Source organism: Pleuronectes platessa, chromosome 3, assembly GCF_947347685.1.
Source record: "Pleuronectes platessa chromosome 3, fPlePla1.1, whole genome shotgun sequence".
Classification (NCBI taxonomy): domain Eukaryota; kingdom Metazoa; phylum Chordata; class Actinopteri; order Pleuronectiformes; family Pleuronectidae; genus Pleuronectes; species Pleuronectes platessa.
The window spans coordinates 1,887,779-2,026,552 of NC_070628.1; the positions used below are offsets into that span (position 1 = coordinate 1,887,779).

The 138,774-nt window shown below is 44.8% G+C and overlaps 14 protein-coding genes across 18 annotated transcripts in view; 8 read left to right on the forward strand and 6 right to left on the reverse strand.

Moving 5' to 3' along the window:
- The window catches only part of socs7 (suppressor of cytokine signaling 7), a 21,565-nt gene extending 18,782 nt beyond the window's left edge, over positions 1 to 2,783 (forward strand). The window contains exons 9-10 of the mRNA XM_053415816.1: positions 426 to 569; positions 1,304 to 2,783. Of these exons, the coding sequence (XP_053271791.1) occupies positions 426 to 546 (121 nt within the window). The 3' untranslated portion in view covers positions 547 to 569; positions 1,304 to 2,783. The remainder of the gene's footprint in view (positions 1 to 425; positions 570 to 1,303) is intronic.
- Positions 2,784 to 5,868: 3,085 nt separating this feature from the next.
- sp2 (sp2 transcription factor) lies at positions 5,869 to 15,785 on the forward strand. The gene is given in 9 exon segments (XM_053415876.1): positions 5,869 to 5,924; positions 8,128 to 8,204; positions 9,331 to 9,749; positions 9,751 to 10,081; positions 10,367 to 10,585; positions 10,878 to 11,175; positions 11,897 to 12,071; positions 12,367 to 12,560; positions 12,647 to 15,785. Coding segments are annotated over 9 exon segments (1,821 nt in total). The 5' UTR covers positions 5,869 to 5,917; the 3' UTR covers positions 12,748 to 15,785.
- A 694-nt stretch (positions 15,786 to 16,479) lies between these two features.
- On the forward strand, positions 16,480 to 30,175 carry abcc10 (ATP-binding cassette, sub-family C (CFTR/MRP), member 10). Its single transcript, XM_053415667.1, has 22 exons — positions 16,480 to 17,293; positions 17,544 to 17,757; positions 18,280 to 19,678; positions 19,808 to 20,035; positions 20,379 to 20,535; positions 20,640 to 20,794; positions 20,915 to 20,994; positions 21,336 to 21,507; positions 21,717 to 21,815; positions 22,399 to 22,588; positions 22,797 to 22,874; positions 22,962 to 23,156; positions 23,539 to 23,677; positions 24,103 to 24,280; positions 24,868 to 25,211; positions 25,389 to 25,558; positions 25,642 to 25,802; positions 25,894 to 26,147; positions 26,580 to 26,725; positions 27,315 to 27,412; positions 27,750 to 27,862; positions 28,306 to 30,175. The coding sequence occupies exons 2-22, from the start codon at positions 17,582 to 17,584 to the stop codon at positions 28,433 to 28,435; spliced, it is 4,662 nt and encodes a 1,553-aa protein (XP_053271642.1). The 5' UTR covers positions 16,480 to 17,293; positions 17,544 to 17,581; the 3' UTR covers positions 28,436 to 30,175.
- Positions 27,616 to 40,767, forward strand: si:ch211-69b7.6 (neuroblast differentiation-associated protein AHNAK). Its single transcript, XM_053415642.1, has 6 exons — positions 27,616 to 27,626; positions 30,866 to 30,933; positions 32,388 to 32,438; positions 32,530 to 32,635; positions 32,907 to 33,013; positions 33,123 to 40,767. Exons 3-6 carry the CDS (start codon positions 32,436 to 32,438, stop codon positions 40,176 to 40,178), a joined length of 7,272 nt encoding a protein of 2,423 aa, XP_053271617.1. The 5' UTR covers positions 27,616 to 27,626; positions 30,866 to 30,933; positions 32,388 to 32,435; the 3' UTR covers positions 40,179 to 40,767.
- A 1,196-nt stretch (positions 40,768 to 41,963) lies between these two features.
- mrpl4 (mitochondrial ribosomal protein L4) lies at positions 41,964 to 44,954 on the forward strand. The gene is made up of 9 exons (XM_053416146.1): positions 41,964 to 42,111; positions 42,915 to 42,996; positions 43,118 to 43,289; positions 43,421 to 43,472; positions 43,698 to 43,815; positions 44,053 to 44,159; positions 44,347 to 44,456; positions 44,538 to 44,611; positions 44,702 to 44,954. The coding sequence occupies exons 1-9, from the start codon at positions 42,064 to 42,066 to the stop codon at positions 44,845 to 44,847; spliced, it is 909 nt and encodes a 302-aa protein (XP_053272121.1). The 5' UTR covers positions 41,964 to 42,063; the 3' UTR covers positions 44,848 to 44,954.
- hyls1 (HYLS1 centriolar and ciliogenesis associated) lies at positions 44,939 to 52,481 on the reverse strand. Of its 2 annotated transcripts, XM_053416065.1 has the most exons (13): positions 52,370 to 52,481; positions 51,212 to 51,470; positions 50,385 to 50,522; positions 50,136 to 50,258; positions 49,969 to 50,042; positions 49,232 to 49,455; positions 49,044 to 49,099; positions 46,010 to 46,158; positions 45,861 to 45,906; positions 45,716 to 45,770; positions 45,543 to 45,624; positions 45,419 to 45,445; positions 44,939 to 45,132 (listed from the first exon to the last, which is right to left on the reverse strand). In XM_053416065.1, exons 3-13 carry the CDS (start codon positions 50,482 to 50,484, stop codon positions 44,998 to 45,000), a joined length of 1,071 nt encoding a protein of 356 aa, XP_053272040.1. In that variant the 5' UTR covers positions 50,485 to 50,522; positions 51,212 to 51,470; positions 52,370 to 52,481; the 3' UTR covers positions 44,939 to 44,997. The 2 variants fall into 2 exon arrangements, with proteins under 2 accessions (XP_053272040.1, XP_053272031.1); XM_053416056.1 differs by lacking the exon at positions 52,370 to 52,481 and having other exon boundaries at positions 44,943 to 45,132; positions 51,277 to 51,470.
- Positions 52,482 to 54,913: 2,432 nt separating this feature from the next.
- On the reverse strand, positions 54,914 to 88,467 carry LOC128429870 (NLR family CARD domain-containing protein 3-like). Of its 4 annotated transcripts, none has more exons than XM_053415733.1 (9): positions 88,393 to 88,467; positions 63,627 to 63,812; positions 63,407 to 63,526; positions 62,741 to 62,955; positions 60,658 to 62,524; positions 60,046 to 60,072; positions 58,065 to 58,238; positions 57,355 to 57,528; positions 54,914 to 55,730 (listed from the first exon to the last, which is right to left on the reverse strand). In XM_053415733.1, the coding sequence occupies exons 2-9, from the start codon at positions 63,668 to 63,670 to the stop codon at positions 55,721 to 55,723; spliced, it is 2,631 nt and encodes an 876-aa protein (XP_053271708.1). In that variant the 5' UTR covers positions 63,671 to 63,812; positions 88,393 to 88,467; the 3' UTR covers positions 54,914 to 55,720. The 4 variants fall into 4 exon arrangements, with proteins under 4 accessions (XP_053271708.1, XP_053271714.1, XP_053271699.1 ...); XM_053415739.1 differs by lacking the exon at positions 88,393 to 88,467 and adding an exon at positions 64,661 to 65,073 and having other exon boundaries at positions 62,753 to 62,955; XM_053415724.1 differs by lacking the exon at positions 88,393 to 88,467 and adding an exon at positions 64,661 to 65,073.
- On the forward strand, positions 66,285 to 71,314 carry LOC128437489 (WAS/WASL-interacting protein family member 2). Its single transcript, XM_053419667.1, has 4 exons — positions 66,285 to 66,347; positions 66,693 to 66,945; positions 68,836 to 68,937; positions 69,155 to 71,314. The coding sequence occupies exons 1-4, from the start codon at positions 66,285 to 66,287 to the stop codon at positions 69,196 to 69,198; spliced, it is 462 nt and encodes a 153-aa protein (XP_053275642.1). The 3' UTR covers positions 69,199 to 71,314.
- Positions 72,626 to 86,830, reverse strand: LOC128429915 (NLR family CARD domain-containing protein 3-like). The gene is made up of 9 exons (XM_053415805.1): positions 86,700 to 86,830; positions 81,972 to 82,158; positions 81,752 to 81,871; positions 81,089 to 81,291; positions 76,403 to 78,203; positions 75,357 to 75,530; positions 74,911 to 74,928; positions 74,648 to 74,821; positions 72,626 to 73,475 (listed from the first exon to the last, which is right to left on the reverse strand). The coding sequence occupies exons 2-9, from the start codon at positions 82,013 to 82,015 to the stop codon at positions 73,439 to 73,441; spliced, it is 2,571 nt and encodes an 856-aa protein (XP_053271780.1). The 5' UTR covers positions 82,016 to 82,158; positions 86,700 to 86,830; the 3' UTR covers positions 72,626 to 73,438.
- A 7,859-nt stretch (positions 88,468 to 96,326) lies between the features above and the next one.
- Positions 96,327 to 104,487, reverse strand: LOC128429863 (NLR family CARD domain-containing protein 3-like). The gene is made up of 10 exons (XM_053415713.1): positions 104,373 to 104,487; positions 103,939 to 104,073; positions 103,719 to 103,838; positions 103,221 to 103,435; positions 101,126 to 103,001; positions 100,236 to 100,409; positions 99,529 to 99,702; positions 98,818 to 98,991; positions 98,269 to 98,442; positions 96,327 to 97,137 (listed from the first exon to the last, which is right to left on the reverse strand). The coding sequence occupies exons 2-10, from the start codon at positions 104,064 to 104,066 to the stop codon at positions 97,119 to 97,121; spliced, it is 3,054 nt and encodes a 1,017-aa protein (XP_053271688.1). The 5' UTR covers positions 104,067 to 104,073; positions 104,373 to 104,487; the 3' UTR covers positions 96,327 to 97,118.
- A 1,717-nt stretch (positions 104,488 to 106,204) lies between these two features.
- On the forward strand, positions 106,205 to 119,530 carry col9a1a (collagen, type IX, alpha 1a). Its single transcript, XM_053418832.1, has 32 exons — positions 106,205 to 106,379; positions 107,264 to 107,338; positions 107,839 to 107,877; positions 107,986 to 108,048; positions 109,229 to 109,282; positions 109,462 to 109,497; positions 109,761 to 109,784; positions 110,400 to 110,453; positions 110,572 to 110,625; positions 110,729 to 110,761; positions 111,680 to 111,736; positions 111,823 to 111,876; positions 111,959 to 112,012; positions 112,119 to 112,172; positions 112,317 to 112,370; positions 112,446 to 112,499; positions 112,732 to 112,785; positions 113,067 to 113,120; positions 113,204 to 113,257; positions 113,351 to 113,395; positions 113,478 to 113,531; positions 113,702 to 113,755; positions 113,906 to 113,959; positions 115,341 to 115,412; positions 115,954 to 115,989; positions 116,075 to 116,119; positions 116,295 to 116,327; positions 116,906 to 117,052; positions 117,161 to 117,215; positions 117,486 to 117,674; positions 117,915 to 117,992; positions 118,729 to 119,530. Exons 1-32 carry the CDS (start codon positions 106,305 to 106,307, stop codon positions 118,932 to 118,934), a joined length of 2,064 nt encoding a protein of 687 aa, XP_053274807.1. The 5' UTR covers positions 106,205 to 106,304; the 3' UTR covers positions 118,935 to 119,530.
- A 1,741-nt stretch (positions 119,531 to 121,271) lies between these two features.
- On the reverse strand, positions 121,272 to 125,176 carry ptp4a1 (protein tyrosine phosphatase 4A1). The gene is made up of 5 exons (XM_053419254.1): positions 124,984 to 125,176; positions 124,642 to 124,734; positions 123,547 to 123,677; positions 122,353 to 122,427; positions 121,272 to 121,506 (listed from the first exon to the last, which is right to left on the reverse strand). The coding sequence occupies exons 1-5, from the start codon at positions 125,086 to 125,088 to the stop codon at positions 121,389 to 121,391; spliced, it is 522 nt and encodes a 173-aa protein (XP_053275229.1). The 5' UTR covers positions 125,089 to 125,176; the 3' UTR covers positions 121,272 to 121,388.
- A 5,293-nt stretch (positions 125,177 to 130,469) lies between these two features.
- On the forward strand, positions 130,470 to 135,047 carry lgsn (lengsin, lens protein with glutamine synthetase domain). Its single transcript, XM_053419420.1, has 4 exons — positions 130,470 to 130,493; positions 130,684 to 131,371; positions 132,046 to 132,212; positions 133,721 to 135,047. Exons 1-4 carry the CDS (start codon positions 130,470 to 130,472, stop codon positions 134,912 to 134,914), a joined length of 2,073 nt encoding a protein of 690 aa, XP_053275395.1. The 3' UTR covers positions 134,915 to 135,047.
- LOC128437316 (protein FAM83B) overlaps positions 134,980 to 138,774 on the reverse strand; it is a 7,436-nt gene continuing 3,641 nt past the window's right edge. The window contains exons 3-4 of the mRNA XM_053419419.1: positions 138,168 to 138,292; positions 134,980 to 138,067 (exon numbers count right to left, since the gene is read on the reverse strand). Of these exons, the coding sequence (XP_053275394.1) occupies positions 136,051 to 138,067; positions 138,168 to 138,292 (2,142 nt within the window). The 3' untranslated portion in view covers positions 134,980 to 136,050. The remainder of the gene's footprint in view (positions 138,068 to 138,167; positions 138,293 to 138,774) is intronic.

The window sequence follows — 138,774 nt, forward strand, 5'->3', positions numbered from 1 at the left end:
TCATCTAGGGACCTTCACGTACTCATCTAGCGACCTTCACATACTCATCTGGAGACCTTCACACACGTCTAGAGACCTTCACACACTCGTCTAGAGACCTTCACACACGTCTAGAGACCTTCACATGCTCATCTAGAGACCTTCACACACTCGTCTAGAGACCTTCACACACGTCTAGAGACCTTCACATGCTCATCTAGAGACCTTCACACACTCGTCTAGAGACCTTCACACACGTCTAGAGACCTTCACATGCTCATCTAGAGACCTTCACACACTTGTCTAGAGACCTTCCTGATGTTTGTGTGGTACCACGAGACAATCGATTTAAAAAGCACCGACCTGTCCCTGAAATCAGATCTTTAGGGCCGACTCTACCTGCTGTGATGGAACAAACTGATGTTCTTGTCTTCCTCTCTGTCCAGACCTCTCATCTCCTACTTGAGTAAGTTTTATTACTACGACCCGGAGGAGGAGATGTACGTGTCCATCAAGAACATCCAGAGGGTCGTGGGAGCAGCGCAGGAGGCGGAGTCACAGACGTAGCATCAGAGATCTTCTCAGCTCAAGTGAGTCGGTTTCGTTTCAGCTGCTCTGATTCGATTTGATTGATTCATAATAACTGAGGTTTCTTCTGAATTCAACTCAAATGGTTTTAACCCCTTGTAAACGAATGTCGCAAATTTGCCTCAAACCCCATTCGGGTCTTAATGCCGCAAAGGTGACGATTGTGCCTGATGGTGCAAATACTACACATACCAAGGAAGGTATTTGAAGCACTCTGCCGCCATCTAGTGGTCGGAGTAGAGAATACATACGCTAGTACCCTTGGGACTGTGTAGCAAAATTATTTTCAGGTATTAAGCTGTATTTGAAATACTGTTATGATGGAACAGCAATGATTGTACAGAAAACATATGTTGTTATTCAATTTCAAGCAAAAGCAGCATCAATATAATAATCTACATACCAAAATTTGTTAAGTTTATGCCCCATTATGCCTAATGTCCCTAATTTGCCTCATACCTAAATTTATATCTATTGTATATGCTATATTGAAATTAACAATCTCGACTTAATTTAGCATCTGTATGACAGGCCAAAAACACAAATAATATTGTTTTATATAATTAGAAATTAATTCAGGCAATAAGGGGTTAAGGGAAAAGGGCAGCGATGAAAAATTGACTTTGACTGGAATGTGTCCAGTACTGGTTTATGAGAAGAGAAACCTGAAGAACTATTAACATTCCTGTCCTGATATGATTAGCATGTGGCTAACTGTCCTCCTGTGTCTGTCCAGGTTTCTGTGTGGAGGACTGATCTGAACTGGTCTTCCAGCATCAGCCGATCCCAGTCCCTGAAAATCTCTGTGTCCGGTTGGACGGGGACAGAACCGCCTCTCTGTTGATTTGGACTAATGAAAGGAGGGACAGTGTTTCCAGACTGAGGTTGTGCCGCTGCAGAGGACTCGTCCTCTGAGGGACGGCAGAGACGCTCTCGCCTGCGGACACGTCGGTGGAAACGAAAAGGAAATTTTGAACTTGATTTGCAAATTTCCCCGAAACCTGCTGAACTGGACTGAAAACACAAATGCACTGGTCAGTTTTTACAACTGTTGTTTGCTGCCGTTTTCTCGTTTTTCCTTCCATTCTGTCAAGATGAGTGATTCTGGATGAAGCGTCGCCCGCTGGATGGATTCACACACACGAGGCAGGGCCGCGCTCGACCACCGCCCCGCTCGACCACCGCGCTCGACCACCGCCGAGCACGGGGCGTAGAGATGGAGCCGGAGAGAAATTAGTCAAAATCAAGTTTCAATTGTTAGCAAAAATACTACAGCTAGCAAAATGACATGATGGATTAGATTAAATCAGAAGTTTATTCTGCTTGTGACACCAGCCGACCCTGACAGATGTGATGAACTCTTCATAACTCAAACTAAAATACGACAAATTAAAAATCATTATTTATTCAAGTCCACTTCACCCTTGTCTCCTAAACACTAAGGCTTCATCCACACTTAGAAACACATCCACCCTGCTACAGATTCCTCTGGCGTCCACACTGCTCCGGAGTTCTAGAGCCGGTTTTAGTTTGAAAACTGTGAACGGATGAAATGCTCGTTCACTCCCAGGTGAACTGACTCGGTAGCAGACAGAGGTTCTATCTGTGTGAGTCTGAGCTGGGTGGGTTCTACCTTCAGAACCTTCTGTGTCACTGGAGAACCCTTCAGTCTGCTAGCAGCCGTTTACACGTTTAACAGCACCTCCAATCCTTATTCTTTTAAAGAATTCGTTTTGTTAATAATAATAATTATAGATGGAGGTATTTAACCTGACACCACCAGAGAGAGACACTTGATTTCTGAGGAATTCTTTCTAAACGTTTAACTCCACAGTCAACAGGAAACACTAAAATTCACTTTATATGAAAAACTATGTTTTTAACAGAGCTACAGTGGCTTAGAGCAGATTTATCTTTTACAGCGTCACAGCTCATTGGGACCGAAGGCGGGAGGATGAAGGACTTGTGTAAATAAACATCAGATCTATGATGAGACATTGGTTTGAATTTGGAGTCGATGCATCGGGAGGTTGATGCCTGGTTTCTGATGCCCTGCCTCATGACGTGTGTCCGTCCGCTCGCCGCTCTCCACCTCTTCTCTCTGTGGAGACGCCCAGGTGTGTTCTGTTCACTCTGTTTCTCAGTTACCTGAAGCTGCAGCGACCCGCTCAGCGTTTTCAGTAAAAAAGAAAGAGAAGAAAAAGACAAATAAACGTTGGTATGTGTCGTAATTTTTACTTTTGAATGTGTTTATGGTGAAATTGATTTTTTTGAAATAATGAGTTGAGTGGAAGTTTTTTCTTCTGAACATTTAAAGTTAAAAAATATGAAACACTAGAGGGTTACTCAGTGGAGTTCATATCATGAAATCACTTTTCAATTCACTAAAGATCCAGATTTTTATTCAGATCTGCACCAAATCACACACTCAGAAATATTATTTTTAAGTATACTGGAGTTTTCCAAGATCAATGAATAATTCTCTGAGAAATCAAGGAAAATACAAAAAAAAATACATCTTGGATCCGCCCCCTGATCCTCAGCCGAACCCCCCCCCCCAAAAAATAAATTAAACCAAGTTAAGAGCATCTCAGAAATATATTCCTCAAAGCTTAAAAAAAGTTTTCTGTTTAAAAGTAACAGGTTTTCACCCCATTTGTTTTACACAAAAGCAAGTGAACGGATTTCCAGGAAACCTGATGAAAGGATGTGATGTGCATCAGGGAAGCTTGACCTTATGTTAAAAACGTTCGGGCTCTGAACAGATGTCAGTAATACAGAAACTTTCCATGGTTCCTGGTCAGTTGTTCAGGAGACTTTTAACTTTATTGATTCATGTTCTATTTCTAAAATCCAGGCTGTTGTCCTGGTTCCTCAGCTCCACCACGGAGGTTTGCTTGTTCGCAGGATCACACAATAACTACTTTTGAATTTATTTTTTATTTCTATAACATTATTCCATAGGTCTTCATCTTCCTTGGTTTCTCAGAGAAGAATTCATGGATCTTGATTAAAAAAATCTGACATATTATATTTGGTGCAGATCCGATTAAGAATCAGGATCTGGTGACTTTCAAAGTGGTTCCACAAGGAGCCTGTTGGACCTCGGTGCAGATCTGAGCTCCACTGAATCACTTTCCAGACAAACTTGTAGCAGATGAATCGATGAACTGAGTTTCAGCTGCAGGTAAGTTCGGTGATAATTATCCACACAACAGCACAAACCATTGAGCGGCCACCATGGACATGAATGTGAGAGATACATGCAGATGTGATTTTCATATCTGTGAGTTAACATCGTAAAGCCGCGTAATAGTTTTCCTCCTTTTTTAAAATCAGCTATTTCCTTTTACATGTTTAAGGCTGAGAACTCTGCAGCCGGCTCCAGGAGCCTGGTAAGTGAAGAAGTGAGATATCCCAGTTAAATTATGCAGCTCCTTCTCTGTGAGGCTCACCGCTGAGGAGCCAGGGGAGGAGGTGAGAGACGGGATCTGCCTCCTCCTCCACAGCACCGCAGCACACTCGAGGTGAGGAGGGAGGAAATGCTTCGGCTAAGAGTAGGACTCTCGTTTCCTAAGCACTTTAAAACGCCCGCCGTGCTGCAGGACGCAGCGGGAGCAGCAGGGACGTGAATAAGGTCAAGTGCACTCTGTGGGAAGAAGCCTGTATGAAAAGGGCCACATGCATTGTGGATGTGAAAGGTCCAGTGAGAAAGAGCCTGAAGTGCTGGGGGCCAACTGGGAGGATTGTTGACGCCAGATGGGACTGACGCTCACAACTGGAACATCTTCACTGAGGCACTGACAGAGCTGCGATCATGGCAGACCTTGTTTGTTTGTTTGTTTTGTGACATAAGACTAATCTAGAGAAGACGAGTCTCCAGTGTTCAGAATCTGGTCCGAGTCCGAGTTACAATAATCTTCAAGTCAGAAAACCACCACCTTGTTCCAGGAGGATTATATTGTGTCCAAAAATGAGCCTTGTCATCATTTCAGTGGCTTATGAACAACAGTCGAAGATTAAAATAATCACAATTAAATTGCTTATGCACACACACACACACACACACACACACACACACACACACACACACACACACACACAAACTATCCTTATTAGGACTGTGCATTGACTTCCATTCATTGTGGCCGGCCTAACCCAATCTAATCCCAAACCTTAACCAGGACCAATCCATGACTAACCCTAAACTTAACCTGACCACAACTCGTATATGATCTCTGACCTTAACCAGGAGGTCAGAGAAGATGTTGAGCCTCATTAGGACCGAGCCTTGGTCCCATGAGGTCCAATGGTCCTGACAAGGTCTGTGTTTACATAGGAAAAGAGGAAACAACAAGGAGTAAACACACACACACAAACACACACACACACACACACACATCTGATCTCATAAATTTGTTATAAACACCATGTATGCATCAGTTTCACACTGACACAACATGAACATTCCTTTGGAGCTCATCAGTCCTCCTCTTCACCGGCTGTCTCTTCACAACTCTTCAGCTGCAGATGATTTACCTTCCTCTGTCTGACTCCTGGTTCTGGATCACATCTGATTCTGACTCCTGATTCTGGGTCACATCCGATTCTGACTCCTGGTTCTGGATCACATCCGATTCTGACTCCTGGTTCTGGATCACATCCGATTCTGACTCCTGGTTCTGGGTCACATCTGATTCTGACTCCTGGTTCTGGATCACATCCGATTCTGACTCCTGGTTCTGGGTCACATCAGATTCTGACTCCTGATTCTGGATCACATGCTGAAACACTGAAACTCTGAACCCCAAAACTGTGGAAACATGTTTTGGCAGAATTCTACCAAACTGCCTCACAACCAATCAGGTGAGATTCAATAAAACCACGAATCACTGTTTGAAAATCATCAGAACAAATAGACAATTTAATTCTAGACTTTTATTATAAGGAGTTAACGGTGCAGCTCCTCGCAGCTGATTGGTCCGCCCCTGTTTTCACTCCGGCTTTGGCCGAACATCCCGGTCACGCCTCTCATTGGCCGGAGTGCTCGTCAATCAGCCGAGCTGCTGCTTTCATTGGACACTCGTCCGTTCAGGGATTTTACACCAGGGAGCCGCCTCCGCCGAACACAACCTCGACACCCCATTGGCCGAACCCCCCTCCACAAAGTAACGCACATAAACACCGCGTTTTGATTGGTCGCCTTGAATATCAATCACAATGACGCCCGGAATCGATTGGCGAGCGCGGCCGTCACTCAGCGCCGCGCCGCCCGCGGATTGGCTGTCTGGCCAGGGGCGGGCTCCTCCCCGGGCTCGGTGTTCGAGGCTCGCGGACAGCGAATGTCGTCATGAGCGGTGGGTAGGAATTCAAACATTGGTGTTTATCTGTGTTTCTACTGCGCTAAACGGGGATTCGACACCGGGCTGCGGCGCCGGACGCGATGTGCCACGAGCCGGTGGGTTCACACCGGGACGCGGGCCGCTCCGGGCACCGGGATAAGCCTCGCACTTCCGGGAAGGGGGCTGCCTCTTTCTGTAACGTTATCAAAGAGTTTGCAGCTAGCTTAGTGCGCGGCTAGCGGGGCTAGGTGTGAGGCTAGCGGGGATCAGTGAGCGGCTAGCGGGGCTCAGTGTGCAGTTAGCGGGGATCAGTGTGCAGCTAGCGGGGCTGAAGTAGCGGCTCCTCCCCCGCTCCGGAACGCGGACGTGCATTTCCACTGCACAGAAACACAGACTGGTTTCAAGCGACGGTCCCAGTTCGGTTCGTTGAATGCAGCTGCACACGGACACAGTTAGCTCGAGCTAGCTGCTAGCCGCTCGAGCCAGCCCCAGTGTTAAGTCAGTGATGCTAGTTAGCTCCGCTGGCTAACGGTAGCTGCTGCTCCACAGCCGAGTCAGTGTGTGTGTGTGTGTGTGTGTGTGTGTGTGTGTGTGTGTGTGTGTGTGTTTAAGGCCGCGCTGTGTTGCCTCCCCCGTGTGAGGCTCAGACTCAAAGACTCAGGACTCAAAGACTCAAACACGTAGGCAATCTGGATCCCCTCTGCGGCTGCTGTGGAACCAACAGCCCCAGTTCGATCCTGCGTGTGAGCCAATGGGCAGAGTGGGCTGAACTGGTTCCTCACGTTGACTCGTGTGTCAGGGATCAGTTCAGTGTTGACAGCTGGTTCCTCCCGTGACTGACAGCTGAGTGTTCCCGTGTCAATCATATATTATGATTGTTAATACACTGGAGTATCAGAGCTGAGCTTCGAGGTTTGTTTCCTGTGAAATCTGAAAGTTCCTGATCCAAAGCAAGTTGTTGAGTGGAGGAGGTGAGATGTGTTGATTGTGTGAGGGTGACATTTCACCCCATGTGTGTGTTGGTTTGTCAGAACCAGCCACTGGACAGACAACCAGGACCACTTGGTGGAAAGATGCAGATCAGGGTAGAACATGTCACCTTCTGGAGCCGGGGGGGGGGGGGGATCCAGAGATTCCTTTCCCCACTTTCTTTAACATTGTGAAATAAAACAACACGTTCACTGATTTCACAGAGAATAATTCACTAGATGAAAACATTCTGCACAAAGCCTCGAGATGAAGCCGTTGTGTGTTTTGTTAAGTTTTCTTATTAAAGGAGACGAAGGCTTGGTGGCTCGAGTGCAGTTGTGTGATACTTCATCAGCGTGTCTTACAGCTGGAGTCGGGGGGGGAGGGCGCTGGCTGCCAGGACAGTGCTGGTGTGTGGTTGTGTGGTTACGTGTCACCTGCTGGTTCATCTCAAGTGTTTGCTTCCTGTTCACACACCAGGAGCTCAACAGATTTGATATTTCACGTTTAAGAGCGAGGACAGATGTTGAGTTGAGTCTTAATATTCCCACCAGGCAGCTGTGAGAACCGAACTGAAGCAGAGAGGGCTGAGATTTCATTTGTGCATTTGTCTGATGCAGGGGAAATTATTTCAGAATATTACGTATTTCAAAAACCTCTTGTATTTACTGGAGATTTATCCTGCTCTTAAACTATAGCTTCCTGCGCTGACTGTCTTGATAGAATCTAATATGCTCAGTGAACTTCCTGTCTTCTCTTGTCATAATGCATTTGACCACAGTCCCTTATTGTGTTTCTGTAGAAAGCATCTGAATCATTGCCAGTAGCTTGATATTTGAGATTATAGGACCAAACTCAGCAACTCTCAACTCCACTCAGTTAACTTCATTACAACTAGTTTACTCTGTTTGTTGTTATTTTGCACGTTTCCCTAATTATGGACGATCCAAAATCCAGATGCACACAGTTCTGCTTCATGTTGTAAAGATCTGATGCATCAGCAGGTTTTCATACATTTTAAATTCTGTACATCAGGCCGGTGACCTCATCTGTGGTTGAGATAAATGTGCCGATGCCGCTGTTTGTGAGTTAATGCCGTTATTAGCACTGGTGACCTTGTAGTGTGTTAGGGTTAGGGTTGTTTATATGTCAGATGTTTGTGGTGCTTTCTCCGATGTGTTTGTGTTGTGTAGGAATGTGATGTTGTGTTGAACAGCCTGAATGTGACTGCCCTGTCTGTGTTTTCCAGAACAACAGGACAGTATGGCCACCACTGTTGCTGTCAGTCCCAGTGAATACCTCCAGCCCTCCACCGCTTCCACACAAGTGAGTGACGGTCTCTCTCTCTCTCTCTCTCTCTCTCTCTCTCTCTCTCTCTCTCTCTCTCCCTCTCCCCTCTTGCGTTCGTCCCACTTGTTCAACTCATGATCCACGTGTGCTCTCTGTGGCACTGGAGGAACATTTTAGATTTTATTTGACGCGTTAAGGCAGATTGATAACACATCTACTCCCTTTGCCGTCCACTTTCCACACTAAAGAGAATAACACCAGCTTTGTGAGACAACACTTATCTGAGAATAAATGGTTTTGACCTTAGGGAACAATATCTGGTACAAATCAGTCTAAAGTCCACTTACAAGCTGTTTGGAGCTTTCACAGGTAACTTCAGCTTCGACTGAAGGTGTAGTGGGAAACCTCAAAAGACTGAGTGGACCGTTGAGTCTAGAATATTTAGTCAGGCAAACCTTAAAAGTCATCTTGGATTTTGGTCACTGGAATATTGTGCTAAACCTTAAATTATTCTTCTCAGCATTTTCTGGAAAAATTGTCCAGAAGGAGATCACAAAAGTCTGAGTCGGTTGCTCCACACACGTTCCTGCCAGCCTTCTTCTAAAGGGTCCTGGAAAATGTCCCAGTTACTCCCAGTGACTCCCAGTGAGTCCCAGTGAGAGTGCGGTAGAAAAATGTCAACTGACTCGGACAAGGGATCATTTCAGGAGGATAAACCCTGAGTTCAGTAGACTTCATGTCGGTGCCACTCAGCAGCTCAGAGGCGTTTTCATCCTCGGTGATGGTTCAGGTACATGAAGTCGTCCAGTGTCGATAAAGTTCTTTAAAACAGCTGGAGCTGAGATTCACGTAGAATGCTTCCTCGTCCTGCAGCCTGAGGATCACACACATGGACGACAGAGGGACACACAACACTTACAGGTGGAAACTCACATCTACGACTCCACAGTTAACGACACTGCATGTGCTTCTCATCTCTCTCTCTCTCTCTCTCTCTCTCTCTCTCTCTCTCTCTCTCTCTCTCTCTCTCTCTCTCTCTCTCTCTCTCTCTCTCTCTCTCTCTCTCTCTCTCTCTCAGTGTTGACCTGTTTTGGCTCAGGTTGGTTTTAATGCCGACAGTGTGAGTAGCATCTGAGTTGTGTGATTGTGTATCTGCCTGCAGGACACCCAGCCCTCTCCTCTGGCCCTCCTGGCTGCAACCTGTAGTAAGATCGGCCCCCCCGCTGCTCAGGCTCCCGTCACATCTCCTCCATCGCAGCCGCAGCCTCGCAGGCTCCTCCCCATAAAGCCGGCTCCGATCGCCCCGGCGCCGCCCAAGAACCTGGGCTTCCTCTCAACCAAGGGCAATGTCATCCAGCTCCCTGCCGGCCTGGGCTCCACGGCCCCCGGGAGCCCCATCGTCCTCACCATCCAGCAGAGCCCGGCTCGCAGCAACACCTCGGCCCCCGGCAACATCCAGTACCAGGTGGTGCCGCAGATGCAGGGCCCCCAGACTATTCAGATGATGCCGCAGGGGGGGCAGTTCCAGCTCATACCCGGAACCAACCAGGCCATCCTCACCACTCCAATGACTGTCCCGGCCCCCCGCGGCCGCCACCGCTCCGGTCACGCCACAGAAGACTGTCGCCATCAAGCCGTGTCCGAAGTCGCGGAGGCCGAACCACTCGGCTGCTCACATGGTGCAGCTGCCGGGGGGGCTCACCCTGCCGCTCAACGTGGCCACGGGAGAGGTGGGTGGGACTCAGATCATCACAGAGACGGCCACCCTCACTCCTGGAAAGGGACGACGAGGGCGGAGGAAGAAAGTGGTTCTGGCTTCACAAACTCCACTGTCTCATCCTGCACAGGCCGCCTCCCCCCCCCCGGAGCAGATGGAGACGATCCTGATCGAAGCCGGGGACAACATCATACAGGTGCGTCTGCAGAGAAGCTTTGGAAGAAATGAAATCCCCTGTTTTTGATATTTTCACCGGCAACTGCTGCAAAACAAGTGTCCACTGTGGTGTCGAACAATGTTAATGTTAAGTTTCTGGACTTGTAGGGACCAGGGACTTCCTGGGTAAGACAGTTTATTTCTATAGTGTTCATATTAGGACCTGTGTCAGAGTCAGGTGTCAGTCACTCACCAGTTCATGTAGGAGTTGATTTAAAGCCTGAGCGTCCCAGTAACCTCTCTTCTCCTGGTTCTGTGCGTCCAGGCTGGAAACAACCTCCTGATCGTGCAGAGTCCCGGGCAGCCGGCGATGGTGCAGCAGGTCCAGCTGGTGCAGCCCAAACAGGATTCTCAAATGGTTCAGATCCCGCAGCAGGCACTGAAGGTGGTGCAGGCCGCCTCCGCCACTCTGCCACCCGTCCCACAGAGACAGCCGGCCCCCACCAACCTGCAGGTCTCTCCCACAGATCCATCGCCAACACAGGTATCCAGTCACATGTTCTCTTAATGTGACAATTAACCGTTTCAACGCATCGACCGTGAGTGAGTTTGTGTGATGACGACTTTTCGAACACGCGGCAGAGGAGTCACTGAATAAGCAGAAACTCCAGAGAAAGTCTCGACCTCATTTTGTGGATGTTCTCCGAGGTTCATGTCTGAAAACGTCTCCGTTACATATCGTTGCTTTCATGTTATTTTTTTGAGTTATTAAAGTATTTATCCATTTTCTCTCCAGTTATAAGAAAACCTCTGACATCATCATGTCCTCTCCTCAGATCTTCTTCAAAACGGCGTCGGGTGATTGGCAGTCGGTTCTGCTCCAGGACTCGGTCTCCACCACAACAACCACCTCCACCACGTCGGTCGCCACCGCCGCGACTTCGCCGCCGGCCGGCACCAAGAGGACGCTGGCGGGGGGGCGGAAGGAGAGGACTCTGGCAAAAATTGCCCCGGCGGGGGGGATGATGGCGCTGAACCCGTCGCAGCTGCCCTCGGCTGCGCAGGCGGTGCAGACGATCAGCATCAACGGGGTCCAGGTGCAGGGAGTTCCTGTCACCATCACCAACGCAGGGGGTGAGTGAGGCTCTGAGGCGTTTCACTGACTCACAGGAAACATGGAGTCAGTGAGTGATCCTGCTAAAGAACAAGGAAACAAACCAATCATCATCGCACGGGGGTGAAAACATAACCTCCTTGATGGAACGTGTCCCTAAGACATCAAACAGAAAATGAATTCTACTAAAGTCTCTAAAACTTTGAGAATGAAATTTGCTTTTAATTAAAATTTGTTGGACAGAACTTTGAGACTAAATGTTCTGGACCTTAAATCACACTACATCTGAAAGTCATTATTATTTTTTCAGTGTTTTATATATTTATAAAAAAAGGTCGTAGGGACATTTTATTCTCTTAGAAAATACAAATCTCACGTAACAAAGTAATTGTGATAATTCTACTCAAACACAACATACTGTATTCACACAATGAAAGTTGTGTGTTTAGTTGTGATGCATCATATTGACAAATACTACAAGAGCAACTGTTGATTGTCAAGAATCCGGAGAGGTTTGAATCTTTTCATTTAAAAGCAAACTTCCTGAGCTGCTGATATGAACTTCATCTGTTTGGAATGTTTTGTCAGCCCGTTACTGTCATGTGTCAGTTTTATATTAATGTTCATTAACCATTGATTTAGAGTTTCTGTCCGACGTGGCGCCGGCTCTCAGCTGCTCGTCTCATTGGCTGCTGCGTGTCTCACACTGCGTCTGTCTCTGTGTCCCTCTGTGTCCCTCAGGCCAGCAGCACCTCACCATGCAGGCCATGCAGGGCGGGGGGCTCCAGCTGGCGGCGCAGGGCCAGGCCGCCATCCAGGTGGACCAGACGCTGACCCTGGAGCTGCCCGGTCAGCCAGGAGAGAAGAAGAGACGCATGGCCTGCACCTGCCCCAACTGCAAAGACGCAGACAAGAGGTCAGTACAGTTCATTACAACACCATCCATTCTCTGGTCCAGGTGTTTGGGGGTGGGGGGGGGGGGGGGGGGGGGGGGGGGGGCGGTTCTGGAAGAAACATTTATTAAAGAGAGGAGAACAAATATTTAGATGCTCAAGGGAACATTATCACCTGGAGAACTGATTCCTGGACAGATTTACAACGTGTTTGTACCTTTTGATTGTTTGAAAGATTTTAAAGTTCGACTCTTTAAACGGTTTATCTTGCTTGTGTGTGTTTGTTGTGTGTTTGTTGTGTGCTCGGCCACGCTGCAGGCCCGGGGAGGTCGGGAAGAGGAAGCACATCTGCCACGTCCCCGGCTGTGAGAAGACGTTCAGGAAGACGTCTCTGCTCAGAGCTCACGTCCGGCTGCACACCGGAGAGAGGCCCTTCGCCTGCAACTGGGTTTTCTGTGGGAAACGCTTCACGCGCAGTGACGAGCTGCAGCGGCACGCCAGGACACACACAGGTGCCCTACACACACGTCTGTCATGTGATAGAGTGTTATATTAAAACACGTGATCACCCTGCTCACTGCTTGTGTTTCCCCCACAGGAGACAAGCGCTTCGAGTGCAGCCAGTGTCAGAAACGCTTCATGAGGAGCGACCACCTGACGAAGCATTACAAGACGCACATAAACACCAAGAACCTGTGAGCGCACCGTGCACCCCGCGTGGACACACACAAACTCAAGACTGTGTTAGTGGAGCTGCAGAGGGGACGAGGGGAGACTGAGACTTATCCCATACTGGGAAATACTCCAAAAACCAGTCCCCGTGTCTCTGCTCATTCCTCTAGGACGCTGTGTGGTGTACAGAGAAATCCCTTCTGATGGACTTCTAACTGACCCAGCACATTTAACAACAGTAGATCATTTTCCTTTGTGTTATTTTCCCCTCTGGTCCGAGCGGAGGCCTGAACGTGTGAAGTGACTCGAAGACGAGTCTCCAGACGCAGAGGCACCACTCTGCCGGCTTATTTATGAACTTCTTTGGTAGAAGAATAATTCAGACTCCCTCACCTGAGACCACCGGACTCACGGCTTCACCAACAGTTTCCATCGCTTTCCACAAATCATTCTCCACTTTTTGTTTTTTTCGTGGAACATCGGGAACTCTGACAAATTGTCTGTGAAGAAGCAAAAAAAAAAAATTTACGCAGTGTTTTATAAATTTACCAAAAAACATATTTTACCTGGAAATTATCTATTTGTGTTTTAGCAGAAGTTTTTTTTTTGCTGATTTACCCAAAAAAAAAGTTGGGGACCACAAAACTTCTTCAGTTTACATTGGCTATTTTTAAAGTGTGTATATGCGTATTATTATACATAATATTAATAATGATAATAAACTATTTATATCTTTTTTTCATACAGTCGTTACAAATTGATTTGGAATAGGATTGACATAAAATCGAAAGAGACTAAATGAGAAGTTGAGAATGTTAAAAACATAAGAAAGAAAAGTTGGAGACTCGGTCGAGAAGAAACGAGTTCAGAAGGATTTCTGACTCTGGATCAGTTTCACTGTTCGGGGCCAGAAGTCACTGTGCCTTAAAAGTTGTCATTAACGTTTTTAAATCATTTTTCAAACATACCACAAAGAGATTCTGGACTTTGGATTAATTTGGTGATGACTTGGTGAAGAGCAAAGTTCTGAATGTGACAAGAATATGGAACAAACGTGAAGTCTGTAAATGTTCCAGACGGGGACCGGACCCAGATAGTTAAAGAAAAGTAGAAATGTAGATTGTTGGAAACACCGTCTGGTTGCTGAAGGGTCCGTGGCAGCGTCGTGGAGAAAGTTTCAACTTTGAATTTACAGAAAGTATTTTAGGCTTTTGTACAGGCTTGAGTTTTAATTGGATAATAACAGGACCTGGTCCTTGCAGTGTGTCACAACCAGGCTGGGATGGTATTAAACGTGAGGGGGGGGGGTTTACAGGACAGATTAATAACCGGTGAGATGGTTCCAGGTTGAATTCTGTTTAATAGATTTAACTGTACTAACAACCTGTCACGTATGAAACATGTGTACTACCTACAGTTCTCTACGTTCAGAGAAACGCTGCAACAATATTCAACTCAGTGCAACGTCTTCATTTCCTGTGTAATCGGGGGGGGGGTGGGCATCGAACTTCAATATGTGTTAAAACCAAATCTTCCACCGGTTTCAGCAAATAGTCATTGATTCAAACACAACTTTCACATGTTGTTTGATCGAAGTTCACCGACGGCTGCTTCTGTGAGGACGAACCAACGGAACTCCCGATTCTTTAATTAACCGATAAAGTGTTTCAGTATTTTGTATATTTTTTAAAAACATGTTTATAAAAGACAGATTTGGTAGCTGAACCAAACGATTCCCAGTCCAACCGACTCCTCGTGAAACACGACTCCAGGGTAACTGCTCTTCTGCTTCATCACAGTATAGTTTTCATCCGGTGATTTGTAGCCTTTGCTGTAAATATGATTCAGATTTCAAACTCTTTGCTCTAACTCGACAATCATGTCACAAGATGCAAAAAAAACAACACAACGCTTTCTCAGGCCTCAGTTTGTGTTTGATTTCCTCTCCAGCTATGTGATAGCTTTAATTCTCACGTTTCCCTCTGATGACCAGCATTAGGCCGACTGTACAGTATTCACATGTCACTTATCATTTGCTTTATAGCAAACAAACTGTTGCTGATATCGTTTTTTGATATAATGAAGATGTTCTCTAACAGGTCCTCAGTCAGTTTGACGCTCGCTTTTTTCTTTTTATCCAACAAATACAGTGAATTATTTTATTATCAGCTTTTTGGTCAAATGAGCTCGGTGCCATGAGACAGCCTCTAGTTGAGTTCTCCCTGTGGCGTGTTTTAATACTGTGACATGCGTGTGCGATGGAAGGTCACGCTCCAACAACCACCTTCCTCTCTGCACACGACACAGAGGTTTGACCAAAAAGCTCAACACAGGTCAGACATGTTTTTAACGCACTTTGAGTTCAGTGCTTCGCGGCGGCAGACGGTTTAAAGCGTAGGTGGCCAATATTTGGTGTATTTTTTTAAGAATGTGTCCGGAGAACATGCGATGCCATTGGGACGGATAGAAAGAGCCGGCTCATATTTATGTTCACGTCTGACTATGTAAATACAGTGTGTGTCTGAGAGACACGGTAAATGTAGGATATTATAAAATACAAGTAAAGCTGCCCAGTGTTGAGGTTGGTGCGACCAGCCCTGAAGAAAACAGACTTTGTACAGCGTGCGAGGAATAAAATATAATGTGACATGGTTTAGCTTCATTCCTGCTTTGTATGAGACCTGTAGATCTTCTTTTCTATTGAATTTAAGATGCCTTAGATAGCTACACCCAGTATTTCATGATGTTTTCTGTCTAATTCCAGGTAACAACATTTGTAAAATTCCTTCTGTTGTTTTTAACTTATGTTACATGCTAATGTCATGTGCACTGATCAAAATCACAGGTTTCCAAAATTTGTCAATTTAACCTCCGTTGTAATTCAAACGTAATGAGATTTTTTCAAATTGAGACGTTTCTCCGAGTCGAGAGTTTTTCTCCTTCTCCACCTTCTTCATCAGGAGCAGCCAGAGAACCAGGAGATGTTTTATAACTTGTGTAAAGGTGCTAAAACACCAGTCTGCTCCTTTTCTACTTCACCCCCTCAATAAACAACTCAAACTGTTTCTGCGTCTCTTCAGATTTTTGTTTTGTTTCGTGTTTATTGACAAGAGTTGATATATATATAAATGTGACATCACAGTTTGTCAAGGGGAGAATTCAAAGGTACAGATTTGTTTCCATCACATAACATGTTTGGTCATTTTGTTGAGATATTCAATATCTGACCTTTAAATAAATTAATAAATTAATTTAATACATTTATATTTAACTATAGCGTGTTGCACCTGTTTTAATAAGTAATGACTGACACGTGTTTTTATCTCGTTGCAGCAACATAAACGCTGAAGAAAGAGTGAACTAATGGGAAATGTCTAGATTAAGAAACTTATTTTTTACACCATTTTATCTTTTAAAAATTCCTTTAAGCTATTCTTCTAACGTTGAGTCTATTTATTTTTGCTATTTCTTATTCCTTTATTTAAAAGCTGAAGCTCAGAATTTAAAATAAATACTTTGTCTCGTTTTTTCCCTCAAAATAATTGATTCATTCATGAATGTTTAATAAAACATTTAAACATTATCTCATCGTATCTTATAAGAAATAAACTACAAGGACATTGAAGGAGAACAAACAGTGAAACATATAAATACATTTGTGTTAATTAATGTTGAATTGTGGATTTTTTTTTTGTGATTCAATGAAACCTTTACATGGAACTCTTATTTTGAAAAGTGTCTACGTCATCAGAAGGGGACAGGACGACAGCTAGCCGGAAGCCGGTGATGTTTAAATGTTTAAAAGATGTTCAGCTCAGTTTCATCGTTTCGTCGAGTTGACCTTTACACGTGCGTGACGCGTCACTGTGGCGCGCTCGTGTTATTTCCGTGTTGTTATCGCGGCGGTCAGTCTGTGCTAGCTGAGCTAGCTAGCTAGCCTGGTTTGTTTACATGTGTTGGCAGCTGGAGGCTCAGTTTGATTCTGCTGGTCTCAGGTCAGAGGATTTAAATGGAGGCTGTGGTTTGTTTCACAGTTTCTGGTGTTTTCACCTGTTGCAGCTTCACCAACTCAACTTCCTCCTTTGAGACAAACAACCACACAAACTGGTTCTTCCTGTAAAAACCAGTTTAACTCAGTGAAGAGGAGAACATGGAACCATTGAAACCAATTTAGCTTGAATGAGCTCCCTTCAGATTAATAATCTATGAAAGGATAATCTGTATTTTCTCGAGTGGTTTAAACTTTAAACTATTTCATTTCAAACCTTTGAAATGGACAGAGAGGTCTGGCTCTCCTGTTGTTTTACTGATATATGTTGAATAAGTTCATTTCTAATAATCTTTATTTGGATCTTACTGAGGCCGAGGGAGCACGTTAAGAAAACATCTGCAAATACAGAAGCGTGCTGCAAACTGTGAAAACGACAACAAAGTGTCGGACCTGCTGCAGCTCCATGTCGTGTGAAGTTCCATCTCCACTGACGAGGAGCAGAGTTCCATAACTTCTCAAAGCTTTTACCAGAAATCCATTCAAACTCTGAGAAACGTCCTTTTCCCGGATCCACACCAAACTGTAATGGACTCATATTTGGATCATGTTCCACTCTTTTGAGTCGTTTTTGCGTAATCCTGCTAAATAACTAAAAAACTAATAAACACAGACTTGGACCAAAAGTGGAAAATAAAAAAAACACATTAATGTTCTGTGAAAACTGACAAAACTAAAATGAGCCACGTTATGATTTGATTAGAAGCTGATCTCTCAGGACAAAGACGTCTCCCTCGTCTCAGTCAGTTATTCATGTTGTCCTGTTGCTCTTCAGATGTTTTCTAGAAGGACGGAGGGGAAGTAGGAGGAGGGATGACTGACCTCAGACCAGCCGAGCTGCTCTCGGGCCTCTGTCACACGGACCAGGAGAACCCCTTCCCCCTGTGGACGGACGGACACGTCAGCTCCTGCTTCAACCAGCTGGTCCTCGGAGCCCTGCCTCATGCTGGGATGGCCGTGTTCAGCGCCTGCTACCTGGGCCTGGTCCGGTGGGTGATGTCTGAATGTTAAAGTGAATCAAACATGATTTGTGTCATGTTTCATTTATGATGGTGATGAAGCCAACGACTCCCAGGATCCCGAGCGGCTTCGTGACATCATCAAACTCGCTCGTTGACACTGTGAACACTAAAGAAAGCACATTTAGATTTATACACAACAAAAACATGCAAGAGATGAATTCATAAAGACAAATGAAATGATTTCCTTTTTAATCTGAGAAGATTAATGTTGCTGAGAAAAATCAAACCTTTAGAACCACAGAGAGGATCTCAAATAAATTCAAATAAATATTAAAGCTCATCAGTTTAGTTTAAATCAATTTATAGGAATTTAAAATCCAAACGCTCACAAATCAATGACGAATGATGAAGTTGTCTTGTGCTCATCTGGGCTCGGGTCAGGTTCTGAGCTCCTGACCCGGTCCCTGAAGCCGAGTCCAGACACGAGACTAAACTAAACCTTATGAAGTAGCTGAGGAATCCAGATAACGTCTGATTCCTGCTCCTCAGATGCAGCCCCCCCCTGCAGACGCCTCCTCCCTGTGGCTGGACCCTCCGGCTGGTCTCAGGTCTGCTGGCGGCTCTGCTCTTCACTGCAGACGTGGTCCTGGTGAGCGTCCTGCAGCAGGGGGACATGTACCTGGACCTTCTGACTGACAGCTGTGCCATCCTGGCCTGGCTGGTCCACGTCGGTGCCATGGCAGCGCTCCAGAGAACCGTGCTCAGGAGGACCAGAGGACCCCTGCTGCTGCTGCTGCTCGTTCTCCTGTCCGTCCCCCACCTGGTCATCACCCTGGTGATTTACTGTGAGAGTGACGGATACTTGAACCTCACAGAACCTCTCAAACTGGCCCGGTTGGTCCTCGCCGCAGCCCGGACTCTCCCCCTCCTCATGTACCTGCTGGCGTTTGCCTTCCCCTGCATCAGTGACGCCGGCTACACCTTGTACACCAACGCTGTGGACGGGTCCCCGCTCCTCCCAGAGAGCCCCCCCACAGACACCGGGGGGATGGTGGCGGAGGACGGGAGCGGCTGCACCTCTCGACTCTTCTACCTGTGGTTGACTCCGCTCCTCAGACGAGGGCAGCGAGGAGAGCTGGACACACCGGCCGATGTTTATCATCTCCCTCGGAAACTTCGGACCAGTGTGGTTTGTGGATACTTCCATCAGTGCTGGGAGGCCTGCAGACGAGGGGGCGGGGCCGGGGGCGGGGCCGGGGCCGGGGGGGGGGCCGGTCGGGATCAGTGGCCCCGGCCGGTGAGCAGGAACCTCCTGAACGGCACCTGGAGCTCCCACTACCTGGAGGAGCCACTGGAGCTGGAGGGGGACGTGGGCCTGCTGAGGGTCCTGCACAAGGCCTTTGGGTGGAGGTACTACCTGCTGGGGGGGCTGAAGGTGCTGGTCAACATGCTGGGCTTCACTGGTCCCCTGCTCCTCAGCAGTCTGGTGACCTTCATGGAGGAGGACGATGCCCCGGTGAGCAGAGGAGCCCTGTGTGCACTCGGGCTCTTTGCCACCACGCTGCTGTCGTCCATCCTCCGGAACATCTTCTCCTTCGAGGTTTCCAAGGTGGCGCTGTCGGCCCGCGCCGCTCTGGTGTCGGCCATCTACGGCAAAGCCCTGCGGGTCAGTGGCAGCAGCTTGGCCCGGATCAGCTTGGGAGAGGTGGTGAACCTGATGAGCACGGACACCGACCGGGTGGTGAACTTCTTCAACAGCTTCCACGAGCTGTGGAGTCTGCCCTTCAGCTTCAGCATCGCCCTCTACCTGCTGTACCTGCAGGTGGGCGTGGCCTTCCTGGGCGGGCTGGGCGTGGCCCTGCTGCTGCTGCCGCTCAACAAGTTCATCGCTTCACGAATCATCAGCAACAACAAGCAGATGCTCCGGTTCAAGGACAGCCGCGTCAAAGTGAGACCTCCTGTTTTATTTATAATAATGAAAACACAATGACAACTTGTCCTCACTTCACGGTCACCAGAGTGTTAAGTCTTATTGTCGTCTTTTTCTGAGACTCTGAGACTTTTCTCTCTTTTCCAGCTCATGACAGAAATCCTCTTCGGCATCCGGGTCATTAAGTTCTACACCTGGGAGCCTCACTTCATCCAGAAGGTGGCCGCCTGTCGGAAACGAGAGCTGTCCCACCTCAAGGTCATCAAGTACCTGGACGCCATGTGCGTGTACACGTGGGCCGCGCTGCCCGTGGTCATCTCCATCCTCACCTTCGTGACCTACGTGATGCTGGGACATCAGCTGACTGCAGCCAAGGTAGAGAGTGTGTTGAACAATGTGTGGGAACTGTGTGTCCTGTGGTGACATCAGGGAGTGAATACAGACTATTGTGTTAATAACAACAATAGTGAAACGATGAAGGTTCCTGTGTTGTTGAGAATCTCCTGCTGTGAACAGAAACCTCCGGAGACTGAATCCTCTGGAGAATCAGGTCCAGCAAGTTGAAGAGTAACGTTGAGCTGTAGATCAGATAGAAAGACGTGAATATTTATACTACCACAGAAAACTAGATTAATGAAAACTCTCATGCAACCCATGTAAAGAGAGACTTTTTGTAAAGTTGTCACTCAGACGTTTGAGTCCCTCTCCGCTCCGGCAGGTGTTCACCACGCTGGCTCTGGTGGGAATGTTGATCATCCCACTCAACTCCTTCCCCTGGGTCCTCAGCAGCGTCCTGGAGTCCAAGGTTTCTCTGGAGCGAATCCAGCGCTTCTTCAAACTGACCAACCAGGACCTGCAGGCGTACTATGCTCTGGGTGAGTTCGTGTTCAACCAACGACTGAAAACAGGTCCTGGGGTTTTATCCGGTCCCACTCGGACGTCCTGTGAAAGATTTAATCACTGAAAAATGTCAACACAGTCTCTCCGGAGGACGACCAGACGTCGGTTCTGTTGAGCCAGGGGACATTTTCCTGGCAGGGGCCTGGTGGTCCGGACCCGAGCAGAGAGGGAATCGAACCTGGAGCCGCTAAAGGGAGTTTGATGCTGCACAGCCTCAACCTGCACGTCACTAAGGTACAAGACAGCAGCTAAACCACTAACACAACTTTTAATGGGGAAACTGCAGCTTTAATGTCTCTCTCTCTCTCTCTCTCTCTCTCTCTCTCTCTCTCTCTCTCTCTCTCTCTCTCTCAGGGCTCTCTGGTGGTCGTGGTGGGCAAAGTGGGCTGTGGAAAGAGTTCCTTACTGGCTGCGCTCACTGGAGAACTCAACAGGTACAACTCCTCAAGACTCTCCTCAGTATAAATGTTGGTCAATTATATAGACAGTAAATAAACTAGAGACTAAAGTGAAGCCAATACAGACGTGCTTGAATCCTGTATTCTCTGTGAGGTCCAGCAGGGGGCGACTCCGCTGGTAGATTCTATAGAAAGTGACTTCTCACTTTATAACGTCAGTAAACATTCAGGAGTTTCTGTCTCAGTCTCTAGTTTCAAGTCTTAAGCACCAGATGAGTTCGGGGGGTGGATACCACTGAGTGATTGACAGGTAGCACCGTCCAATGGGTGCAGGTGTAGGTGGGCGTGTCTTTTACGAGCTCCTCCTCTCGCTGCAGGGTGAGCGGCGTGGTTTACGTGGCGGACCGAGACGCCGGCTTCGGTCTGGCGTCTCAGGAGGCGTGGCTCCAGCACGCATCAGTCCGAGACAACATCCTGTTCGGCAAAGACTACGACCCCGACTTCTACCAGGCCGTGATCGAGGCCTGTGCCCTCACTGATGACCTCAACGTACGATAAATTACGTTGTATATCTTATATTTTCTGTTTCTGCACAGTTATTATATACGCTCTCCCTACACATCACCATGATTACCGTCTTTTAAAGTATTTTATTTTGTCTTTGAGTGATAATTGGTTGGCCCTTTGGTAAAATCTGAATATTCCTGGTCCTCAGAGGATGAACATTTTCTTTCATCCTTTCTGAATTGCTCCGGCAGGTTTTGCCGAACGGAGACCGGACAGAAGTGGGGGAGAACGGGGTGACGCTGAGCGGAGGACAGAAGGCTCGGCTGGCGCTCGCTAGAGCTGTGTACATGGTCAGTCCTCCTCCCCGAGCAGCCATCTGCTTCAGACCCACAGACACACAGACCCACAGACCCACAGACCCACAGACACACAGATTCACAGACCCACAGACTCACAGACCCACAGACCCACAGACCCACAGACACACAGATTCATAGACCCACAGACCCACAGACCCACAGATTCACAGACCCACAGACCCACAGACCCACAGACACACAGACCCACAGACTCACAGACTCACAGACCCACAGACCCACAGACCCACAGACCCAAAGCAGGTTCCTCCAGAGAACCTGTTCGTCTGCTAGGAACAAAAAAAAAAGCTTCAAATCTTCATCAGAACATATTTAGTAAATGTGTTGAATCGATTTCTTTATTTTGGTCACAGTCCAGATGCTGATTCCATTTTATTTACGAGATAATGAAAACATTGAAGTAGTTAAAAGATCCTTCTCCTGCTGGGGATGTCACAGGTTTGATTCCCCACACCACTCCTGTCGATGTGTAGGACACAAAATGAATCTGAACAGACCACGAGTCAGATTACAGAACGTCCAACATGGTGACCTAACACATGTGTTGTCCCCTCAGGACAAAGACATCTACCTCCTGGATGATCCGCTGGCGGCCGTGGACGCGGACGTGGCCGAACACCTCATGCAGAAATGCATCATGGAGCTTCTCCGGGGAAAGACCAGAATCCTTTGCACCCATCGTATAGAGTTTGTGGACAAAGCTGACACGGTGGTCCTCATGGAGAATGGAACAATAATCAAAACAGGTAGAAACTGAGACTCAGCTCACAAGCTTCTCTAAATGTTGGTTTCAATCATATGAACTTCAGGTTGACATCTGATACCTGAGACAGACCCGAACTTCTACATTTTAAAACATGACATTATTCAGTATTTGGTTAATTCACTGCAGAGCAAAGAATTCTTAACTTTTTTAATATTGTCTCCCTGAATTTTCCCGTCGCTGTTCAACAGGTTCTCCAGCAGAAATCCTCCCTCTGGTCGAGGCTGTGCCGAAGAACCGGAAGAACGAGCAGAACGCAAGAGAGAGAGGTGAAGATGGATCTGCTGCTGTTCCTCCGACCGGTCGCTGCTGTTCTAGAGTCTGACTCACTCCCCTCTCTCTCCTGGTTGTAACAGGTGCAGCGAAGCAGCAGGAGGAGGAGGAGGAGCCGGGTTCTCCGCCCGATCTGTTGGTGGCTGATGATCCCGAGCAGATGGGGTCGGAGCAGAAGCAGGCGGGGGGGCTGGCGTGGACAGTTTACCAGACCTACTGGGCAGCTGTGGGCGGAGTCCTGGCCTCCTCCGTCCTGATGTCGCTGCTCCTCATGCAAGGTCGATTTTCCAGCCTGAGAGTCGTCTCAGAGAATCGTCTCCGTCTGAATTCCTCCAGACTTAAATGCTGTGATTCTCAATCTGCTGCTCAAATTGGAATCTGTCAGTTTATTCCTCATGTCCATCACAGATTTGTCTCGAAGGACGTTACAGACAACGAGCACAGTTACATCCAAAGATCAAACTAACCTAGAAGGACGTTCTGAGAGCTCTCACCTCCTCCAGGACTTACGTACTTTACATGTACATTAAAAAACGATTCTCCTGCATCTGATAATGAACCGGTTCCCTCCCGAACCAGACTGAGCTTTGTCTCTTTGAATTCATTTTCACATCTACGCTGTTTTTTTAAAACCACTGTTGTGCTTTGTTTGTGGTTCAGCCTCTAAGAACGTCTCTGATTGGTGGCTCTCTCACTGGATCTCCGAGCTGAGGAACAACGGTTCCACGAGGCCCAATGGTTCCACTCCAGTTTCCTTCATCTCGTCTCAGCTGCTGCTCTTCTCACCCGGACACCTCATGTGTGTTACACTTTTCATCTTTTATATTTAATGTTTCTTTTCTACTTTTGACAGTTTAATTTGCTATTTCACTCACTGGAGTTTTATTGTCTTTTCCTTTTCAAAGCAGTTTGTAATTCAGCTATGAAGATATAACAGACACTGTTATTGTTTGTGTATATTACGTTTATGATTATTATGTCTTAAATGTATTCTCAGAACATTGGTGGTTTCCAGAGTTAGTTCAGAGGAGGCAGATAACATGGGATCTATTGATATTCACTGAATAACAGTTCATAATGAGCGTCTATAATTAAACATGTGAAACTTCAACTCTATTTTAAAAAAAGCCTGTTGTTATGATAATCAGCTTTATCAACAGAACCTTCTCCTCTTATCAATTAGTCTTTACTTTAATTCATTAACCTCCACATCCGTCCCTGCAGGTCTCAAACCTTCTCGTCCAGCAGCCTGAGCTCTGACGTCCGGTTCTATCTCACCGTGTACGCCTCCATCGCCGCAGCCAACACCGTCTTCACCGCCCTCCGATCCGTCCTCTTCGCCTACGGAGGCATCTGCGCCGCCACCGCCGTCCACAACCGACTCCTGGACCGGGTCCTGAAGGTGCGTCAGAGTCCCACAGCGACTGTCGGGCCACCAGGGGGCGCCAGTACGAGCCTGGATCAAACTCTGAATCATTAGTGTGGTTCAGTCTCACTTCCCCCGTCCACCAGCAGGCGGCAGTGTTCAGTGTTGTGGGCCTGTTCAACGTGTAAATAGATTTTTGATGGATTAACAACATTGTAAGACTCTAATGTGTCCGTTTGTTGTGAAGTTTTGCCCCAAAAATCCATAATTACATTGTTAAATCATAGACTGTGAATAAAGATGGACGACACATCTCCACCTCCTCCCACTCTCCAGAGAAGAAGCCAAAACATCTCAGATAGGAACGCTGCCATCTTATTGGTCAGAAATGTGAAACCATAATGAAAAGTTCCGTGTTGGTGGTAAAGAGATGTGAGAGCAAGAGGCTGAACCACAACAGGGAAGCTAACGTGCTCCATAGAGCTACAGGGGAACTGGTCGGGTGATGGTTCATCAAGAGTCAACTTTACATACAAGTAATCGTGTGATGCAGCTTCTAGATAAAACTATATTTAAGATATTAGTTTGATAGGTGAATATACTCCTGTTTGTGACCCCTCCAGGCCACGGTGACCTTCTTCGACACCACCCCTCTGGGACGGGTACTGAACCGGTTCTCCTCGGACCTGTACAGTGTGGACGACAGCCTGCCCTTCATCCTCAACATCCTCCTGGCCAACCTGTTCGGCCTGCTGGGCATGCTGGTGGTGATGAGCTACGGCCTCCCCTGGGTCCTGGTGCCCCTGCTGCCCCTGGCTCTGCTCTACCACCGCACGCAGCTCTTCTACCGACACACGTCCCGGGAGCTGAGGCGCCTGTACAGCCTCACCCTGTCGCCCGTTTACTCCCACTTCTCTGAGACGCTGACCGGACTGGGAACCATCAGGGCCAGCGGCAGCTCGTCCAGGTGAAACACAACAAAACCTGATTATTGAGGCAGACACTGATATTATTTAGTATTTGTTATTCTGGAGTTTTTCTAGAGCAGCTAACAAACGTCTTGACGACTGAAAACTAGCCAGTGACGTGATAACTGCCAAATTCAGAGTGACACTAAACCACAGGAGCTTCTCTGTCCCTCCAGGTTCGAGGAGGAAAGTGCTAAACGTCTGGAGCAGAACCAGCGCTGCCTCTTCCTGAGCAGCGCCGCCATGCAGTGGCTGGACATCCGCCTGCAGCTGATCGGAGTGGCGGTGGTCACGGGCCTCGGGGTGATCGCTGTGGTCCAGCACCAGTTCCACTCCGTTGACCCAGGTGAGACGTCGGCTCCGTGTGGCGGCTGTGAGCCTGAGTGTGAGTCGTCTTGTCCTTGACGCTGGTTGTGTCGTCCCCGTCAGGTCTGGTGGGTCTGTCCCTGTCCTACGCTCTGTCCATCACGTCCCTGCTGTCCGGCCTCATCTTCAGCTTCACGCAGACCGAGATGCAGCTGGTGAGCGTGGAGCGGACGGAGGAGTACTCCACCGGCCTGCCCACCGAGCCACAGCACCAGGACGCACAGGTCAGACCCGGATCCTGATGTGACAACAACATCAGAGGGGGGAGCAGCCGAGATCATGAGCTGTAAGAGTGAAATGTTTCTGTCTGTCCAGCTGTCCCCTGCCTGGCCCGAGCAGGGCGGGCTGGAGTACCGTGGAGCGGTGCTGTCCTACAGAACCGGGCTCCCCAACGCCCTGGACGGGCTGAGCCTGGTGGTGCGGCCCGGGGAGAAGGTGGGCATCGTGGGACGCACCGGCTCCGGCAAGTCCACGCTGTTCCTGGCCCTGTTCCGTATGGTGGAGCTGGACCGGGGTCAGATCCTCCTGGACGGGCTGGACATCAGCATGCTGGGCCTGGGTCAGCTCAGGTAGGACTGGGAATCAAATCACCATTCACCTTGAGGACGTTTTCACCCCTGAACCGAGCTTCATGTGTTTGTTTCATTTGAAGTTAGTTTTGATTTCACAAGGAGAATGTTGTCTGACATACGTTCGTCCTGATTTTACATATACTTGACATTTAAAGCCGTCTCAACTTCCTGTGATTAGAACCAATCAGAATTTCCTCTGGTTGCAGAACCTGAAAGGACTCGAGTCTCAAGATCATTTTAAAGGTTTTTGAAAAAGCAAAATCGGGCATAATGATTTTCACATGTACTTTAATTAAGAAACCGGAGTCACATCCATTACTAAAAAGAAAGCATTATGAATCCACAACACAGCAGTGACTGTAAACCTGATCCTTTGGTTCTGAACAAGGCAGAGTTCTGACTTGTGTGTGCTGCTGGCGCCCCCTGCAGGTCCAGGTTGGCCATTATCCCTCAGGACCCCTTCCTGTTCAGCGGGACCATCAGGGAGAATCTGGACCCGTGTGGGCGCCACTCAGACCAGCAGCTGCTGGACGTCCTGGACCAGTGTCACCTCAGCCCTGTGGTGGAGCGGATGGGTGAGACAGTGGGGGAGGGGGGGGGGGGGGGGGGGGTGAGATGAGCTGACACGGTGAATTAGGGACGAGCAGGAGAACGATTCAGAACACAAGACGAGGTGTGGCTGTTTAAAATGAAAAGCACCTGACTCAGTGTCCTAATTTAGAAACCTCCACCCTTCACTGTCACTGCTCATATTTACACAAGATGAACTTATAGACTGAATCTTCTGATCCTGGTAAAGAGGAGGATGGAGAACAGGGGGTTCACAGGGAGAAAGATGCTGAAGCACTGAGACTCTCTTCAGATCATAAACTGTTGATTTAAAAACTGACTCAGGGTCAGAAAGTGAAGCCAGTGTGCAGGTGTCTGGAACCTGTGTTCTCTGGGAAGACCTGCAGGGGGCGACTCCCCTGGTTGTTTGTATCGAAGACTCTACTTCTCACTTGATTTATAACGTGTGTGTGTGTGTGTGTGTGTGTGTGTGTGTGTGTGTGTGTGTGTGTGTGTGTGTGTGTGTGTGTGTGTGTGTGTGTGTGTGTGTGTGTGTGTGTGTGTGTGTGTGTGTGTGTGTGTGTGTGTGTGTGTGTGTGTGTGTGTGTGTGTCAGGTGGTCTGGATGCTGAGGTTGGAGAGAGAGGAAAGAGCTTCTCCGTGGGGCAGAGGCAGCTCCTGTGTCTGAGCAGAGCTCTGCTGACTCAGGCCAAGGTGAGAACTCCGACTCTAAACACTGGAAGTATTTAAACTTCTTTACTTATCATAAACGTGTAAAGTATCGAGCCTCAAGTACATTTCTATGTCTTAAGGGTCATAACCACATCTTAGGAATCCTCTACACTTTTTAATAACATGCCGATATGTTGGTGTTTTGATATTTTAATCCCTAATACGTGTATCGCCCAGTTGAGCTGGACTGGGACTTGACACTAACTGGTGTTTTCTGGAGTGAAGCAGCTTTAAACCTTTTAATTCCTTCACGGCTGTAACGTTTGTATTTACTGAATCCACCGAGATCACAACACGTAACTGAGACTGTGTGTTGAAGCTGCTGTGCATCGATGAAGCCACAGCCAGCGTGGACCAGAGGACGGACACGCTGCTGCAGCAAACCATCAGGGACAAGTTCCAGGACAAAACCGTCCTCACCATCGCCCACAGGTGAAAAGTCTCCTGATTCACACACCGATAAAAAGTCGGTTTATGATCTCATTATTATTATTAAAGCCAGATGGATTCTCAATATTCAAAATGTCTTGTTTGTCAAGAGGGAGTTAACACAAGTCCCATCGTCCCATCATGTGATCATCATATCTCCAGACGCCTCCAGGGAAGTTCTTCACACTCAGTGCAGACGTTCACTCAGACTCTTGGATTAAAGTTAAACTAAACATGTGACCTCTTCAGCTCCTTCCGATTTTGACATGTTGACTTTTAGACTCAAAGATGAACAGGTTAGACTTCAGAGGTCAAAGGTCAAAGGTCCCAGTGACCTCAAATGAGTCTGGAGAATAAAAGTTACTGAATCTGACTTTCTCATCAGATAAATCATTTTAAACTCTTGGTTCTTCCTTCATGTTGTCTCTGTGTCCTCGTGTCCTCAGGATCAACACCATCCTGGACTGTGACCGGGTGCTGGTGATGCATGCTGGGAAGGCGGTGGAGTTCGACACGCCGGCCGCTCTCTGCCGAAGGGACGACTCCATCTTTCAGCGGCTGGTCGCTGGGAGGTGAGGCCGAGACGACTCAAAGACCCGGTGGGAGGAAGTCTCTCTGAAGTCGTCCAACTTTTCTATCACAGACTTTAAACACTTTTATTTTTTTATCCTGGAACGGAGGGTACTTCTTTTTTACGGACACTTATTTCTTTTTTAAATGGATTATTTAATTTAATATTAAATCTGTGTTTTGTTGTTCAGTAAAAATCTACTTTATTCTCTCTCTAGTTGCAAAGTTGTGTCACACACCTCGAGGCCGACCTGGACTTTATCAGGGATTGTACAAATTCAGATATTATACATTGGCCGATATACATATCGTTAAATCGGTCGGGATCTATATCTCCAATACATCATTTATTTAAACCTATAAAAACTGACGGGTATGAAACTTTGATCTTCTTTTTAAACACATGTTTTTTTGTTGACTCGGATGTTTTTGTTCTGCAGCTGAGTTGTTGTCATCACTTCTGAATGTTTTGGAAATAACTTGAACTCTAAGAAGCAGATTTCCTGTTGGGGGGGGGGGGGGGGGGTGTTGCTTCCTGTCTTGTTACATTATAAAGTCTCTGGACTTGCTGCTGCTGTGTAACAGAGAGTTATTGGGCAGAAGATGCAGGAGAAGCCGCTGCAGGTTTAGTGGCCTGAAGGAGTCGGACACTAATTTAAATGATACGTCAGTAATATCACAGTGGCAGTTAAAGGTTCATTTAACCATGGTGCAGTTATCTGACTGCAGATCCGTGGCCTCAGCTCTGCTCTACAAGCAACTCATTGAAATAATATCAGACTCTATAAGTAGGTGTTCCTCAGGGAAGCTGTCTCGTGTGTTTTATCTTCAGAGAAATCTGACCTGATATCTGGAGCTACGCTGACGATGCACTGCTCTACAATTATGTGGAAACAAATGAGGCAAAGAAGCTGCTCTGTCTCTTTATGTCAATCAATTGGTAATTTTGAAAGAAGTTAATTATCTTTTAATTTACTTTTTCCATTAAAAGCAAAGGAAGGAACGGTTTGTGGTTCTGTAGCTGAAAACAATGGTCATGAAAACTTGTATAACTTTATTTTAAGTTATAAATCTGATATAAACAATTTCCCCTGTCTCATTGAATTCAATTCACTGCTTAACTCTGAAAGTTTGACCAAAAGACGACAGAAAAACGATTTCTTTGTATCACTTAATAAGTTTTATTATTTTTAAATGTTGCCTGTTTTATTCACATGTTCACATTTTCCTTGTTTACAATATTCACTGTGAGACTAATTATTTTTCCTTGTTTAGTTTTTTTTAATGAAAAGCACATTCACGGTACTTTGTGGATGTTTGTGTAATATTATTATAATTATATAAGATCATAAGCTCAAAGATTTCTTGGTTAATTCATCAGTTATTTTATTTCTGTTCCCTCATCACAACTAAACTACAACTTTTGTGAGAGCAGATGTTTTTTATAATGAAGAAACTCGAGTTGTGAATCCGTCTCCATCCTCTTTGTGTTCGTCTCTTTTTCAAACGATGAGAAATGATTTTTACAAACTCGTCAAGAGAAACTTACTAAATTGATTCAACTGGTTTGAACCTCGACTGTTTTATAACAAGCAATTCTTTTCATTATGTATTAATCTGTTGATGGTCTGTAAAGCGTCTAAACTGAAAATTTGAAGAACACAGAACTTCACATGTCAACACAATTCACAGATGCTCAAATCGACTCTCTAGTGTAAACGTTGAATTAAAGGATTCAAACTCAAACTGTTCTGCTGATCAATGTAACACACAAACAACTTCTTTAACTCATCTGCTTGTGAACAATGAAGATGATAAAACTCCTCCTCACAGGTTATTAATATTGTTGTCGTACCTGTTTAGTCTCAGCAGGTTTGTGTGAGAACGTTGTTGTTGTGTCACCGTTTGTAATCACACTCAGAGCTTTACATAGTAACTGTGAAAGTGCCTGAACTCCGTGTTACAGACGTGTGATGATGAGTCACAGTGAACCGCTCCCTCGGCTCAGCTCAGCATTTCTCTGCTGTTCACAAACTTATTGTGTAGTCAGGGGGAGTGTTTAAGTTCCTGCGCCTTCAAAGGTTCAGCTTCCATGACCCTGTGTGTGTGTGTGTCTGTGTGTGCGGAATACACGTGCATGTGGCAGCAGGTGTGTTGACGTCAGGTCAGACATTTAAATTGCGGTGTTCCCTCCTGATGTGTGTTTGTGTGCGTGCCAGCCACAGGCATGTGGTCGTCAAGGTGTGTTTGCACGAGGGCGTGTGATGTGGATGTGTGTTGACGGTTAACGGAGGCGGGACATTTAAGGTTCAACCTGTTTGTCTGCTTCTCCTCAGGTATTGGTGCAGCTGACGGGCGGTTCCTCACCTCAGAATCCAGCTGCAGAGCGGCAGCGTGGACTGGGACTGGGACTGGGACTGAGACTGGGACTGAGACTGGGACTCCACCAGCACAGAGGCCAGATGTGTGCAGCTGCCTGAGGGATGCTGGGCTCCGTCTCCCCGGTGAGTTCACTGAGCGGCCTCCTCTTGTCGGGGGCCCTCCTCCTGTCGGGGGCCCGGTGCTGCAGGGGCCCGGTTCTGGGTGAGAACCGGGCCCCTGCAGCAATCCACCTGTCGACTGTTTGTTTTGCTTCCATCGTGGACGAGTTTATTCCTGGAGCTGAATCTTTTACTTTACTTCTCACACCCTCTATTTTCTCTCTTCTCTTCTTTCAACCTCTGTTTTGATATCGTTTGACTTTTGTTGTCCCTGAAATGAACTGATGATCCACAGAGTTTGATCAAGGATGATTCTTATAATACTAATATGATAATAATGATAAACTTCATCAGGAAGCAGCTTTTAAATCCCTGGTACAAGCTGCTATACAAGTTGACAATGAAACATGTAATGTACACAACACCACTTGTGTGTCACCTGAAGGATTCCCCTCTGTGTGAGTGCAGCCATGTGCACTTTGACTCGGCTGTAAAACCTTTAATGTGTAACCGTGCGAGTCGTAAAGCTGCTGCTTCCTTTGCTCTTCGTCATTTACGATAAACTCCAGATTCTTCACCATCTTGTTTTTTGAATCATGAGATAAATGCAGTGAGTTAGTTTGGTGGATTTATAGAGTTTGTGCTGTGAACCACCCGCTGACGAAGGTAGATAATAGAAAGGGAAAGTAGTAAGAGCAGTAGTAGTAAACATGCAGTAAGAACAGAAGTAAATATAAAACATGCGATAATATATACAGTGTAATAAATAGTACATGTTTGTATTCTGCAGTTTGTAATAAATGTAAAAACTCCACCAATGATCTAAAGATGAGTTAAATTTACCCAAGTCTGTCCCATCTGAAACTCCTGATAACTTATGTGTATTACTGCAGTACATATACTGATATATATGTATATATACTTTCTAACTATTCATGCGTTACGTACTGTATGTCGTATTAAGAGGCGTTTGTGTCTCCTAATCTATTCATGTGTGTATTTATGATATAATATTCTGTCCCTATTTGTCTAGAAAGGCCCTAATGAAATACAAATGATCATTATCATTAAAGTTAATTGACTTAGAAGCTGCTTTCTCTCAGTTCTCAGGATTCCTATGAAGAGAAAGCTGAGGGTGGGTGTGGTTACTTTGACATTATGTGCTTCCAGAAGGGAAACGCCCAACAACAGAGCTCAGCAGGACTCTGGATAAACCGGTTGGTAGTTTCCCTGCGTCTGGACCCACCGGCCCGAGGACATGACTCAGAGACCTGCTGAGTTTCCTGTTTGACACTCGTCTGTGAACTGGGACACTGACGCCCTCTCGCTCTTAGTTTGGGAGTTTTTTAATCTTCAGTAAAAGTATTTTTTATCTTGGGTCATGAGCTGATGTAAATAAAGTCTTACTCTCATTGTGAGATCAGATAATAGTGAATTGGAAATTAAACTTGTTCTGCTCTTTGTTGTTTCTCGTGCAGATTTAGTCAAACAGAATTTCTCGACACCGGGACAGAAACACGAGGATCATGGTACGAACATTTGAATTCTCTTTCGTTCCCAAGCTGCTTTTTAAAGTCTTTGGTTTTGTTTTCAACTCTTAACGAAACGTCTTCATCGCAGCCGGGCCACCGCAGAGGAAAGAGTCTGTCGGACGCCATCACCCTGGAGCTGTCAGAGGAAGGAAGCCGGCTCATCTCCAGCATCAACACCCAGCGTCTGGAGAAAGGTGAGAACTCTAAAAGTTTAACACAATAGTGTCTTGAGTTGTCGCTTCACAAGAATGTGCCTAAAAAATTCAAGAAATTAGGCTTTATTGTCGTTTTTTCTGTGTTTTTCTATTAACAGTAATGTAAAACCCTCCAATATTTCTGTTTCCTGTCGTGATTCTGTTGCATGAACCCTCTGAACTTCTAAACCTCCTGGATTTGTTTGTGCCAGGTTCAAAGTCCTGGAGCAAGTTATTGCTTTTCACAGAATTCTGAATTTTCCTTTGTCAGGGGATGAAGTTTCGGGGGAGCAGTTTGATGACAGAGTCCCAGTCCTCACCAGGAGCAACCTGAGCAAGAGCCTCGATAATCTGGACCAGTTATCGAGTCCCAAGACGGTAACCGATTCATAACTTTGTTTATATCATACACTATGTTCTATCTTTTTTTATGCCATAAACTGTGTTGCAAGAGTTCTTGTAGATAAGTTGTGTTTTGTGTTCGTAGATGCTGAAGGATTCCTACAACAAACTCTACAATGCCAAAATCAAGAGGTTTATGAAGGAGGATTTGCGCGGTGCCGATGAAAGTCGTGAAAACAGCAAACTGGCCGTGGGCGGCTTGTCCAAGGTCGGCCTGAAGCACGACATGGACCTGCCTCGCCTCGGAGTGGACTTTGGACTCATGAAAACCAAGAGACGCCAAACATCTGAATCTGAAGATGACGCTGATTCAGAATCTGATGACACAACGTTAACATACGGCAGCAATCTGAATCTGCCCCCGTTGGGTCTGGGCTCGGGTAGGGCTGCTCGAAGTGGAACCCAGGAACCGAGATGGAATCTGAACACGGACCGTCCATCAGTTGACCTGTCACTGCCAAATATTGAAAGACCTCAGATTGGACTGGAAGGTAAAGGAACTTTTGAGGCTCCAAAATTCAATCTGCCTGACCTGGGTCTCTCTGGACCTTCTCTAAGTGGAACAGATTATAAACTGGAGACACCAGATATCAATATCCCAGATGTTCCTTCACGTAAAATCAATGTCAAGCATTCCAAGAAACTGAAAAAGCCAAATCTAAATGTGGATGATTTCTCCGGTTATGTGGAGTCACCTAAATTTAGTCTATCTGGGAGATCCCCTGACTTAGACCTAGAAATGCCAGGTGCACCACAGCTTGATCTCAATGGACCAGACATTGATATGAACTCACATGAATTCAAAATGTCTCTGAAGAAGCCAAAGATCGATCTTAAGTCTCCAGGTTTAGATTTGGATGCTCCTGACGGTAAACTCACAATGCCCAAATTTGGATTCTCTGGGAACGGTGAAGCTAGAATGCCAGATCTCAAAACACCAAAGATAAGAGGTGAGATTCACGCCCCTGATGTGAATCCACCCAGAACCGACCTGACGGCTGCGGCTGGACAATACAAGGCTCCGAGGTTTCAAATGCCCAGATTTGATTTACCAGATGTTGAAGTTCCAGATTTGAATGAAAACTTCGAGGGACCAGATCTGCATTTGTCTGCACCAAATCTCAGAGCTGGAAAGTTAGACCCAAACTTTAATGTCCCCTCGGCCGACATTTCAGGTCATTCTGGAAAAATCAAAATGCCAGGCTTTGGGCTCAAAAAACCAAAGCTTGACCTCAATACCCCTGATATGGATATTAATATGCCCTCTGGTAAATTAGACCTGGATGCGGATGTTCCCTCTGGAAAAATGAAATTACCAAAATTTAAGCTCTTTGGAACATTGCCCAAGGGTAAAGATGTGGATGTGAACGCGGGGATGAAAACACCCGAGCTAAATCTAAAATCCCCAAAGCTAAAAGGCATAGATGCTCCTGATGTGAGTTTACCAAACATGGACCTCCACGCCCCAGATGTCAACATTGGTTCACCCAAATGGAAATTCAGTAAACCAGGGTTTGACATTGATTCACCTTCACTTGACCTGAAAGGCCCGAGGTCAAACCTGGAGATGCCGAATGCCGATATCGGAGGTTTTTCTGGAAAAATGAAGATGCCAGATTTTGGATTGTCAGGACCGAAGATTAAAGGGTTCGGTGGCGAGGTGAACACTCCAGACTTTGACCTTTCAGCCCCCAAATTACAAGTTGGTTCCCCAGATCTGGATTTACCTGAGATGCACTTTAATAAACCCAAACTGGATCTTTCTGGTCCAGATGTCGACCTAGATTTGCCCTCAGGTAAATTCAAAGGACCAGCAATAAAGAAACCGAACTTTGGCCTGAATGCTCCTGACATGCACATTGACACTCCCAAGGGCAAGTTCCAGATGCCTAAATTCAACCTCTCCAGCACGTTGCCAAAAGGACCAAATTTGGACATAAATGCCGACCTGAAATCACCAGATCTAAATTTGAAAGCACCAAAGATAAAGGGGGGGATTGAGACCCCTGACTGGGACTTACCCAACATGGACCTTAAAGCCCCCAAGTTAGAGGTTAAATCTCCAGATGTCAACATTGGTTCACCCAAATCTAAATTCAAACTGCCCAAATTCAAGATGCCTAAGTTTAGTGTTCCAAGTTTAAAAGGACCCGACATCAGTGGTAATTTAGATGGTCCAGACATGGACATCAATGCACCGAAGCTCAACCTCAAAGGTCCTAAAGGGGGTTTAGATTTGCCAGATTTTGATATTTCTGGTCCATCTGGAAAATTCAAAAAGCCAAATTTTGGGCTGTCTGGTCCAAAGTTAGATGGCCCTAACTTAGACCTCAGATCACCTGACCTAGATCTGTCTGGTCCCAACCTCAGCGGTGGGATAAATGCACCAGACATTAACATGCCCAAGGTCGACCTTAAAGGTCCCAAACTGGACTTAAATGCTCCAAAGCTCAATCTAGACATGCCGTCAGGTAAAATGAAAATGCCAGAGCTTCATTCCCCAGACTGGGATGTGAAAGCTCCCTCAGGCAAATTGAAAATGCCAAAGTTCAGCCTCCCAAGCTTAAAAGGACCTGAAATTGATGGAGACTTTGATGGTCCAGACATGGACATCAATGCACCAAAGCTCAACCTCAAAGGTCCTAAAGGGGGTTTAGATTTGCCAGATTTAGATATTTCTGGTCCGTCTGGGAAATTCAAAAAGCCTAACTTTAACCTGCCTAATTTGGGGCTGTCTGGTCCAAAGTTAGATGGCCCCAACTTGAACCTGAAATCCCCAAACCTAGATCTCTCTGGTCCCGACCTCAGCGGTGGGATAAATGCACCAGACATTAACATGCCCAAGGTCGACCTTAAAGGTCCCAAACTGGACTTAAATGCTCCAAAGCTCAATCTAGACATGCCGTCAGGTAAAATGAAAATGCCAGAGCTTCATGCTCCAGACTGGGATGTGAAAGCTCCCTCGGGCAAATTGAAGATGCCAAAGTTCAGCCTCCCAAGCTTAAAAGGACCTGAAATTGATGGAGACTTCGATGTGCCAGATGTTGATTTAAATGCACCAAAGCTCAACCTCAAAGGTCCTAAAGGGGGTTTAGATTTGCCAGATTTTGATATTTCTGGTCCATCCGGGAAATTCAAAAAGCCCAACTTTAACCTTCCTAATTTTGGGCTATCTGGTCCAAAGTTAGATGGCCCCAACTTAAACCTTAAATCCCCAAACCTAGATCTCTCTGGTCCTGAATTCAGCGGGGGGATAAATGCACCAGACATTAACATGCCCAAGGTCGACCTGAAAAGTCCCAAACTGGACTTAAATGCTCCAAAGCTCAATCTAGACATGCCGTCAGGTAAAATGAAAATGCCAGAGCTTCATGCTCCAGACTGGGATGTGAAAGCTCCCTCGGGCAAATTGAAAATTCCAAAATTTAACCTTTCAGGCACTTTGCCAAAAGGACCAAAAATGGACATAAACACAGATCTGAATGCACCCAACATGGACCTTAAAGCTCCAAAGTTGGACGTGAACACTCCTGATGTCAACATTGGTTCCCCCAAAGCAAGATTTAAACTGCCCAAATTCAAGATGCCTAAATTTAATCTTCCAAGCTTCAAAGGGCCTGAGATCGATGGACACTTGGACGCCCCAGATGTTGATGTGAATGTCCCCAATGTCAATGTGAAAGCTCCTAGAGCCGATTTAGACTTGCCAGATTTTGATATCCCTAGTCCATCTGGAAATTTCAAAATGCCAAACTTTAACATGCCTGACTTGGGGCTTTCTGGTCCAAAGTTGAGTGGACCTAAGTTGGACCTCAGATCACCTGACCTAGATCTGTCTGGTCCCGACCTCAGCGGTGGGATAAACCCACCAGACATTAACATGCCCAAGGTCGACCTGAAAGGTCCCAAACTGGACTTAAATGCTCCAAAGCTCAATCTAGACATGCCCTCAGGTAAAATGAAAATGCCAGAGCTTCATGCTCCAGACTGGGATGTCAAAGCTCCCTCAGGCAAATTGAAAATGCCTAAATTGAACCTTTCAGGCACTTTGCCAAAAGGACCAAAAATCAACACAGATCTGAATCTTAAAGCTCCAAAAATAGAGGGAGGACTTAATGCCCCTGACTGGGACTTACCCAACATGGACCTTAAAGCTCCAAAGTTAGACATGAACACTCCGGATGTCAACATCGGTTCACCCAAAGGAAAGTTCAAAATGCCAAAACTGAAAATGCCAAAGCTTAACCTCCCAAGCTTAAAAGGACCTGAAATTGATGGAGACTTCGATGTGCCAGATGTTGATTTAAATGCACCAAACCTTAAAGGGGGTTTAGATTTGCCAGATTTTGATATTTCTGGTCCATCCGGAAAATTCAAGAAACCAAACTTTAACATGCCTGACTTGGGGCTGTCTGGTCCAAAGTTAGATGGCCCCAACTTGAACCTGAAATCCCCAAACCTTGATCTGTCTGGTCCCGACCTCAGCGGTGGGATAAATGCACCAGACATTAACATGCCCAAGGTCGACCTGAAAGGTCCCAAACTGGACTTAAATGCTCCAAAGCTCAATCTAGACATGCCCTCAGGTAAAATGAAAATGCCAGAGCTTCATGCTCCAGACTGGGATGTCAAAGCTCCCTCAGGCAAATTGAAAATGCCTAAATTGAACCTTTCAGGCACTTTGCCAAAAGGACCAAAAATCAACACAGATCTGAATCTTAAAGCTCCCAAAATAGAGGGAGGACTTAATGCCCCTGACTGGGACTTACCCAACATGGACCTTAAAGCTCCAAAGTTAGACATGAACACTCCGGATGTCAACATCGGTTCACCCAAAGGAAAGTTCAAAATGCCAAAACTGAAAATGCCAAAGTTTAACCTCCCAAGCTTAAAAGGACCTGAAATTGATGGAGACTTCGATGTGCCAGATGTTGATTTAAATGCACCAAACCTCAAAGCTCCTAAAGGGGGTTTAGATTTGCCAGATTTTGATATTTCTGGTCCATCCGGAAAATTCAAGAAACCAAACTTTAACATGCCTAATTTGGGGCTGTCTGGTCCAAAGTTAGATGGCCCCAACTTGAACCTGAAATCCCCAAACCTTGATCTGTCTGGTCCCGACCTCAGCGGGGGGATAAACCCACCAGACATTAACATGCCCAAGGTCGACCTTAAAGGTCCCAAACTGGACTTAAATGCTCCAAAGCTCAATCTAGACATGCCGTCAGGTAAAATGAAAATGCCAGAGCTTCATGCTCCAGACTGGGATGTGAAAGCTCCCTCGGGCAAATTGAAGATGCCTAAATTGAACCTTTCAGGCACGTTGCCAAAAGGACCAAATATCAACACAGATCTGAATGCACCTGATTTGAGTCTCAAAGCACCAAAGATAAAGGGCGGACTTAGTGCCCCTGACTGGGACTTACCCAACATGGACCTTAAAGCTCCAAAGTTAGATGTTAACACTCCAGATATTAACCTTGGCTCACCAAAAACAAAGTTTAAATTACCCAAAATGAAAATGCCTAAAGTTAGTCTACCGGGCCTGAAAGGACATGACATTGACGGCGGTTTAGACGTCCCAGATTTGGATATTAATGCGCCGGACGTCAACCTCCGAGGGTCCAAACCTGGCTTTGAAATGCCAGATGTGGACTTCGGTGGCCCGTCAGGAAGAATCAAAAAGCCACATTTAAAAATGCCTGATGTGGGTTTTTCTGGTCCATCGTTGGACGGCCCAAACTTTGACGTCAAGACACCGGATTTCAATCTCAAAGCTCCAAAAATTAAAGGTGGACTTGATGCTCCCAAACTGGACTTCCCAGGTGTTGACCTCAAAGCTCCGAAGTTCGATATGAACGCTCCAGATGTCAACATGGATTTAACGTATGCAAAGGTCAAAAAGCCCAAAATTAAGACACCAATAATGCCAAATGTTGATTTAGACGGCCAGCTGCGGGGACCTGATCTGAATTTACCAAATGTTGACGTCAATGGTGCAAAAGGAAAATTCAAAATGCCAAGTTTAAACGCACCAGACCTTAGTCTCTCTGGACCGAAGGCAAAAGTACCGGACATAAATCTTTCAGCGCCTAAACTGAGAGGCCCTGGTTTAAGTGCACCTGATATAAATCTACCAAATTCAAATTTCAAAAGTCCCAAGTTCAACCTCAATGCAAAACGACCAGATCTGGGAATAGATGGTAACTTAGGCCGACCTGACATGAACTTTAATGCCCCTCAGGTCAAAGGAGGAATGAGGGGTCCAGACTTTGACATGCATGTTCCCTCTGGAAACTTCCAGGGTCCTCAGGCTGATCTGGATCTGACAGACCGAAAATTCAAAGTCCCTTCTTTCAACCTTCCTCAGTTTGGAAGTCAAGATCTGAATCAGGGCTTTTCTTCTCCCAATGCAAAGCTGAATGTGAAACCAGTTGATTTAAAGGGGAACATCTCAGGACCGAGGGTCAATGCTCCAAACATGGACCCCCGCTTTCCCACAGCGGCACCACGGAGTCCAGGGCTGCATTACAAATATCCAGATCTCAACGTTGATGATCCTTCACTAAATTTCCGAGGACCTTCTTACCAGAATCGCAGATCAGACATGAGGATTCCTGATCTGGACGTAGATGGAGGCGTCAGACTTCACCACAGCGATAGAAGGTCACATAGAAACCCCCCCCCCAGCTTCCCTCTGGCGGACGCAGTGTTTGGTCGCCGTTCAGATCTCAACATCGATGACTTCACGGGAAAGGATCACGTACTTAGAGCCAGAGGTGCGAAGCTGGACGTCCAGGCCTCACGGGACTACAGATCGGGGTTCCCCCCATCAGGTCTGGACATTGACGTGATGGACGCCGTGCACACCCGCAGGATTCCAGCTGGGGACATATATGCAAAGCACCAGAGAACAGCCCGACCTGATGTTAGTGCACGAGATCCCAGGATACGAGTACCCAACAGTTCAGACGGATACTACGTCACTTCCTTCCCCGCTCACACGCAGAACCAGAGGATGCCAAATCGTAAATACAACACTCTCGGAGGACTTGACTTTCACTCAGGAAACATGGAACTCGAAGTTCCAAATCAAAACGAGCCGAGAGGTTCAAATTTCGTTTTCGCCGACCTTGTGTAGGTTTCCTGCTTCCACAAGCGACGGCAACATTTTCTGTTCATATGCTTTTTGTATTGGTGGATTTGTTTAGTCACTTAAGATGTATTATGATGTATAATTTTCATCAAATGTATAATTTTGTATTTGAATTGTGGACATAAAACAGCTTTGTAATGATGCAAATTACTTTATAAAGCTGTATTCTTGCACTTATGTTATATAATATGAGATTTAATACTACACAACACTTGCTGTTTGTATGTACATCAAAGTTACAATATTGTAAAATCACTTAATACTAATTTTACTGCTGATGTTGAAAGTCGAGGAGGAAACTCCGGGATTACAAGGACAAAAAGTGATTTTGTGTTTAATTATCCATATTTTTGCATATTTTTCTATTGTTTTGTACAAATGTTCTGAAAAAGCTTCCGTATTTTATATTCAATAGAAATGTATATAGTTAAGATTTATTTTATGTTTTTGCTTCTGACATGTTTGAGCTGTACGTTAATGAAATAATAATGAAGTATTTAAGATGACTATACTGTGTATATCTAAATATGTAAACAGACCATTTAAAGGTGAAAATTAAACACTTGAAAATGTTCAGCATGTTCCATGTTTTTATTTAACTGTGGGAAAATGTTTAAATAAATGTACATAAAAAAAAGTTGAGTATTTGTTTCCTAACTAAACTAAAATATTATAATATAATAATGTAAGACACCGGTGATTTGAATAAATCTGCTGAACGCAGTTTCACAAACTTAAATCATTTTAAGTAGAAAGTTTATCACAGTTCGAATGAACAGGAATCAAGACTTCTTTAATAAAGAGGTTGTGAACCCTCAGTCGCCCAAAAAATTCGAATCATAATCAGAAAGTATTTATTGCCAAGTAGGTTTACACGTACAAGGAATTTGCTCTGGTTATTGGTGCATACAATGAACATAGAAACATAAAAACATAAAAACACAATAAATACAACACATAAGAAAAGCAATAAAAAGAAACAATACATATTTACTCACTACTTACTTCTTATTTACTCCCTTTTTCTAATATTTATACAAAGTAGCATTTATTTAGACATAAACATATCTAAATAAAAGATATATAATAGATAAAAGATATAAAAAGTGAAGTAAAAAGTGAAATGCAAGATGCAAGACAGTGAACAGTGTCAGATTGCAATATGCAATGTAATGCAGTATAATATAATATAATTCAAGATACATCTGGAACTTTAATTCACCACAGATGTGTAAGAAACGTGGATCCATGGAGCAGAACATCATCTCAACTTACCATCCTGCGTCCTGTGGTCGCTCTTTATGTTTAACTTTTCAGATTATTCTCATAGATTTGTCACGTTTTGACCTCGAATTCTGTGTGATTATTATATTAATTTGTGTTATTTATCTTGTTGATTTAAATGGTGTTCTGCTAGTTATCTTTTTTATGTCAATTTACCATTATATGATATATTGTTATACAATATTTAAACAACACTATTGTCACTATTTTCCCCACCATTTTTTTTTTTGTTTGTTTTAATTGTTGCTTACAACTTGTTTGCTTTGCTTTTATTAATTTCTACTTTTATTCTTTAATGTGTTTCGGTTTTTGCTTTATTTAATCAAATTTTCTATTGTAATTTTTTCACATAATTTAATTAATCGTTTATCCCTACACTCTTTTTATATTAATTGTTTATTCTTGCTTTTATTCATATTTTACTTCCGGATGTTTCACCGCCTCCAGCCGGGAGGAGGCGCGTGTGTTTCCCCCTTTGACGTCAAACACATGCGCCGGCGACCTTCCTCACGCGACGCGAACTCGCTGCCTCGGTTTTTAAAATGTTTGTTTCCAGATAAAGATTCAAAGTGAAAAACAACCGAAGATGTTTCGTTTGTCTTTGACGGTTTTTAACAGAGGATCCGCGATAAGGGTGAGTGACGTCACGAGGGGGAACCTGTGAAGAAGAGATAAATATGATCAGTAGATAAATATGATCCGTGTATAAATATGAAGTGACAGTAACTCAGCGTGTTCACGTGGCTTCATTCTGATTCGATATGATTCATTTCATTAGTTATTGATTATTGATTCCGCAGCACGTGCACACAGTGAATCTTCAGGATTCAAACTACTAATGATTAATCAGCTGCTGGTTCTGAATCTGATCCTAATATTTATAATCAGGGTTTGTTGACAGGAAACACATTAAAACAATCATGTGATTAATTTGCAAAGCATCAAAACACAGTTTAGATAAAAATTATTTGACTGTTTTTAGTTCAAGAATGAATTATTCTCATTGTGGATTCATGAGTTGATTTATTACCAATAATCCATCAAACATTTATTCTTGTACAATAAACAACATTGAGTTAATCATCAGATCGATTCCACGTTAATTTCCAGTCGAACTGATAATTTGAGTAATTTAGTTGCGGCTCAGTGTCACATTGTTGTTTATTGTATAATTCTGTTTATTATTATTATGATATGTTATATTATATTTTGTTATTTGTCTGCGATGTTTGTCTTTGCCGTCGGAACACGTCGGTTTGAAGAGTCATCAACTAATACATTGATTTGTATAAACCTTTATTCATTGGATTACATAAAGTTGTAATTAAGTTGGTTCAGTCAGACACGAGGTTCGATCATAACTTTATTATTTATTATATCGTTAAAGTTTTGATTCAGTTTTGTTCTCACACTGACTCCAGTTTTCTGCTCCTCCAGTTTTCCTCTGGCTTCTCGGCTCAGAGCGCTCTGCCTCCGAACCTCCTGCTGCCGTCCAACCTCGTGGATCCGGCCCGGCTCAGTGAGTCCGACTCGTGGCGCCGTTGATTCCATTTTCTGGATCAAATGATATCAAATAATAATTTCCACAGAGAGATTGAGATGCCACAGAGACTTTGTCTGACTCGTGTTTCCTCCGTCAGAGCGTGCCCCGCCTCCTGCTGATTCCTCGTTGCCTCTCCTGAGGAGGTGCGATGCCGCTGTCCCCGCCCACCTGAGCCCCGCCCACACGTGGGTGGAGACTCTGGAGGTGCAGGACGCCGAGCCCGTGGGATTGGCTCAGCTCCACCCGGACGTCTTTGCAGTGGCTCCCAGGTAAAGTGGAGTTCAGAGCTCAGACACTCGAACCCGGAACTCCTGAGGAACCCGATCTTTGAATCGAGTCTTGAAGGGAAACGTCTGAAGTGGAAGTTTGGTTTGAATCCTGTTTGTTTGTTTCTCCTCAGGCTCGACATCCTTCACAACGTCGAAACGTGGCAGAGGAACTTCAAAAGAATTGTAAGTTACGGTTTTACTTTGAAATGTTTGTAATTTATGTTTCATAAGATGAACTGTGAAGAACCTTCAGGTTAAGTTAAAGAGATTTCAGCTTCAGGAAGTAGAAGCGCAGGATTCACGTGTTTTTCACCGAGCGGAGGATCAGGGTCCTTGTTTCCAGCAGCCAGAGCCGGACGTCCCACACAGAACCTGGACACGTCTCTGATCTTTGTCTCCGTCCCTCAGAGCCACGCCAACACGAAGGTCAGGTCAGAGGTCAGAGGAGGCGGCAAGAAGCCGTGGAAGCAGAAGGGAAGCGGCCGAGCTCGTCAGGGCAGCATCCGCTCGCCGCTGTGGAGAGGAGGTGACGGGGTTTCTGTTGTTCAACTCCTGTTCTCTTCAGTTTTAATATAAACTCAAATGTTTTCAGACTTGAACCTCCTGAGATATGTGTTGTCTCTGTTTCACGTCCGTCAAGCGTTAGAAACCTCACCTCTTTGGATAATTTCATGTCTGAAAGTAGAAACTGTCCCAGAAGCAGCTGAGGTCTGTGATGCTCAGGAGTCTTCAGGTCTGACGGGTTGATGTGTGTGTCCCTCAGGCGGAGTGTCCCACGGCCCCAGAGGACCGACCAGCTACTACTACATGTTGCCCATGAAGGTTCGAGTGCAAGGACTCAAAGTGGCGCTGAGCTCCAAGATGGCGCAGGTAACAGGAACTCACTCTCACACACAATCCAGACTGGGTGTTGATGGAAGCAGTTTGTAGATCTCTGAAGAAACTACTCATGGATCTGATATTTCTGAGTGTGTGTAATTTGATCTGTGAGATTTGGACGAATCAGCTCGACTGAGATGTTCTAGTCGTGTTTGACATCAAGTCGTGGTTTTTCCAGGACTACCTTCACATCGTGGACTCTCTGAACATCCCCACCCCCGACTCCCAGTACCTGCTGGACCTCATCCGACACAGACACTGGGGGGAGTCGGTGTTGATCGTAGACGTGTGAGTATCGATGACTGAACCTCGTGTTCCACGAATCAAACGTCTTCTGCTCGGCGCTGACGTGGCTCTCGCTCTTTTCAGAGGTCAAGAGTTTCCTGAGAACATTCTTCAGGCCACAGCGAACCTGAAGACCGTGAACATCATTCCAGCCGTTGGTAAGTCCCAGAGCTTTGTGCTTTTTATATTGTCATTATTACCCCTGCTCATTACTGCCCCCGTCAGTCACACGTGTTTGTCTCCGTCAGGTCTGAACGTCCACAGCCTGTTGAAGCACGAAGCCGTGGTCCTCACTCTGGAGACACTCAGGTTCCTGGAGGACAAGCTGCTGTGGCACGACCAGCGCTTCACGCCTCTCTACTCCTTTAAACTGCCCTACTCTGACTTCCCATAGGAAACACCACCTGTAATATATTCACTCACTGTTGTTTTTCTTTTTGTCTTTATTGTATTTCAAATATGTACAAAAGTCGTGAATAAATAATGCGTTAAAAAAAAAAAAACAGTCCAAAGTTTTATAAAAGTATCTGAAAGGCAGAAAGGTCTAACATCCGTGACTGAGCTTGTGAGGAATGAGGCCGTGAGCCAAGTCGCTCCTGATCTCCCAGCGGAGCGCCGCTCGCTTCTTCTCCGTCGGCACGGTGTAGGTGTTCGGCACCAGGACCCTCCGAGGTTTAGTCTGCAACACAAACACAACTTCAACGATGAGAACAACTTCTAGAAAAGATTAGAGATGTTTCACCAGCTCACTGAACGGCCTGTGAAGAGTGGAGTTATGTGTTGTGTGAGTTTAGAAACTGTTCTTCAGTGAAACGGCCAGAGATCAAACTTTCAACTGTTTTTTTTATTAAATACAAAATCTTACTGTGAACACGAGCATGTTGTCGACATTAAAAACAAGTAAATGATTGAGTGAACTTCAGTGGTATCTAATTTAAGTGAGAAGTTGGAGAAGTCAGACTCACGGGTGGAGGCTCGAGTGCGAGACGTTCCTGGAAACCAAGAAAAAAACGATTATTAATAAAGAAACGACTTGAAGCTTAAAAGGTGAACATGAGGTTCTTGTATTGCAGAGTTTTCTTTTTTTACCCTGATCTCCCAGCGCAGAGCTCGTCGGTCTCTCTCTCCCGGGACTTTAAACGCTTCCCAGAACTGCTTGTACTGGAAATATCTGCAGGAGGAGAAAACGCTGAGTCATCAACCGTCTGAATCTGTCGACTGTTTTGTCCTCAGCTCAGAACGATCTCAGATTTTTAACCTACTTGGTCACTGGGTCCGTTTTCTTTAGGTTCTGCTGATTCACCGCTGGTCTGATGACTGAAGAGAAACAGGTTTGTTAAGAGTAAGAGTGAAAACGCACTCTGTTGTGTTGTGTTGTTGTGTTGTGTTGTGTGGGTGTCGACTTACAGGATTTCGGTTTGGGCCTGAGGTCGAAGTCACTTTCAGATTCAGTCTACAAAACCAGATTCAAATGGATTTACTGACGAATCATCTTCAAGGATTTAATATTCAGGAGGCATAAAAACATTGTAGTACAGTCAGACTACATTACCCACCATGCAGCTGATGTAGGATTCAAAAGCACTCAGCGAGATCCGGTCCTCCTCCGAGCTGTGACAGGGGACGTCTTCGTTCTCCGTCTCAAAGTCCTGTTGAGTGGACGAGGACACGTGAAGCTCCGCCAGTCCTTCCTCCAGACCGCTCGCTGCCAAGAAACATCAGAACCATCAGAACCATCAACGAGATTACCCAGGGTTCCACTGGTTGGCCTGCAACGGCCGAAAACACACTGGAACCACATCTGAATCCAGACTTGAGTTTGGATCTGTACCAAAGTGCAGAGCTGCTAAAAGACTTAAATTAGCTTCATGAGGATTAACCACTTAGTCCAGATCCACACCAGGATTCAACAGGTTGGTTCTCAGCCCGTGTTCTTCCACAGAGACAAACCAACAAACAAGCAAAACCAAAAGGTCAAAGGTGAAACCAACAGGAAACCAGTCACCCTTCTTCTGCCGGAGGTTCCCCTCCCACTCCATATCGTCGTACACCATCCAACTGAAGTCCACTTTGGAGTCGATGAACTTTATGTCCTTGTTGCTCGAAGACTCGTCGGGATCTTCGTCCTCGGCTTCTCTCTCCTCTTCATCGGGTTTTTCACTTCCTGTTCCCTCTTCAGGATTCTTCCCATTTTCCGAATGCTTCTCATCGGACGTGAAGCCGTCTTCTATCCCAGCGACGTGTCCTCGTCCCTCCGGTCTTTCATTAGTCCCGTCTTTGTCTTCAGAGTCTGGGACGTCCTCCTCTTCAGGTCGACCACCAGGTGATCTCCACGCCGCTCCATCAGCTCCAGGTTGGTTCTGGTCTTCGCTCTCTGGACGAGTCTGGACGTCTCCTCGCTCTCGTGTGGATTCCATCTCAAACCCGAAGCTGCTGAGTGAACGATCGTCTTCTTCTTCTTCGTCTCTCATCTCAGACACGTCTCCTCGACTGTCCTGGTCAAACTCTGTGATGGTGTGGTCGTCTCCTCCCTCCTGCTCCTCTGGTCTGTAGGTGCCGTAGCCGGAGGTCATCAGACTCTGAGCCGGACTGCTGCAGCTGCTGGTGCAGTTTCCCTCCTCTTCCTCCTCCTCGTCATCACTTCCACATTTTGAATTCTCTCTGGTGAAGTTCTCCTGGTTCTTCACCTCAGGTTGTTCCTCCTCTGTCTCGGCTAAAGGTTTGGAATCGTCTTCATTGACCACTCGCTCAATCTCCTCCTCTTCCTCATCACGACTCTCTGTGGTGAAGTTCTCCTGGTTCTTCAACTCAACTCTTTCCTCCTCTGAAGCCTCCTGAAGAAAGTCCTCTAACTTGCCAACAAGTTTGAATTCTTCTTCATTAAACTCTTGTTCTGTCTCCTCCCCTTCATCTTTCTCCTCCTCATCACTTCCATCTTCCTCATCATCCGCCCCCTCTTCTTCTTCTTCCATCTCCTCATCACTTTCCTCTTCAGAACTCTCCTCGCTGTAGTTCTCCTGGTTCTTCATGTCAGGCTTCTCCTCCTCTGAAGATTCCTCTGCCTCATCTTTATTTACCACTCTCTCAATCTCCTCCCCTTCTTCCTCCTCCTCATCATCACTTCCATCTCCAGAAATCTCAACAGGTTTGGACTCTTCTTTAGTAACCACTCGTTCAATCTCCTCTTCCTCATCATCCTCCTCCGTCTCTCCTTCTTCCTCCTCCTCTTCCTCCTCACTTCCATCTTCTAAGCTCTCTCTGGTGAAGTTCTCCTGGTTCTTCACCTCAAGTCTTTCCTCCTCTGAAGTCTCCTTGAAAGAGTCCTCTGCTTCGGGAACAAGTTTGGACTTGTCTTCAATAACCTCTCCTTCAGTCTCCTCCTGCTCCTCATCATCACTTCCACCTTCCTCATCATCTGCCCCTTCTTCTTCTCCTTCCACCTCCTCATCACTTCCATCTTCAGAACTCTCTCCGGTGAAGTTCTCCTGGTTCTTCAAGTTAGGTTTTTCCTCCTCTGAAGCCTCCTGTGAAGATTCCTCTGCCTCGTCTACAGGTGTCCACTCTTCTTCTTCAACCACTCGCTTAATCTCCTCCCCCTCTTCATCACTACTTCCATTTTCCTTCTCTGAAGTCGCCTCTGCCCTCTTGGCTTCAGCTTTGGAGTCTTCTTCACTGACCACTCGCTGCTCCTCCTCCTCCTCCTCCTCCTCCTGCCTCTCCTCGTCGGTCCAAAAGGACGAGCTGAGACAATCCTTGTCGTCTTCGCTCCCCTCATCCCACTGAGCGTTGTACATTTTGTACATGTTGGATACGTGCCCTCTGCTGAGGAGTGAGCAGAGTGAGCTGTGGAGGCAAAGGGTTTAAGGAAGGAGCTAAGAGGATTAACCTGAAATCCTCCCCATCCTCCTGTTACTGCCTAAACAGCACCGGCTGCTGGTGACCAAAGGTATTACATATCACTTTGTTATTATCTATCCCTTTTATTAAATTTCATATCACTCAATCCCACAGCTAGATTGATTTAAGGTGTTTGGTCTTTATTTTACAGAAGAGTGACATGAACTCGACACAGAGATGAAGAAGAAGAACTGAACGAGTCGCTCAACCTGTGGAAGATGTAAAATTGTTAATTTAACTTTATACATTTTATATTTATTTATAGTTTTCATCCCTGTGCAGACAAATTTCCATGAAACTTACTGGGAGGATGAGAAATGGGCCAAGAAAGAACCGGTTCAATTGTGGTGCAGATCCAGGAAATCTTTTTTATTTTCAGAGAATAATTCATGGATCTTGATAAATATCACATTTAGGAGTGTGTGTGTGTGTGTGTTTGTGTGTGTGTGTGTGTGTGAGATTTGGTGCAGCTGGAGGTTTGTATAAACTGTATATGTATATATTCTTCTGAATATTAGTTTGAATAAATAACTTCCTACATGATCTCTGCCAAATCCTCTGTCTATTTGAATACATTTTACATTTGATGATTTTTCTATTTGGCCTTTGAAACAATAAAAGATAAATTAAATAAAGATAATTTTTTTTACATTGACTGAATTGAATTCCTACAAACAGCTGAGTTGACTTTACCTGAGTCTTCACTGAAGAACGATTCATCACAGACGAGCGATTGGCCTTCATGTTTCCTTTAAGCAGAACAAAACATCTGTTAATGCTCAGCTGTATTTTTCACAGATGAATGTGTCCTCCTGTCAGGAGGACAAAGGGACACACACTCGTCCACAGTCTCTTGTCAAGGACGTGAATCGTATCTTTACCTGAGGACTTTCCTCTTGATTAAGCGTCGCCCCTGGGAGGGAGGGGGGGATGTGTAGCTGTCTGTGAGTGACGGGTGGAGGAGGTCCTCAGGGTGCTGCTCCACCTGCCGCCTGCTGGGGGCCCCCGAGTGCAGCTGGAGCTTTGGAGCAACGGAGTATCGGGCGTACGAGTCCCGGTTTCCCTGCTGCTGCTCACATCGTCTGATCTGACTCGTGTTGTGCACCTGTGTGTTGAAGACGTGTTATTACTCCATCACATGTGAAAGTCGGATTCTTCACAGGTTCGAGCTCCAATCTTGATGTTTGTCTTGTTTCAGTTTCATCTTGTACGACAGTGAAACCGTTCTAGAATAATCTGGCGTCTTCCCTCGTGACACAGACAAGATTAGGACTTTAAATCAAACTTCTGCTGAAAGATATCATTTGAAAAAACTTTATTTGTCTTTTATTTAAGTACAACAAATTTAAATTGCCAATTTTGTGCTTTTAGCTCTTAATAGTCAGATTTAGAATATTAGGGGTTAAATAAGGTTATAACATATTCAAAATGTACAAATCCAATCACGACCTCTGTCTCCGTTTGGATTTGACCCTGAATAAAAGCAGAGGAACCTAAACTACACTGAAACTAAAACCATTCAAGTTTCTCTGATAGCAGTATTTAGAGCTGCTGAATGCTGACATTAGATTTTCTGTATTAATCAGGAATTCTAATGTAGTGTATCTTCAATTCTTACCTGACTTTCATGGTCTGTTTTGGTCGAATGCAAGAAAAATCCCTCGTCACTGCCTTGAAAGTAGCTCTGACTGACTGTGGAGAAACAACACAACAATGTTATTTGGGGGAAACCTCCAACAGGCGACATGTGTGAAACAGAAAAGAGTTGGAATCCGGAGTCCTGACCTTTTTCTTTGGTGTAGGGAGGAGGACTCGGCTGAGAGGAGGCTGAGTGAGGAGAGGTGGCGTCCGTCTGTTTGGGCGACGTCAGGCTTTTCCATTCTCCACGTCGAATCAGATCATCAAGATCTGACACAAAGAAAGACAGAGCAAGTTTAAAACCCTCTTCTCCTGATATATTAACTATTTTCTAGAGATGTTAATAACGTGAATATGTAATGTCCCGAACGAGCTCCAGGTCAGAACGGTTGTGACCTTGCTTGAACTCGTGCAGCCTGTGTTTCGGTATGTTCCTGTAGCCGAGGATCGCCAGCTGCTCTTGAATCTCCTCCTCGGTGAAATCCAGAGCGTCCATCGTGTTTACAGCTTCAGGTCGAGGAGGTGGAGAGAAACCTGACGGGCAAATAAAAATCTGACATGAAGGGAAACCACAAAGAGATCTGACGCGTTGTAGAGGAGATTTTAATTTGATTGATTTGTTGTTGTTTGTTTTGTTGTAGTTTATTGTCATATACACATTGATGACATTAAGCATTAGCTTGCAATGAAATGCTTGGGTCACAGGCTCTCTTATGGTCAGAATATTAGAAACAGACACAAAAATAAGACAAAATAGAATATAAAAATGTAAATAGAAATAAAATATACATATCTAAAATATATATATACAACTGAAGATTAAAAAAAGAACAAAATAGTGCAAAAAAGCAATGGTGCAAGTTTAAAACTGTATTGATGAGGTTTGATGTTTATTTTGTTGTTGCCTTTAGTATGTTTTTATTAAAACAGATTTTAAAGAGGTCTTATTTATTAAAGATCAATATTTGATTAATGAACCCTTTGTTTGTTAAAACAATATGAGCCTCATTCTATAAAGATAAAGATCCAGAGCTGCAGATTCAGTTTAATAACAAAATGATAATAAAACTCTGAGTCTAACAGTGACGAAGCAGATTTAGGACTTTTAGGTCATTTAAACAAGTTAGAAAAGTTTCTGTTGTGTTTTCTTGAGTTAAACAAAGTGCTGATTATACAAATACACGTTTATCATCGGAATCATCGAACTTTAAACGTCACTGTACCGGAAGCAGCTCTTCCAACAGCCGGAGGAGCAGACACACGGAGATAAGATGGACTCTTCTCTCACCTCCTCGGAGAATCCGGTCACACGAAGACGTCAACATGAAAACATGTAGAACAAAGATGTAAACATCAGCTGGAAGAGGAACCGGGAACCGGGACGACGCGTCAGAACCGTTAACGACTTTTAAACAGGACGCCAGCTCTCACTTCCGGTCCTGGTTTCTTCTTCTGGTGTCAAAACCAGTGGACAGTCGCCACCTAGAGGGAGAGCAGCAAATAACAGGGTTCATTGCTCCGGTTATAAACTTTATTATTGATTTCATTTTTGAGGACTTTAAAGGAGAGAGAGAGAGATACAGAAAGAGAGAGAGAGAAAGAAAGAGATACAGAGATTTGATTTTGATTTTTTAAGTCACTTTTATTTTCTCAGTTTAGTTCCAACAAACAAGTTACTATAACATATCAAAAAATGTAACGAAAAGAAAAAACAATAATACAATATTCAAACCAGAAAAAAAATCAAAAAAACCGGCTGCTCTTTTTTAACTTCAACAAAGAACCTCCACATTTAAACTCAGGAACAAAGGTTTTCATCGGGAAGAGGATCACTGGAGTCCGGCTGAATGAGTCCATCACAGTGATTTAGAGTTTCTTTAGACCAAAAACATAAAGGGTCAAAACAGACAGAGGAACAAGACAGGGTTTAAACATCAAGTGGCCAATTGGGCTCGGATCTTTGCCATTATTTTTTTCAGGCGGTAAAACTCCTGTTTTGTGAACCCCGGGTCATCCTCATCCTTCAACACGGAGTGTCTCACTGAGTGGAGGAAAAGTTTCAAATCAGGGAAGAAGTCCTCTACTTTAACCAGTCTTCAGCCCTTAGTCTGTTGTAAAAAGGTCCGGATGCTGGTGAAGGTGTAAACACCTTCTTCATCCACCTGCCTGTTCTCCTGTGGTTCTGTTAAACGTTCCTCTGACTGAGAGGAAGAGCACGATGGGTTTTTCTTTGAAGCTTTTTTAGCTTGGTCACTATTTGTCTTGTTTTCTGGGTTTTTTCTTTTGGCTGACAGTTTTTTAAACTCTTCCTCCATCAAAAAATCCTCCTCATCAGAGAGCTCTGCCTCTGATCCTCTAGTGTCTGTTTGAGTGTTTCTGACCTCGTTCTCCTGATGGACGTCCTCGCTGTCCTCCCCCCGTGAACCTGGTGTGTCGCCCCACGGCTCCATCAGGACAGAGGCCCCAGCACCCCCCAAGGCCGGCGGGGGCCCCGATGTAGGAGCAGCCGACGATGAGAACAACTTCTAGAGAAGATTAGAGATGTGTTACCACCTCACTGAACGGCCTGTGACGAGTGGAGTAAAGTCTTATGTGTTGTTTAAAATGTGAGTTTAGAAACCGTTCTTCAGTGAAACGGCCAGAGATCAAACTTTCAACAGATTTTTATTAAATACAAAATCTTACTGTGAACACGAGCATGTTGTCGACATTAAAAACGAGTGAGTGAACTTCAGTGGTATCTAATTTAAGTGAGAAGTGGTAGAACACAGAGATGGAGAAGTCAGACTCACAGGTGGAGGCTCGAGTGCGAGACGTTCCTGGAAACAGAGGGAAAAACGATTATTAATAAAGAAACGACTTGAAGCTTAAAAAAGTGAACATGTGGTTTTTGTTTTGCAGAGTTTGTTTTTTTACCCTTTAACCACCTCCCGCCAAGGCCGGCGGGGGCCCCGGCGCAGGAGCACCGGAAACACCTCCCGCCAAGGCAGGCGGAGGCCCCGGTGCAGAGGCAGCCGACTGGCCCCCACCGGCTCTGTCCGGGCACAAGCGGATCAGGTGTCCCTCCCTCCCACAGCCAAAACATTTCATGTTCCCTGATGTAACATGCACTGTGTAGTTCAACTCCTCAATTTTAAAACTAAAGACCAGGTTCAACTCTTCCTCACTCTTCTTCAGCACCATGAACACGTGTCTCCTAAAAGACACGACATGTTTGAGGTTTGGAGATTTACTGTATATGGGGATCATTTTTATAGGGGACATTAATTGTCCATGTCTGGCCAGTTCTTTCTCTAAAAGTTCATTTTTCAGGAATGGGGGGACATTAGAAATGAGGACCTTCTTGACCGGATCATCCAGGGACAACACATGTGTGAAGGAGCCCTGAATCACCTCTCCCCTCTCCAGTAGCTGGTTAGCTTCTTCTATGCTATCAACAAACACAACTACAGCACTGTTCATACGTGAGGCCGACTTCACACTGTCATACCCCACAACCTCACCTACAGCCAGACCGACCTCCTCCACCGAGAAACAAACACACAACTAACAACTAAACTGCTGCTACTGACACTGTCACTCACACAGAAACAAAAAACACCTCTAATATAAGTGCAGAGGGGAAAAGACCAAAGAAAAGAAAAATCAAACACTTTGAACAAACTTTCTCCAGCTCACTCACCACACTCACTCCCAACATGCACTCAGAGAGAGAGAGAGAGAGAGAGAGAGAGAGAGAGAGAGAGAGAGAGGTGTTAAACTTGAACCTGAACCTGAATCTAATCTAAACCTGAACCTTAAAGTAAACAAACACTGACCTGAAGCTGAAGCTACTGAGCTGATGAGCGTCTTGTGAACGAGCAGCAGATTATATCAGATTCTTCTTCTTTCTGCTCCTTTTCATTCAGGATCAGAGGTTCTGTTTTTTGCATTTAAATGGTTTTGTTTGGTGAACGAATTAAATCAACTTATAAAGAATCAAAAATAAATGTATTGATCTGCTGTCAGGCTGTTTATATTGAGACATATTGATCAGATGTAGAATTTCATTACAAGCACAAGCTTTTCCTTATAAGTATAAATTATATCACATAAATGTGTTTGATGGAATTCTAACGGATCCTTTGGAGACGTGTTGTTCACTCTTTGTGTTTGGTCACGTGACACCAGCCTGGTGCACAGCTCCATGAAGAGATGATGGTCTCACTCTGCTGCAGAGGAAGTGGACCTCAGAGCTTCAACATCTGCTGGACAGATGTGAGAGCAGTCACATGTTACACTGACACACGTGTGTTGAGGATCATCACAAAGTCACATGATGACCTCTCCACACAGTGAGAACTGGAGCCTGTCAGGAACTGACTCTGTCAAACATTTCTTATCCTGAAGTCACAAAGTACTGAGACGGGCTTGAACAGGAAGTGACATCATCATGTTGAGACAAGTGTCTCCACAAAATAACACAAACTGTTCAACACAACAGGCCCAAAATGTCCACTGTCTTCAGGACATCGTCTCTCAGACACTTTCTGTCCCTTGTCTCTGCTGTGAACCTCCCATCATCAATTATTTCCCAGCATGCTGCTGTTCCCAGACGCTGCTACAGTCTCCCCCTGGTGGTTGTTCTGAGGTGGTGATCGAGAACGTACAACAAGAATCTTCATCTACGTTTGTATAAAACGTCCTCGGGTCAGTTTTCTATTAAATATGGTAAAATGTTTATTAAACAGTTTCCTCAGAGACTTAAAGATGCTCTGCTCTTCATCGACTCTTCTTCATACTGTAAATGTCTCATTCACTTTTCTTCTTAATGGTTTCCATTATGTCAAACTGGTGATTTTGTTCTTTTACCTGCACCAAGGACGAGATGTTTCCACCAGTTTGTTTGAAGAGCAAAGAAAAGCTGAGTCATGATTCCAGTGAAGTCAGTGGAAGGATGTTTATTGAGCATTAAAGCAGAGACAAGTAGAAACAGAACTTTTCTCTCTGAGATGTTTTTCTTCTCGTTACATCTGGTTTGTCACAGAGGAAATGATCCATGTGTTTGACTCATAGACTGAATATAAAGGCTTTGACTGGGATGTGCTGCTGTTATACTGCAGCGCCACCTGTGGGTCAAAAGTAGAAAAGCCACCACCGCTCTGCACCTGATGCAGAAATGAAAACGTCCCATTTTTAAGTCCAGAGTTTTGATCTTTTGTGTCAAAGACAAAACTCTGATTTTAAACTCAAAGTGATTTCAATGTGTTGAACTTTGTGTTGAACTAAATCAATTTGTGAATCCAGGAACTTTAAGATCATAAACAAACATCTACACAGAATGTGGTTCTACACACATGGAGACACACTGAGGGACAAAGGTGGACAATAATAAAGACAAACTTAAACACACTGTATGTGACTCTTTACAGAGGGTTTATATATTCTGCTTGTGTTGTGTCATTTCAATAAACACATTCTTCATGTGAATAAACACAATCGGGGAAAGAAGGTTGCTGGTTTGAATCCGGTTCAGATGGGGTCTTCCTGTGTGGAGTCTGCATGTTCTCCCCGTGTTTTCTCCAGGTGCTCCGGCTTCATCTCACAAACACATGCAGATTAGGGGTTGTGTAGATTGGAGACTACACACAAGCTGCTGCTGCTTCAGCCTCTGGATCCTCAGGACACAGCTCAGCCTCCGTCCACACACACTGTCCTCTTCACACTGTCCTCTTCACACTGTCCTCTTCACATCACCTCCACCTGTTGAGAGAAGAAGACATCAGTGTCACAGAGACTCTCTTCATCAGCTGTGAGTCAGTGATGCAGCTCATCCAGTAGAAAGAGCAGCAGGGACTTCAGTCCTGTTCAGAGGTGGAGCAGCTTCCTCTCTGCTTCATGTTCACGTGTTGGAATGAACACGCTAAGAGCTCAGTGTGTGTCCTCTGCATGTCAAAGTGCAGAGTGGACACCTGAGAGGTGGATTTACTGCTGTTACAGGTGAAGCCATGTTTCACTGTGTGTTGATGAACATCTGCTTCTGACAAACTGGGACCAGAGGAGACAGATGGACCTCAGCAGAGGTTCTGCTCTGTATAAAGAGCTCCTGGTTACCATGTGATGAGGAGAGGCTTCAGTCCCACTGATCTCAGAGCTGTGACAAAGATCCACCTGATCAGTTCTTCACTGATGAAGTGAGAGGACAAACTGTCTCAGATCAGATGAAGACGACACCGTCTCTGTCCCTCGTGTGAGGCTGTCAGCTGTGGTCCAGCTTGTGTAAGTTACAGCGCCCCCTGGTGGCATCTGGTCAAAATATATTACGTGACCACGACATAATAACGTGTGAACGAGATAAATAACTCGAGGCCACGAGATCTGAATCTGTTGTTTACTAACAAGACGAGTGGAAGAGAAGAAGACACACACTGTCTCACTGTCTCTGAGGACACACACTGTCTCACTGACCCTGAGGACACACACTGTCTCACTGTCTCTGAGGACACACACTGTCTCACTGACTCTGAAGACACACGCTGTCTCACTGTCTCTGAGACCACACACTGTCTCACTGTCTCTGAGGACACACACTGACTCACTGACCCTGAGGACACACACTGACTCACTGACTATGAGGAAACACTATGACTCTGAGGACACACACTGTCTCATTGTCTCTGAGGACACACACTGTCTCACTGACTCTGAGGACACACACTGTCTCACTGTCTCTGAGACCACACACTGTCTCACTGTCTCTGAGGACACACACTGACTCACTGACTCTGAGGACACACATTGTCTCACTGTCTCTGAGGACACACACTGTCTCAATGTCTCTGAGGACACACATTGTCTCACTGTCTCTGAGGACACACACTGTCTCAATGTCTCTGAGGACACACACTGACTCTGAGGACACACACTGTCTCACTGTCTCTGAGGACACACACATGGACCTGTCTCCAGGAAGCTGAGGTCATCTGGTGTTTTGGGGACAGGATGAGTCTGGAGACATTGAGATGTTCTGGGTGAGTTAGAGATCAACTGAACCAACCAGACGTTGATTTAAACTTCCCTTATCCGTCCCTTTAAGGAGAGTGTGCACCACACAACAGTGTAGAGTCACTGTGGTCAGTGGGCGGAGCTTCTATACGGGTTGATCTCCAACTTAACCTGGAGCAGGTTAGCTGTCATCAGAAGTTACCATGGTGATTGACCTGGTTAAGAAGTGGACGAGCTTCGTAGAACTGAAAAAACTAAACCTGAAGTGAACCTGATAACCACAAATCCTGCTTGGTAGCACAGACCCTGGATCTGTGATACTGACTGTGTTTAGTAACATACTGGTGAAAGCAGCGTGGACTGACTCCAACCATCTACTGACCTCAGAGTCTCCAGTCGACAGGTTGGACTCTGCTGTAGATCAAGCAGCTCCTTCACTGATGAGTCCTGCAGGTCGTTTCCTCTCAGATCCAGTTCTCTCAGATGAGAGGGGTTTGACCTCAGAGCTGAAGCCAGAGAAGAACAGCTGATCTTTGTAAGTCTGCAGTTCATCAACCTGGATAAAGAAATATGAATATTAAAATGTGTCCTCCTGTTGTTGTGGATCGTCATCATGTCAACACAGACTCTCAACATGCTGCTGACCTCAGTCCAGTCTGTGACCTGAAGATAAATATCAGATCAGACATGTTGGACCATTGTTTCATTCATCAGCTTCTTCTCTGTGTGTTGGTCACTGAGCAGGTTTGTGTAATTAAACACTGTTTAAAGTAGGGATGGCTCCTGATGTCACTTCCTGTTTGTTTCTATACTTATCAACTGTCCAACGTGTTTCAATAAGAATGTGTCTTATTCTGAAAACCTGAGGAGGACGAGTGCTCGGCCTCAGTCCACATGTTATTTACTGACACTTTCTTAGTGATCAGGAGCAGGTGAGTGCAGGTGAATGGAGTTGATGAGGTGGACGTGACTGACAGGCTGGGTGAGTGACAGATGACTGAGGGACAGTGAGCAGAGCAGAACTGAGACAATTTAAATAAATAATGACCCAATAAGAAAGAAAGTCTGAAAAGTGAAGAAGGATTTAAGGACCTCAGAGTCTCCAGTCGACAGTTTGGACTCTCCAGTCCAGAACACAGCAGCTTCATGTGTGAATCCTTCAGCTTGTTGTCACTCAGATCCAGTTCTCTCAGATGTGAGGGGTCTGACTTCAGAGCTGAGGCCACGACTTCATAGTGAGTCACTGAGAGGAATAAACCACGGAGTCTGTAATTAAAGAAAATATCAAATCTGTGAGAATTAAATCAGAAAACACAACATTCATACAAACCGTGATCATGTGACCCTCACCCTGGTAAATCCACTCTTTGTTAAAAACTCCTCAAGAGAATCCTTTCAGATTTGGTTCAAGAGTTCATTCAGACTAACAGAGCAACTCATTAGATTCAGGTGGTCAAAGGTCAGAGGTCAAATGTCAAGGTCACAGAACATGTTCATGACCTCTTGAACATGATATCTCAAGTCTGTCTTTAGGGGATTTCTTTACATTTTGACTCAAAGAGAAACTGATTAGATTTCAGTGGGCAAAGGTCAAAGGTCACAGTGACCTCATATTGTTGTGAAGTCAACATGTCAGGAACCTGGAGGGACGGACACTGCACTGGTTGGTGGTGGAGGACAAACGCAGAGTGGGAACTCTGGTTTGACCAGAAAGAAGAAGAAACTATATTTCCTGCTTCTTCAGTTTCAAGGAACCGTCAGTGATTCTCATCCAAACACTGATTCAGTGATCGTCTCCTCACTTGGTGTTTGATCATATATATATACTGTATATATACAGTTTATATATATATATATATATATTTATATATATATATATTAGTGCTGTCAGTTAAACGCGTTATTAACGGCGTTAACGCAAACCCATTTTAACGCTGTCAATTTTTTTATCACGAGATTAACGCAGAGCTGCCAACTCTCACACTTTCGCCGTCTTTTGCATGTTGGTGGTTGACTAAGTCACAATAATTTTTTTAAACATCATCGTATCAGGCCGTCATGAAGTACAAGGAGCGGGCGAGTGTGTGTGTGTCTTTGTGTTTGTGTGTGTGTGTGTGTGTGTGTCTGTGTGTGTGTTTGTCTGTGTGTGTGGTTCCAGATAGCGCACCGTAGCCCCGCCCCCTGTCCCGCGCACTCGCTCAGGGAGACACAGTGATATCAGAGCTCGTTCGGGTGGAGCAGCCGCTCAGTGACTGACTGCTCTTTATCAGTGGAAACAGTTTCTCTGGTCTCAGCTGATCAGAGATCAGCGCCGCAGCTTCTTGATCAGAGCAGAAGCTGCAGTTTTTTCTACCGAGCTTCAGTTTCTGTGTTCGCCTCCAGGCTTACCTATTATTGGTAACCTAACTGTTACGGTTCATTGTTTCTGAAATAAGAGGCCTGACTGCTATGTTCACAGCAAACTTGAAAAAAAGAAAATATTAAGCCATGGTTTAACTGCACTATAGGCTGAGTCCTTGTTAACCTGAAATGTGCACTTTATAATTTTATTTTGTAACGCCCTGTTTGGCAATGTTGTTTTTCAATAAAATAAAACATTTGCATAAAGCAAGCCAATCCACTTTTCCATGTTGATAGAGCATTAAAACCCCCCAAAAATATGGAGAAAAAATAAATGAAGGGACATTTAGAATAGATAAAAATTTGCGATTAATCGCGATTAATTTTTAGTTAACTATGACATAATTGCGATTAATCGTGATTAAATATTTTAATAGTTTGACAGCACTAATATATATATGTATATATATATATACATATATACAATAACCTCCCTTGGACCCCACATGGTCGTATGTGTGAACCCCCAAACTCCAGCACAGTGATCACATTGGATTTCACTCTCCACATCTGATCTAGTTATTCTCATATGTACATGAGAACAATGATAATGTATATGTACATAATAATAATAACTTTATTACACACACACACACACACTGACACACACAGACACACAGACACAGACACACACACGTGCAACTGTGCGTGATTGAACATGTTCTGGACTCACAGATCGTCGATGTCAGTCAGTCCAATTCTGAGAGAGAGAGAGAGAAATTTATAAAAGATCATAACTTTTGATATTTTTTAAGTTTTGAAAGAAAAACACAAGGACTGATAATACAAATCACACTTCTTGAAGTAATTAATTTTCATAATTAATAAAAGAATAATCAGAGAGCGTTTGACCTGCGTCCTGATGGCTTTACATAACTATTTAATATTTAATGTGCAAAACTCACATGGGTATTTCCTCAAAATGAGAAAGCTGAAGTTACATAATTAAACTAATTGATGACGGTTATAGATTTAAATATTTGAAGTTATTTTACTAAGTCTTAATCAAATATAGTTTATAAGTATCATAAACATAACACATTTATAAAAATTTAAATTATTCATATTCTCAGAACATAACAAAAATGCACAAAATTGTATTTCTAATGATCATTATTGAAAACTTTCATATCTGGAGCTTATCACGTCCCGACCCTGCATCAGACCCTCCTCCATAATACACACACTCACACACCTACACACACACACACACACACACTGAGTGTATTTGAAGAACGACTCATCTCCACTGATTGAACATGTTATTGATCATGTCTGGACTCACCGAGCCTTCCTGCAGTTCCTCACAGCTGGGATCAGTCTCCGTCGACCCTGGACTGATGTGTTGAACTTCTCCAGGTCCAACTCATCCAGAACCTCCTCTGACATCTGCAGCATGTAGGCCAGAGCTGAGCAGTGGATCTCAGAGAGTTCCTCCTCTGATCTGTTCTCTGACGTCAGGAACTGTTTCATCTGCTGATGAACTGAGTGGTCGTTCATCTCAGTCAGACAGTGGAAGATGTTGATGCTTCTGTCAGGAGAAATGTCATCACTCTTCATCTCCTTCAGGTTGTTGATGACTCTCTGGATGATCTCTGGATTGTTCTCTGTCCAACCCAGCAGGCCTCCTAAGACTCTCTGGTTGGACTCCAGACTGAGGCCGTGAAGGAAGCGAACAAACAGGTCCAGATGACCATTTGTACTGGAGAGGGATTTCTTCATGGTTCTCTTCAGGAGGTCATCCAGGGAGAAGGTTCTGTCTGTGTTCTTACATGGTCCCAAGAAGAGGGATATATTCATGGTTCTCTTCAGGGAGAAGATACTGTCTGTGTCTCCATATGTTCCCAAGAAGTTGTTGAGTTCTTCTGTGTTCCTCTCGGTGTAACAGTGGAACATGTAGACTGCAGCCAGAAACTCCTGAACGCTCAGATGAACAAAGCAGTAGACTGATTTCTGGAAGATCACACACTCTCTTCTGAAGATCTCAGTACAAACTCCTGAGTACACCGAGGCCTCTGTGACATTAAGACCACACCGCTCCAGGTCTTCTTGGTAGAACATGATGTTTCCTTCCTCCAGATGTTTAAGTGCCAGCCTCCCCAGCTTCAGGAGAACGTCCCTGTCAGCCTCCATCAGCTGCTGTGGACTCGTCTCATGTCCCTCACCGTACTTGTTGTTCTTCCTCTTTGTCTGAACCAGCAGGAAGTGTGAGTACAGGTCAGTCAGGGTCTTGGGCAGCTCTCCTCTCTGGTCTGTGGTCAACATGTGCTCCAGAACTGTAGCAGTGATCCAGCAGAAGACTGGGATTTGACACATGATGTGGAGGCTCCTGGACGTCTTGATGTGTGAGATGATTCTGCTGCACAGCTCTTCATCACTGAACCTCCTCCTGAAGTACTCCTCCTTCTGGGCCTCAGTGAAGCCTCGTACTTCTGTGACCCTGTCAACACATGCAGGAGGGATCTGATTGGCCGCTGCAGGTCTGGAGGTTATCCAGACGAGAGCCGAGGGAAGCAGATTCCCCCGGATGAGGTTTGTCAGCAGCACGTTGACTGATGACCTCTGTGTGACCTCAGACACAAGCTCCCTGTGGTTGAAGTCCAGAGAAGGTCTGCTTTCATCCAGGCCGTCAAAGATGAACAAAGGTTTACAGACAGCGAGCGTCTCTGCAGTGAGCTTCTGTAACTCTGGATGGAAAACATGGAGCAGCGTGAGAAGACTGTGCTGCTGGTCCTTCACCAGGTTCAGCTCCCTGAACGAAAGCACAGCCAGCAGACCCACATCCTGGTTCTCTAAACCCTCTGCCCAGTCCAGAGTGAACTTCTGCACCGAGAAGGTTTTTCCAACGCCAGCGACTCCGTTGGTCAGGACGACTCTGATGCTGCTCTGCTGGTCAGTGGAGGCTTTAAAGATGTCGTGGACCTTGATGGGAGTGTCCTGGAGGATCTTCTTCTTGGAAGCCGTCTCAAGCTGCCTCACCTCATGTTGAGTATTAACCTCTTCACTCTGTCCCTCTGTGATGTGGAGCTCAGTGTAGATCCTGTTGAGGAGGGTTCTACTTCCTGTTTCATCACTTCCTTCAGTCACATGTTCACATCTCCTCCTCACACTGAGCTTATGTTCATCTACAACCTCCTGCAGACCATGATCTGCTGAAAGACAAGAAACAATGTGAGAGACAGAGAATCTGAGAATCTGCTGATTGTTTTCATCAGAAACAGAAAAACTACAGAAAATAAAAGCTTTTTAACTTTGTGCTTTTCTAACGATGTTAAATGTTGATGCTGTATGAAGGAACAAAATAAAACCACATGTGCTGTTGTCAGAAGTGAAGACATCAGCAGACACATGTACAGTGCTGCTCTGACCGGCTGTCTGACCTCCAGCTCCTGTTCTGGATCTTTGTCCACACTGGGGACAGGAGGAGTCTCCTGAAGAACCAGACTGGTCCCAGTATGAGGTGATGCACTGTCTGCAGAACCAGTGTCCACAGCTGGTGGAGACTGGATCCTTCAGGACGTCCTGACACGAAGCACAGCAGGACGACTGCTCCTCCTCAGAAACATGACTCCTCTTCCTCTCCCTGTGAAGACATGTCCTGATAACTCACATGTCACAGTCACAGGTTGTCATCACTTCTGTCAAGGAGGTTTTGTTTTCACCCAATATGTTTGTGTGTTGGTTGGTTCGTTAGTGGGATTATAAAAAACGACAGATTACCAGTAAACTTGGTGGAAGGTTGTGGTCTGTGAACCAGATTGTGGGGGGGGGGGATCCTCTTTCACAGACATGTTCAGAGGACTGATGTTTACCAGTGTGTGGAATTTGGTGCAGATCCAAATCCAAATGAGTCTCTAGTGGATTTCAAAGTGGTTTCATAAGGAGCGTGTTGGTTCTTGGTGGAGGTCTGAGCTCTTTGAGTGATTCTGAGAGATTAGTCACCAACTTCAATGAAGCTGTGTCCTAATGCAGGGGCCACACTAGAGGAAACTAGATCCTCTTCAGACCAGGTCCCAGTAGAAACAGTCTCTTACTCTGTGTGTGAGGGTCCAGGTTCATTACTGAAGAGTAGAGGAAGATCCATGGACATGTCACTCTTCAGAGACACACAGCTGGACCCTGGAGACTCTGCTCTCAGTCTGTGGTCCTGACCTCTGCAAACACAAACATGTTTTTATTCAGAACTCATCATTCACTGGTTCATTCTCTGAGGATTCAGTTTGGAGCTTCACATGTTTGTAGCAGGTCTCTTACTTTGTGGTTGAGGGTCCAACTTGCTCTGAAGTGTCCTCGTCCATGTTGCACCGGCTGCGGCTCAGTTGTGGTTCAGGCCACGCTGCTCTTCTAGATATTCAAGGTCTGGTCTATTTCCTCTGGTTCTGCGCTCAGTTTACAGCAGAACACAGTGAAATGATCTTTCTCACCAGTTTCAATGTTTATCTGTTGAAAACGTCACAAACACAAATATTTGCAACATTTCCTGTAGCCGACCCTGCATAGATGCAGGGCTTCATAGTTTGTAGTACTGGTATTTATTTGAGTACACAGGACTTCTTATAAACAAGGAAATTGTTGCGGGTGGAAATCAAAGGAGAGGAGTCGTCGTTCTCAAGTTGAAATTAAGCAAGTTTATTCAGAGGTCACAGGTCAGGAAAACGCGGTGTCCAGCAATTGAACATGCATGGGTCTCTAGTTCTATGCAGAAGGCTGCGCAGGAAGAAAGACGCTTAAACAGAGTGCGCACATAGATTATATATTGATATATTGGGCGTGACAGGGGTTCTTCTTGGATTGGTCGAAACTAGATGGAGGCTGCTGCATCTAGACGGGACAGTGCCTCATCCTCTTGGAATGACGCGTGATGAAGATGTCGTACGTGCTCTCCGTTGTCGTGGTTACCAGAGGTGATAATGTTTCTGTGTCAGTGCAGCTGCGTCAGTGTGCTGTCTGGGAGAGATTGTGGGCCAAGGTCTCCCCATTATCTGCTGTTGGTGTTGTACTTTGTGTGTGTGTGAATTGAAACAGGGAGCTGGGATGTGTGATATAAAGTGTTGACTGTGCATCAACAGAATGTAATAAAAAGGTATAAGGAATATATGTGGTATATCAATATGTGTATGTGTTATGTATTTGGTGTATGTCAATATGTGTATGTGTTATGTATGTGGTGTATATCAATAAAATACAGTGATCACATCAGAAACCTCAGGAAGGAAAAGAGTCTCTCTCTCTCTCTCTTTTTCTCACTCTCTCTTGACGTACTACGGTAAGGGAATTGCGTCACTTACTGTTTTCCTGTCCCAGCAAGGACACACACACACACACACACACACACACACACACACACACACAGACACACACACACACACACACACACACACACAGACACACACACACACACACACACACAGGTGACTTTAACGTATGATTGTGAAAACACGTTGTGTTATTAAACACTTGATGAACAGATGAAGATAAAAAGTGAAGCTGTGAGTTAACTCTGTTAATTAGTCCTTTGAAGTCTCTTTCATCCAGACCTGCTGTTCACATCTGTCTCTGGATCCAGTGAAAAACACTGACAGTGAAATAATATGAATGAATAATATAAATGTTGCTGAACACTCACCAGCCTCAGACTTCACGTCTCCTCCGTCTGCTCCTTGAAGTGAGAACGAGTCTGAACACTTTCACTTTCACTGGAGGCTCCTCCCCCTCTCTGCAGTTACTGGAAATCACATGACTCTGGGTGTGTCTGTGTGTTTGTGTGTGTGTCTGTGTTTCAATCCGCTCTGCAGTTACTGGAAATCACATGACTCTGGGTGTGTGTGTATATAAATACACTCATTATCATTATTGTTATAAACTGTAACATCATGTGAACACGATGAAGACGTGTTTCCTTGAGATCGGTCTGATCCGTCAATAGTTTGTTAAAATGTGGACAACTCCAGGACCAGAGAGAGAGAGAGAGAGAGAGAGAGAGAGAGAGAGAGAGAGAATCTGCTGAATCATCATTCACTTTCACCTCTAACTAGCAGCAGCACTAAACAGAGATTATCTAACTGAAGAGGATTTAAATAAAACCATATTTGACTTCAGTTGATGATGAGTCATGAAACAACTGGAGCTCATCCAGCGATCAGGTGACTCGTGGACAGGAAGAAGAGCTCATGTAGGAGCAGCAGATCTGGGGCCAGTCTTCAGGAGGTGGAGGAGAGAGACCTGGTGACAGCTTCTTTCTTTAATGAGATGTGATGATGTTAATAAAACACCTTCAGGTTCCTGTGAGAAACAGACCAACACAACTTTGTGTTTGATTCTCTAGATTCTCAGATTCAGAATGTCTGCTGTTCTTAGAGGTGGTAGTGACATCACAATGTTTACTGCTGGTAACTCTTTAAAATGTATTAGATATAAACCTCTCAAGTGTTTTCATTGTAAAGGTCACCTTAGTGCACTTTATCTGCTCAGTCAATCTGTTCTGGAGGACAGATCATCTGCATTTATTATAGTCTGTGCATATTTATCTGTCAGAAGCCTTAAGTTATAAGGATAAGGGATCTCCATCTGTATTTGTTTATTGTTTGTGTTATTGTGTGTATTTGTTTATTTATATCTGAATGTTCTAACTGGGGGGAAGTGACGTCAGGGGGTTGTTCTGTGTGAACCTGGAGTTTGGGGGAAGTGTTGATGTGTGTGATTTGTTTAAAGTTGAGTGGTTGTGTTCACTTTCCAGACTTTGTTTGTGTGCACCCGTCCAGGTGCTGTGTGTGTATAATTAGGTTCATTAAAAATACAGATTAATAATTGCAACGTTCTGGCTTAATTTCGTTATGATATATATTATTTCATGTGAGGTGGGGCCAGAGGACAAGGTTATCGGTCCTATGAAGTATTATTGTTTATTGTAAGATGTTCAGGCGGCGGCCCCGAACACAGAGTGACAGATCCACGTGTTCCTTCAGAAGAGCGGAGGTAACGTCCCCTCACATTCTAAACAAAGTGAACTGTTACAACGTGACCTGATGTTTAAATTCAGAAGCCACAGTTTATGTGATTGAACAGTTTATTTGTTTAACACAACTACCCAGTATGATTAAACTGGACTGAGTTAATTTCCCATTGACGACTGGACTGGTTGTTGCACATTAATGGACAAGACTCTGTTCACTTCACTGCTCATTGTCCCACTGGTCTCTGGTGAGTTTATTAATTCATGTTCACACTGCGTCTGTCCTGAGAGGCTTCAGCTCTGTGTGAGGAAAGAAGGAACATCAGTGTGTGTGTGTGTGTGTGTGTGTGTGTGTGTTGTCCACGCAGCTCCCCAGGTTCCTCCTTCCGGATCTCGTAACGGAGGTCGGGACGCTCCTCCTCCACCCCCCCCCGTACCGTGTCAACAGCTCTGCGATCTCAGAGTCCCTCAACCGAGTGGGAAAACCTCCTCCTCCCTCCTCCTCCTCCTCCTCCTCCATCTCGTCCTCCACCTCCTCCCGCACCCCGGCCGGACCTCCTCCACCTCCACCGCCCATCAGGAACGGCCACTCCAACTTCTCCTCTTCCAAGTCCATCATAGGTGAGTGGGGACAGAGCAGCATGGTCTTATTCCTTCTGCTTCTCCATGGTTTCTCTTCACAGACACAGAAGAGTTTAGATTCTCCCGTCGTCCTCGTCTCTGTTTGATCCTCGAGTCTCAGGATTTGTTGACGTGTTGATGTTGAGGACGCGTCAGACGACAGTGATGAATGGCCGTCGATCCTCGTCCATCCTGCTACAGGCCATGCAAATGAGCCGTGTCAGTTTCCTGTTGCACTGGAACAACTCAGGAGGAAGGAAACGTTCATAGATGCACAGTTGTGGGTTCTTCCCAAAGTGAAGTCAAAGTTTTACTGGAAAACTAAACGTCTGTGTTCCTGCTGTTACAATACGCGACGGGTGGACCCCAGAGCGGAGGCAAAACACAGAGCACTGAGGTGGTGCGTTCAATGGTGTTTATTTAACGTGGGACAAGGTGGATAGACGGGGTGCTGATGGCTCCGGGAGTTCTTCAGCAGGAATGGGGAAGCAGGTGAGCAGGATGACGGGGTAACTGGAGGACAGGAGAACAGACAAGAGGATTAACGGGGAGAATAACCACAGGAGGATATGACTATGAGCCGAGAACGAGAAACTACCACTGTAGTGACAAGGACGAACTGGCGATGACTCCGTGCTCAGCCAGGGCAGATATAGGGAGCAGTTGATGAGTGCAGGTGCGCCTGGTGAGCCGGGTCATCTAGTGAGACGAGCAGCACCTGCGGGAAAAAGGAGAGGAGAGAGGAGGAGGGGCACAGAGAACTGTGACACCTGCTCCTCACATCGTCCACTCGGGATCTCCTCAGTTTATTATGAGTCTGAGTGGACAGGGACTGAGATGTCCACTGGGACAACGAGGACATTGAGACATGAGCAGGAACCAATGTGTCCTGTCCTGACTCCTGCATGCCGCTCCTGCAGGCTCCTCCTGCATGCTCCTCCTGCAAGCTCCTCCTGCAAGCTCCTCCTGCCTGCTCCTCCTGCCTCCTCCTCCCTCCACCTCCTCCTCCTGCCTGCTCCTCCTGCCTCCTCCTCCCTCCACCTCCTCCTGCATGCTCCTTCCTCCTCCTCCTCCTCCTTCATGCTCCTCCTTCATGCTCCTTCCTCCTCCTCCTCCTTCATGCTCCTCCTTCATGCTCCTCCTGCGTGCTTCTCCTGCATGCTCCTCCTGCATGCGCCTCCTACATGCTGCTCCTGCATGCTCCTCCTGCATACTCCTCCTGCCTGCTCCTCCTGCATGCTCCTCCTGCATGCTCCTCCTGCGTGCTGCTCCTGCATGCTCCTCCTGCATGCTCATCCTGCATGCTCCTCCTGCATGCTCCTCCTGCGTGCTGCTCCTGCATGCTGCTCCTGCATACTCCTCCTGCCTGCTCCTCCTGCCTGCTCATCCTGCATACTCCTCCTGCCTGCTCCTCCTGCATGCTCCTCCTGCATGCTCCTCCTGCATCCTCCTCCTGCAAGCTCCTCCTGCATGCTCCTCCAGCCTCCTCCTCCAACAAGCTCCTCCTCCCGCCTCCTCCTCCTGCATGCTCCTCCTGCCTGCTCCTCCTGGACTCCACCCCTCAGTGGAATGTGCTGGAGGGTTTTGATGACTCAGAGATTCTCCTGCTGCTTCATCATGTCTGAAAACCATCTCCCTCTTTCTCTCAGAACACCCCCCCCCCCCCCCCCACGTCCCGTTTCCCTTTTTGTCTTCAAGTTATGATTCAGTGTTAGTTTGCACTGACGTAAAAGTAACCTTTATAAATATAGAATAAATAGCACAAAGTCATGTGAGGAGAGAGAGAGAAGCAGTTGAACACAACAGTTGTCGAGCTGAGCGGAGTTTCAAGTGGTAACACAAATTAAAATGATCGACCTCTTCTTAAAAATCCTCCTTCTCTTCCCTCAGATGATTTTGAATCCAAGTTCAACTTCCACCCGATGGAAGAGCTTCCACCTCCGGAGGAGTACAGGCCCTTCAACAAGGTCTACCCCAGCAGAAACAACAAGGGTACGGCTGCAGCAGCATCATAGTCAGTGGAGACCTGGTGGAGCAGAAAGTACTCACATATACATATATATATATTTATATATAAATACAACATATCTGATCTTTAGCTTCCATCAGTCAGGTGAATCTGTACAATGTGTTTTCAGATGAGTTTGTAGTTTGGATGCAGATCTTTACCAGCTCCGACCTTGAGTAACCTCTGTCTCTCTGCCCTCAGGCATGATGAGAGGAGCCCCTCCAGCGCCGCCGGTCGGGAGGTGAACGGGCCTCAGCTCAGGACTTGAACTCTCAGTCAGCCGACTCGGTGGACGGTCAGGAGGGAGTGGTGAAGACGCACTCCAATCACAAACACGCTCGACACTAAACACACACACTAAACACACACATTCACTAACATCAAACCAGCAGCCAGAAGCACAGTGGCCAAAAGAGTGAACACTACCACAGCACGCAGGTGGGACACGACTCGGAGTCACTTTCTCACTTTGCACGAGAGAATCACAAACACTCGGAGACGAGAAGCCGTCTCCAGCCTCACGACTGAGACACCTGGACTTCCTGCTGACCGGAAGCAGAAGCCTCTGTTCCACACCACAGATCAGGACCCAACTCCCAACGCTTCCACTCTGTGCATTCCACCTTTTTAAAATGCATATTCATGATGACAATGCTGATTTTCATAACTCTGAATAACATCTTTTGTTTTGTTTATTTAATTGTTTTTCTGGTGTCAGAATTAATTTGCGAGGGAGAGAAAGAAAGAATCAACGCTACGAATGGAAACTGAGTTTTCAGCAGATGAATCCCACTGAGGTGTTGAAGCAGAACTGATGAGGGGCTGGTTGATGCTTTTATTTTGGAGGGGGGGGGGTTGTCTGAGTCATTCCAGCTGTGCAGGTGAGGCTGCGTTTAGATCCTCTCGTGTCAGAGGCCAAAAGCAGGTGAAGTCAGGTGAGCTGCAGAGAGAGGAATGTCTCCACACTGGTTTTCTATAGAAAGATCATTTCTTCTGGATCGTGGACGAGATGAATCACGGGAACATTCAGCCTCACTGCTGGTTCACTGTCACGTTCAGATCGGGTCGGTTTCCTGCTTCTCTTCTTCCTCATCTCTCCTTCATCTGGGGACGTTTTTATTTCCATCTTCACTCGATGTTGCACAGGAGCTGATCTGCTCCACTGAGACACTGTGCACGAGGCTCATTCATGCACGTGACACATCAGGATCCCGTTCACATTGATGTGAAACAGGAGGAAGCTGATGTGTGCGACCAGCTGTCGTTCACGTAGCCAGCGTCTCTCTCTGGGTCCGAGGCTGAATTGTTCTTTGCTCTTCTGGACCGTGTCTTGATGATATTTAGCTGCAGAGTTGTGGAGGAGCTGATCAGGGATCAGTTATCACTTTCTGTGGATTTCCTCTTCCAGGGAAGTCCGTGTTAGATCTCCACTCTGTTCAGAATCCCCAGTTGGACCTTGCTGCTGGTGGCCAGTGGGAGAAGCACGACGTGGCCACAGGAGGCGCTGTTGGGAAGTTGCTCTGCAGTTTGTACAGATTGGAGCTGGGAGCAGCGAACCAGAAACAAGAGGAACACTTCAGGGCCAGATGTTTGAAGAACATGGAGCTTCTTCACTACACTTTGCTTTTAGCTTGACTTTAAAACACTAATGACATATTCAAAGAGACCAAGCAGGAGAAGTGACCACGAAGAAGAGCTTGTTCAGGGCCGACTCTCCGTTCTCAGCCATGTGGCGCCCCCTGCTGGTCTTTGCCTTACACACATCTGTTGTCTCTCTCCGCGGTACCAGTGCTTTTATTCAGATTTATTTTGTCTTAGGGGGAAGATGATGACGTCAGAGTAAATAAGAAACGAGTCTATTTGAAAAGGCAATAAATATTGTGTATTTACATAATGGAATATGTTAATCATAGTTGTTGATCTATTTTGATGTTGTAAAAAGGTTGTAATATAGGAAAGAGAGATGGTGAAGAGGTGAACATTGAGCAGACTCTCTGGATGTGTGACCTCATGAGGGTGAAGGAGCTGAACGGACGTGTGACACTTTGTCAACAAGAATAAACTTTGGGGATCATGTTTCTTTACAAACAACAACATCCAGCAGGCGGGTGAACGAGGGAACCTGGTGGCTGATGGACACGAGAAACACAAAGGACAAATGAAAGTCCACTTCCTGTCCAGCGTGTGCGTTCACCTTGACCCACAGGTGAGGCGTCACGCTGGTCTCCTCAGGTTCTCACCTTGTCTCTACTCTAACAAGAAGAAACCAACCTGTGGTCATTTCATGTTAACCAACCCTTGTTTTTATCATTTGAAATAAATTCAAATAAATGTCTTCCTGTCGGGGAAAAGGGAACCTGATGCTGCGTCTGTTTTTATTCTGCTGGATTCCTCTGGACTGAATCTGTGTCACCTGGAGCAGAACAATCCAGAATCAGCACTTTGAAGATGTTGTTCCAGACGTGTGAGGTGGTCTGCCCCCTCCAAATGGTTTCTCCCACATTAGGAACAGTTGAAGCAGATTAAACAGTTTCTACATGTTCAGAGGAGACAGGGACAAAGTTAATGGGAATAATGTCAAACTAAATACAATGAAAAATGTGTCTCAATTAGAAAGATGAGAAATTTCAATAACATTGAATTTGTATAGCGACAAATCCTAATAAACATAATCTCAAGGCTCTTTACTTAAAAGGTCAAGACTTAAACAAATTATAGAGAAACACATTGAAAACAAACTCCTCATTAACTGAGAGAATCAGACTCAGTGGTGACGTCTGCCTGCAGGTGGCGCAAGAGCTGCACATGAACATGAAAACAAGGAGAATAGAATAAAGAAGAAACGAGAGACAGAAGTTCTCTGTTCTACAGATTTTATAATAAGACCAGTGATCCTGGTGTAATGAGATAAAAACATGTGAATCAGTGTCTGTATCTTTACTGATGCAACGTTCAGCAGGTTCTTGTGTTCAGGTGTTCTGACAGCATCAGGGACTATAAATGGATCTATATGTATATACTGTATATACAAAAGCCACTAAATATTATAATAAATATTGATATGTTAAAGGGTGGATACCTCCTCTTACTCCTAAAGGGGACACAAATATATATTTACCTGCAAACAAAGATAAATAACTTAAGGGTTGTTTCAGTATCATTGAAGAACTTAATGAATGAAATAACAATTGTAATGATTATACCAGTGTTCCTTCAAGTGTTGTCCTCTATATAAGCACCATAGTAGAGGAGCAACACCCATAAACTAACCATAAAGCCTCATCAAAGAATCAGATCTGTAATGTTCTGCTGTCTGAGAACAGGACAAGAATTCAAAAAAGATTTTATCAGAAATTACTGAGTTTTCAACATTGAATTGTTCAATATATAAAAACTCTGTCCCAGTACATGTCCCCTGATCGTTCATAAACAGCTCTGAGGACACATTGGGACTCACAGGGTTAATAACACCAACACCTTCCGCTGTCTGCTGCGTCGATGGGCCGGTCCGACTCAGCAGAGGACCCCCCCCCCCCCCCACGGAGAGGGACAGGGTGGTTGTTTCCATTAAGTCAAACTGGTGATTTTGTTCTTGTACCTGCACCAAGGACGAGATGTTTCCACCAGTTTGTTTGAAGAGGAAAGAAAAGCTGAGTCATGATTCCAGTGAAGTCGGTGGAAGGATGTTTATTGAGCATTAAAGCAGAGACAAGTAGAAACAGAACTTTTCTCTCTGAGATGTTTTTCTTCTCGTTACATCTGGTTTGTCACAGAGGAAATGATCCATGTGTTTGACTCATAGACTGAATATAAAGGCTTTGACTGGGATGTGCTGCTGTTATACTGCAGCGCCACCTGTGGGTCAAAAGTAGAAAAGCCACCACCGCTCTGCACCTGATGCAGAAATGAAAACGTCCCATTTTTAAGTCCAGAGTTTTGATCTTTTGTGTCAAAGACAAAACTCTGATTTTAAACTCAAAGTGATTTCAATGTGTTGAACTTTGTGTTGAACTAAATCAATTTGTGACGTGAATCCAGGAACTTTAAGATCATAAACAAACATATACACAGAATGTGGTTCTACACACATGGAGACATACTGAGGGACAAAGGTGGACAATAATAAAGACAAACTTAAACACACTCTATGTGACTCTTTATAGAGGGTTTATATATTCTGCTTGTGTTGTGTCATTTCTATAAACACATTCTTCATGTGAATAAACACAATGGGGGCAGGAAGGTTGCTGGTTTGAATCCGGTTCAGATGGGGTCTTCCTGTGTGGAGTCTGCATGTTCTCCCCGTGTTTTCTCCAGGTGCTCCGGCTTCATCTCACAAACACATGCAGATTAGGGGTTGTGTAGATTGGAGACTACACACAAGCTGCTGCTGCTTCAGCCTCTGGATCCTCAGGACACAGCTCAGCCTCCGTCCACACACACTGTCCTCTTCACACTGTCCTCTTCACACTGTCCTCTTCACTCTCACCTCCAGTCAGTCCACTCAGACTCCCCCTCCCACCTGTTGAGAGAAGAAGACATCAGTGTCACAGAGACTCACTTCATCAGCTGTGAGTCAGTGATGCAGCTCATCCAGTAGAAAGAGCAGCAGGGACTTCAGTCCTGTTCAGAGGTGGAGCAGCTTCCTCTCTGCTTCATGTTCACGTGTTGGAATGAACACGCTAAGAGCTCAGTGTGTGTCCTCTGCATGTCAAAGTGCAGAGTGGACACCTGAGAGGTGGATTTACTGCTGTTACAGGTGAAGCCATGTTTCACTGTGTGTTGATGAACATCTGCTTCTGACAAACTGGGACCAGAGGAGACAGATGGACCTCAGCAGAGGTTCTGCTCTGTATAAAGAGCTCCTGGTTACCATGTCATGAGGAGAGGCTTCAGTCCCACTGATCTCAGAGCTGTGACAAAGATCCACCTGATCAGTTCTTCACTGATGAAGTGAGAGGACAAACTGTCTTAGATCAGATGAAGACGACACCGTCTCTGTCCCTCGTGTGAGGCTGTCAGCTGTGGTCCAGCTTGTGTAAGTAACAGCGCCCCCTGGTGGCATCTGGTCAAAATATATTACGTGACCACGACATAATAACGTGTGAACGGGATAAATAACTCGAGGCCACGAGATCTGAATCTGTTGTTTATCAACAAGACGAGAGGAAGACAAGAAGACACACACTGTCTCACTGTCTCTGAGGACACACTCTGTGGTGGAAACCTCTGACATCACTACTCAATATAAACACATATACCTGTCTCCAGGAAGCTGACTGAGGTCCTCTGGTGTTTTGGGGACAGGATGAGTCTGGAGACATTGAGATGTTCTGGGTGAGTTAGAGATCAACTGAACCAACCAGACGTTGATTTAAACTTCCCTTATCCGTCCCTTTAAGGAGAGTGTGCACCACACAACAGTGTAGAGTCACTGTGGTCAGTGGGCGGAGCTTCTATACTGGTTGATCTCCAACTTAACCTGGAGCAGGTTAGCCGTTCATCAAAAGTTCCCATGGTGATTTACCTCGTTAAGAAGTGGACGAGCTTCGTAGAACTGAAAAAACTAAACCTGAAGTGAACCTGATGACCACAAATCCTGCTTGGTAGCACAGACCCTGGATCTGTGATACTGACTGTGTTTAGTAACATACTGATGAAAGCAGCGTGGACTGACTCCAACCATCTACTGACCTCAGAGTCTCCAGTCGACAGGTTGGACTCTGCTGTAGATCAAGAAGCTCCTTCACTCCTGAGACCTTCAGGTTGTTGTGTCTCAGATCTAGTTCTCTCAGATGAGAGGGGTTTGACCTCAGAGCTGAAGCCAGAGAAGAACAGCTGATCTCTGACAGACTGCAGCACCTCAACCTGGATAAAGAAATATGAATATTAGAATGTGTCCTCCTGTTGTTGTGGATCATCATCATGTCAACACAGACTCTCAACATGCTGCTGACCTCAGTCCAGTCTGTGACCTGAAGATAAATATCAGATCAGTCATGTTGGACCATTGTTTCATTCATCAGCTTCTTCTCTGTGTGTTGGTCACTGAGCAGGTTTGTGTAATTAAACACTGTTTAAAGTAGGGATGGCTCCTGATGTCACTTCCTGTTTGTTTCTATACTTATCAACTGTCCAACGTGTTTCAATCAGAATGTGTCTTATTTTGAAAACCTGAGGAGGACGAGTGCTCGGCCTCAGTCCACATGTTATTTACTGACACTTTCTTAGTGATCAGGAGCAGGTGAGTGCAGGTGAATGGAGTTGATGAGGTGGACGTGACTGACAGGCTGGGTGAGTGACAGATGACTGAGGGACAGTGAGCAGAGCAGAACTGAGACAATTTAAATAAATAATGACCCAATAAGAAAGAAAGTATGAAAGTGAAGAAGGATTTAAGGACCTCAGAGTCTCCAGTCGACAGTTTGGACTCTCCAGTCCAGAACACAGCAGCTTCACTCCTGAATCCAGCAGAATGCTTCCACTCAGATCCAGTTCTCTCAGATGTGAGGGGTCTGACTTCAGAGCTGAGGCCACGACTTCACAGTGAGTCACTGAGAGTTCACAACCACTGAGTCTGTAATTAAAGAAAATATCAAATCTGTGAGAATTAAATCAGAAAACACAACATTCATACAAAACGTGATCATGTGACCCTCACCCTGGTAAATCCCCTCTTTGTTAATAACTCCTCTGACACACACACACACATACACACATACTGACACACACACACTGACACACACTGAAACACACACACACAAACACACAAACACATACACACACTGACACATACACAAACACACACACACACACACTCACACACACACACACACACACACTGACACACACACACACACTCACACACACACACTCAAACACACACACTCACACACCATGGTAAATCCCCTCTTTGTTAAAAACTCCTCTGACACACACACACACATACACACACACACACATACACACGCACACATACTGACACACACACACTGACACACACTGACACACTGAAACACATTGACACACACTCACACACACACACACACTGACACACAAACACTCACACACACTGACATGCACAAACACACAAACAAACACACTCACACTCACACACACTCACACACACTGACACACACACACGCACACACACACACACACACAGACACAAACACAGACACACACACAAACACACACACACTGACACACACGCACACTCACACACACTGACACACACACACACACACACACACACACACACACAGACACAAACACAGACACACACACAAACACACACACACAAACACACACGCACTCTCACACACACTGACACACACACAATGACACACATACACACACACACACACACACACACACACACACTGAGTGTATTTGAAGAACGACTCATCTCCACTGATTGAACATGTTATTGATCATGTCTGGACTCACCGAGCCTTCCTGCAGTTCCTCACAGCTGGGATCAGTCTCCATCGACCCTGGTGTGATGTGTTGAACTTCTTCAGGTTCAACTCATCCAGAACCTCCTCTGACATCTGCAGCATGTAGGCCAGAGCTGAGCAATGGATCTCAGAGAGTTTCTCCTCTGATCTGTTCTCTGACGACAGGAACTGTTTCATCTGCTGATGAACTGAGTGGTCGTTCATCTCAGTCAGACAGTGGAAGATGTTGATGCTTCTGTCAGGAGAAATGTTATAACTATTCATCTCCTTCAGGTTGTTGATGACTCTCTGGATGATCTCTGGATTGTTCTCTGTCCGACCCAGCAGGCCTCCTAAGACTCTCTGGTTGGACTCCAGACTGAGGCCGTGAAGGAAGCGAACAAACAGGTCCAGATGACCATTTGTACTGGTGAGGGATTTCTTCATGGTTCTCTTCAGGAGGTCATCCAGGGAGAAGGTACTGTCTGCCTCCCCATATGTTCCCAAGAAGTTCTTGAGTTCTTCTGTGTTCCTCTCGGTGTAACAGTGGAACATGTAGACTGCAGCCAGAAACTCCTGAACGCTCAGATGAACAAAGCAGTAGACTGATTTCTGGAAGATCACACACTCTCTTCTGAAGATCTCAGTACAAACTCCTGAGTACACCGAGGCCTCTGTGACATTAAGACCACACCGCTCCAGGTCTTCTTGGTAGAACATGATGTTTCCTTCCTCCAGATGTTTAAGTGCCAGCCTCCCCAGCTTCAGCAGAACGTCCCTGTCAGCCTCCGTCAGCTGCTGTGGACTCGTCTCATGTCCCTCACCGTACTTGTTGTTCTTCCTCTTTGTCTGAACCAGCAGGAAGTGTGAGTACAGGTCAGTCAGGGTCTTGGGCAGCTCTCCTCTCTGGTCTGTGGTCAACATGTGCTCCAGAACTGTAGCACTGATCCAGCAGAAGACTGGGATTTGACACATGATGTGGAGGCTCCTGGACGTCTTGATGTGTGAGATGATTCTGCTGCACAGCTCTTCATCACTGAATCTCCTCCTGAAGTACTCCTCCTTCTGGGCCTCAGTGAAGCCTCGTACTTCTGTGACCCTGTCAACACATGCAGGAGGGATCTGATTGGCCGCCGCAGGTCTGGAGGTTATCCAGACGAGAGCCGAGGGAAGCAGATTCCCCCGGATGAGGTTTGTCAGCAGCACGTTGACTGATGACCTCTGTGTGACCTCAGACACAAGCTCCCTGTGGTTGAAGTCCAGAGAAGGTCTGCTTTCATCCAGGCCGTCAAAGATGAACAAAGGTTTACAGACAGCGAGCGTCTCTGCCGTGAGCTTCTGTAACGCTGGATGGAAAACATGGAGCAGCGTGAGAAGACTGTGCTGCTGGTCCTTCACCAGGTTCAGCTCCCTGAACGAAAGCACAGCCAGCAGACCCACATCCTGGTTCTCTAAACCCTCTGCCCAGTCCAGAGTGAACTTCTGCACCGAGAAGGTTTTTCCAACACCAGCGACGCCGTTGGTCAGGACGACTCTGATGCTGCTCTGCTGGTCAGTGGAGGCTTTAAAGATGTCGTGGACCTTGATGGGAGTGTCGTGGAGGATCTTCTTCTTGGAAGCCGTCTCAAGCTGCCTCACCTCATGTTGAGTATTAACCTCTTCACTCTGTCCCTCTGTGATGTGGAGCTCAGTGTAGATCCTGTTGAGGAGGGTTCTACTTCCTGTTTCATCACTTCCTTCAGTCACATGTTCACATCTCCTCCTCACACTGAGCTTATGTTCATCTGAAACCTCCTGCAGACCACGATCTGCTGAAAGACAAGAAACAATGCAGTGTTAATTTCATTGACGAAAACTATGACGAAAAATATTCGTGAAGACGAGACGAAAATGTTGGTGGTTGACTAAGTCACAATAATTGTTTTTAAACATCATCGTATCAGGCCGTCATGAAGTATCAGGAGCGGTTGAGTGAGTGTGTGTGTCTGTGTGTGTGTGTGTGTATGTGTGTGTGTGTGTGTGTGTGTGTGTGTGTGTGTGTGTGTGTGTGTGTGTGTGTGTGTGTGTGCGCCCCAGATAGCGCACCCGCCCCGAGGCTCCGCTCACTCGCTCAGAGACACAAGATCAGAGCTCGTTCTTACAGTTTTTTACGATTGCATAAACACTAAATTCAAAAGTTTTACACAATTATCCAACCTTACACTCAAGTAGCAGAACATGGGCCCAGATCTGCACCACTATAAGCACAATGTCAGCTTCACACTTTTTGCAAAACAATACACACAGTGATCTGCAAAACACTAAACACACTTGTATACATTAAACACAGAAGGATATCAAGATGTCACTTCCTTGCAATTCCTAAGCACTGCCTGTCAAATGACCACCCTATGAGCCAATTGGTTAAACACAGCCATCAGGTGTTCAAACACATGATAGCTTAATTGTAGACACACCAATCAGGTTTAAGCACTTTAAAAATGCAGCAGCTGAGTTCACCTGTTTTCAACCAAAATGGAGCTTGTGCTCAAAAAAGAAGAAGAGTGAGGGTGAGAGGGGGAATCCACGGAAGAGGAGAAGGCTGCGGCTGTGGCATTAGTAATGATGTTGTGTGTGATGTTGCATACTGCACACACAACTTTCATAATGTAAATGTACTGTATTCCAGACCTATGCTGAACTACACAATATTGTCTTTCACTGTATTTCTGAGAGTTTTACAGATGGATGAGGAAATCGCATGAATTCATTTACATAGATGAGGCAGAGTTCATAAAACAAAATCAAGAAGGAGAGGCAGAAATATCATTGTCCACGGGGCTATAATCCATGTCCCAGGGCAACGTGGGCCCTTACAACACACCTCACATTCTCAAATGTTTGGACCGATTACACAACATCGTCACAGCAGTAAATCACAGGCACCAGATGCAATCCATTGTCATCTGGGACAATGGGTCATTCCACCGCTCTGCTCTGGTCCAGAACTGGTTTCAACACCATCCACAGTTTACAGTACCATACCTTCCACCACACTCTCCGTCTCTAAACCAAATCAAAGAGTTTTTCTCTGCATGGCGGTGGAGGGTTTACGATCTCCAGCCCCAGGCTCAGGTACCCCTCATTGAAACTCTACTGGATACAGAATGTTCTGCTTGTCTGATATTTGTCGAGCTTACAGTGTTATGCACACTCCTGTAGTAGAATGACAACTGGGACATGTTTTGTTGTGATTCTCCATGTTGACATGTTGACTGATTTGGGGATATGGGGAGAAATAAATTCAATTTTCATGAGTCTGCAGCATTGGTCTTGTGTAGTGTTTGGTGAATTTATTGTATATTTGCACTTTCTCAGAGTACTTCACTTACAGTAGTCTAATCACTGAGAACTGGAATTGCTAAAAGTGTTTAAGGTTAGCAACAGCAGTGTGTAACTGGCTCAAAGAGAATTAAGTAATATGAAGCGTGTGTGTTTCATATGGTAAAAAAATATGGTTTTGATAAATAAGTGTATAGTTTTTACAAGAGTGTTTAGTTTTGCAAAGGATCTGAGGTGTTCTGCTGATTGTGTTTAGTGTTTGAAACACCGGGCCCTGTTTTGAAAATCGTGTTTAAGCAATCGAAAAAAACTGTAAGAGTGGAAACAGTGAAAACACAGAGTTTCTCTGGTCTCAGCTGATCAGAGATCAGCGCAGCAGCTTCTTCATCAGAGCAGAAGCTGCAGGTGGTTTGTACCGAGCTTCAGTTTCTGTGTTCGCCTCCAGTCTGACCTGCTCTCACTTTCTGTTTTCACATATACAACTAAATATATATTTTTAAGCTATTAGGCTGCAGCTATATGTTTTTATTTATTTCAAAATAGGGTACTTCTTATTTCATACATTTCCCACAAATATGGGGAGGACTCAAATAGCCCTAAAAAGTTCTATGTTTAATTTATTTCAAAGTAGGCCGACACTTGCCTGTGTATTTTCTTCTCTTCATAAGTGTTCTGTGTTTTCCTTTGTTGTAACAGGTACAAATAGCAATAAAATGTCAAGAGTTTTCTTTATTGTCGTTCTATAATTTCGTAAATGCAACAAACTATAGTTTAGTATAGTATAACTTTATATTAAACTTTATTAGCTTTGTTATCAAATATGTTTTGCGGCTCCAGATGCATTTTATTTGGGGGAAGAGGGGGTAAAATGGCTCTTTTTGAAAGTAAAGGTTGCCGACCCCTGCTATAGACCTATGCTGGTAGGGATATCTAATGGACAATCTAAGTACTGCAAGCTGGACTATTATGCAGTTCTAGACACAACACAGGGTCCCTGGGCCTGAAGAGGGGAGCCAAGGAGTTTAATGTGGCTATAAAATGTGACTAAAACTAGACTAAAACTAAGAAGGATAAAAATGACTAAATGTGACTAAAACTAATATGCATTTTCATCAAAAGACTAAGACTAAATCAAAAATAGCTGCCAAAATTAACACTGAAACAATGTCAGTGACGGAGAATCTGAGAATCTGCTGATTGTTTTCATCAGATACAGAAAAACTACAGAAAATAAAAGCTTTTTAACTTTCTGCTTTTCTAACGATGTTAAATGTTGATGCTGTTTGAAGGAACAAAATAAAACCACATGTGCTGTTGTCAGAAGTGAAGACATCAGCAGACACATGTACAGTGCTGCTCTGACCGGCTGTCTGACCTCCAGCTCCTGTTCTGGATCTTTGTCCACACTGGGGACAGGAGGAGTCTCCTGAAGAACCAGACTGGTCCCAGTATGAGGTGATGCACTGTCTGCAGAACCAGTGTCCACAGCTGGTGGAGACTGGATCCTTCAGGACGTCCTGACACGAAGCACAGCAGGACGACTGCTCCTCCTCAGAAACATGACTCCTCTTCCTCTCCCTGTGAAGACATGTCCTGATAACTCACATGTCACAGTCACAGGTTGTCATCACTTCTGTCAAGGAGGTTTTGTTTTCACCCAGTATGTTTGTGTGTTGGTTGGTTCGTTAGTGGGATTATAAAAAACTACAGATTACCAGTAAACTTGGTGGAAGGTTGTGGTCAGTTAACCAGATCGGGGGGGGGGGGGGGGGGGGGGTTCCTCTTTCACAGACATGTTCAGAGGACTGATGTTTACCAGTGTGTGGAATTTGGTGCAGATCCAAATCCAAATGAGTCTCTAGTGGATTTCAAAGTGGTTTCATAAGGAGCGTGTTGGTTCTTGGTGGAGGTCTGAGCTCTTTGAGTGATTCTGAGAGATTAGTCACCAACTTCAATGAAGCTGTGTCCTAATGCAGGGGCCACACTAGAGGAAACTAGATCCTCTTCAGAGCAGGTCCCAGTAGAAACAGTCTCTTACTCTGTGTGTGAAGGTCCAGGTTCTTTACTGAAGAAAGGAGGTTCTCTCATGGACCGGTCACTCTTCAGAGACAGACAGCTGGACCCTGGAGACTCTGCTCTCAGTCTGTGGTCCTGACCTCTGCAAACACAAACATGTTTTTATTCAGAACACATCATTCACTGGTTCATTCTCTGAGGATTCAGTTTGGAGCTTCACATGTTTGTAGCAGGTCTCTTACTTTGTGGTTGAGGGTCCAACTTGCTCTGAAGTGTCCTCGTCCATGTTGCACCGGCTGCGGCTCAGTTGTGGTTCAGGCCACGCTGCTCTTCTAGATATTCAAGGTCTGGTCTATTTCCTTCTGGTTCTTTGCTCAGTTTACAGCAGAACACAGTGAAATGATCTTTCTCACCAGTTTCAATGTTTATCTGTTGAAAACGTCACAAACACAAATAATTGCAACACTTCCTTTGGCCTACCCATTTCAAAATAAAAGCACTCCAGCGTTTCTGTCGACTGAATCAATTAATTTCTTTTTAAATCGTTTTATTGTGAAAAAGATGCAAGGGGGGGGGGGGGGGGGGGGGGTGGTGGTGCTCCGAGGAGGAGTGTAGTCTGGCCGTGGGGGGGGTGGGGGTGGTCGGCAACAGCAGCGTGAAGTCCGCTGCAGGGATGAACAAGGCGGTTGTCATTTTTCTGGACAGTGTAGAGAAGGTGAACACGGTGGTGGCGAACGGGATTGAAGTGAACGATGCGTTCGTGTCTGTTCTGCCTCTCGCCACACCGGCGGTAAAAGTGACTCTGTCCAACGTCCCTCCGTTCATTAGAGATGAGACGTTGTTGAGAGAATTAGCGAGACACGGTAAGATCGTGTCTCAGGTTAAGAAAGTGTCCTCAGGATGCAAGTCCCCGCTGTTAAAACACGTGGTGTCCCACAGAAGACATCTCTTTATGATTCTTAATAACAGGACTGAGGATCTGAACCTGGTGTTCAAGATCAGAGTGGAGGAGTTTGATTATGTGATTTTTGTGTCTTCAAACAACACAAAGTGTTTCAGCTGTGGGAAAGAGGGACACCAAGCAAAAGGGTGTCCTCTTTAAACAGCTGACACTCAGGAACAACAGGAGGGGACAGGGGGGGTTCAGCAGGAGAGGCAGGTGAGTGAGGAGGGGACAGGGGGGGTTCAGCAGGAGTGTCAGGTGAGTGAGGAGGGACAGGAGGGGACAAGTGGAGTCCAACAGGAGGGTCAGGTGAATGAGGAAGGGACAGGGGAGATCCCGAAAGAGGGTCTGGTGAGTGAGGAGGGACAGAGGTGGTCCAACAGGCAGAGCAGGTGAGCGAGGAAAGACAAGAGGGGACAGAGGTGGTCCAACAGGCGGTTCAGGCAGGTGAGGGGGAACAGAAGGAGACAGGCCAAGTCAGTGATATTGACATGGAGAGAGACGAGGAGGTGCTCAAAGTTCCTCGTCTAAAAAGAAAGACCAGGAGCGACAGTGGAACCTCCAAAGCTAAGAAAGGGACAGTGAAGAAAGGAGGGAGAGGAGCAGCAGAGTCTGAGTCCGGCATGGAGACCGACTCTGCTGACAGTGAATCCTCCGACTTCAGGGCAGGAAGCCAGAAGAGCTCAAGAAGCTACAGTGCGGGGAAGATGAAAGTGTTTCTCCAGAGAACAAAAAACATGAAGGGTTTGAAGTTAGAGGATTACTTCTCTGATAAAGAGCAGTTTTCAAACTCTGCCCGGCTGCACATGAGCAGCAAAGGCAGAGGAGGTTTCACTGACCAGATATACAGACTCAAGAAAATTGTTCAGAGAATTAAACAACAGACAAACAATGATGATGATGATGATGATGAATAAAGTGCATCCTGATTATCAATCAGTCCTGTTTTTTTTGTGCTTTTCTTATATTTTTCAATATGAGTCTTTTAAACATAAGTTCGTTGAACATAAACGGAGCCAGAGATGCTGTGAAGAGGTCTCTGATGTTCCAGCAATTAAAGCTGAAAGGGATTGAAGTGATGTTCTTACAAGAAACACATAGTGACACTAATAATGAGAACCACTGGAAAAGAGAGTGGGAGGGGCAGGTGGTCCTTAGCCACCTAAGCACAACCAGTGGGGGGGCATCGTCTTCTCCAGGAGCTTCACACCAGAGTCTTTAGAAGTGGAGGAGGTGGTGGAGGGCAGACTCCCGGTGGTGAGGGCAAAGGTCGAGCAGTTTTATTTTGTTTTTATGAATGTGTATGCGCCGGTCTCAGGACCTGACAGAGTCTGTTTTTTAAAGGTTTTAGACATGGCGGTAAGCAAGGTTAAGATGGATGATTTTTTATTTTTAGGAGGAGATTTTAATTGTACAGAAGATGATGTTTTAGACAGGAACCACCTGGAGCCCCACAGAGCCTCACAGAGTGCACTGAGACAGCTGCTGCAGGCCCACGATCTGTGTGATGTGTGGAGAAGGATGAATGACAGTAAGAGACAGTACACATGGACTCATTGCAGAGGGGATCTCTTTTCCATGGCGAGGTTGGACCGGAACATAATTTTAGCATCTTCAGAAAGTGCAGTATACTCCCAGTTGGTTTTACGGATCACGCGCTGGTTGTGTGCAAAGTTTTTATTTCTAAGTTAAAGTCTAGAAGCGCCTACTGGCATTTTAACACATCTCTTTAATGTGATGCTCATTTTAAGGATGTTTTTAAGTTTTTTTGGAGCGGTTTTAAAGAAAGAAAGAATGATTTTATTTCTTTAAAGCTGTGGTGGGACTGTGGTAAGGTTGAGATAAAGCAGCTCTGCCAGCAGTATACCCTCAATGTTACAAGAGACATTCTTCTTTGGACTTGAAAAGAGGAACAGACAAAGCAGAATCATCCACACTCTGCGATCTCCTGAAGGGGAAGAACTCATTGAGAGCAAAGATATCCGGAAGAGAGCTGTGAGTTTTTATAAGGATTTGTACGAAACTGAATATACTGAGAACAATTCCCTGTTTGAATCCTTCTGTGGAGAGCTGCCCAAAGTCCCCCAAGACGCAAACGCTGGGTTGGACGGCCCCCTGTCGATGCAGGAACTCTACACGGCCCTGCAGAGCATGGCGGGGGGGAAGGCCCCGGGCATCGACGGCCTTCCAGTCGAGTTTTTTAAGGAGTTCTGGATCGAGATGGGGGAAGATCTTTTAACTGTTTTTAACGAGAGTTTTAGAGACTTGGTGCTGCCGATAAGCTTCAGGAGGGCAGTGATAACTCTCCTGCCAAAGAAAGGAGACCTTCAGGAGATCAAGAACTGGCTTTCGGTGTCGCTGCTGTGCACAGACTATAAGATCCTGTCCAAAGTGCTGGCAAACCGTCTGAGGGAGGTGATGGAGGAAGTGATACACCAGGACCAGACTTACTGTGTGCCTGGTAGGTCTATCCTGGACAATGTGTCCTTGATTCGTGATATTGTGGACTTCTCTAGTTCATTAGGCATAAAAACTGGTCTGATTTCTCTGGACCAGGAAAAGGCTTTTGACCGGGTTGAGCACCTGTACCTCTGGAAGACTCTGGAGAGGTTCGGCCTCAGCCCAGGTCTCAAAGCGATGATCAAGGTTTTGTATCAGGACATTGAGAGTGTAATGAAGATCAATGGAGGCCTGAGTGCACCTTTTAAAGTGCACAGGGGGGTGAGACAGGGCTGCTCGCTCTCAGGGATGTTATACACACTTTCTATTGAACCAATGCTAAAGAAGATAAGAGCTAAGATTGAAGGGTTGATTTGAAATGATTTTTAAAAAAGCCAAATTTTATCAGCATATTCAGACGACATCATAGTCTTTGTAAAAAATCAGGAGGACGTCCAAGAACTGGGGGAAATCGTCAGTGATTTTAAAACCATGTCAGCGGCTAGAGTGAACTGGGGAAAAAGTGAAGCGCTGGCAGTTGGAAGTTGGGAAGGGGGTCTACCCAGTCTCCCGGCGGGGTTAACGTGGAGGAGAGACGGTCTCAAGTACCTGGGGGTTTATGTCGGCAATGAGTCCATGGTTCAGAAGAACTGGGAGGGTGTGGCTGAGAAAATGCAAGGGAGGCTCAGCAAGTGGAAATGGCTGAAGCCACAGCTATCATACAGAGGCAGAACAATGATCATCAACAACCTGGTGGCTTCTGCTCTGTGGCATCGGCTGGCATGCCTGGAACCACCGAAAGGCTTAGTACAGAAATTACAAGCCATTTTAACAGACTTCTTTTGGGACAGGTTGCACTGGGTGCCACAGTGTGTGTTGTTTTTACCAACGGAGGAGTGGGGGGGGCAAGGGCTGGTGCACATCAAGAGCAGAATATCCACTTTTAGATTACAGTTTTTACAGAAGTATCTCGTAGGTCCACAGGATGTTGTTTGGAGACAAGTGATGAGCAGCATCCTGAGGGGGACAACTGGGCTGGTTTTAGACATGCCACTGTTCTTAATGGATTTTAAGCTTTTTAAACTGTATGGATTATCTACTTTTTATCAGTCACTTTTTAAGACATGGAGTCTTTTTAAATGGATAAGGCTGGAACCTACAAACTCTCTGCACTGGCTTTTAGAAGAGCCGCTGATCAATGGAGCCAGGCTGGATGTCCAGAGCAGCTCCACACCAGGCCTCACCAGCATGCTGTGCACCGCCGGAGCCGTGACCCTGAGGACTATCGTCAATGCAGCAGGTCCTGGACTAACAGACATCCCGGCGGTGGCATCCCTCATCGGGCAGAACTCCAGGCGTCAGGCAGAACGCATTCGGAATGAATGGATGAAAAGACTCACGGACGAGGAGGTGGAAAGGATTACTCTGATGGAATTGAAACCCCTGATGACAGCGACCCTTTTCCAGAGCTAGGTTTTAATCCAAATCTGGGTGGGCTCTCAGGACCTTTTTTAAATAAAACAGACTGGAAACAAATGGACCTGTACACAGCAAAAGGAAAAGCCATGTATGAATGCTGTGTTTTAACCTTGAACAGGAGCAAGCTGGATGTGAGGCCTGACACGGTGTGGAGGAGGAGACTGGATCTGGGCATCAATGACAAACCGGTGTGGAGGGTTTTATACAAACCACCTTTAAGAAAGAGGACTGGTGACCTGCAGTGGAGGATTTTACACGGAGCCATTGCGGTTAACGGTTTTATATCTATCCTCAACCCAACATTCATGTGCAATTGTCCTTTTTGTGGAGAGGCAGAGACAGTGTTGGGGAGACGTGGAGTAAGAAGGCCTTCATTTTAGGAGTAGGGTATAGGAAAACAAATGAGTGCAAATGGAAACTTTTAAATTGGATTGTAGGAGAAGCTAAAATGTCATGTGGAGGACAGGACAGGACAAGAAGCTCTTCCTGTTTTTATCTCGCTGCTGAAAGCAAGAGTGTGGGTAGATTTTAGTTTTTTTAAAGAAATGAAGGACATGGATGGCTTCATCAAACAATGGTGTTTTAATGATGTAGTGTGTTCTGTGGTTGATGATGTTTTAAGTTTTAATATTACTTTCTAGGTAGGTTTTAGTATTGTTCTGATATTGTACATGTCCATTGAAACATTGACAGTAGTTTTGTTTAAATTTAGAAAATAAAGGCTTCAAAAATCAAATCTCTCTCTCTCTCTCTCTCTCTCTCTCTCTCTCTCTCTCTCTCTCTCTCTCTCTCTCTCTCTCTCTCTCTCTCTCTCCTGACAAGTAACCTCAGGAAGCCTCTATTATTTTTAGATATTTCAGTCAATCACTCGATTTATTCAGCCAGCTGAACCATTTCATTTAGAACATTATTAAATTAATCATATTCATATAGTACCAGCCAATAAGGGGGTGGAGGTGTACTATTGTACAAGCACAATAATAAAGTTCCCTTTCATGTAATATTGGTTTATGTCATTTGTAAATCCATCAATAAACCTGCAGAGCCACAAACAAATATTGAATAGCAAAGTATTTTTGCAACTTGAGCATTTCCTGATCTCCACTCAAACCAATCAACTACATTAAAGTTAATGAATACAAGATTGTAAAAGTTCATGTGTCCTTCAACCTCAAACTCAACATCTAGTATCATGTTCACGTCATAAAGGCTGGAAATGAATTACAGAACTTTATAGACAGTAACACTAAGAGCACATCAGTCACAGCTTGAAGCAGCACTCTGTATCTCCACTCAGTTCTATGGCTTTGTGCCCAAATGAAGGTCAAACACAAGTCTTCAACTTTATATTCACTTTAAAACTCACACAAAACCTGTGTGTGTGTGTGTGTGTGTGTGTGTGTTCGTGCGTGTGTGTGTGTGTGTGTACCTGGCTCTGCAGGTCGATGTTCCTCACACCTCAGCCAGTGAGTCCAGAGCTTTACTGGGATCCACAGTGAAGACTCTCCACTGGTTGGTGACCACTGCTGTAACGTATGATTGTGAAAACACGTTGTGTTATTAAACACTTGATGAACAGATGAAGATAAAAAGTGAAGCTGTGAGTTAACTCTGTTAGTTAGTCCTTTGAAGGCTCTTTGATCCAGACCTGCTGTTCACATCTGTCTCTGGGATCCGATCACATGACGTCTGTCACCAGGTGTGAACTGACAAACTTAGAGTCATGTGATCAGCAGACGGATGTTAACAGCAGGTGTGAGAGTGAGACGGGAAAACTTTCAGAAAGTTGTGTTCACACTCACCTGCTCACTTTCCTTCCTTCTGCTCATCCAGGTGAAAATGGAGTCTGACCGCTCCCTGTTCTCATGCTCCTGCTCCCTGTGGAACCAGTTCACTCTTGAAACCACCCAGTTCAAAGTCCAGTTCATACCCATGAAGATGAACTGGTTCACAGTTAATGTTTTATTGTGATGTTATGATGTAGATAACAAACTTAGGATCATGTATTTAGTTAATAATGGACGGTTTGGGATCATGAATCCAGATCTTCACTTTAACACTGAGTCCTGACTGGGAGCGTCTACTGGGACTGAGCCGTACAATGTGATTCATCAAGATGTTTAAATGAGCCTCAGAAACTCTGGAGTCAAACACGTCTTCATCATGTGAACACGATGAAGACGTGTTTGATTCCGGAGAGAGAGAAAGTGGGAGAGTGGGAGAGAGAGAGAGAGAGAGAGAGAGAGAGGGAGAGAGGGAGAGAGAGAGAATCTGCTGAATCATCATTCACTTTCACCTCTAACTAGCAGCAGCACTAAACAGAGATTATCTAACTGAAGAGGATTTAATTAAAACCATATTTGACTTCAGTTGATGATGAGTCATGAAACAACTGGAGCTCATCCAGCGATCAGGTGACTCGTGGACAGGAAGAAGAGCTCATGTAGGAGCAGCAGATCTCGGGCCAGTCTTCAGGATGTGGAGGAGAGAGACCTGATGACAGCTTCTTTCTTTAATGAGATGTGATGATGTTAATAAAACACCTTCAGGTTCCATGTGAGAAACAGACCAACACAACTTTGTGTTTGATTCTCTAGATTCTCAGATTCAGAATGTCTGCTGTTCTTAGAGGTGGTAGTGACATCCCAATGTTTACTGCTGTTAACTCTTTAAAATGTATTAGATATAAACCTCTCAAGTGTTTTCATTGTAAAGGTCACCTTAGTGCACTTTATCTGCTCAATGTGTTCTGGAGGACTGATCCTCTGCATTTATTATAGTCTGTGCATATTTATCTGTCAGAAGCCTTAAGTTATAAGGATGAGGGATCTCCATCTGTATTTGTTTATTGTTTGTGTTATTGTGTATATATTTGTTTCTTTATATCTGAATGTTCTAACTGGGGGGAAGTGACGTCAGGGGGTTGTTCTGTGTGAACCTGGGGTTTGGGGGAAGTGTTGATGTGTGTGATTTGTGTAAAGTTGAGTGGTTGTGTTCACTTTCCAGACTTTGTTTGCGTGCACCCGTCCAGGTGCTGTGTGTGTTTAATTAGGTTCATTGAAAATACAGATTATTAATTGCAACGTTCTGGCTTAATTTTGTTATGATATATATTATTTCATGTGAGTTGGGGCCAGAGGACAAGGTTATCAGTCCTATGAAGTATTATTGTTTATTGTCACGTTCAGATCGGGTCGGTTTCCTGCTTCTCTTTTTAAATTTATCAAATAGATCAATAACTATGATTAACATATTCCATTACGTTAATACACAATATTTATTGCATTTTCAAATAGACTCGTTTCTTATTTACTTCGACGTCGTCATCTTCTGCAGGGTTTTTAAAGTTAGCTGAAATATAAAAACACACCATTACATAGGGATTGTGAACAGAGTCGAGATTTAAGACGGACTTTCCTGGAAGAGGAAATCCACAGAAAGTGATAATGATCCCTTAGATCATCTGTTGAATGCTGTTTCCTGGTTTATGATGTCAGATGCTCTAAACCACAGAAAGAGCAAATGTTAGTTGAGCATGACACCGCACACATGTGTCATGTTGACAACACACTCGACCCACTTCAGATAGATCATCTGTTCATTACACAGATAAACAACTCATTACACAAACTACGCAAAACGAACCGTCCTGTTCTCTGATGAGTGTTTGTGTTGTTTTCATTCTCCGATGAATGAACCTGAACATCTTTTAAATTCACGTCCGCTGACTTGAACCAGCAGCGACAGGAGGACACGTGAAGCTCCACACGTCCATTAGAAGCACCTTCACCAACTTGACTCATAAAATCACCGCTCGAGCTTCCGCCTGTTGATGTGAGGGATGTTTTCATGTGTCACGTGTTTGGTGTGTGCGTGTTGTAATGATCACCAGCGTCAAACGAAGGCACTTTGCGTGGAGCTGGTCACGCGTGTGTGTTCTTCATAACTCCCTGTGTCTCCTGCAGAGGAGCATCAGATCGTGAAGCCTGGTATCAAGTCTGTAGAGTTTCTTCTGTGTCACCAGATAACATGGGCGTGACCTGAAAGCACTACGGTGTTATCCAGCTGACAAAGTGGAATGAGGTCGTCATCAGGCCAGAAGCTCACAGCGCTTCGGCTCAATGTTTCCAATCCCGGTCCCGACATTTTGTATTTAACCATTTGATTTATATTGTTGTCTCAACGAGATGCTGACACGGACACATGAACTGGAACACCGGTGCAAAGACAATAAACACAACCACGTGCTAAACGCTTCACCGGCTCCATCACATGTTTCCTCTCCAGTGCACCATCGTTCCCGCAACTACTGGTATAACCATAAATGAAAGTACACACAATACACAAACAATTCAATGCAGAATGTAACTTTACTGACTTGAAGTGGCACGTGATAATTCACAAGCATTTGGAAAAACACTTGTATGAAAATAAAATTGGGCCCTTCAAAATAAATCATTGGTTTTACGTCAGTCGTCTTTAAAGTCTGTTTCCTGTGATCAGTCTGGATGTGTTTTGTCAATCCACTGGTTAATGACAGTGACTGGTCCGGTGAGGATTCCTTTAAAGAGTGTGTCCCCTGTATTAGTGCATGTAGCAGTCGGGCTGTCGAGCACCACCCTACCACCACAGGGAACATTCAATGGATCTCTTCTTCCAGATGGAATCACGTTGGGAGGCATCAATAAGAAAGGATCTTCAAGTTGTTCTCACTCTGTCCATCATACTAGAGAGAGAGGTTTATTTTCTTCCTTATGATTCATGACTCATGAGTCATTTCTAAAACCAAAGAACCAGGAGAGACAAAGAAACTCTCTTACCACTTCTGTATTCTGTCTTCCTTTTTACCCCCATACGAGTATAAAAGGTTTTATCTGCACAGAACAGCGGCTCCAGATCAGTGAGACTCGTATCGAGGGAACACTTCAGCAAAGCGGTGAAGGAAGCGGCAGTGATGGGATCGGTCCCAGAATGTCCCCGTGGTTCGGTCTGTGTCGGAGGCAGCAGCAGGGGACGTTTCATCAGAGGACGACTGAACACCACTCCTGTGACAGGTGGAGGAATCAGTAAGTGACAGTTTCTGCTCTGTAGCATCTTATTTATCTGCAGGGGACGGAACACAGACTTCTAACATGAATGTCTGTCCCAGGACTTTTCAAACACTCGGTCCCAGCACGTTTCCTCACCGACTTTTGTCCAACTCCTCCCAGGACCTGCAGCCGGCTCTTCAGATCCCTGGACGGGTTCGGTACAATCTCTGCTGGGGACAAAACTCTGGATAATGGACAACACTCTGTTCACTTTACTGCTCATTGTCCCACTTGTCTCTGGTGGGTTTATTAATCCATGTTCACACTGACACCACATCTGTCCTGAGAGACATCAGCTCTGTGTGATGTGAACAGGACCAAATGTTTCCTGTGTTTTCTCAGGTGGATCTCATCCCACATGTTCCAGTCTGTCATTAACGGTGGAAGAAGGTGAGGACGTGAGTCTTTGGTGTGGACTTGTTCCCTCGGTCAACTTGATGAGTTACACAGTGGAAGTTACAAGAACTGACCTCAGGCAGTTCGTCCTCCTGTATCGAGACAGAAGAGTCCTCCCCGATGTCCAGATGGAGCAGTACAGACACAGAACCACACTGGACCTCAGAGGCCTGATCAGGGGAAACGTCTCAGTGCAGATCTCCTCTGTGAAGATGTCTGACAGAGGAGATTACACATGTTTGATCCCCACACTGAAACCCAGGTGTATCATCACCCTGCATGTTGGTAAGGATCCTGAACTCATGGCTGTACGGCACAGTGGACAAACGGCAAATTGTGAGTGAACGTGTGATGTGAGAGAGTTCTCAACCTGTTTGATTCTCATGTGAAACAGAGGAGCAGAGGAACCAGGTCAGTGCTGCACCTCCTCTGGAGAACATCTCCACATCCAACCAGCTTGGGAAAGGTATCTGACTTATTATCCTCTAGAAAACTGGAGTTGTGCCTTTAATTCACTTTCCACTTCATCCTCTGTTCTTCTGTGTTTGAGTCCAGAGCAGTAAACCACAGAGGAATCTGCAGAATGAGTCACTGTAATGTTGGAGAAAAGAAGATTCATCTTCTCTCTGTTTGCCTTCACTCCTGCAGGTGCTGGTGCAGCCATTGTTGTTGCTGTGGTCCTCTGTGTTCTTCTTCCTCTCGGTGCTCTCCTGTTGGTGGTCTTCATCAGACTGAGAAGAGGAAGAAACAGTAAGTGAACGTTTCTGCTCTGTAGCATTTTACTCTCAGTGCATTTACTCCAGTTTTTGTTAGAGCTTTTAACAAGTGTCTCAAAACCACTTTCAGGTCTCACAGGGAATTGTGTGACGAGATGCAGAGGACAAAAGGACCAGGATCCCTTCACTGGTTACCATGCTGGGACCGGATCGGGTCCAGTCTACATCCAGGACCTGGTCCAACCGGATGAAATGAGAGGGACAGGCCCCTGTGAGCTGTGAGCAGAGACGTCCCCTCACTTGGAGCATTAAAGAGAGATTATCTAACTGAATGAAGATGAAACGAATTCAATCTTAACACTTTAAAAGTATTTATTAGATAAATGTGATGAAGTGTCTGCTTAACCTCTGATATTAAAATGTTGAAGCCACAGTTCATGTGATTGTTTATTTGTTTAACACAAGTACTGAGGACATTGTACAAGGACCTTTTCCTTATAAATCAAACAGGAGACTTTGGTGAATTAAGGTTTTCAGTCATCAAATGTTGTCTTAAGACACATAATCAAAGTATTAACTCATATCTTAACTATCAGTGATTGATTGGATTCAAACCAAAACTTAAAAGGCCTGTGATTAATTTCAAATTCCAACAACACGTTCATCAAAGTGTTCTTGTGTGATTACAATACTGTGTGTGTTGCTGCTGGGACTTTCTATATCATATCTGCCAGTCGTTCATATTACAACAGGATATGTAATAATTCTCTATGTGTGTGTGTGTGGGGGGGGCCTAATGAGACCTGCTGCTGTAAGAAAACATCCAAATTCTGACAGTTACATTCTGTTTCCATTAAAACAGCACTGTGCTGTAGAAAACAAGGCATTCTGGGAAATATTTATGATCATTGCAATATACTGCAAACAGCATTGCATTCTGGGGGTGATATCAGAGTCAACGACAGAGAGGTCCTGCAGAAAGGAATGCTGCTATATTTGTAGAAGACACATGTGGAACCCAAAGTGGTGAAGACAACTCTGGACCTTCTCTAGAGGAGGATCCATCTGAGTCCTGCACTTTATCATCAGGTCTTCAGGAAGTGGAACTAAACTGGATCTGCCTTCCTTTGTCTCAATTAGAAAGATGAGAAATGTCCATTAAAATTTATTTGAATATGCAGCAGGTATTTAAACTGATATTACATTCCAACAAAAATCCCTCAGCCTTTGTTAATTATTGTTGTTTATTGTATTGGGTGTTACAGGTGAAAATGGGTCTGGCGTCCTCTACTGGTAGACTTGTAGACATTGTGTTTATTTTCCCGGCTCTCGTCAGAATGACCAGCGCTGTTTCTCTTCTTCTGCAGAAACACTGAACAGAACAGACACATTCAGCAGCAACACAAGTCCTGTCCCGGTCTTCTACTTCACAAACTGACACACAACGCAGGTAGAACACAAAGGATAGACCGGTTACACATAGAGCCAAATCCTAATATACACAATCTCAAGGCTCTTTACTTAAAAGGTCAAGACTTAAACAAATTATAGAGAAACACATTGAAAACAAACTCCTCATTAACTGAGAGAATCAGACTCAATGGTGACGTCTGCCTGCAGGTGGCGCAAGAGCTGTACATGAACATGAAAACAAGGAGAATAGAATAAAGAAGAAACGTGAGACAGAAGTTCTCTGTTCTACAGATTTTATAATAAGACCAGTGATCCTGGTGTAATGAGATAAAAACATGTGAATCAGTGTCTGTATCTTTACTGATGCAACGTTCAGCAGCTTCTTGTGTTCAGGTGTTCTGACAGAATCAGGGACTATTCAGCCACTGAATATGATTTTATTAAATATTGATATGTTAAAGGGTGGATACCTCCTCTTACTCCTAAAGGGGACACAAATATATATTTACATGTAAACAAAGATAAATAACTTAAGTGTTGTTTCAGTATCATTGAAGAACTTAATGAATGAAATAACAATTGTAGTGATTATACCAGTGTTCCTTCAAGTGTTGTAGAACAGCTGATCTCTGTCAGTCTGCAGCTCCACAACCTGGATAAAGAAATATGAATATTAGAATGTGTCCTCCTGTTGTTGTGGATCGTCATCATGTCAACACAGACTCTCAACATGCTGCTGACCTCAGTCCAGTCTGTGACCTGAAGATAAATATCAGATCAGACATGTTGGACCATTGTTTCATTCATCAGCTTCTTCTCTGTGTGTTGGTCACTGAGCAGGTTTGTGTATTAAACACTGTTTAAAGTAGGGATGGCTCCTGATGTCACTTCCTGTTTGTTTCTATACTTATCAACTGTCCAACGTGTTTCAATAAGAATGTGTCTTATTTTGAAAACCTGAGGAGGACGAGTGCTCGGCCTCAGTCCACTTGTGGAGCAACACCCATAAACTAACCATAAAGCCTTATCAAAGAATCAGATCTGTAATGTTCTGCTGTCTGAGAACAGGACAAGAATTCAAAAAAGATTTTATCAGAAATTACTGAGTTTTCAACATTGAATTGTTCAATATATAAAAACTCTGTCCCAGTACATGTCCCCTGATCGTTCATAAACAGCTCTGAGGACACATTGGGACTCACAAGGTTAATAACACCAACACCTTCTGCTGTCTGCTGCGTCGATGGGCCGGTCCGACTCAGCAGAGGACCCCCCCCCCCACCGAGAGGGACAGGGTGGAGCCTCTCACACGCAGACACACACCGGCCTGAGGAGGGCAGCAGCTCCACATCACTGAGAATCTTACCGATTCTTAATGGATGTTTCCATTATGTCAAACTGGTGATTTTGTTCTTTTACCTGCACCAAGGACGAGATGTTTCCACCAGTTTGTTTGAAGAGGAAAGAAAAGCTGAGTCATGATCAGTGTTGGGAGTAACGCGCTACAAAGTAACGCGTTACTGTAATTCCACTACTTTTAGCGGTAACGAGCATGTAACGAAGTATTTTTTTAAATCAAGTAGCGCAGTTACAATATCTGAAATTTAAATGAGTTCGTTACTCGCGTTACTCTCTTTTGAGAAAACTGAACACTTGCAGACGAGAAGACAAGTGAAGCAGATCCCCCGAAAGATGGTCGAGACTTAAACTGATGTTCTGGTCGTTTATTTGAGCCGTCCTTGTAACACCGTACACCTTAATACAACTTTGAACAACTTAGAAACACCTTAAAACAACCGTGGACACCGTAAGACATTGTGCTTCTTCGGAGGGTTGCTAAAAACATAAACCTTTTCCGTAGCGCCGTTGTAGTCATCACAGGATGTCCGCGACTCTACCGGAACCGTTTCAAAATAAAAGCATGTAACATTTTCACAATAAAATATTTTCACAATAAAATAACAGAAGTAACTTAAAAGTTACTTTGCCTAGTAACTAATTACTTTTGATATACAGTAACTGGTGAAGTAATTCAATTACTTTTAAAAGAAGTAACTAGTAACTGTAACTAAGTACTAAGTTTCAGTAACTTGCCCAACTCTGGTCATGATTCCAGTGAAGTCGGTGGAAGGATGTTTATTGAGCATTAAAGCAGAGACAAGTAGAAACAGAACTTTTCTCTCTGAGATGTTTTTCTTCTCGTTACATCTGGTTTGTCACAGAGGAAATGATCCATGTGTTTGACTCATAGACTGAATATAAAGGCTTTGACTGGGATGTGCTGCTGTTATACTGCAGCGCCACCTGTGGGTCAAAAGTAGAAAAGCCACCACCGCTCTGCACCTGATGCAGAAATGAAAACGTCCCATTTTTAAGTCCAGAGATTTGATCTTTTGTGTCAAAGACAAAACTCTGATTTTAAACTCAAAGTGATTTCAATGTGTTGAACTTTGTGTTGAACTAAATCAATTTGTGACGTGAATCCAGGAACTTTAAGATCATAAACAAACATATACACAGAATGTGGTTCTACACACATGGAGACACACTGAGGGACAAAGGTGGACAATAATAAAGACAAACGTAAACACACTGTATGTGACTCTTTATAGAGGGGTTATATATTTTGCTTGTGTTGTGTCATTTCAATAAACACATTCTTCATGTGAATAAACACAATCGGGGTAAGAAGGTTGCTGGTTTGAATCCGGTTCAGATGGGGTTTTCCTGTGTGGAGTCTGTATGTTCTCCCCGTGTTTTCTCCAGGTGCTCCGGCTTCATCTCACAAACACATGCAGATTAGGGGTTGTGTAGATTTGGAGACTACACACAAGCTGCTGCTGCTTCAGCCTCTGGATCCTCAGGACACAGCTCAGCCTCCGTCCACACACACTGTCCTCTTCACACTCACCTTCAGTCATACCATCTCCACCTGTTGAGAGAAGAAGACATCAGTGTCACAGAGACTCTCTTCATCAGCTGTGAGTCAGTGATGCAGCTCATCCAGTAGAAAGAGCAGCAGGGACTTCAGTCCTGTTCAGAGGTGGAGCAGCTTCCTCTCTGCTTCATGTTCACGTGTTGGAATGAACACGCTAAGAGCTCAGTGTGTTTCCTCTGCATGTCAAAGTGCAGAGTGGACACCTGAGAGGTGGATTTACTGCTGTTACAGGTGAAGCCATGTTTCACTGTGTGTTGATGAACATCTGCTTCTGACAAACTGGGACCAGAGGAGACAGATGGACCTCAGCAGAGGTTCTGCTCTGTATAAAGAGCTCCTGGTTACCATGTGATGAGGAGAGGCTTCAGTCCCACTGATCTCAGAGCTGTGACAAAGATCCACCTGATCAGTTCTTCACTGATGAAGTGAGAGGACAAACTGTCTCAGATCAGATGAAGACGACACCGTCTCTGTCCCTCGTGTGAGGCTGTCAGCTGCGGTCCAGCTTGTGTAAGTTACAGCGCCCCCTGGTGGCATCTGGTAAAAATATATTACGTGACCACGACATAATAACGAGTGAACGAGATAAATAACTCGAGGCCACGAGATCTGAATCTGTTGTTTACTAACAAGACGAGTGGAAGACAAGAAGACACACACTGTCTCACTGTCTCTGAGGACACACACATGGACATTTCTCCAGGAAGCTGACTGAGGTCATGTGGTTTTTTGGGGACAGGATGAGTCTGGAGACATTGAGATGTTCTGGGTGAGTTAGAGATCAACTGAACCAACCAGACGTTGATTTAAACTTCCCTTATCCGTCCCTTTAAGGAGAGTGTGCACCACACAACAGTGTGGAGTCACTGTGGTCAGTGGGCGGAGCTTCTATACGGGTTGATCTCCAACTTAACCTGGAGCAGGTTAGCTGTCATCAGAAGTTACCATGGTGATTGACCTGGTTAAGAAGTGGACGAGCTTCGTAGAACTGAAAAAACTAAACCTGAAGTTAACCTGATAACCACAAATCCTGCTTGGTAGCACAGACCCTGGATCTGTGATACTGACTGTGTTTAGTAAAATACTGATGAAAGCAGCGTGGACTGACTCCAACCATCTACTGACCTCAGAGTCTCCAGTCGACAGGTTGGACTCTGCTGTAGATCAAGCAGCTCCTTCACTCCTGAGTCCTGCAGGTTGTTTCCTCTCAGATCCAGTTCTCTCAGATGAGAGGGGTTTGACCTCAGAGCTGAAGCCAGAGAAGAACAGATGATCTCTGACAGGCTGCAGTTCCTCAACCTGGATAAAGAATAAAATTAACTGTAAATTAAACTGAGTTCATGTGTGAAAATAACAGACACATATTCATGTCAGCACAGACTCATAACATGGAAGATAAATATGAAATCAGACATGTTGGACTAAAAACGAGTCCTGATTCAGTACAAATATATTATTTGGACCCGGTCTCTGTCCTGCAGATCAGTTTAGGAAATCCAGAACTAAACTCAGTGTTTTAAAAAGTAGCTGATTATTTAAAATGTCAAACATTAATTAATGGATTCAAGTTATGTATGAAGAGGAATTATGTTAAATTAGAATGAAATGAGATCAATTGTGAATAAATGCTGTTTTATAGATATGAGATCTACAAAAGTCAGTCAGTGAACTGACCTCAGAGTCTCCAGTCGACAGGTTGGACTCTGTAGAAAACCACACAGCTCCTTCACTCCTGAGTCCTTCAGGTCATTCTCACTCAGATTCAGTTTTCTCAGATGAGAGGGGTTTGACCTCAGAGCTGAAGCCAGAGAAGAACAGCTGATCTCTGACTGACTGCAGCAACTCAACCTGGATAAAGAAATATGAATATTAGAATGTGTCCTCCTGTTGTTGTGGATCGTCATCATGTCAACACAGACTCTCAACATGCTGCTGACCTCAGTCCAGTCTGTGACCTGAAGATAAATATCAGATCAGACATGTTGGACCATTGTTTCATTCATCAGCTTCTTCTTTGTGTGTTGGTCACTGAGCAGGTTTGTGTAATTAAACACTGTTTAAAGTAGGGATGGCTCCTGACAGTCACTCCCTGTTTGTTTCTATACTTATCAACTGTCCAACGTGTTTCAATAAGAATGTGTCTTATTTTGAAAACCTGAGGAGGACGAGTGCTCGGCCTCAGTCCACATGTTATTTACTGACACTTTCTTAGTGATCAGGAGCAGGTGAGTTCAGGTGAATGGAGTTGATGAGGTGGACGTGACTGACAGGCTGGGTGAGGGACAGGTGACTGAGGGACAGTGAGCACAGCAGAACTGAGACAATTTAAATAAATAATGACCCAATAAGACAGAAAGTCTGAAAAGTGAAGAAGGATTTAAGGACCTCAGAGTCTCCAGTCGACAGTTTGGACTCTCCAGTCCAGAACACAGCTCCTTCACTCCTGAGTCCTGCAGGTTGTTGTCTCTCAGATCCAGTTCTCTCAGATGAGAGGGGTTTGACCTCAGAGCTGAAGCCAGAGAAGAACAGCTGATATCTGACAGACTGCAGTCCTTCAACCTGGATAAAGAAATATGAATATTAGAATGTGTCCTGTTGTTGTGGATCGTCATCATGTCAACACAGACTCTCAACATGCTGCTGACCTCAGTCCAGTCTGTGACCTGAAGATAAATATCAGATCAGACATGTTGGACCATTGTTTCATTCATCAGCTTCTTCTCTGTGTGTTGGTCACTGAGCAGGTTTGTGTAATTAAACACTGTTTAAAGTAGGGATGGCTCCTGATGTCACTTCCTGTTTGTTTCTATACTTATCAACTGTCCAACGTGTTTCAATAAGAATGTGTCTTATTTTGAAAACCTGAGGAGGACGAGTGCTCGGCCTCAGTCCACATGTTATTTACTGACACTTTCTTAGTGATCAGGAGCAGGTGAGTGCAGGTGAATGGAGTTGATGAGGTGGACGTGACTGACAGGCTGGGTGAGTGACAGATGACTGAGGGACAGTGAGCAGAGCAGAACTGAGACAATTTAAATAAATAATGACCCAATAAGAAAGAAAGTCTGAAAAGTGAAGAAGGATTTAAGGACCTCAGAGTCTCCAGTCGACAGTTTGGACTCTCCAGTCCAGAACACAGCAGCTTCACTCCTGAATCCTGTAGCTCGTTTTCACTCAGATCCAGTTCTCTCAGATGTGAGGGGTCTGACTTCAGAGCTGAGGCCACGACTTCACAGTGAGTCTCTAAGAGTCGACAACCACCGAGTCTGTAATTAAAGAAAATATCAAATCTGTGAGAATTAAATCAGAAAACAAAACATTCATACAAAACGTGATCATGTGACCCTCACCCTGGTAAATCCCCTCTTTACTAAAAACCCCTCAATAGAATCATTTCAGATTTGGTTCAAGCGTTCATTCAGACTAACAGAGGAACTCTTTAGATTCAGGTGTTCAGAGGTCAAAGGTCAAAGGTCACAGTGACCTCATATTGTTGTGAAGTCAACATGTCAGGAACCTGGAGGGACGGACACTGCACTGGTTGGTGCTAGAGGACAAACGCAGAGTGGGAACTCTGGTTTGACAAGAAATAAGAATAAACTATATTTCCTGCTTCTTCAGTTTCAAAGAACCGTCAGTGATTCTCATCCAAACACTGATTCAGTGATCGTCTCCTCACTTTGTGCTCTCTGTTTGATCATATATATCTATATATAGATTTAAAGATATATCTATATTTATATACAGTATATACAATAACCTCTGTTAGACCTCACACGGTCGTATGTCTGAACCCTCAAACTCCAGAACAGTGATCACATTGGATTTCACTCTCCACATCTGATCTAGTTGACACACACACACACACACACACACACACACACACACACACACACACACACACACACACACACACTGAGTGTATTTGAAGAACGACTCATCTCCACTGATTGAACATGTTATTGATCATGTCTGGACTCACCGAGCCTTCCTGCAGTTCCTCACAGCTGGGATCAGTCTCCATCGACCCTGGTCTGATGTGTTGAACTTCTCCAGGTCCAACTCATCCAGAACCTCCTCTGACATCTGCATCATGTAGGCCAGAGCTGAGCAATGGATCTCAGAGAGTTCCTCCTTTGATCTGTTCTCTGACGTCAGGAACTGTTTCATCTGCTGATGAACTGAGTGGTCGTTCATCTCAGTCAGACAGAGGAAGATGTTGATGCTTCTATCAGGAGAAATGTCACCACTCTGCATCTTCTTCAGGTTGTTGATGACTCTCTGGATGATCTCTGGATTGTTCTCTGTCCGACCCAGCAGGCCTCCTAAGACTCTCTGGTTGGACTCCAGACTGAGGCCGTGAAGGAAGCGAACAAACAGGTCCAGATGACCATTTGTACTGGTGAGGGATTTCTCCATGGTTCTCTTCAGGAGGTCATCCAGGGATAAGGTACTGTCTGTGTCCCCATATGTTCCAAAGAAGAGGGATTTCTTCATGGTTCTCTTCAGGAGGTCATACAGTGAGGAGGTCCAGTCTGCCTCCCCATATCTTCCCAAGAAGTTGTTGAGTTCTCCTGTGTTCCTCTTGGTGTAACAGTGGAACGTGTAGACTGCAGCCAGAAACTCCTGAACGCTCAGATGAACAAAGCAGTAGACTGATTTCTGGAAGATCACACACTCTCTTCTGAAGATCTCAGTACAAACTCCTGAGTACACCGAGGCCTCTGTGACATTAAGACCACACCGCTCCAGGTCTTCTTGGTAGAACATGATGTTTCCTTCCTCCAGATGTTTAAGTGCCAGCCTCCCCAGCTTCAGGAGAACGTCCCTGTCAGTCTCCGTCAGCTGCTGTGGAGTCGTCTCATGTCCCTCACCGTACTTGATGTTCTTCCTCTTTGTCTGAACCAGCAGGAAGTGTGAGTACAGGTCAGTCAGGGTCTTGGGCAGCTCTCCTCTCTGGTCTGTGGTCAACATGTGCTCCAGAACTGTAGCACTGATCCAGCAGAAGACTGGGATTTGACACATGATGTGGAGGCTCCTGGACGTCTTGATGTGTGAGATGATTCTGCTGCACAGCTCTTCATCACTGAATCTCCTCCTGAAGTACTCCTCCTTCTGGGCGTCAGTGAAGCCTCGTACTTCTGTGACCCTGTCAACACATGAAGGAGGGATCTGATTGGCCGCCGCAGGTCTGGAGGTTATCCAGACGAGGGCCGAGGGAAGCAGATTCCCTCGGATGAGGTTTGTCAGCAGCACGTTGACTGATGACCTCTGTGTGACCTCAGACACAAGCTCCCTGTGGTTGAAGTCCAGAGAAGGTCTGCTTTCATCCAGGCCGTCAAAGATGAACAAAGGTTTACAGACAGCGAGCGTCTCTGCAGTGAGCTTCTGTAACGCTGGATGGAAAACATGGAGCAGCGTGAGAAGACTGTGCTGCTGGTCCTTCACCAGGTTCAGCTCCCTGAACGAAAGCACAGCCAGCAGACCCACATCCTGGTTCTCTAAACCCTCTGCCCAGTCCAGAGTGAACTTCTGCACCAAGAAGGTTTTTCCAACGCCAGCGACGCCGTTGGTCAGGACGACTCTGATGCTGCTCTGCTGGTCAGTGGAGGCTTTAAAGATGTCGTGGACCTTGATGGGAGTGTCCTGGAGGATCTTCTTCTTGGAAGCCGTCTCAAGCTGCCTCACCTCATGTTGAGTATTAACCTCTTCACTCTGTCCCTCTGTGATGTAGAGCTCAGTGTAGATCCTGTTGAGGAGGGTTCTACTTCCTGTTTCATCACTTCCTTCAGTCACATGTTCACATCTCCTCCTCACACTGAGCTTATGTTCATCTGAAACCTCCTGCAGACCAGGATCTGCTGAAAGACAAGAAACAATGTGAGAGACAGAGAATCTGAGAATCTGCTGATTGTTTTCATCAGATCCAGAAAAACTACAGAAAATAAAAGCTTTTTAACTTTGTGCTTTTCTAACGATGTTAAATGTTGATGCTGTATGAAGGAACAAAATAAAACCACATGTGCAGTTGTCAGAAGTGAAGACATCAGCAGACACATGTACAGTGCTGCTCTGACCGGCTGTCTGACCTCCAGCTCCTGTTCTGGATCTTTGTCCACACTGGGGACAGGAGGAGTCTCCTGAAGAACCAGACTGGTCCCAGTATGAGGTGATGCACTGTCTGCAGAACCAGTGTCCACAGCTGGTGGAGACTGGATCCTTCAGGACGTCCTGACACGAAGCACAGCAGGACGACTGCTCCTCCTCAGAAACATGACTCCTCTTCCTCTCCCTGTGAAGACATGTCCTGATAACTCACATGTCACAGTCACAGGTTGTCATCACTTCTGTCAAGGAGGTTTTGTTTTCACCCAATATGTTTGTGTGTTGGTTGGTTCGTTAGTGGGATTATAAAAAACAAGAGAGGGTGTTGGTTCTTGGTGGAGGTCTGAGCTCTTTGAGTGATTCTGAGAGATTAGTCACCAACTTCAATGAAGCTGTGTCCTAATGCAGGGGCCACACTAGAGGAAACTAGATCCTCTTCAGAGCAGTTCACAGTAGAAACAGTCTCTTACTCTGTGTGTGAGGGTCCAGGTTCTTTACAGAAGTTTAGAGGAGTGTCCATGGACCAGTCACTCTTCAGAGACAGACAGCTGGACCCTGGAGACTCTGCTCTCAGTCTGTGGTCCTGACCTCTGCAAACACAAACATGTTTTTATTCAGAACACATCATTCACTGGTTCATTCTCTGAGGATTCAGTTTGGAGCTTCACATGTTTGTAGCAGGTCTCTTACTTTGTGTGTGAGGGTCCAGGTTCATTACTGAAGTTTAGAGGTTGAGCCATGGACCGATCACTCTTCAGAGACAGACAGCTGAACCCTGGAGACTCTGCTCTGTCCTCTTCCTCCTCATAATCACTCATCTTCAGTCTGAGAGGAAAAACACTGTGAGCTCAAACACACACAATGAACCAGGTACGTAAACTCAGTGTTTCTTCAAATATAACAAACCCTCCTACACTGTGTCCCTGTTGTCACGTAACCTGAGACAGTTGTAGGTTTAATGTGTTGGACTCAGCCAATCACAGCGTCGAGTCAAACTGTTGATTCACTGACAGAAGTTCATCCTGAATCTTCTTCTCTCTAAAGTCCATGAGTAGAAAACTGACCCAGAGTCTGTGACAGTGAAACAATATGAATGAATAATATAAATGTAGCTGAACACTCACCAGCCTCAGACTTCACGTCTCCTCCGTCTGCTCCCTGAAGTTAGAACGAGTCTGAACACTTTCACTTTCACTGGAGGCTCCTCCCCCTCTCTGCAGTTACTGGAAATCACATGACTCTGGGTGTGTGTGTGCGTGTGCGTGGGCTTGTGCGTGTGTGTGTGTGAGTGAGTGTATGCGTGTGTTATGGAGTAGTGTCTGATGTAGGCTCCAGACATGAAAGTTTTCAATATTGATCATTAGAAATAAGCCTGTTTTAAATAAGCCCATGTTCAATAGAAATTAATAATGAAAATGAAAACAACAAACTTCTCATCAGGATATTTTGTTGATTTTTGTTGTGATCTGCGAAAATGAATAATTTACATTTTTATAAATGTGTTATGATTATGATACTTATAAACAATATTGGATGAAGACTTAGTAAAATAACTTGAAAGATTTAAATCTCTAACCGTCATCAATTAGTTTCATTATGTAACTTCAGTTTTGTCATTTTGAGGAAATATCCATGTGTGTTTTATACATTAAATATTCAATAGTTATGTAAATTCATCAGGACTCAGGTCAAACACTCTCTGATTATTCTTTTATTAATTATGAAAATAAATTACTTCAAGAAGTTTGATTTGTATTATCAGTCCTTGTGTTTTACTTTCAAAATGTAAAAAATATCAGAAGTTATGATCCTTTATAATTTCCCCAAAACTCACTTCAACACGTCTGACTCTAACTCGCAGTGTTGTCTGTTATTAATATTGTTATTAAAATACATTTTTATAGACAGTTTTTACTCTTATCTGATTCCAGAAACAACCGAAAACTACAACGTTTATCTGAGTCTGAGTTTATGCAAAATAAATGAAATAAATGCAAATTAAAAACATGTTTCAGGAAAGAAAACTCAAACAGGAAACTAAAACTACAATTTCTGGGACTGCAAAGCAGCTCTGAACGAGCACATGATCAAAGATTGATAACACGCCATCAAAACACGAGGTTCTGTATCATACATGGACCATGAGTCCTTTGATGCTGAGCCGTCAACAAACAACTCCACTCCTGCAGTGACAGTGGTCACAGATCAAAGGAATCTCTAAGTCTTGCAAAGGTGACGTCTCTCTCTCTCTCTCTCTCTCTCTCTCTCTCTCTCTCTCTCTCTCTCTCTCTCTCTCTCTCTCTCTCTCTCTCTCTCTCTCTCTCTCTCTCTCTCAGAATTGGGACATTTCCTCAAACCGTGTAAACATTGATGTGCGGCGAAGGTTCATCCTTTGCCAAAGGAGACGATGTTGTCATAACTCCACTGTGCGTTGTCCTATCACCACCAAACTTCTGTCTCATGATCAGAGTCCAAGCCGGAACAGCTCTATGTGTCTCAGGCTCATAGCGCCACCTACTGATCAGTGTGAAAATGAAGTTGTTTTAACATTGTCCAATTGCAGGCTAGATCAACATCACGTGACGGATGCAGGAAGTGAAGCGTTCATCCATACAACAGTGCACAAAACACATGCCTCGCTTTAAAATGCATGTGCTCGTATTATATTATATGATATTATATTGTCATAGACTGATACAGAGATGGAGAGATAGATAGATCGATTACTTCGTTTTCTGAAGGCTAAGAATAATATCTAACAGGGACACCTACCACTGGACCTTTACCTTTAAACTCTATTTAATTTCAAAGTAAATGTGCAGTCCCTTCCTCCTCCTCCTCCTCCTCCTCCTCCTCCTCCTCCTCCTCCTCCTCCTCCTCCTCCTCCTCCTCCTCCTCGGCTGCTCATGAATAACCAGGACTCTCTAACATCCTCCTCTTCCAGCAGGCGGTGGGGTTTTATTCAGGGGGAGACTGACAGGTAGAGCGTCCGTGAGCCCCGTCTCTGATCTGGGTGAAAAAGGAGTGTGAGCGTCCTCCTCAGCCGCGGGACGACCATGTCTCTGTCCAGGATCTGTCGGGCGTCTTTACTGGTGATTTTACTGCAAGTCCTCTTGATCTGCTCGGCTCAGGTGAGACACAGGTGCTCTTTCTTTTCACTACTTGTATCACCTTGTGAAGAAGCTCAGTGGTGTTAGTGTAGAGAGTTTTATTTCTGATGCATGAATATAAAAGATAAGCAGGAAGCTGATAATGTGTGCGTCTTCATGCTCTTGAGTTTCTACTGTACCTTCATGTTTTATCATTTCTAATCTCCTGTTTGATATTTAGTTTTCCACTTTCAGCTTGTTTCTGTTGATCAGTAAAGAGTATTTGGTTTTGCTTCACATTTGTTCAGAAACAAACAGTCAGAGACTTTAAACCCTTTTTGATAATCCACTTAAATCTCTTCAACAATTTCAGGCGCTCAAATCTACTTTGCATATTTTGTGGTTTTATTATCAGATTTTCTCCCACGTGAGGTTTTTCACAAAAGCAAATAACCGCCAGTGTAAAATATTGTTTTCTTTACACATTGTTATTGCATGAGAATCAGTGTGGGGCATGTAAATGTTGAAACTGGGTGAATCTAAAGTTATAAACGTATAAATGCATGTTCTCAAAAACTGTATTCTTTATAAATATCTATATATTTTTATGATGATGAGGTGAAAGCTGAACCGTGGATGTGTGTGTGCTCACCTGGCTCCACCGAGCTCCAGACAGAAGCACAACCTGAACACATGCAGTTACTTAGGTGGTATAATGGCTCTATAATAGGAAACAAGGTTTAGTTTCATGACCTTTACCCCCCCACCCCCCACACACCCCTCACACCCCCCACCTCACCCAGACAATGAGACTCTGTGTGAGCTGCCCTTCAAACCGCTGCCTCCTCCTCCTCCTCCAGCAGCACTGGATGATATTTAGAGATGATTTTCATGGTTATAAACTGATTTCTCTGTTTGTTTTCCAGAGGGGCCCGGTGGGTCCCAGAGGCCCCGCAGGCCCCCCCGGAGTAGCCGGCGTTCCCGGAGTGGACGGCATCGATGTGAGTTGCTTCTCTCCTCAGTCGCCAGGTTCACGTTCTGGGTTCATCAGCTCAGGGAAGCCGGTTTTCACTGGTTCACACAGAAGAAGATTTAACTCTGAGAACAAAGATTTCTCATCCTCACCATGTTTCTTTGTGATGACGTTACAATAAATTCTGCTCTCAGATTAATGATTTATCACATGAGAGCATGCAGAGAAACTACAGCCATTTTATTGAAATGCTTCATCTTTAAACTTTAAGATTACAAGTTGCACAATCGGCTAAAAACTTGTGCAACTATGAGGCACTATGATTCCAGTTGGATTTTCATGTTTTAATTGCTCATTTAATTAATTTATTGTTTTTCCAGTTCAAAAATACAGTTTTTAAAGTGCATACTAAGACATATGTCGGGTTAGAACGATCTCAGTGTCCTCTGAGGTCCTTAACTCAAACACGATCTCAAAGTTTAGAAACCCAGATCCATCTTCTCAATCCTCACTGTTTTGTGTCTTCAGGGCGACAGAGGACAAGACTCCACAGTGAACGGGGGACCAGTGAGTGGACGTTACATTTATTTTCCCTCATGCTTAGAGGATAACGGAGGCTGAAGTCATTATAACTGAAACGCTCAGAGCTAATGAGGAGTGAACTTCTGCTTCCAGGGTCCTGACGGCGATAACGGCAAAGACGGAGCTGCTGGAGCTGGAGGCCTCCCGGGCGCAGACGTAAGTGAAGCAACATCTTCCACCTCAGACACAGGCTGGACGGAGAAATCATCTCCTATGGGACACATTTGATATCTCATGCGACGGGTTCGTCCTCCAGGAACTGTTCTGAGGCTGTGCTGAGGTTTGAATCCAGCAGAGGAGACTCCTGCTGCTCAGCTTCCAATGAGAGGATGTATTGAAGGTGTAAGATCTGAGACGTTCAGATCTGCTGCTGTGGGAGAAGTTTGTCTTGGCCCAGAAAAATCAAGAGAAACGTTCCCTGAATAAATCACTCTGCCCATTTAGAGGAGAGAGAGAGAGAGGAGGGGCTTCCTGACAGGAACAGGGGGCTTTCTGTGAGCGGTCGAGGGGGGGGGGGGGGGTCGGGGGGGCCGCCGCCCCAGACATGGCTGACAGGAGAGAAGTGTCTTCTGGGAGAGGCGACACAGACTGGCCTCAGTGTACTGGGCTGTGGTGATGGTGCAGAGAGCTGATGGAGCAGATTCACAGGAACTGGCTCAGAGGGAGAAGTTTGAAAATACTAAGTATTAAGAATTCAGCAGCAGGTCGGAAATCATCTGAGTCTTTGATTCATTTCTGACTTTGTCCAAATGGACGAGGACGATAATCTTGTCGACTTTTTTGTTAGTAGATTTTCGTTTATCAATGGAAGGGGAAAGTGAGGGGCGGGGCTAATGCCACACCCTCCCTCAGTGGGCGGCGCCTTTCTGGGCTTCGTTTCTTCTTCTTTATTCGGTTTACTGGTGGCTGGTAATCAACGTCAAGGTGCATTACTATTAATACTACTACTAGTAGTACTACTAATACTACTTATAATAATAATAATATAATAATTATAATAATGCAAAAGCTCACAATGTGTTGTTTACATGGTCTAGGATTTTCTTAGATCGATTTAATAGATTGACAAATCCTGTGGAGTTTTGGTGATCTGACGAATAGTTTTATTACGTACATAACTATTCAAGTAGTTTTGTTTACTTAAGATTTAAATTTGTTTACTAAACATAACCAAATTGCTTCATCTATTAAACAAGTAGTTTAGTTCACTAGAAGTAAACATTTAGTTTGATTAACTGAACTTCCTCCAGTGGTTTTCTTTACCGAAGTTCACCAGGTGTTGTGTAGTGTGTGTGTAGCTGCTGTGCTTTTCTGATCACATGACGTGTGGCTGCAGGGACCCGTGGGACCTCCTGGAGATCCAGGTCCAGTCGGCTCAAAGGGACTGAAGGTAAATTCATCATCGGTCACTGAAGTAGTTCTGTGGACACGTCAACACTGTTTGAATTCTGTTTCCTGAGGCCCAGTCTGGAGAAACTACAGAGAATGAAACAGGAATTTTAATAATCTTCTCTGAACTGAACCGAGAAGATGTTTCTGACGTCAGATCTTATTTCTTCCTGTTTTCAGGGAGACGCTGGAGGACGAGGGACCCCTGGAGAGCCTGTGAGTCCAGAGAATAACCTCTTTGATCGTTTATACCTTCATCTATCACATCTCATATCTGTCATGTCTTTGATAAAACCACATAAACATGGTCAGTATCAGAGCAGATTGTGCACTGAACCAGACGTAAGGATAATTTGATGCTTAGGTGTGAAGATAGTTGTGTTTATAAATCTGCAAATATTAGAATAATATTGATAATATGATTGTAATCAGTGATTTCTGCTGCTGACTCGTCATGTGGTTCTGTGTTTCTCTCTCAGGGGGTCGGACCTGATGGACTCGACGTGAGTAGCTTGAATGTTTGAATCCCTGTGGAGGTTCATCCTGTTTCATGATAACAGGATCTGCAGGTGAAGGACGATGAGATTTGAATCTTCATCCACATGAAGCAATAAACTTTTAATCCAACAGGTTTCAGTCTGACATTAGAGAAACAGAAATTATTTTTCTGTAAAAGTTTAACCTCATCAAGTTTTCTAATGGTTTTTAGTTTAGTTTATTTCACACAACATAAATTCAAAATGAAATATTAACATATATAGGTGGTAGAAACCAATAAAGACTGACATGGCAGCTACACTGAAATAATAACAACAAATACACAAAAGATACAAAATCTCTAATACAGGTAATATATTAGTGTAAAAGGAGAAAATATCATGTATTTAAGAGTAGAGGGAGAATATTTGTTATAAATACATTTTAAATAACAGAATCAGATGTTTGTAGAGCGTTTCATCTTATTTTGTTCGTGGACACACGGAGAAATCCAAACATTAATGTTTTCATTCCACAACATTTAGTAAAAATCTGACCATGAGATGTTTTATGCGATGTTAGATGAGAATTCTTCATCTGACTTGTTTGATGATTATGAATTTTGAATGTTTTATTTACAGGGTATCCCTGGTACAGACGGGCTCCCGGGTGAATTGGGCAAAGTTGGCGGCCCTGTGAGTATTTTTCATATTTAAAATTTAAAATAATAAAAGTCGGCAGGAGATTAAAACATTAAAAAGATACTTTGAGTTTTAAGATTCTTTCCTAAATAAAAACATTGACGTGTCACAGGGGGCGAGAGGGAAGAGAGGGCAGGTCGGACTTCCTGGTGCCGCCGGGCCTCGGGTAAATATCCAGCTTCTGTTCCTGTTAGGTTATGATTTTGTTCTGTGAAATATGATCTGTGCCAGATAAAAAGTTGAATAACGGTATTTTTCTGTCTGATCAGGGACCTGCGGCTGTTTATCAAGGAGAAGACCTGGTAAGTTTGATCCCAGACGGAAAGTTAACTCACTAATATTTACAAAACAGGTTTTAATGCCTTTTTGTGTCAATTTCATGTTCACTCCAATGACAAAAGTTTTCAAATCATTAAATGTGAATAAAGATGGACGACAAAAATGAGGCCAAAGTGTCCTGATCTCCCCCTGGTGGCAGGTTACAGTATAGATCGTAAACCCTGCCTCCTCCATGTTGGCAGATTGGACATGCACCAAAATTTAAAAAATAAATAAAAGGAGACATTAATAATTTGTCAGCGATGTTTTCTATCATTTCAGGTCGTTCTTCTCTCACTGGAGTTTATTCATGTTTCTGATCAGTTTGATTTGAATCAGTTATTTGCTGATATCAAAACTGTCTGAGACGTCATGATTGACAGCTGACACTGACTCCTGATTGGTCGAGTGTTCGTATTCGGGATATTTTGGCTTCATTTCTGGACAGTGGGAGGATGTGGAGACGTGTCGCCCATCTTTATTCACAGTCGATGTTTTAAGTTGATCATTAAATTCCTCGGTAACCACCATTGAGTTCACAACATTAATAGAAAAATAGGACATATAGATAATTTCTCTATGTATTAGTGTTTTTTGGTGACAGGAAGCTCCAACATTTCCTCCTCTGAGAACCTCCTGCCCCACTGATCTGAAGAAAGAGTTTATATTCTCCTTTAAATGTTCAAATATATTGAATTAGTTTAATTTCATTGTCCCATGATTCTCTTTGTTTTCCTCACTGTGATAAAAGCTTTAGTAAATAAACCCTTTATGATGTGTACAACTTCTTTACGTTAGAACACACAGATGTAACTTTCTTCTTTCTAACGGGTTCACTGCCAGTGGAGCCCCCTGGTGGCAGGGCTCTTCCATGACCTCAAATAGGCTGTTGTGTTTTTCAGTGTCCTAACGCCTGCCCCTCTGGCCTCAATGGACACTCTGGTCTCCCCGGCATGAAGGTGAGTTCACAGTTGGACTTGTCCTCCCTGACTGACACTGAGTTAAAGCACTTTAAAGATGAATGACTTCTGGTTCCTGCCTGCAGGGCCACAAAGGAGTCAAGGGTGAATCCGGTGAGCCTGGAAGACAAGGACACAAGGTGAAATCCTCTTTTCTAACGCGTGACAGAAAATAATCCAGATGTAATAATCCGGACATAACCAGGTTTCGTTGACTTTCAGGGGGAGGAGGGCGATCAAGGCCTGCTGGGAGACGTGGGAGCTCAGGGACTACCAGTAAGATACTTCACCTCACCCACTCACTCAGTGTCCTACACTCGGTCAAACATGCTAACATGAGACGTCTCTGTGTCCGTCTTCTCCGTCCGCTGAGTGATTTTAGGGTCCAGGTGGAGCAAGAGGCCTCCCAGGAATATTGGGCTCCAAAGGGGACAGGGTAAGACGTCACGTGTCTGATAACACATAAAAGCTCAAACCTCTTAAACAACGAGCACTTTCAAAATAAAAGCATGTTAATCAAGTTCATCCCGGCGTCTGCACCTGGATACGAACCATGAACTAACTTCCGTTTCCCAAACAGGGAGCTCGTGGGAGTTTGGGCGGTGTGGGTCCTCAGGGGATCCAGGGAGGCCCGGTGAGTCTCCAGCACATCATCTGACATCTCCTGGTTGTTCACACTGACACTGACGGACCTGATTCCATCCTGTAGGGCGACCCGGGTCAGAGAGGAGCCATCGGTGAGGCTGGACCGGCGGGAGTGTCGGTAAGAAACATGAAGATGTAACAACGGCTGCTGTGGAAACACAAACAGTTTGAGTTCACTCACATGCTACCGGCCTACACACTGTGTACTTCACATCCTGTTTCCACCGGATTGAAAAACACAGCCAAGATTTAAATTTCAATTAATGAATTGATTCTCCACTTGTTACAACTTTTAACTTTATTATAAACACATATTTTTAGATGTTGTTAACTTGTGTGTTTCTTCGTAGGGGGATCGAGGACCACAAGGAATCAGAGGAGGGCCGGGTCCTGAAGGAGAAGCTGTGAGCACCCCTTCATCTGATCAGCCACAATCAATCAATCAATCAATCAATCAATCAATCAATCAATCAATCACATAAATGGAATACTGTCCTTCAGTTTCACCTGTCAGACATCCTTCTTATTAAATCTCCATGTTCCTTGTCTCTGTCCTTCATGTTCTTATCAGAGAATTAAAGCCAAATTAAATCATTTTTGTCCATAATCTCAGATCCTGGTTTTCCTGGTCTTAATGTGTTTGTTGTGATTAACGTCATGTGCTTCCTCTGCCTCTGGTCACCAGGGTTTACCGGGTCCTGATGGTCGGGAGGGAATCCCCGGGCTGCCAGGGTCCAAGGTAAACTCACTACAGACCGGTGCTTTAAACAAACCAACCAATGATGTGTTTGATTCAATCCGTCCCTCTCACGTTGTCCTCAGGGTCTTCCAGGGAAGAATGGAGCTCCAGGTGACGGCGGCCTGCAGGGACTTCCTGTGAGTGACCTCTGACCTCTGACCTCCTGACGTGTGAGATGTGTATTTTTCTTGTTTGGATTCTGATGTTTGACACAAAGCGTCTCCATGCAGGGTTTGCCCGGCGCTTATGGACAGAAAGGACACGCCGGTGGGAAGGTAGGATTAAAGCCACAGTGCTGTTCTTCTACACGGTGACTTCCTGAGTGAGCTGAGATGAAATGTGAATGTTTGTCCTCAGGGCAGCACAGGAGATCCAGGAGCTGCAGGACTGATGGGGTCCCCGGGGAAACAGGTTCGTTTGAAGCACGTTTTTATCAAATTTCACTTTTTAGAAACAGTAAAAACCTCAGAGTGAATAAATATGTGAAACTACCTCTTACATCTTTTTAATATTTGAGGTGTCAACTACAGTTTAATGCAGAAAAGGTTCAAAGACATGATTTTGAGGTTCTCTGTCTCCAGGGCGAGCGTGGCGAGCAGGGAGAAGTGGGACCAGTCGGACCCAGAGCCGGACCAGTGAGTCTCTTCTACATTTCACAACACCATTTTTAATTCTCTGAACAGGAAGTGCTCCTCGTTACCCATCATGCCGAGCTTCAGGGTCCTAGGACTTTCTCTTCATTCCATTTTGACTCATTTGTCTATTTGTGTATTTTCTTTGTTCAGGGTGAACGAGGAGAACGAGGGCCAGAGGGGCCTCTAGGATCACCTGGAGCCCGGGTAAGATACAACAAGACAAGACACAACATGACACAACGTGACACAACAAGACAAGAAAGAACAAGACAAGACACAGCAAGACACAACATGATACAACAGGATTCAACAAGACAAGACACAGCAAGACACAACATGACACAACATGACACAACATGATACAACAGGATTCAACAAGACAAGACACAACGTGACACAACATGACCCAACAAGACACAACAAGACAAGACTCAACATGACACAACATGACACAACCAGACACAACAAGACAAGATACAACGTGACACAACATGACACAAGAAGACATGACACAACATGACAAGACAAGACACAACTTGACAAGACAAGTCACAACATGACACAACAAGACAAGACACAACATGAACCAACATGACAAGACCCAACAAGACACGACAAGACAAGACACAACATGACAAGACACAACACATCAATAAAATACAAGACACAACAAGACGAGACACAACATGACACAACAAGACAAGACACAACAAGACACAAAATAACACAACACAACAATAAAAGACCAGACACGATCAGATCGACCTTTATTGATTCTCTACAGAGGAAAATCAGAAAGACAACAAAAAAAGAAAGTTAAGATAAAACTTTCACAAGATAAATATTAATAATGATAAAACCATGGAGTAATGAATCAGTACAAGCAGGTTCTAGTGGACGTTGAACCTTATGAACTCAGCTCCTCTCTCTCAGGTTGATCCTGAGTCTCAAAGCAGCTTCACTTATTAAAACAACATGAAAACAAACAGGTCGGTGGAAGTTGACTCGTGAGACGATGAGTTGGATGAAGTGTTTGGCTCCGATTCATCAAACCCTGAAACACAAAGTGTGTTTAAACACAAACCCTGAAACACAAAGTGTGTTTAAGCACCAACTCCCATCCTGAACATATTATTCAACACGTCTATCCCAGAGGCTCGTTGCTTGATGAACTTCTGTCCCTGCAGTTTAGTCTGTAATCCACCGGCCAGTGAGCATGAATGGCCTCTTGTTACAGAAATCTGAGGCCCGGGGGGGGGGTTCTCTGGATCTCAGGGGGGGGGGGGGGGGGGCCTGAAAGAGTTCTCTGTTCCCCAGGAATGCCTGAAGGTGGTGGGCTCACTGTACGCCACCACCAGCGCCCACTAACGCCCACAGACATCTGACGGGTGGAGGTCGGCCCCGTGCGGGCGAGGAGGGACCTGGTTTTATTTTTTCACTAGATGTAGGCAAGATGGTGGTGGTGGTAGGGGTGGGGGGGGGGACTTCTCACAGTTGGTGGTGTGTTATGATTCTGAGTGTGTGTGTGTGTGTGTGTGTGTGTGTGTATTTAACAGTTTATTTCCTCACGTGTGTGTTTTCACAGGGGGGCAAAGGGGATCCGGGCCTTCCAGGACTTCCTGGACCTGCTGGTTATCGTGGTCAGACAGGAGACAGGGTGAGAGCTGTCGGATCAAATGAGTCTGGAACCAGCTCCGAGATGAATTCAGACCATAACACCTTTTTGTTCAGATCAAATAAACATATTAGAAAATGTAAAAAGACGAACAAGACAGAAGATAGTTATATTAAGAGCAAAAACTTAAGAGAAATCAAAGTCGTAAACATGAAGTAAAGCTGAGGCGTCCGATTGGAGCCGACATGACTTTGGAAGTTGGGGAAAACATTTCAATGCTAAAACTAATTACACCACCAACAACAACAACAACAGCTGCAGCAGTTCTGTGTTGATTGGAAAACGCTGTTGATCCACCTGATGAATGTTTAATATGAAGAATCCAGAATGAGTCTCATTTCCTAAAGTCTCAAAGTTCAAACTGAATGAGGTGAGATCCAATTTGAACCTCAAGTCCACATCAGGATCATCAACATCTGTAACGTGAGAGAAACCTCAGAAAACCACGAGTCAATGGATTTAGTCATTTCCTCCTCAACAGACTCAGGTCGTCTAAAGAGTGATTGTGTTTTGTCTCCGTCAGGGAGCGGTCGGTCTGGACGGGCCCGGAGGGGAGCAGGTCAGTCCTCTAGGTCCTAATATCACATGTTCACATTCTGATCATCACATTCAGAGACAAACATCTGTCCCCGTCTTTCCTTCAGGGACCAGCGGGTTCCGAGGGGACGGCTGGAGACAGAGGAGACCTGGTGAGTGATGGAGGACTGAAGGCCGTTTAATGAAGAGTCAGGAAACAGCAGGACTGAAACTCCATTTTTAAATTATACTCCTTTGAGATTTGAAAAAGTCTGATGAATGTGTGGGAACAATTTGTTTTTACACATTCTACCTGTTTGTATTGTTTATATTTGTTTCTTCTTCCAGGGAGAACAAGGAGAAGGTGGAGAGAAAGGATCGGTACGTTCACTACACATCGTGACCACACCTCCACCTGTCAGCTGACCACATGACTCTGATATGATTATTAATGTCTTAACGTTTACTGATTTAGATCCAGCTGTTCATTACGTCCTGCAGCTGTCGGAAGTAAAACCACAGGATAACTTTTTAAGTTTTTCATCATAAGCTAACGCAGCTTTAATAAGTTTTTAATTCACTTTATTCCCAAAATCAGTAAAACTAAATTATACAAAGCAAGTTCTTTGACTTCTCGTTTATATCGACTGACGGAAATCTAACTCAGAACATTTCATAATATTTATACTGATTTTGGAAATGTCCTTAATTGAGTGACGGGCTGAGAAAAGCAGATCAGATCTACCAGACAGAACCAGTTTAAAGTTACTGGTTTCAGTTTCTTTCTTGGGAAATGCTCTTTGGATCTTGATGTAAAAGCTCAGTCATGGTTCTGACCCGGAGATCGATGAGTTTGTGCAGTTTGGTGCAGACGAGACGATAATCCAGAGCGGAGGGACATGTCTGACCTCCAGGTGGCGCTCTGTAGCTCATCTGTTGTTTCAATGTGTCGGTTGCAGACCGGCCCCCCGGGAGAGACGGGGAACAAAGGACCCGAGGGTGGACGAGGACAGCCAGGGAAAGAGGGCAAGTCGGGCCAGTCGGGGCCGCGGGGCATGCAGGGCGACGGGGGGGTACCGGGCCTCCCCGGATCCCAGGGACCAGCGGTAAGACCTCCTGTCAATCAAGGGACCAATCTGGTGGTTTCAGACAAGTGATGGTAAAAGACAGAATCTAACGTCAGAGTCAGTTTGCTGATCACTTTGTCTGTGCAGGGGAAAGCTCCGACAGACACACACATCAAACAAGTCTGCATGAGGGTGATGCAAGGTAAGTGTTTGCATGGTCATGTGATCACGCTTTTCTAATCATTTGACATTGATTGAAAAATAGTGAATACTCAATTTTCGGCCATTGTGTTAAAGAGAAGCAAACTCACATTTTTAGGATTTTTATAACTTATGAGTTATTTTACTTTACATAAGAAAGAAGTTGTTTCTCAGAAGCTGCATGAAACTCAAATTCAAAACGATCTCTGAGTGAAACCCGGTGACTCTGGACTAGAGCTGAAGTCTGAACCCTGTCCCTCCCGCGCCACAGAGCAGCTGGCCCAGCTAGCAGCCAGCCTGAGCAGGCCCGAGTCAGGAGTCTCCGGGCTGCCCGGCCCCCCCGGCCCGCCTGGACCCCCGGGATCCTCTGGAGAGAACGGTTTCCCCGGACACTCCGGATCTCGAGGACTGCCAGGGCTGAAGGGGCCGTCCGGGGTCATGGGCCGCAAAGGACCCAAAGGTGAGATTCAGATTAGCAGCTCCACAAACACCAGGAGCTGTGAGTGGGAACGTTGGTGGACTGGAAACCACACTGTGGGAGTTTCACCTCAAACCAGCAGCTTGAGTGTTTCATCAGAGAACAGTCGTATGATTCTGTTCACAGCTCAAACACGTTTTAACTCTCACTGTAATGAAGGGACAGATGAAGTCTGAACTCTGAGTCTGAACTTCCTCTGGGTGTCACGTGTCCGCTCGGCAGGTGACCACGGGGACCGAGGAGACAGAGGACACCCAGCGAGAGGACCCAAAGGAGCACCCGGAGCGCCCGGTCAATCAGGTAAACGTATGACTCAGACCATTCAGAGCTGTGCCCTCAGTCCTCGGACTCCACTCAGCGTCATTCAGTGAATGAGCAGCTCCACAAGTCACATTTATTATATACAAACATATAGAATAAATAAATTAGATTAAACTTTATTGTCATTGCAACGTACAAGTACATATACAACGATATGCAGTATAGCATCTAACCAGAATTGCAGAAAAAGGCAGTAAAAGTGCTGAGTATTATGCATACTGGAATATGTAAATAAATAGTAAGTACAGTTAGAAATATAAATGGAATATCAGAATCAGAATCAGAAAGTGTTTATTGCCAAGTAGGTTTACACCTACAAGGAATTTGCTCTGGTTATTGGTGCATACAATGAACATAGAAACATAAAAACACAATAAATACAACACACATAAGAAAAGCAATAAAAGAGACAATATATATATGAACATAAACAATATATATATGAACAGTATTAAGAGGTAAGGTATGTAATAAGGTATGATATAAGAATGATGAATACACTATGAGCATAAGCATTTATGATAAATATATAAATATAAATACACTATAGGTGGGATAATACAGTAGTAGAAAAAATAGTATAGTGCAAATGTACAAATGTCAGTGAGGGAAGTCGAGTCACTGAACATTTGTCCCAGTAGCTTGTCTTCCAGCAGAGACGGGTGAGACCCGGTCCTGGACACATTTGTGACGTCCTCTTTCTCCCGGTGCTCAGGTGAACCGGGTCGACCGGCTTACGGCAGCGCCGGCCGGGATGGAGAGCGTGGACCCCGGGGCGCTCCCGGGATGCACGGCGTGCCCGGGCCCCCCGGCACCGCGGGGCTGAACGGGTACTGCGAGTCGTCGCAGTGCATCCTGGCGATGGTGGCGTCCCCGGTGTCAGCGAAGGACTCCGGCATGAAGGGCCCCAACGAGATGTGAGGAGGAGCTGGAGGAACTGAGAGACTGGAGCAGAACCAGAACTTAGAGGAAGATTCGGTCCATTTGGGTTTCGTCACTTTTTTGAATTTTGACTTCTTTGTTCTCTCGGCGCCATCTTTGACCTGAAGGTGGAAACTGAGAACCAACACTTTTGAAACCTTCTTGTAAAAAAAAAGTTTAATTTTTACCTCACGTTTGCCATCTGTGTACTGTACAATTAAAGGAGTAGTCCGTGTTTTTGTGAAATTAAAAACTCACTGTATATGTATGAACCGCACCAGACCCATTTCTGTCCCAACAACAACAACAATGTGTTTGTTTATGTAAATGTGTTGATACGCAAGTTATACTGTTGGATACTTTACATTTGTTTGTGAGTATCTTTGTTGTTTATCCACTTAAAGATGGCCGGTGAGCCTTTTCCTCTGAGCGCAGGATGTGTTTGATGATTTCTGTCATGACGTTGTTTTTGTGATGAGTTGAGGTGACGTGTGAAAAACCCTCTGGCAGTTTTGTATGACTTCTTATTTATTATATCGAGCTTCGACACGACATCTTCAAGTTGTACAAAGGGGGAAATAAATACATTTTGATAACCTCTGGCATGTTTTGTACGGACGAGAGAACCGCCAAAAACTGACAGGATGAGAATATGACAAAATCTGAATTAAACATGAATTACTGTGATTGTCAGCTTTATATTTATTTCTCTAGAACAAACCTGGTAAATATGGTGAGGCGGAGAAACCATTAGTCAATATCCTTCCTTTAAAAGGGAAGTTTTATGAGTCTTTATCACGTTTGTTAATTGTAAATATTCAGTTTCTGCCCTAAACAAAATCTCTTTAAAACCACATTTCTGTCTGACTTTTGTTTTTAATCAGGCGTCTTAAAAACATATTTCCTACATTCTGTCGATAATAAAATGACTTATTCAGCTCCCATTTCAATGAGACTCCAATTAATTTGATTTATCTTTTATTTTCAAGTCTAAACTTTGACCCTAAAATGATCAGGATGCGTCTGAGAGAGAAGTGAAGTCGGTTGATGGGATTTCAATAAAACGGAATCACAAGTGTTTGATATTTACTCAAAGGGAGAAGTTTAATGTTTGTGATCTCAGGTCAAACCAGATGAAATCCTTAATCAGTGGAGTACTGTGGTACTATGGAGTACTGTAGAGTATTGTAGTACTGTGGAGTACTGTTACCTTAGGTAGACGCAGCCCACGTAGGTGATGTCAACCCTAAATTCCTTAGTCCCTAAATTACAATGTAAAACCAAAACAAACAGATCAAATGAAATAAACACATGAAGCTTGGCTCAGACTATTTAAATAAAAACTGTAAATACAAAAATAAATAACGACTCCACTTGTTGTTTTTCAGTGTATCATTTAATGTACTCTCACAAGTTGGTGAACAGGTACAACTTTGTCGCTCACGGTACTAAATCACACATCCATTGATAGTATAAATAGCCAACCTAATAATAATAGTACACATTTTTCAAATACATAAAATCATCAAGTATCCAAGTCTTAAGTTACGGACATCAAATAAAAAGGCATACAAAATATCGCAGACGTTGGAAGTCCAGTTTGAAGCGGAAAAAAATAAACTGAAAAATTAAAGAGAAAAATCACATTTTGGACATGGCAGTTAATTAGTAAACAGATGGTTTGATAGAGAAAAGAAGAGAGACAAAGTTCCTAGACTTTCAGTTGACAAATATTGCAACAATTAAGCATTTTTATATTAAAAAAATAGTTGCTGAAAGGGCATAAGTGTGTGTAAGACTTCCTGCACAAGACAAAGGCAACTATTTCTTTTTTTTTTGTTGTTGTTGTTCCGAGTAGAAAAATGAAACCATTTCCAAAATGCCAGCGGGAGACGAATCTGCCTCGATTGCCTTTGTTCCACTTTGATTTTAAGGCATTTATGGATGAACCGTCTGATTTCCAGGAAGGCAAAACCTCTTTCTAGTCAGTCTGGGAAACACAATCCTAAAACTGAAGCGGAGGGAGGGGCGGACTTATCTGCTCACAGGAAATGAATTCATCTTTTTATCCTTTAGCACGATCTCAGGCGACGTCAGACGCACCGGCCAATCAAAATCTTTGAGTTGCGTTTGCAGAAGAAACAATTAATCCAACATTTTACGATGATACACGACTCAGCGCTGCCCTGGCTTAGTTTTTTTTTTTGTTTAAATGGGCATAAGAATAGGAAACACCCGGTTCACACAACTCTGGACTTGTCTTTTTGTGACACTAGTTTGGAGCCTGAAGGGGGGGGGGGGTTTAACTACCGCACATGGTTTTCCAAATAAAATGACTTCAACACAATGACTAAGGAAACAAGCCGGCCAGGTACGAAGAAGCTAGCTAGGTCGAACTGAGCTGGTCCGCAGGGCGGTGGGGGGGGGGGTGTGGGCGGGGCTCAGGGCTTGGCTCTACTGGATGCAGCAGTTATTGCGATGGCCGTTGGAATCTTTGAAGCGCAGGCGCATCTTTGGACGATATTTCTCCAGATAGAACAGCTGCTTGCTGTTGAACGCTCCTCGACGCTTCCTGAAAGAAAGAGGAGGTTTGTGTCAGAAGGAGCAACAACCACCACAAGGTGACGGAGGCTGGTTGGTTTCTGTGGGAATGTGATGGAAGCCTGAAGGAAGCAGGACTAAACCACGGCCCTGTAGTGTTTGTTAAAAGTTAGAGTAGTGCGGACGCCAGGTGAAGGTCAAGCAGAGCTCATGTGTTATCAGGTGAAAATGTAGAAATGTGTGTGTTGCCTTCACATCCACAGAAACTCAAAGTGTTGAGTTACATCTGAAAAAGTAGTAAATCCTCAGTTCTTTCCATTTACACACACAACTCTGTGTGCAGCATGAGAGCGAGGCTGCACACAGCGAAACGTAAAAGGTTAAAGGTCAAAGTATGAACGGGTTCATCATCTGGTGAGAACCAATCTCCCATCAGGCGATGACTCATCGGACTCTAACAGCACTTCCTCCACCTGAGTCACTCTTCTTGTATCTGATTCCTCATCTATTTAGAGCTGTGACTCATGGCTGCTGGTTTCCTGTGATGAAACCATCCTGTGTGTGGGATGTGCAGGTTATGTAACACAGTATTTAGGTCTAGTGGACAGTTATTATATTGTAGATCTAGAAGTGGAGGATCAGTCATTAGACGGTGCTGCAGCTAATGTAACTGTAAAACATGCCACTCATTCATATCCTGATCAATCAGTGGATTTTTATAATCAAAGGATTTCTCACCTGAAATATCAACATACACATTTGCCTTAATAATCCAGTTTCCATTGAGAACACCAGAGAGATGCTCCATCCGCTGTTCATTCCAAACAACCTTCATCTTAACAAAAACCTCAGACTGTGTGTTGTCACGTGAACTTACTGTCGGATGAACTGGACAGCGTCTTCATACTTCATCCCACATTCAATCAAGGCGAGAGCGACCAGAACAGGAGCTCTGCAGGAGACGAGCAGAACGCACCTCAGTCAACAGGAAACACAAACAACTGGTTCAGCTTCTCCCACTGACCGACTGGGAGAAAAGATTTAAGACTCCAGTTTAACAGAGGATATAAAAAGAAAAGAGACAATTTGGAAACAATTCTGAAGATGTTATCAAAGGTTTGACACATTATATTATATTATACTGCATTACAATGCAATCTGACACTGTTCACTGTCTTGCATTTCACTTTTTATATCTTTTATATATTTTTATTTAGATATGTTTATGTTTATGAAATGTTACTTTGTATAAATATTAGAAAAAGTGAGTAGCTAAGAAGTAAATATATATATATATATTTTCTTTATTGCTTTTCTTATGCGTGTTGTAATTATTGTGTTTGTATGTTTCTATGTTCATTGTATGCACCAATAACCAGAGCAAATTACTGGTAGGTGTAAACCTACTTGGCAATAAATACTTTCTGATTCTGATGTTTTACAGTTAAACAGTATAAACCAACTATATATAAAATAACTATAAAGAAAATATATAGAACTTGAATTAAAGAGAATTAAAAAATAATGTGTTTTCTTGTCGACTCTAAGAAAACACACACGGGACAGAATGTCTCGACTATTGTTCAACAACATGAGAAGAATAATCCACACAACTGCTGTTTGTCAAACCACAACTGACGACACGTGTGTTGACACTTTGGATTCTTGATTTCCAAACTCTACTTTGACTTGATAGAATTAAACAGTAATCAGCCACTTTCGTATTTTATCTAATGATCATTATTTCATAGATAAAATGCTAAAATGAAAAATGAATGTCATTTTTGAAAATGTGAGGCTTTTAGCTGCATCTGTTTAACCCTCAGGAAACAGAGGTCGTATGTGCGGCTGTTTAAAATCAATAAAAAATTAAAAACTCGGACACGTATTCAAGTCAACACTTCTGTCTTCTGCTTCATCGTGTTCATCGGTTTTTCAGTGAAATAAAGACTTTAAACAATCCTCAGTTTGTTGCTGTAGCAGAAAACGAGCCAGTGTGAGTTTGACTTCCCACCAGCACAGCTCAGGTGTGAACCAGTTACTGAGCTGAGAACCCAGTACCAGCGCTCACCTCCCCAGTCCTGCCACACAGTGGACAGCGACGCAGCAGCCTGGCTCCTCCCGGAACTTCAGCTTCAGCAGGTTCAGCCAATCGTCCACGATCTGGTTGGAGGGAGGAGCTCCATCATCGAACGGCCAATCCTGGAGCAGGAGAGGAGGCAACGGGGAAATAACGTCATTGGCCCAGTTTCTTGGAAACCAAAACAAAAGAAGTGGGAGGGCCCAGCCGGCAGGGGAGAGAACATGTTGTTGTGGGGGGGGGGGGGGGGGGGGGTGGGGGGTGGGGGGGGGTGGAGGGATGGAGGCTTTTCCTTTCTTCTGTTTCAGAGGCTTTGTTTGACATTTTAAAAAGGTTTGAATTTATGAACATTAAGTTTAAATTCATTTCTACGCTCTTAATTAAAACAGGCAAAGCATCAGGTTAAAAAATATGCTTAAATCACAACAATAACTCAAGAGCTGATGGACAGAAAATACATTTTGATAAGAGATGAAGCAAAAAAACGTATCAATATGAATTTAATATTATTATATAAACTGTTGCTTTGATAGGGCGAGACTCGGGGGAAGTTGTGCTTGGTCTTTATTTGTTTACTCACTTTGTAGAGACTGAACTGTTATGATAGAAAATAATCTGCAGAATAATCGATGATCAAAATAATGGTTAATTAGCTGCAGCTACACATTTAACACAATAATTCAAATCAGGTTTACTCACTAATCCATTGTCAAGGAAGGTAAGTTTTGATTACTACAGGAAGCAGTGTGAGGATCTTAAGGGTTTAAATCAGTTAAATATGAAACATGTACATTTGTAAGATCTGTAAATAAACTCGGTTCCATGTCAGATTGTTTTTCTTTTAAAAGACATTGAGCCTCAAAGTCTCTCTGAACTAAATCTAAGCACCGACTCATCGTGTTGACGAGAGACAAAAGGTTCAAGCTGTGAGTCATGACTGCACTTTGTCTGTTGTGTGTTTTATTGATGCAAGTTTTTACATAACGCTGTAAGATAACACCTTAACTGACCACATGTTTGGAGGGGGGGGAGGGGGGAGGCAAACATTAATCACGAGGTTCGTCAGTTATTTAAGTTTGAACTCACCAGAACCTGGATTCCCTCTTTCACCACCAGGGCGGCGTCGTAGGTGGCCTCACAAACTCTCACTACAGTGGTGACTCCATATTTCTTCAGCTCCTGCAAAAATACATCAGGTGACTGGTGAGAGATAATAAGCAGATACACACATGTACACTATTAAAAGATATTAAGTGATTTTACAGTTTTATCTTCTTCTGAAACACGTTTTCAAAGTTCTCATGTTCCGTTATCTCTTCTCAAATCATCTCCCCAGCCTGGGATCTTTGTCCTCATGCTTCCTCAAAGTGAACAGACACTTCTATCTGAACAAATGGATGAGTTCTACCCGATGCAAACGCTGCTCACCTCGATGAACTTGTTCAGGGTGGCGTTGGTGGGATTGTGGGTGATGAGGAACCTCATGTTCTTGTACGTGATCTCCACAGGGGCAGGTCTGTTCATGCGAGCCATGGTGACACACCGATGTAAACACAGAGTTGAACTCGGAGGGAATGTCAAAAACACCAAAATGTCCAACGAGCTTCCAGATACAAAAACTCCCTCTGGTCGTCTTCGAGTTTGGCAAAGCTGGAAAAACTGAAAATGAACAAAGGCTGCGACGGGTGGATTCGGGGAGTTGGCGTCCGAAAGGATGGACGATGGGAAAAGTAACTCAAAACCCTCTTCTTTGGAATGAAACTAAAGGAAAGGAAGAAAAATAAAAAAACAAGGCTGGTTCCACCTTGGGTCTGGCCGACGAGGGCAGTGTGCAGCGGGTGGAGTTACCCCATCCAGGCCGAGTAGTCGCTGGTTCTGGGAGGCGTCCCGGTCCTGCCAACGCTCCGGGGTCCCTCCTGTGGCTCAAGTGCTTCGGATCGATGGCGAGTTCGGCTGTTCACTCGTCTGCATAGGCAGCGTGCTGAGCCTGGCAGTAGTCCCCACTGCCCTTCAGAAACTCCATAAATGTGTGACCCAGAACACCACGGAACTGCTGCAGAGGACAGAGGACACAGGACAGAGGACAGAGGACACAGGACGCAGCTCGTTAGAAGACAGGATTCAAGAACTCAGGAGGTTAATAAAACAAGTCACTTTGAAACACGACAGAGCAGCGGAGACTTAGTTCTAGTTTCTTCACATTAAATGTTTTCTTCCAGCCTAATGACTGACAGACACAAGATTTCCCTTTTTTTTTTTAAATTCAACTGAAAACGTCACATTACAGTTTCTCAAAAATCTGGAGCCAGTAGAATTCTGATGTTTCTGTTAAAGAGTCAAACGTTAATTGACTTTTCTGTGCAGCTTGAATTAGTGTTTCAATCCGATGAGCGAACAAAGAGTTCAGATGTTATTGATGTAGGATTTTCTCCATTTTCACAGTTATTTTATAAAGTTAATATGTTGGATGTTTTTTTCCTTGTTTCTCCAACACGGTTTATGAGATTTTGTCATATCTTTTAAGTTTTGACACTTTAAGAATCAAATGATCAAATGAAAACAACAGATTTAACTTTAATCTCGTCTTGATGATGCTTTAAAGTTCATTTTCAGGAACAGGATTAAAGACTCGGTGTCGTCACAAGTTGTGTAACCTCAGTTCAGTCCCACACCAGTACTGATCCTGGTCCTGAAGTCAAACACGACAAGAGATTCTTTCTAAAGCTCATTTCATATCCACTCAGAGGAACAACAGCAGGTTGTGTTAATAAACACCTCCAACACACAATCCTGCCAGAAACACAACGTGAGGAAGTAATAACACGAGTAGTGATAAAAAAAACAATAAAGTCCGATTCGGTTTCAACATCAACTTCCTTCTTACTCTGAAAAACAGGTAGGTTGAATTTCTCTGTTATTTCATGAGAGATTAATACAAACCAGTATCAGTCACTGCTGAGCAAGGCACTACCCACCACAGGAGCGTGAGGGTTTCATTCTCACACTGACATTAAACCCAACCGCGATTACTTTAATCATTTGTTTGGACAATACAGTTTATAATAAGGATCCGGAGCTCAGCCATGGAGGGCGTGTTTTAATTTAATCGTGTATTATTGAGCTGGAACACACAAAGACGGTGGAGAATCTGATACGAGTCGGGAAAGAACTGGATCTGGATTCCCCCCCCCCCCCCCCACACACACTTTCTTTGTCATTGTTTTTTTCTGATGAAATATATAACAACAAATTAGGGAACTGATTTCTGAGAGTGTAAATAAATCTGGTCCTGTGTTTCAGAGGTTAACACTCGACAGACGGCCCTCTGGATTCTGACTCCACGATCCATCAACGACAATAACATGTCTGCAAAATCCTCTAAGTGGGAGAAACCTGTCCCCGCCTCCCAGGGACCACGTCACGGGTCTGGAGGAAAAACAACCTGCAGCTTCAGAGGACTGGTCTCCACCAGGCCCTGGTGCAGGTCCAAATAAGACCCAGATCTGGACCAGGGCCTGGTCAGACCTCTGGCAGGAGATGTGAACTCTCTGAGTGACAGTAAATACACGAGCCCACTTGCCTGGGTGTGATATAAACTGCAGCTCTGGAGAACCTCTAATGGCTGCTGAGCTCCAGAGAGCAGAGGTTCCTGACATGCAGGTCACATCCGTGCACTGAGCTCAGCCCCTTCATCGGGTCTTCAGCAGACCCGAATCACCACGGACTTTAAAACGTCCTGGGGGGTTTTACAGCCCTCGGCAGGGACACGTCTCTGCAGATGTTCACACCGAATGAACCGGAGCCGCTCCGACGGTGATCCGGGGGGCTCCGGGTGAAACTCTGCCTTTCGGTAGAAACGTGTTAAAACCGAGGACAGAGGAGATGGTGTAAAGGGCAGACGTGTAGGAGACATGCTGAGGAGACACGGGGGAGACACACGGATGAGACACGGTGGAGACATGCAGAGGAGACACACGGATGAGACACGGTGGAGACATGCAGAGGAGACACACGGATGCTCGGGGCTCAGGCTCCTTTGTGTCAGGCGCTGGCCGCCATCATCCTCCCCGGCCCTGCAGGCAGCGGCCGCCGCTCCGGGCTGCACCGACCCTCCGCCTTCCTCCAGGCCGCAAACACGACGCCTCGCTACGGGCGGAGAGCAGCTCGACAGGGTGCACAACCACCGAGCGAACCGTCCGTCGCCATTTTCCTGTTATTCACCGTTACCACACGTCGATGTTCGCACCGAGCGAGAGACCCGGAGCTGCCCGGCAGCTGCGCATCTGACAGCGGCTTCCTCCGGCTCCTCACCCCGGGGACAGCCCGGAGCTCTAACCAAAGCGGAACAACCGGGACTACACCCCGGAGTTAGCCCGCTTCTGTTACCACAAGGAGGCTACATGTGAAGCGGTAGAGCCGTGGGGATTTTAACCCGGGTTAGTCCGGAGCAGGCCGTGATTCCCCCCCCCACAGCCCGGAGGCCAGCTGGGGACGAGCCGCTCCGGATCAGCGAGCTCAAGATGGACGCCGCGGGACATGAGGACACGGGACTTACTGGGGTGTGTTTACTCATTGAAGATTGTAGCTCAATCATTCAGCCGCTCCCCAGAATCCGGTAGAATTAATGGAACCTTCTCCAGCGCGCGGTCCGGTGATGATTCCCCGAGCGGAAGTCTCCCGGTGGTCTCCGGATTACTGCCCCGACGCACTTCCGCTTTTCAAAGTAAAACACCGCCTCCTCCTCCGCAGCCTCTTTCCTTTAAAATGAGTTTTGTATTTAATTTATCTGATTTAATTAAAATGGACAGAGCACACGAATTAAAATGAGAACTGTGGTTCATAGAAATGCACCTGAGTTAGTCTCTTAGACTCAGTTCCAGTCCCTGGCAGGTTGACAAAGAAACAAAGAAAAAACAATAAACATACAGATTAATATTTGAATCCACAATATACAACAATATGCTTTATGACATCTGCTGTAAAAGGTGCTACATAAATACAGGTACCAGTGGTTTGGTGGAAGGAGCGGGAACCAACAGAGAAAAGAGGAAGAGGATATAGAGAAGATGCACCTTAATGTTGGTTACCACACTCCCCACTTAAATAAACAAAGAAGAAAATATTTTTTTTAATGCTGGTTTATCAAACCATCCCTACTCACGACCCAGCAGCCTCAACCAAGCATTTTGTCGTGTCCATACAACTTTATTTATTTGGTTTTATATCAGACCCATGAAGGCTGTAAAGTTTCACTTGTGTATGAAAATATAACTTCAGTGGAGGCTGCATAATAATACTGATAAACAAGAAGAAGAGGAAGTTGATGAAAGGAAGAAAAATAACAATGTCGTTGATTTAAAAAATTTGATTTTTCTCCCTCACATTGTCACATGTAATTTCCCCCAAAACTCATTTTATATTCTGGGACACATCCTGCAGATACACGACTGAAACGTTTCCTTTGTGTCAATACTTCAGGTATGAGGCCGGAGGTGAAGACACCTCTAAGTGTGAACTTCCCACGCAGACATTTTTACCCACAGGTGAATTATTTTGGTCCAAACAGGTGCAGGTCAAAGGTCAAACACAAAAACGACTATCACACGCCGGCAAAACTGGAATGACAAGTTTTTTACCACGACAACAACAACATGTTGGAATCTTCAACCTTCTTATCTTGACGCCTCCTTAGACTTATTTAACATATGCTACTAAAACATATGTATGTCTGTCAGATGATTTTTTTTACTCTTATTCTCAGCTCACAACATAAGACTATGATATATTATAGTATATACTTATTCTTTCCACGTATTGTACTCTTGTTCACATCCACGTCACACCTGAAGTATTATTTTGAAGAGAAAACCTCAGATCATCTGGTTCCTTCTGCTTTAAGTTGTCTCCAGCTTGACGGAGCAGTGGGAACCCCACCCTGAAAATGTGATGTCCAGACCAGAGACTGAATATAAAGAGGGTCAGACATCTTTAAGGCTCCAAGCTGCTCAGGTCAGCTGGTGAATCTGTTCATTACCATGTTATTAAAGAGAAACCTCATGACTGTTTATCAATGACTTGCAGGTTTGCAGGTGTAAAGGTTACAAAGTGTGAGCTCACCTTAAATAGGCCATATTATTCCTTTATTACCAATCTCTAATAAATTAATTAAATTACCACATATACATTTATGATTTAATTACAACCTTTGAACAAGTGATTGAGAGTTAATTATTATCCAACCATTTAGCCGCCGGTCAGGAGCTTTCTATTGTTTCTTCTTCAGCACATTGACTTTGCTCTGTTGTTATGATTCTTTTTAGATTTTAATTTCCATTTTAAACGTTCTTTAAGGACGTGTTGCCTCCGTCAGCTGATGAACTGACCATGTGGGCTGGAGTTTCTATTAATGACCAAAACTTTATAACCTAATATAACTTGTAGTGAAGTGGTAGCTGTATATATATTTATGATGTTGTATTAAGTGAAGAGAACACATTTAAAAAGGTTCATGTTCTTGGTTGATTTGTAGACGGAGCAGCAGCAGCCATTGTCTGCTCCTGGTAGTTTGTGTTTTGTTTTTTTATCTCTCTAGAATAAATACTTTTGCTCGGTATCTTTCTGGAAGCACAAACAGAGCTGCTGAGCTCTGCACTCTCACTCTGCAGGAGCACAAAAGCGACTCTGAATTGTCCGGCAGCCAATGAGCCGGCAGCTCAGCGGCTCAGTGTCCACCAGCGGCCGGCGGCTGCCAGTTTCCAGCCAGACTCCCGCGGCTGCTGGGGGCGAGAAAGAATTTTCTAATCCGTCACCATTGTACCAATTGTCTATAAAAATTAATGTGCCAGAGAAGCTCTGTCCTCACATGAGGGCCCTCAAATCTCCAAATCACTGTTCACGAAATGTCAAACAAAGAAATGAATGACTCTGAGGATTTCAAGGTAACAATTCAAAATCTAACTTCTTGATTTCAATTTTATTTCAGCAAAAAACTTTGGCTTTTAACAAACTTTTTTTCTGAGTGGCTCTTTTATTTTGTTTTTTATTGTCTTTGAAGTTTAATTTTGAATCAGTATTTTCCAGATTTGATCTCGTCTCTGAACGTTCATGTGACGGACTCGTGTTTTCCAGGAGGGCGAGAGAAGAAGCAGAGACCAGATAGACGGCACAGGGATGAGCAGCAGGAAGGGAGTGAGGGTGACTGGGAGACATGTGCCTCCTGTGGATTGGAGCAGCAGAGGAGGAGGTCCATCCATCATCCACTCCCCTGCCAGCCCCCCCAAACCTCCAGACACCCCCACCGTCATCTCAATTGGCCCCCTGCCTCTCAGGCCCCCAGAGCGGGTCGCTCAGCGCAGAATGGATGAAGCCTCAGCTCGGGACGACTGGCCCGGGGAGGCGTCGTCTCACCCCAGGGTGTCCTACAGTGAAATGGGTGTCCCCAGGCAGACCATGGAGGAGCTGAAGACCATCCTGAGCGGCAGTCCTCTGCTGAGCATCCGGGTGAGAGACGATGGGAAGCCGGGGAGTCCCTATACGTACCTCCATGGAAGCAGGAGCGCTAGAGATGGTGGTGGACGCCCCGACGGACGGCAGGAAGATGGAAACCCCCACAGGGTGTTGAGCACCTTCAAACCCCAGTCTGATGCTTCCAGAAGGGGGCCCAGGTCCAGAGAGAGCACATCTATTCAACTGCCTTCCAGCATGGATTCATCCAGCTCGTTCAGGTCAGATGGGAACACAGATAGGCAGCCGGGCATCAGTGCACACTCACATGCAAGAGGTGGCTCCTGGGAAGAGACTGGAGCTTCTCATTCAGGTCGGTGAAGCTTTGTTTATACGACGAGTTATTTCCTCCCAAATCCAGAAATCATTTCTCTTACAAAGACAAAATGTAGCAGATAAGACATCTCAGATCAAAGACTGTTAAAACTGGTCTCCGTCTTCAGTCTATTTAAAATACAAAATTTGTCTCATTCTCCTGTTTTAACTGAGCTGTCGATTTCTTTAACCATTTTTTTTTGTGTTTTCTTTATTTTTACCCGGACTTTTCTAATTGTGAATTTGACGTAAAGCCGGTTGTGTAATGGACTTTTACCTTCTTCAGAACTGAGAGGAGAAGGATCTTTTCATCCTAAACAAACTCATTATTTCTAGATTTAGTATAAATCTAGAAATAATGACCTATTTCCAAGTTGTTTTTCATCTCGAGCACAGTTGGATGTTTCTGTGCTTCAATTCACTTTTACTTGTGGAAAACATTTCATCCAATAACCTAATGATGGCAGATCTGTTTATTGGCTGAGACAACTGATTGAACAAATTCTGTCTAATCGGTATCGACTGGTTCAAACGGAGCTGATCTTGGATTTGACCAAAGTCGTCTTGACACCACTGGAGAAATCATGGATTTGTGGATGTTTTTCTCAGACTCAGTTCTTGAATCGATGGTTGTCACATGTTTTTGCAGATATTTCAAACTGTTTTCTACAGATAACGGGAACGAGACGGTCGAGTTCTCTGGTAACCAGAGGTTCATTGCAGACATGGAGCAGATCAAGCAGCAGATCGCCCGAGAGAACATCAACTTTGTCCGATTCGAGGCCACCGATCTCCACGGGGTGTCCAGGTCCAAGACAGTGCCTGTTCGCTTCTTCCACGTATGGAAACCTACCTACCTACCTACTCACTTACCTACTCACTTACCTACCTACCTACCTACCTACTCACTTACCTACCAACTTACCTACCTACCTACCTACCTACCTACCTACCTACCTACCTACCAACCTACTAACTTACCTACTTACCTACCTACCTACCTACCTACCTACCTACCTACCTACCTACCTACCTACCTACCTACCTACTTTCCTACCTACCTACCTACCTACCTACCTACCTACCTACTCACTTTCCTACCTACCTACCTACCTACCTACCTACCTACCTACCTACCTACCTACCTACCTACTCACTTTCCTACCTACCTACCTACCTACTTACCTACCTACCTACCTACTCACTTTCCTACCTACCTACCTACCTACCTACCTACCTACCTACCTACCTACCTACCTACTCACTTACCTACCTACCTACCTACCTACCTACCTACTCACTTTCCTACCTACCTACCTACCTACCTACCTACCTACCTACCTACCTACCTACCTACCTACCTACTCACTTTCCTACCTCCCTACCTACCTACCTACCTACCTACCTACCTACCTACCTACCCACTCACTTTCCTACCTACCTACCTACCTACCTACCTACCTACCTACTCACTTTCCTACCTAGCTACCTACCTACCTACCTACTCACTGTCCTACCTACCTACCTACTCACTTTCCTACCTACCTACTCACTTTCCTACCTACCTACCTACCTACCTACCTACTCACTTTCCTACCTACCTACTTACCTACCTACTTACTTACCTACCTACCTACCTACCTACTTACTTACCTACCTACCTACCTACCTACCTACCTACCTACCTACCTACCTACCTACCTACCTACCTACTCACTTTCCTACCTACCTACCTACCTACCTACCTACCTGCCTACCTACTTACCTACCTACCTACCTACCTACCTACTCACTTTCCTACCTACCTACTCACTTTCCTACCTACCTACTTACCTACCTACTTACTTACCTACCTACCTACCTACTTACTTACCTACCTACCTACCTACCTACCTACCTACCTACTCACTTTCCTACCTACCTACCTACCTGCCTGCCTACCTACTCACCTACCTACCTACCTACCTACTCACTTTCCTACCTACCTACCTACCTACCTTCTCACTTTCCTACCTACCTACCTACCTGCCTACCTACTCACCTACCTACCTGCCTACCTACTCACTTTCCTACCTACCTACCTACCTGCCTACCTACTCACCTACCTACCTACCTACCTACTCACTTACCTACTTACCTACCTATCTACCTACCTACCTACCTGCCTACCTACTCACCTACCTACCTACCTACCTACCTACCTGCTCACTTACCTATGTTCTTTAGGCGAGGCTAAGCATCTCCCAGTAGTTCCTCTGAATTTGACACAAACATGATATTGATCTTCTCATTAATCAAAATAAATAAATGTTAGCATTCTCCTTTAACGTACATGTTGTATCCGCAGGAGAAAGCCGTGTATGGGGTTCCGATGCCGAGGAGTTACTTGGAGCTAACCCTGAGCCCTCAGAGCAATGAAGTGGACAACGCCAACACTGCCAACTTCAACAGTGATATCCTTCTGATCCCTGACCTCTCGACCTTCAGGGTCCTACCCTGGGCCGAGCAGACAGCCCGGGTCATCTGTGACCCCTGCACGGTGACAGGAAGCCCCCTTCGCACTTCACCTCGCCTCATCGCCAAGCAGCTCCTCGCCCAGCTCCAGAGTCTGGGATTCTCGCTGCACTCCTCCTTCACCTACGAATGTTGCGTCCTGGGAGCACCTGACCGGATCGGACCGAAGACGCTCCTGTTCCCGGCTACCACCCTGCTGAGCAACCATGACCTGCCTTTCTTCCAGCAGCTGGTGGACAGCATGTACTGCATGGGAGCAGACATAGACAGCACCGCCTCTGCCAGCGGGCCCGGCCAGATGGAGATCAATCTCAGGCCAGAATTTGGTATCGCGGCAGCAGATACCGCCTTCACCTTCCGCACCGGCATCAAAGAAATGGCTCGTAAACACAGCTACATCGCCAGCTTCTTCACAGATGACGGCCTGTACAATGCGGGGGTGCTCTCTCACAGCTTGTGGGATGCTAATGGGCGGCGTAGCCTCTTCCACAGCGGGGAGAAGGCAGGCGAGCTGTCTGAGATCGGCAGGAAGTGGTTGGCCGGGCTGCTCACCCACTCTGCCGCCCTGAGCTGCCTGATGTCGCCCGGCCTCGGCTGCCGCAACCACATCGCCAAGACAATCAAAGACCCGAAGCGGATGCTGTACGCCACCTGTGGCAGCAACGATAACAGCAGCTCCTTCAACATCAAATGTCACGGCGGTAGAGAGACGCACATCGACAACAAGCTGGGCTCGGCCATGGCCAACCCTTACATCGTGCTGGCCGCCACAGTGGCTGCGGGACTGGACGGCATCAGGCGGAACCTGAACATCGAGAGCGGTCTGAACAAAGCCCCTTGTCAGCAGAAGGAATTCTCCATCCCTGTGAAGCTGGACGAGGCTCTGGAGGCGCTGGGGGACGATCACGTGATCCGCAGCACACTCGGAGAACCGTTCGTTCAGTATTTCATCGCCATGAAAAAGTTTGAGATTGAGACCCAAGAACTGGACGATGAGAGGAACAAGTGCCTGGAGTATTTTATTTAAAGAAGCTTCTCTATTGGAAACACAGCTCCTCCTTCCACTCAAATAAAAGCATGAGAAAATACAGCTTGAACATAAAAGTTGTTTATTTTATATACTATGTTGATGTACAATCATTATCACTAGATCATAGATATTTTTCAGAGCCATTTCGAAATAAAGGTAAATATATCCTAAATGCGCAAAGTGTTGGTGTGCAGTTTTTGTGTGTGTGTGTGCAAAATTGTGTTTACATAAAAGTTAATAAGTACAACATTGAACCAATATCATAAAAATACAATGTAAGAGGAATTGTCCTGCGGCAGGAAATATAACTGGAATATCATGTGACTATGAAGTTAGGAAGTCTTCCTCCATTTGAAGTCGGTTCAACACTTTGGTTTTCTGATGTGAAATGAAACAGTCAAGTGAAATTCTGCAGATGATAAAGTGTGCGTAAGAAACACGGTGACTTAAAGATCTGAGCTTTTCCACCTGGTATTTTATATTTGAACACATGTAAATCAAGAATTTGTTGCATTTTAAAGATTAGTTTCACACTTTTTTACAAAAGAAAATATTCAGTAAACCTTAAGTTCCAGTTATTGGATGTTCTGGAGCCACATTTTTGTTGTTTTTTAGACTTGTAGAAATACAGAATATCCCCAGATTTATACATAAACTAAACATTATTAAATAACAGACACAATTAAAATAGAGTATTGTTAATAGTTCTTTACAATCTAGAAGCGCTGCTGTCGGATTCATGATGTTTTTCCAGTGTTTCAATCATCAGTGATTTTTTTTGTGAATGTAAAAGTTCTCCAAAGTTAAAAAGGTGTTTTCTGTACATTAGAAGAAATTCTAAATGATCAACCTGAATATGTCTCCTTTAACATTATGAGTAAATAACTTAACTGGTGTTTTCACATCGACCCCACTTCCAATGTAACATCGATTCCAGCTCATAAAGAAACACTTTGTACCAGAACATCTTGTGTTTCAACTTCGGTGATAAACACTTTCCCTCGTAAGCTCTGACCCACTTTATGAAAAACCTCAGAGATTCATATCCAGTCTGTGTCGGAGGCAAAACCAGATCCAGTAACGAAACCCTCACAGATGTTGCCTTCCTTCCTGCCTTCACTCCTCCTGCATCTCTACTTATTCTTGCCTATAAGATTTCCTACTCGCTGCATGAATTTTCCCAGTTTGTTTTCAGAGCCGCTTTGTGTCTGGTACATTGAATAACCCGAGTCAGGCCTTCCATGAACAGGACTCGTGCCTCTGTCTTTGTCGGAGGGAAACACGCTCGTGGTCCTGCTCTCGGTGCTGAGCAGGTACTCGTATCGGCTGTAGGCTTTCTCTCTCCTGGTCTGAAAGACGGTGGCCCCCTCGTCGCTCAGGGTGCTCCTGGATCCCCGATCCTGCTCTGCTGCAGGGTTCGTCTTTCTCTTGCTGGAACGTTGAGGAGATAATCTTGCGAATGCAGATTTATTCCTCTCTGCGTCTGTTGGGCTACTGGCCTGCTGCGACCTGGAGACACTGGGCGACTGACCTTTCTTTGTTATTTGCCCGGCGGAGGACCCCTGGGAATGGTCCGCCCTGAGGGGCTGGCTTGGTCCTGAGGGATTCTGAGACCTCAGCGAGGCCTTCCTCTGGAGAGACTTCTCCTCTTTTTTGGAGGCTTTCTTTTCGTCGGATGAAAGCAACGATTGCACTTTCATTCTCACGGAATTCTTCCTCTGCAGCGTCGGTTCCTCTCGTCGTTTTTCCGTGTGACTGCTCTTACCCTCCATAGCAGGCTGAGACCCCGAAGATGTGTTCAATATCTTTGGAATGTTTTCTACTGATTTCTTTCTTTCTTTCAAAGATTTAGAACTGTTGGCTACTTTACCGATAGAACCGTGACTTCCTCTGGCTTCATCCCGACGTTGTGTCTCTTCAGCTGAGCTTGATTTCACAGAGTTCACTTCTGGAACAACTATGTCATCATTGTGAATTTCCTCCTTTCCGTTGTCGAGAACAACTTTGTCCGAAGTGTTGATACGAGAGTTTGAACTGTCTTTTTCTTCGGGGATCTCAATCAAAGACTCCATGGCTCTTAAGTGCTGGACACTGCTGGACTGCACATGAGAGGGTTTGAGTGAAGGATCGTTCAGCTTTACGTCTAATTCAGCCGCTGACACTGTTCTGGTGAGAGGCTCACGCCAGTCATACGTATGCAGTGTCTGTCTTTTGTCGTCTTCCTTACTTGGGTCATTGATTTTCTGGTTGGTTGATTCCATGTCACCGCCATTTTGTGCATGTGGCTCTGATTCAGCCACGCTCTGCATCTTGTCCAGATTTCTCAACGAAGACCCAAACTTCGGTCTTTCTAGATTGGGATACATCGACCTCAAGCTTTCTTGGCTCTGCCTCAAATTAGCATATTCCTGCAAACTGAGCCTCTTCTGCCTCATTTCTTCCATCCTGGACTTAATGTCCCTCGACCGGTTGTGAATCACCTGTGACTGCAGCTCGTTCAAGCCCGTGTGGCTGCTGTATGGGGAGGTCATGGGAGAGATGGCGTCATATGATGCATCTGGAGGCAAATCACTCTCGTTGAAGTACGAGTCGATCTTCCACTTGTGCAGTGACGTTTCCGAGTTGAACGGTATCAGGTTCTGATCTGCACCGTAACGAGTGTGATGCCGCAGCTGCTGCTGAGACAACCTGTTTGTTGGCATCAGGTTCGATCCCGTCCTGTCAGGTATTCCAAGGTCCCTGGTCCCCATCCTCAGCCGAGTCATGGAGTGTAACTTCTGCAGTTCACCATAACTGTGTCCCCGCACCAGATTCCCCATGTCAGGACAGTGGGACTGGTGCAGCCGGTCCTGCATGCTCAGGCCCCTGGTCAGTGGGGGGGTATTAAACCTATCATCCGGAGGGCTTCTGATGCCGTGCATCAGTCTGGGGTTCATGTGAAGTTGGTGGAGGGACAGTTGGCTGGAGTTTGGACTCGTCAGGGCCACGGAGTCTCTCAGGTAGGGGACAGATATTCTCTCCCTGGACAGGACGGGAGGAACCGTGGAGCGAGCGTACAGTCGGCGGAACTCCTCGTCGTAGGAGCAGACCAGCTGACCGGTTACCACCAGGACCATACTGAGGTTGATCTTCTCATAGGACCACGTGAAGCTGAAAGAGGAGGTAGAGGCACAGTCAAAGGAAACGTAGACAGACGGAGGGACGGCCTGTGTCCTGGTCTCTCTACGAGGGAAGATCAGAACTCACTTACCTGTAAGTTCCATATAAAACTGTTCTGCAGTCCACCAGAATAAACTTCTGCTCCAGAACTCCATGAAACTTGACCCCCGACTGACACTGGTACTGCTGCCCCTGGACTGTCCGAACCCGAATGTTCTGAGGGACAAACAGAGAGAGAAGTTACTTTTAACCGAGCAGAACTTTGAACATTTGAACTTTTTCAAATCCGAAAATAAATGTTCAAGACCTGAAACGAGAGACTGAGACACAAACTCATTTGTAAAATGTTTAAGGACTTCTTTTTTCAACCAGTGGAGTCGCCCTCTCCTGGTCTTTCAAGAGAATGCAGGTTCCAGCACTCTCCCATTGGTTAATAATAATAACTAAAGTCAAAGAACCACAAAACCATCCAGCTTCAGTTTGCCTCTGCACTCCAATAATGTGTAATGACCGTTACAGCCTCATGTGGCCGCCAGTGAGGAGCTTGTTCATCTAATTCTTAAATGTCCAGTTTTATCCTTTTTCGTCCCTTTGTTTTTTAATGTTGCATCATCATCATCATCATCATCATCATCATCATCATCATCATCATCATCATCATCATCATCATCTTATAAACTGTCGGTTTCTAACTCCGG

Bases quoted from the DNA above. Each gene is read 5' to 3' on its own strand.
- LOC128429863 (XM_053415713.1), bottom strand. From the start codon at position 104,066: ATGAGTGATTATGAGGAGGAAGAGGACAGAGCAGAGTCTCCAGGGTTC. The intron at 103,002-103,220 runs GTCAGAGCAGCA...GTCTTTCAGCAG, and splicing joins AGCTGGAGGTCAGACAGCCG to ATCCTGGTCTGCAGGAGGTT. The intron at 99,703-100,235 runs GTCCTTAAATCC...TTCTTTATCCAG, and splicing joins TGTCGACTGGAGACTCTGAG to GTTGAAGGACTGCAGTCTGT.
- mrpl4 (XM_053416146.1), top strand. From the start codon at position 42,064: ATGTTTCGTTTGTCTTTGACGGTTTTTAACAGAGGATCCGCGATAAGG. The intron at 43,290-43,420 runs GTAAAGTGGAGT...GTTTCTCCTCAG, and splicing joins GTCTTTGCAGTGGCTCCCAG to GCTCGACATCCTTCACAACG. The intron at 43,816-44,052 runs GTGACGGGGTTT...TGTGTCCCTCAG, and splicing joins CTCGCCGCTGTGGAGAGGAG to GCGGAGTGTCCCACGGCCCC.
- si:ch211-69b7.6 (XM_053415642.1), top strand. The intron at 32,636-32,906 runs GTGAGAACTCTA...TTCCTTTGTCAG, and splicing joins CACCCAGCGTCTGGAGAAAG to GGGATGAAGTTTCGGGGGAG. The intron at 33,014-33,122 runs GTAACCGATTCA...TTGTGTTCGTAG, and splicing joins AGTTATCGAGTCCCAAGACG to ATGCTGAAGGATTCCTACAA.
- LOC128437489 (XM_053419667.1), top strand. From the start codon at position 66,285: ATGTTCAGGCGGCGGCCCCGAACACAGAGTGACAGATCCACGTGTTCC. The intron at 66,348-66,692 runs GTAACGTCCCCT...TTGTCCACGCAG, and splicing joins GTTCCTTCAGAAGAGCGGAG to CTCCCCAGGTTCCTCCTTCC. The intron at 66,946-68,835 runs GTGAGTGGGGAC...CTCTTCCCTCAG, and splicing joins CTCTTCCAAGTCCATCATAG to ATGATTTTGAATCCAAGTTC.
- lgsn (XM_053419420.1), top strand. From the start codon at position 130,470: ATGAATGACTCTGAGGATTTCAAG. The intron at 131,372-132,045 runs GTCGGTGAAGCT...TGTTTTCTACAG, and splicing joins GACTGGAGCTTCTCATTCAG to ATAACGGGAACGAGACGGTC. The intron at 132,213-133,720 runs GTATGGAAACCT...TTGTATCCGCAG, and splicing joins TGCCTGTTCGCTTCTTCCAC to GAGAAAGCCGTGTATGGGGT.
- col9a1a (XM_053418832.1), top strand. From the start codon at position 106,305: ATGTCTCTGTCCAGGATCTGTCGGGCGTCTTTACTGGTGATTTTACTG. The intron at 112,500-112,731 runs GTAAGAAACATG...GTTTCTTCGTAG, and splicing joins CTGGACCGGCGGGAGTGTCG to GGGGATCGAGGACCACAAGG. The intron at 117,053-117,160 runs GTAAGACCTCCT...TTGTCTGTGCAG, and splicing joins CCGGATCCCAGGGACCAGCG to GGGAAAGCTCCGACAGACAC.
- LOC128429915 (XM_053415805.1), bottom strand. From the start codon at position 82,015: ATGGACGAGGACACTTCAGAGCAAGTTGGACCCTCAACCACAAA. The intron at 81,292-81,751 runs GTAAGAGACTGT...ATGTCTTCACAG, and splicing joins CCTGGACCTTCACACACAGA to GGAGAGGAAGAGGAGTCATG. The intron at 78,204-81,088 runs GTCAGACAGCCG...CTTGTCTTTCAG, and splicing joins ATCCAGAACAGGAGCTGGAG to CAGATCGTGGTCTGCAGGAG.
- abcc10 (XM_053415667.1), top strand. From the start codon at position 17,582: ATGACTGACCTCAGACCAGCCGAGCTGCTCTCGGGCCTCTGTCACACG. The intron at 23,678-24,102 runs GTGTGTTACACT...CCGTCCCTGCAG, and splicing joins TTCTCACCCGGACACCTCAT to GTCTCAAACCTTCTCGTCCA. The intron at 26,148-26,579 runs GTAGGACTGGGA...CGCCCCCTGCAG, and splicing joins CTGGGCCTGGGTCAGCTCAG to GTCCAGGTTGGCCATTATCC.
- LOC128429870 (XM_053415733.1), bottom strand. From the start codon at position 63,670: ATGGACGAGGACACTTCAGAGCAAGTTGGACCCTCAACCACAAA. The intron at 62,956-63,406 runs GTAAGAGACTGT...ATGTCTTCACAG, and splicing joins CCTGGACCCTCACACACAGA to GGAGAGGAAGAGGAGTCATG. The intron at 58,239-60,045 runs GTGAGTCCAGAA...CTTTAATTACAG, and splicing joins CTGACTGACATCGACGATCT to ACTCCGTGGTTTATTCCTCT.
- ptp4a1 (XM_053419254.1), bottom strand. From the start codon at position 125,088: ATGGCTCGCATGAACAGACCTGCCCCTGTGGAGATCACGTACAAGAAC. The intron at 123,678-124,641 runs GTGAGTTCAAAC...CTCCTGCTCCAG, and splicing joins AAGAGGGAATCCAGGTTCTG to GATTGGCCGTTCGATGATGG. The intron at 122,428-123,546 runs GTGAGCGCTGGT...CGTCTCCTGCAG, and splicing joins TGTGTGGCAGGACTGGGGAG to AGCTCCTGTTCTGGTCGCTC.
- hyls1 (XM_053416056.1), bottom strand. From the start codon at position 51,313: ATGTTGACGTCTTCGTGTGACCGGATTCTCCGAGGAG. The intron at 50,259-50,384 runs GTCACAACCGTT...TCTTTGTGTCAG, and splicing joins GCTGCACGAGTTCAAGCAAG to ATCTTGATGATCTGATTCGA. The intron at 49,100-49,231 runs GTAAAGATACGA...TTCTGCTTAAAG, and splicing joins ATCAAGAGGAAAGTCCTCAG to GAAACATGAAGGCCAATCGC.